Genomic DNA, 144,179 nt, shown 5'->3' with positions numbered 1-144,179 from the left:
CAGGTTGGCTAGTGAATGGGGAAAGTACGGGTGCTGCAGAAGTGGTGGGTTCCCAATTAGGATTGGTGAATGCAGCAGGAAGGGCACTATGGGCACGACGGGCCTTTGTTCATCTTTTTGTTTGCAGCGGAACACTACTTGTGCTTGCCACCTCACCAGCTTGAACTGCACTTATGGGACTCGCCACATCACCACGTGATACTGCAGTGCTGGATTGACTACGACCAGGGTGTACTAGGCCGCTGGTGCTTGCCAGTTCACCAGAAGGAATAGTGCTAGTACTGCTCTGCTCCATACGAGGGACCTGCGGTTCTTGCACATCAACGACAGAAGAAGTTCGGGGTCTGATACGCCTGACCTTGGCAGGGACCACAACTCCGTCATCAGAGCTATCTGTTGTGGAGCCACTGTCCTCTACAGGATCATATTCTGAGCCTGAATCTGACAGATGAGTGACTTACTCTTCACTATCTGTCATGCTCAGAAACGTGTAGGCCTCTTCACTAGTGTACCTTCGATTTGCCATTTTGGGGGTCTAAATTTAGTGGTACACTAGTGAGACTCACAGGTAAAAAAGCTCCCGACTATCAAAACGCTACCAAAAAAACTGTTAGCGATCGCAGGGATCAAGCCTGACTCTGCGAATGCTGCAGTTATGTGTGTTTAGTGTTTGGTAAGTGACAGTGATCGATCGATACTGCACTTGTGTGGGCTGGGCTGGGCGAAGGGGCAAAATGCAGGTGCTCGCAGGTATATGGGCTGATCCCGCTAACACCGTGTTTTTGGGAACCCTAAACTGCTGGGGATGCTAGTATAGATCTGACAGGATCAGATATTGATCCGTTCAGATACTATACCACTAAGGGAGGTGTATGCTGCGTGCGTGGGTGTTAGCAGTACTGGCACTAACCTGACATTGCCTGGGGTGACGCAGCCCCTGTCTGACCCTAAAACTTAACTTATATCACCACCGGGCGATCAGGGGGTTAAACCTTTATTAGGTAATAAACGGCAGGTGCCCTGAAACTATAAAAAACAAACTAACTAACCAGCATCACCCATAACAGTTATACGGTGATCACTGGTGAAAGAGTTAACTAGGGGGCCATCAGGGGGTTAAAACCTTTTATTAGGTAGTATATGGAGGTCCCTGATGCTATAAAACACTGACGGCGAACCTAAATACTTACCTCCCTAACTAGCGTCACGTGTGACACTAATACAGCGATCCGAAAAACGGTTGCTTAGTGACACTGGTGACAGGGGGTGATCAAGGGGTTAAAACTTTGTACCCTAGACCTAAAGGGGCCTACCACTAACTGCCCTACCACTTATAACTGTCACAAATGACACCAATGCAATAATCAGAAAAAAAGAACTGCTATTGGTGTCACTGTGACAAGGGGGTGCAGGGGGGTGATCGGGGGGTGATTGAGGGGTGACTGGGGGGTGAAATGTGTGCCTAGAGTGTTCTACTGTTAGTGTAGTGTTGGTGCACTTACTTGGATGTCTTCTCTCCTCGGCGTGGAACGAAAAGACCGACGCGAGGAGAGATGACATCACTTCCTCTGCCGCTGTTTACATTACAGAGGCAGAGGAAGATTGTCATTCGTTAGGAGCGATCGCGAGGGGATGGCCACGAATGAGTGGCCTCCCCCTCAGCATGGATCACTCCCCTAACGATGCTGACCGCCTTAGTAACAGGTACGTGATTTTGCCTGCCTGTGCCATTCTGCCTCAGTATATCTGTGTTAGGCGGTCAGCAAGTGGTTAAAGCAGAGCTACACCTCTGTCATTTTTTAGGGGGGAAGTGGATACCTAGTCTTGACAGGTACCCATTCCCACTTCTGCTTTGATTGCCTAGACAATCTGAGTGCAAGTTCTCTTCTCCCCCTCCCTCCCTAACCATTTACAAATCTAGTAAGGTTTGCACATGCACAGTGGGCAGCTGGTTGAGAAGCCACAAGAGGCATAGCCAGCTACCCACAGTTAAGATAGTGAAGAACTAGCCCAGGTGAGGATGGCACTGGAACTATGGACAGGTAAATATCCTATTATTAAAAGTCAGAAACTACAGAATTCTTAGCTGCTAACTTTAATTTTTTTGTTACAGAGTGGAGAATCACTTTAACTTGCATCCTTAGAGTGGGACACTTTTTCCCCCCTTTTTGATAATGGAATAGATCCTGGCATTTTGTTCTTGTATTAGGTAGGGTTGAAATGGCCTCTTTTAAGCCTCTTCAACAAGGAGAATGAGAATGGTGCATTTTGCTCTAAAAGAAAATAATGAGCACATACCTTTCTCTGCCAACTTGTCTCCTTGGGATGCTGTTCCCACCTAGTACCAAAAAACAAAAAAACAAACAAACAAGTATGCGGCCACAGAAGGCTGACTAGACTTTATTTTATGGTAATTACAATGACTTTATGAGACAGCACGGTGTATACTTTATGAGACAGCACAGTGTATATTTAACACAAACAGGAGTTATGGATTATTACTAAAATGTAAATTTTATATTTTGGTGCTAGAATAAAGGCGATGCAAACATATTAATAATAATATTTAAAGCTATTTTTTTAAAAAGGTACTATGTTTTTTGATGTGCATAAAATGTATTTATTTTCAAAATTCCATTTTAAATGTGAAGTTCAAATTATGATGATTTATTTTAGGCCCTAACCCACAATAACCTACTTAACCAAGGGTCTTAAAAATAAATAAAACAAATAGATCACATGATATCATGGAACTCCTCAATAACAAATGGTGTTTTTTATTTTCTAAATTATTTATAGTGCAATTATCTGCTTACATTACTGAGTAACGAGGTGGCATTTGGAAAATTAGATTTTCTGTAGTTGTAATGAAAACTGTCCATTGAATGTTAATTTTCCAGTAAAACTCAAATATACGTTAACTACAGTAATCTACAACAAGCAATAGTGATGGAACAAATTGTTATACAGTATTTGATGAGATGTTAAGTGATTTCAATCAGTTACTTGTCACAGATAACATGGCCATCTATTTTTTCCCCTAAATTATTAATAGTGCAATTATCTGCATGCACTAGTATGAAATTGAGAAAGAAATGGTTCCTGTAATTGTACAAAAATGAGCTGATTGAATCGCTAACCAACCAAACCCAAAAAAGTTACCAACATCAGTTACTCAATTTATAACTCAATTGACATGGCTGGCCTTGAGCTGATGAAATACAGTACTCAGACCATTCTGAAGGCATGCCAACATTTATTGCCAAAATGTTATGTGGTCAGTGCAAAAATATATTTATTGCATGTTATTATTACTGCAAATTATATTTTTTAGCTTAAAGGTTTTGTGATTGTGATAGGCAAAATATAACATTTTAACTTGTGATTTTATCTAATAATTAGTGTTAATATATTGCCAATGCTGAATAGGTTCCCCATACCACCAACAACCCTAAGATTACCCGCTGTAATAATAGTATTACTGGACCTGGCACCCTGTGACTAGGGTAGAAGCTCACTAATAAAAGTTCACAGCAGATCTCACAATTTTGCTTTAGGAGGATGGTTATACTGTATGCAGGAAGAAAATTCAAGAGCAATGGTAGAAAATAATATTTTACTGAAAGAGTAGTTAGTGGATGCTTAAAACCGACTTCCTGACTAAGGGATTATGATGAGAGGCTTTTGTTTGTTTCAAACGTTTTTTAAATTTCCATACATAGGATACAAACCAGCTTGAAGTAAGTCATATTCAGGTCAGAAGGAGCTCAAACTCGGGTTGAATATACTTGTCAATGAATTTTGAGTGATTTCTGAACCATCTTAAATTAATGTCAATTGATGTAATTGACACAAGCCCAACGCCTGCCGATACAGGCCCACAGTATGTCAATCAACAAGTGATGTTAAACCTGTTCAGGGTAAACATATGCCTATCCAAAAATGTTAAAAGAAAAAGCAAACTTAAGGTACCATTTGTTTTTTATGCCTCAAATCTTTTATGTTTCTATATAATATAGAGTAAGGGTGATCTATAGCACCTATATTTGCACCTATTTCTGCCACGTGTGCACTTTTTTGTGTGATAATGGCAGCTTTCCCATCACGTCTAACATTCAGCAGCAGCATCAACCATGCAGCAAAGGCTTGACCTTCCTTCCTATAAAACTCTTAGCATTCCAAAGCAGTCTGCCATTTCTTGTGTTGTGAATAAGAGGTGGGGTGGGAGAGGGTGGTGTGTGTTGTTAGGTATTGATTTTGTACAGAAAATTATTGCTGCTTCAATGCTTTAACACCTTGGAGCCGGCGCCTCCCGCCCTTTAAGAGTTTCAGATGCCTGGAGGCTAAGCGGGGTTTATAATCATGTAACCGCTGTGATTGGCTGTCACAGCATTTACATGATCGGGAAGCTCAAGATCCCAATAAGCGATCGGGAACATTCTGCTAGCTGCCAGTAACTGTGCCTGGAGTGCACAGGAATTGTGCTCTTGGCACACCTGTAACTGCAAATTGGTATGCAAATATGCAACCTCTCAGCGTCAAGGCCCACCTGCCGAGAGGCTGCATATTTGCATACTGTCATTGCCTAGGGGTTAAGTGCCCTCAGTGTAAGTTATATCATTCTGTTATCTTGTTTAAATCTTAACGAGACATTTAGTGAGACATCCGCATTTCAGACCCAGACAGAATTCAATATCAACGTTGCTTCAGATGTTTTGGCCAACTGAACTATGCTGTCCCCTCTTATGCCTCTTAATGGGCTAGCCTTAAAGAATATGTTCTAAAAGGAAAACACACCGGTGCACAAAAATGGATTCCTGCACAACAATGATCAGACAGGTAATGTGTGTGTGTATGTGTATGTGTGTGTGTGTGTGTGTGTATATATATATATATATATATATATATATATATATATATATATATATATGTATGTATGTATATATGGAGGAAATTACATCATGGATGGGCGGAACCCAGATCAAGGAGAGGATGAAAGGAAGAACAGGCTACGTGATCGGAGCCAACAGCTAATTCTACAGGCCAGTATAAATAAATACTGAAAGCAGCTTTCACCTTACCCACTCTCTTATATGTGCATCAGTGACCAAATATAATAATCAACACAGTGCCACACTTCCTAAATTTCAACCAATATCACAATTCTATATGCATATTACATATACCACATAAACAAATATTAATGTCCATAATAGTCTCTTAAACATATATCTTGATTATATTTCTCTGTGAAAAGTCACCAGTGTGTGCTCATACTTCATCCAATTTTCTGTGTGACCACCACCAGATTTGCTCTTACCTTCATACCATGCCCTTTACATACTATGCAGGGTCAAAGACAGCTTTTGTCCTTTCAATGAACCAGTTAATATCTTCCAGGTGTTAAGCTGATAAGCCTGGCTCTTACGTGTTTCGTCACAGGGACACGTGACTTCAGGGGGAATCATTCCATTCATTTGATTTTGGTATGAATGGAATTTTGTGAACAAAAACCACATCCACTGTTAGAAATTGACCCCATTAACCATTAGAAAATCAAAAGGACATTATGAAAACAAACAAATTTGGAGGATGGGGAAAATAGCAATTTGTCATCCTACTCTGCTAGCATTTTAGTTTTATGATTGGGTGACAATTTTTAGAACTCAGTACACTAGATTTATACAAATTGGGCATAAACAGGAACAAGAAGGACCCAGATAAATTGCAAGAAGGACCCAGATAAATTGCTGCAATATATATATACAGTGCATCCAGAAAGTATTCACATCGCTTCACTTTTTCTAGATTTTGTTATGTTACAGCCTAATTCCAAAATGGATTAAATTCATTTTTCCTGAAAAATTCTACAAACAATACCCCATAATGACAAAGTGAAAGAAGCAATCCTATTTTTGGGCAGTTTGTTCCATTCTTCTTTGCAGGGCCTCTCAAGCTCCATCAGGTTGGAAAGGGAGCGTTGGTGCACAGCCATTTTCAGATCTCTTCAATTGGTTCAAGTCTGTTCTCTGGCTGCACCACTCAACGACATTCACAGAGTTATCCCGTAGCCTCTCCTTTGTTATCTTGGCTATGTGCTTAGGGTCGTTGTCCTGTTGGAAGAGGAACTTTAGCCCCAGTCTGAGTTCCAGAGCGCTATGGAGCAGGTTTTCATCAAGGATGTCTCTGTACTTTGCTACATTCATTTTACCCTCGATCCTGACTATTCTCCCAGTTCCTGCCGCTGAAAAACATCCCCGCAGTATGATGCTGCCACCACCATGTTTCACTGTAAGGAGGGTATTGGCCAGGTGATGAGCGGTGCCTGGTCCTCCAGACATGATGCATAACATTTAGGCCAAAGAGTTCAGTCTTTGTTTCATCAGACCAGAGAATTTTATTTCTCATGGTCTGAGAGTCCTTCAGGTGCCTTTTGGCAAACTCCAGGAGGGCTATCATGTGCCTTTTACTGAGGAGTGGCTTCCATCTGGCCACTCTACCATACAGGCCTGATTGGTGGAGTGCTGCAGAGATGGTTGTTCTTCTGGAAGGTTCTCCTCTCTCCACAAAGAAATGCTGGGGTTCTGTCAGAGTTACTATTGGGATCTTGGTCACCTCCCTGACTAAGGCCGTGTACACACGGGTGGAGTTTTCGACCGGGTTGGTCCGACGGAATTAATCCGTCGGACAATTCGACCGTGTGTGGGTTCATTGGACCTACAGCGGACTTTTTCTGTCGAAAATCTGACGGACTTTAGATTTGGAACATGCTTCAAATCTTTCCGACGGACTCAAGACTGGTCGAAAAATCCGCTCGTCTGTATGCTAGTCCGACGGACAAAAACCCACACTAGGGCAGCTATTGGCTACTGGCTATCAATTTCCTTATTTTAGTCCGGATGTACGTCATCACGTACGAATCCGTCTGACTTTGATGTGATCGTGTGTAGGCAAGTCCGTTCGTTAGAAAGTCCGTCAAAAGTCCGTCGTAACTTTGTCGAAAGTCTGTCAGAAAGACCGTCGGACCTTTGTTGCCGAAAAGTCTGTCCGTGTGTACACGGCATAAGGCCCTTCTCCCCTGATTGCTCAGTTTGGACAGGTGGCCTGCTCTAGGAAGAGTCCTTGTGGTTCCAAACTTCTTCCATTTCTGGATGATGGAGGTCAATGTTCTCATTGGGACTTTCAATTCTGCAGACATTTTTCTGTACCCTTCCCCAGATCTGTGTCTCGATACAATCTTGTTTCAGAGGTCTACTTACAATTTCTTGGACTTCATAGCTAGGTTTGTGCTCTGACATGCACTGTTAACTGTGGTACCTTATATAGACAGGTGTGTGTCTTTCTAAACCATGTCCAATCAACTGAATTTACCACAGGTGAACTTCAATCAAGTTATAGAAACATTCCAAGGATGATCAGTGGAAACAGGATGCACCTAAGCTCAATTTTGAGTCTCATGGCAAAGGCTGTGAATACTTATGTGTATGTGATTTTTTTTTTTTTGTTCTTTATTTTTAATATATTTGCAAAGATTTCAAACATACTTCTTTCATGTTGTCATTAGGGGGTATTGTTTTTAGAATTTTGAGGAAAATAATGAATTGAATCCATTTTGGAATAAGGCTGTAACATAAAAAAATGTGGAAAAAGTGAAGCACTGTGAATACTTTCCGTATGCACTGTATATATCCGAGACTGGTTTAGAAGTACAAACGGGTCTTCCAGAGGAGGAGGAGGAGGATCAAAAACAGCAGGATTTTTATTGTCAATGCTTCTATGAAGCTCAGACTATCTTTCTCAAGATTAACAATAAAAGGATAAGGCGCAGAACTAGTAGTCTATTTGCAAACACCTAAGTAATCTAAAAAAATATATGTAAAGTTCTAGTGGAAAGCGGATGCTTCCAAATATGTATTGTGAGAGTGAGAGCCCCTGTCTTAGTGAAAATGTGTGTAAAATAGACACAGGACTCTCAAAGAAGCAGTTTGAGAAGTTCCAGCAAAAGATTGGTGAGCAGAAAAAACTATGCTTTAAGTTTTCTCTGGATTTTGTAAGTCTGTATTGGGGCTGGAAACTAGAAGACTTCAAAGAGCATTGGGAGGGATGGAGTCTTCATGTGTACGGGTTTTCCAGAAGCTCTGCAGGTTGTGTGTGTGTCCAGGTGCACACACCCGTTATAAGGCAGAGCTGAGCATAGCTCAGTGTTGGTGTTGGAGCAGTTGCTGCAGACAAAAAGGAGGTGTGCTACCGTTTAAGAACCCAGGCAACATCCTTGAGATGGTACTCCAGGTGGGAGAGGTTCCAGGTCAGTGGACTGAGAGAGTTGGGGTGGCTGAGAGTCGGGGAGACCATAGCTGAGACAACTGGAAGAGAGAGTCTTGGGGACCAGAGGGGACCATGAGTATTGGAGAAGAGTGGAAGCCTGGAGTGTCAGGAGAGCCCCTTCCTAGAGACCAGAAGTGGGCCTGTGCATCAAGGAACTGCGCCCAAGGATGAGCGAGCCTTAAGAGCCAGGTGGATTGGCATTTTTCAGTTGTTGTTTTTGGGAGAAAAACCCCTGTGTGGGAAATCAAACGCATGTGTGAACTTTCATCTTTTTGGTTACTTTTAATAAAAGTGGGCTACCACGCCCTTAAACCTTAGTTCCTGTTGGCTGTGAACTCACTTAAAACGCATCTATCACTGAGCTAGACATCCCCCAATGTCACAGTATGGATAAAGTTCATAAAAGAAATATACAGTTAATGACCCAACATAAGACAATAGACAATGCATAAAGATAGAAATACATACACAGGTACTGTACTTAAAGTGGTTGTAAACCCTTACACACCACTTTTACCTACGGGTTAGCCTATAATAAGTCTTACCTGTATGTACTGGAAATATCTCTTAAACCTGCATGTATTAGGAGATATTTACCATATACGCTTGCGCCGATATTATCAGTGCATGCGCATTGAAGGGAGGGTACAATCGTGCCGTGACTGTCGGCTTCCGAGGCAAGCGACTCCGGCCAGTCACAGAGCTGGAATCCACAGCTCCGGAAGAAAGAAGGGTAAAGATGGATGCGGCCACCAGCGGGGACATTGGGGACATTGTGGGCTTTGTTTGCAGGTAAGTGGCACATAATGAGCTAGTATGCGATGCATACTAGCCCTTTTTGCAGGGAACAAAAGAGGAAGTAAAACCCATCAGAGTCTACTTCCTCTTTAAAATAAATCAATGCTTCACAGCCAGATAGAAGAAACCAGAGGACTCAGATATATGAATAGTTGTAGAGGAGGAATGATGGTGAGAACCCCAGGACTAACATCACTAAGGGAAAAAAAACTGTATTTGATTTCCCAGTGGTAGGTAAGGTTAAGTAAACGTACCTTGTTTTGGTACGAAGACCGTTTGTTGAATGCAATTGGAAATTCCAAATATTGCAAACCTAAATCCAAACCCCATTGAAGTCTGTGGGGGGTTAAATCTTAAAAAAAACAGTTCTGGCCATTTTCAAGTCTAATAGGCAAGAGATTGTCAAACAAAGAGCATAGGAGACTGGGCACTGCCAAGGAGGACAATACCAATGTGAATAAAATAAAATGAAAATAAATGAAAATAGCTTATAGGTGGAAGGGGGTCTTTGAGACTTCAAGGGAGATGTAAGAAAAACATTATTCCTTTCTATGATGTGTTTGGGAGATGCCTTTATTATGTAGAGTTACCACACAGTATGATTCTCATAGACATTGTCATTCTGGCTTCATATATTTTGCATGTCTAATAGATTTTTAAACTTTTACATTTGTACAGAAGCATCAGAGGGCACCAAACTAAGTGCAGTATGTGTATAATTTTTTTTATTATAAAAGACAAATGGCAACTCCCTTCGTAAAGACCAATAAAAGTATATCTCCTTCCACAATGCAATCACAATAGTAGTAAACCTCGTGGTGTGCTGTCAGAGATGTGAATGCTGTTACGGCTACCAGTTGGATGGATAGACACTGGAAGCCAAACCCGGAGGTGCCAGAACCATGGCGGAGCGCATGGAGGATACAGGACCAGCAGTGACATCACACCTGGGAGGATCGCATTGGGGTAACCTAATTTGTAACATCAAACAAGGAAGGTGTTATACGGCAAATCAAGATTCCACTCATTATCAAAATAGCAAATAATCTATATTGCCTGCTGAGAAAATTGGCATTAGAAAAAACTACCAAAAATTGTATTATAAACTAAAAATAAAATGAACAGAAAAATAGGAATATACCTGTTTATCCATTCTATTACCGTCATGCTAAAAAAACCCTCTATATTTGTATTGTATATGTACCCCCTTATTTCTCAATATGAAAAAGGGGGTGAAAACTATCATCTCTAGCTCAGCTTTAGCGCTATGTTAACACCTAGACTTCTCTCACTGGTAAATTTAAAAAAAAACAGTAAATTAGTGCAACATAAATGTATAAATGAAAAAAATATGGAATTGTTTTTAGTAATTGTTAAAAATATTTGCACATATATTTTCATGTGCATGTGTCCTTTATTATACTTTTTACCTATAAGTAATTTGAATATATTTTCTTAATATTCATTTTAAAATGATTACTAAAAACAATTCTGTACTTATTTCAGTTTACTTAATGCTGGTTTTTACATTTCACCATTCCTTATCTTTTAAACTTTCTTGCATATTCACTATAATAAGCAGCTTGTGCTATGATTTATCTTGCACAATTTTTTCATTTATTTGTTTTAATAACTTTTACATTTACCTTATGTTAAATAAAGCAGTAAAAAAAAAAAAAAAAAGGAAAAAACCTTTTTAGGTAGACTTCGTTTATATGCCAGTTTTTTTATGGAGTGGTAATAGGCCTGAATTGGCCTGTGGAAATAGCAGCCACAACACATCTAGAAGCTTTGGGAAACTTTCTCTTTTTTTAGCGCCGTGGAATGCCCCATAATGCACTGCGAGATCGCAGTGCATTGCTCTATGATGATTGGCCAAAGCATGCATCTGACCTGCATGCTTTGGCCAATCACAGCGCGCTCTGCTGAGAGAGCCATAATTGGCCAAAGGCAGGGTTCCTTTGGCCAATCATGCCTGAGGGGGGACGAAATCCACGCCCAACACTATATAAGGCTGCTTACATAGCGGCTGTGTATAGTGTGTGGACAGAGATAGATTGAGCTAGATTAGGCAGGCAGGTTAGTCTGTGGCAGTGTATTTGATATAAGTCTAGTGTGTGTGTGTGTGTGTGTGTGTGTGTGTGTGTGTGTGTATGTATATGTATGTGTGTGTATATATAGATATGTAAACAAACTAAATTGCGCTAGCAAAAAAAACAAACTTTTCCTTAGTAAAAAAATTAATTAGAAGTGCTTAAAGAACACAATATGTGTATAAACAATGAGTGCATAAAATACTTATACAAAAGTGGAGAAAATATGTCAAAGGTCAGTGATCATAGGTAAAAAGCCACTCATAATCCGTCCATAATAATATGAATCGTTTTAACCAGAAAGCAAAAAAGTCCACTTCATGTGTTTCATCACCACACACTAAGGATTGGTACGCCAAGATACTTCTGATCAGATGTGCATTGATAGCGGTGAAGGAAGTAATAGATGTGCGCTTACCCCAAAAGATGGACCTCCCCTGTGGCAAGGTCTTATCAGCTTGCAGATTTCGCCCTCTGCAGGGACCAGCTGTTAATCTCCTGGTCTTGGCAGCGTGTACCGCCGACTTCCGTATGGCTGGGATGGTCCCACTATTCCAATCTCAAAGGGGGGACTCAGAAATGGAAAAGTCCACATACAGGAAAAAACGGCATAAGGAGAAAAAAAACTCCAATAGTGTGATAACGTTTAGGATATTTATTGGTTAAAGCAAACCACAAGTGAACATTAAAAAATCCAGATATAAAATTCAATTAAAAAGCCGGCATAATCAAAGGCAGAATGCCCGTGCAAATGAACTCTTCAGAACACGTGATGGCTAGCACTGCGAGGCCACGCCGTGCTAGCCATCACGTGTTCTGAAGAGTTCATTTGCACGGGCGTTCTGCCTTTGATTATGCCGGCTTTTTTATTGAATTTTATATCTGGATTTTTTAATGTTCACTTGTGGTTTGCTTTAACCAATAAATATCCTAAACGTTATCACACTATTGGAGTTTTTTTTCTCCTTATGCCGTTTTTTCCTGTATGTGGACTTTTCCATTTCTGAGTCCCCCCTTTGAGATTGGAATAGTGGGACCATCCCAGCCATACGGAAGTCGGCGGTACACGCTGCCAAGACCAGGAGATTAACAGCTGGTCCCTGCAGAGGGCGAAATCTGCAAGCTGATAAGACCTTGCCACAGGGGAGGTCCATCTTTTGGGGTAAGCGCACATCTATTACTTCCTTCACCGCTATCAATGCACATCTGATCAGAAGTATCTTGGCGTACCAATCCTTAGTGTGTGGTGATGAAACACATGAAGTGGACTTTTTTGCTTTCTGGTTAAAACGATTCATATTATTATGGACGGATTATGAGTGGCTTTTTACCTATGATCACTGACCTTTGACATATTTTCTCCACTTTTGTATAAGTATTTTATGCACTCATTGTTTATACACATATTGTGTTCTTTAAGCACTTCTAATTAATTTTTTTACTAAGGAAAAGTTTGTTTTTTTTGCTAGCGCAATTTAGTTTGTTTACATGTTTGTCACTTCATAGATATTTGGAGTTTTTTTTTTGCAGCTACACTTTTTTGTATATATACACTTTTCCATCACATATTGCTCATTAGCGCAGGTTGATTTTACCATATTCCTGTGTATATATATATATATATATATATATATATATATATATATATATATATATATATATATATATATTATACTCTGCATTCAGTGTAGCCTATATATTCTGTGTATACTCTATATTCAGTCAATGCAGGCAGTGTACTTTGTATAACACAGTGTATTGAATTGGTAAAGGGGAACCCTGCACCAAACAAAGAAAATTGCGTGGGGGTCCCCCCAAAATTCATGCCAGGCCCTTCAGGTCTGGTATGGATTTTAAGGGGAACCCCATGCCAAAAAAAATGACGTGGGGTCCCCCTCAAAATCCATACCAGACCCTTTATCCAAGCATGCAACCTGGCAGGCCAAAGGAAAAGGGAGGGGATGAGAGAGTGCCCCCCTCTTGAACCATACCAGGCCACATGCCCTCAACAAGGGGAGGATGCTTTGGGGTCCCCCCAAAACACCTTGTCCCCATGTTGATGGGGACAAGGGCCTCATTTCCACAACCCTTGCCCGGTGGTTGTTGGGGTCTGCGGGTGGGGGGCTTATCAGAATCTGCAAGCCCCCTTTAACAAGGTGGCCCCCCAGATCCTAGCCCCTCATGTGAATGGGTAGGGGTACGTTGTACCCCTACCCATTCACCAAAAAAGCGTCAAAGTAAAAGTGACAGCAGACAGTTTTTGACAATTCCTTTAATAAAAAAGTGTCCCGTGATGTCCATCCATCTTCAATCAAGGCGCAGATGGTCCAGAGAAAGAAAAAATCGGAAAAACTCAACCTCCATGGGAGGCGCCCCATGGACTGCAGCCTTTTTGCAGTGACAGCTGTTATATAACCAAGGGTAGGGCCACCCGGTGACGTAACTGGGTGACCCCGCCCCTTCTGATGCCATGTTACTGGGTTTTTTCAGGACCATCGGCGCTGCAGAACAATTTTTTTATTTTTAATAAAGGAATTGTCAAAAATTGTCTGTTGCCGTTTTTTACTTTTTTGACACTTTGGTACAATGTACCCCATACTCATTCACATGGGGGGCCTGGAATTGCGGGCCCTTTGTAAAGGGGGCTTCCAGATTCCAATAAGCCCCCCACCCACAGACCCCCACAACCACTGAGTAAGGGTTGTGGGGATGGCGCCCTTGTCCCCATCAAAATGGGGACAAGGTGCTTTGGGGGGCCCAAAAGCACCTTCCCCATGTTGAGGGCATGTGGCCTAGTACGGTTCAGGAGGGAGGGCGCTCTCTCGTCCTCCCATTTTCTTGCGGCCTGCCAGGTTGCATGCTCAGATAACAGTCTGGAATGGATTTTGGGGAGACACCCATTAATTTTTTTTAAAAGCCATACCAGACCTGAAGGGTCTGGTATTGTTAAGTAGAGCCTTGAAATAAAGGACATCAACGCCAATAGAGCTGCATTCGTCTTATGCATGTTTACTTCAGAATATGCACTGTACAGTTGATCACATTTCTTCAGGACAATGTGATGCAGTTTACAAGGCAGTACAGTTTTTATAGAGAATGGTTATACAGTAATCTTATGGTGGGCACAAGCCCAAAGTTACACGTCACAAGTACGCATTTCACTAAGTATTTCAACACAGGTTCTGGCTAACTTTCTGGGTTACTTTGACCCAAAATATTTTAATGTGACAAGTTGTTTTGACAGAAGGGAAGAATAATTATTTGGGAAAGGTCAATTTGACTTTTAGACAGGGACTTTCTATGTCAACATCCCATATCACATCCTTTCCGAGAATTGTGTCATATCATTGGCAGAACATTTGATGTCAACTGGTCAGCCACATGTGTTGCAATACCAAAAGAATTCAGAAACATTTTACAGAAAAACAAGTATAAGAATTATCAGAAATACAAAAGAAAGTTGAAGAGGAACTCTGGATACATTAAAAGATATGGTTCATATCTTCACAGCCCCTCCTGTGTTTAGAATTCTTTCGGTATCCCTTTTAAGCTTCTTCTGTGTCTTTAGGTTGATCTCCAGATATACGGACCACCATCTCATGAGCAGTTCTGACTTGAGACCTTAAGGGCTCAGAAGAACCAATATTAGTACCAGCACGTGTGATTATCTTCAAACAACATTTGTATAACATAGGTGCGCATTTAACTATCAGGATTATGAGGACTATAATTCCTACAATGTATAAAATACCATGCAAAATTCCAGAAAACCATCCTGCAATACCGGAAAACCAATTGAGAGGATTGAGCCAGGAAAGCCAGCTTTCCCAGCTTCCTTCCACCCAAGCAGTTTCGGTATGTTCTTTGCAAAATTTAACCTTCATTTGTTGTACCTTTTCTACATGTGAAATGATGGCATCTTCAGTCTTAGTATCATTTCCAATGTAGTTACAACAAGTAGTTCCCACTATGGTGCATATTCCTCCTTGACTGGCCGTGAGATAATCCAGCATGAGCCGGTGCTGCAAAACCTCTTTTTTGATCATCTTCAATTCTATAACAAGGGCTATAAAGTTTCTATCATACAAGGCAGTAATGTTATCCATCAGGTCTGCCAAATCAATGATGAAACTGAAAGCCTTTTTAATACAACATCTATTTACCAAGGAATAGAAAACAATGGTTTAATCTCTCTCATGTGATTCAACATCTATGAAGTTATCATCAGACTTAGGATAAAATGTAGGCCTATCAGGATAATCGTCATTTTTCACATTAATTTCAGAGTCTTCTTCTTCTTCTTGTCCTCCTGGGGTTTCATCTTCTCCGGAATCTGACTGATCAGTGAGATCCCTTTTAACAAGGTGCACAGAGTCTTTTTTAAGAAAATGTACAGGTTTTTTGTGGAGCTGTGTTTCTTGAAAGTCATTATCATCCATATACCAAGTAGCAGGTATGACTCTACCAAAGTAACAAACCCCATTAGAATTCAAAGAAACCCAAGAATATGCTTTCTTTCCACATATGAAATAATAACCTGGTGGGGCAGCACAAGCTTTATTGAAATTATATCCTTGTAGGCACATCATTAGCTTCATATTATTCTGCCGGGAATGTTGACGGTGTGTGTAATCATGTAATTCCCGATATCTGTCAGTACTCCACACAACATCCTTACCATCAAACCAGTACTTGATATCGGCATTATCCATGCAGTTGGAGTTCCCAGTCAGTCGGGTAGTACTCTGGTAACCCTGGGAAAGTAACTCAGGTGTATAAGTTCGAGTAAAGTTAATGCAGATGCTGGTTTTCTCAATGGAGCATTTGTGAACAGTAGAAGTGAAAAAACTCTGTCAATCATTGTTCTACTGACATCACCAAAGCGTGCACTGTCTTCTATTTCAGCTAAAGTGCTAGGTATTCCTAACAAGGGTATAGTCTTATGAAAAATAGGTACATGTGTGCATATCCAGCAATTAGTGATATTCAGCTTCTTGGCAGCTTGCAGGTGCATAGCTACAAAAGAGTTATGGAAAGGCTCTGCCAGCTTGGCATGATATTCATGTGCAGCTTCCCTCCGTGCTCTCAGATCAGCATCTGAAACCGGTTCACGTTGTGACATTTCTTCCATTACAGTAGCATTAAAAATAAAAGTGTCTTGTATCTTACCCTTTTCTTTCTTGTATGTCCATTCATATGCCATGACTGTAATCCATAACACCACACCACCGCAGAGGATAACACTCCAGAGCTTCACATTCATCTTAGGCCCTAGGAGATTAATTCTGCAGTTTTCTTGCTCGCGCACGAGTCAGTGGAGGAGACCTGGAGGGTAAAGGTACAGAACAATTCTTGCCAGTAGCAGACCAGCTTATATTCTCCTTTGGAACCACAGACTTCTTACAGTGTGAACCATGCACCCAATACTTATAGTCTTTCAGCTTCACTGCAGTAGGAGACACAAGAATGACCTGAAATGGTCCTTTCCACTTAGGGGACAAAGTAGTCCGGGGTGTGTAATTCTTGATATACACCCAATCTCCTGCCTTTAGTCCATGAGCTCCTTCACTTGTGTCCACAGGTTGTCCTGCTTTGGCTCTGGAAAAAGTATCAGAAAACACATTTGCCAATTTGCAAACATATCCTATCACGGAATCTTGACCATTTATTAAAGTCATTGTCTCTGGCTGCACAAGAGATGAATGTAGTCTTTTAGGCGGTCACCCAAATAATATGTCAAAAGGTGACAGTCCATTTTTCTCTTTAGGGGTAGTCCTAATGTTCGCCAAGGCTATAGGTAACGCTTCTACCCATGTGCTTTGTCCATTAGCAGTTATTTTGGCCAAATATCTCTTCAAGGTTTGATTGCTGTGTTCCACCAGACCACTAGCCTGAGGCCTGTAAGGAGTATGCGGTTGCTGTTTCATACCCAAAATATTCACTACTTCTGCCATGAGTTTATTATCAAAATGTTTACCTCTATCTGAGGAAATTATTGACCCTATACCAAACCTTGGGATCAATTCCCTCATCAGACATTTTACCACAGTTCTGGCATCGTTTTTCGACGTGGGCCACGCCTCTGGCCAGGCCGAAAATTGATCAATGCAAACCAAAAGATACTTAAATCGACCACAAGGAAGCATATCCGAGAAGTCAATTTGCACAATTTGAAATGGCTCCTCAGTATGTGGAATATGCCTCATGGGAGTGGGCACTGACTTTCCAATATTATGCATTTGACATATAAAACATTCAGTAACCTTTTTAGCAGCATATGCAGAAAAACCTGGAGCCCACCAATCTCTGGCTACCACCCTGACACATACACATCCCTCCTGTTGAGACATGGCAAGGCCCATGGCTCAAGACAAACAAAGAAGGAAACAATGTCGGAGGAGCAATCAGTCCGTTTTTTAATCTCCATATACTATCTGCTCCACAAACAGCTCTCTTTGTGGTCCAAGAGGATGTATGAGGTGAGCTTTCCTGCAGGGCTGATAGAATGTCCAGATCCACTTGAAGATCTGTGAGCAGGAATGTTGGAAGCGCTGTAGTTGGCTCATAAGAATATATAGCATCTTTAGCACACCTCTCAGCCAAAGCATTCCTAAGTGATATACTATCATCTGCTCTGGTATGTGCTTTACATTTAATTACTGCAACTTTAAGAGGCAGCTGGATCGCTGCCAATAATCTAACAATTAACTCTTTATGTTGTATAGGAGTTCCTGCTGCTGTCAAATAACCCCTTTCTTGCTAGAGTTGTGCAAAACTATGCACTATGCCTACAGCATAAGCTGAGTCACTATAAATATTTACAATAGTCCCTTCTGTTTGGGGTTAATAAATTGCTGGCATAAGGAGCAAATCTAAAGTCTCCCTTTACTTCAAGTATGTTTTACTCCCATTCCTTCAGTGTTTAAAACTATAGTTACTCCTATATATATTAGTATACCTCTAGTAGACTGTCAGGGGAATATGGCGATAAAATAAAAGAACATTTTGGGCACTGACCTCCAATTCTTACTTATAGACTTTCAGTGACTTTGGCAGTAATTACATCATTACTTACCCCAACCAAAATTACCTGCTGATTCGAAGTGGCAACATTGGCATCACATATATTTAACAAACTCTTTGAATCGCCTTTATCTATTAAACACAGGATAGATAAACCATTAACTGACACATCAGTCATTGGTTCTGTATTTTGTCCCAAATTCAAGACAGCAAGTTCAGGGAAGGAGTGAAATTTTCATTAATCAAATCACCACACTCCACTATCTGCTAAACCTGAGCCCCCACTCTTGGGGCATTTCTAACATACATCTTAGTTCTGCTAGACTTAGCTCATCTTTCCCTTCTAATTTGAACAGCTAAGACCTGCACCGTAATACTTTCTATATGCAGTGTTGCTTTTCCCGGTACAGGAACTTGCTATACATTCATTATTTTTTATTTTTATCTCTATCCTTGTTAATCTATCAGATTTTGTAAAATTCAATATTCATTAGTTTTAGCGATAGCTTCTTTCTCCTGCTTTTATAGGTTTGGGAACTGGATAGATAGGAGTGTTAGCAGAACTCCCACAAGGAGTAAGAACACCCTCCTGTAGTAACTCCTCCTATTACTGGCTCAATACCTTCAACTGATTCAGGGGATAACGGGTATTGAGGTAGTCTAGGTACTGGTAGTGTAGGGTCTCTATTTAACCGCACAGGAGCAACTTTCATAAGGCCAGGAGTGTTTGCTCCTGTTACCCATATGGAAGGGTCAATTTTTTGTTTGGCCTCTTCTGGAATTCCTTCCTCCATATCAGTTACTAATAAAGGCATGAACAACAGATCAGTTGCTTCTTCTTTTAACCTATGCGGTATGTCAATAACAGTTTTATCCGGAGATAAAGCAATGGTTACCCCCATTTTAGAAAGTAAATCTTGTCCTAATAAATTACAGGGGGAATGTGGAGACAATACAAATGAGTGTTCTGTTGAATGCTCTCCCAATGTCACCGGTACAGATTGTGTAACCCTTGCTGAGATTATATTATTACTTACTCCAACCAAAGAAACCCTTTCATTGGAGAATAGTAAGTTGGGGTCAAAGACATTCAAAAGGGACCGTGAAGCCCCTGTGTCTATGAGACCACATAAATCAATACCGTTTACATTTATTTCAACCATTGGCTCATCAACAGAATCAAATTCAATTACAGCTAAAGCTTGATAAAATGGGTCATCTATATTGTCACCACATCCCACCTTATCCTAGCGCCCCCTACAGTCCCTTGCTATATGTCCACTCAATCCACCCTTGAAGCAAGTGGAGAGGGCACGAGGCTGCAGGGTTGGGAGACTTACTCTATTTGAAATGATTTGTTGATATCGGGACTGAATTCTAGGGTTTATGCGTTGTCCCTCATTTTGTCTCCAATTACCACGCTTTGCCGTGGTGCCACATAATTAGAGATATATACCACTCCCGAAGGTGGGTAAGGGAGGGGTGCTACTGGTACACCCTGAGGTGTTACCAGCACTGTAGATACTGTTACCCCCTTGGGCTCTGGGACTTTTTCCTTAACTTCTGGTAGTTGTATATTCATCATTTTTTGTTTTCTCCTTCTTTTCTACCTTGTCTTTTCTTTTTTGTAACACTTCGTAAGCTATTTGAGCAATCTCAACTAACTCAGGGGCAGGTTTCTTTCTCCATCCTACTGTAGGAAGCTCTATTTCTTCCCTAATCTCAGGCAACATTCCACCCACCAATACATTCACATACTTTGGTCGCTTCATATCACTTTCATCATCTGGAATCCAATCAGTATGCTTCTGAATAGCATCTTTGAATCTATTCCAGTAATCTAACACATCCTCATCTTTCTTCTGCACAATATCCATCAATGCTCGCATATCTTGCAAATACATTCTATACATCCACATACTTTTCTGACACTGCACAATCAATCAAGATCCACATATCCATATATGTAGCTTGTTGCGTTTTCTCTATCCACATCACATAACTTTTTATACCATTTCTTTGGATTTTTCTCTAAGTTGGGCAGATCAACAATAATTGCCCTAATTTCATTGGGTTTCCAGGGGACATAAACTTTTCCTATTCTTGCGGTATAATTACCCTGGCCATCTTCTACATGTAGAGCAGCTTTCTCTGAGCACATTTTATAGGGGGGTGGTTTTATATCCCTCCTGGATACTTCTTCTTAGGCTGCTAAACATTCAATCCCCCCACAATCAAACATTTTAAAAAGCAGATTAAACAATGCATCAATTGTAGGTGTATTAAGGGACCCTCTGGCAGCCATCATTTAGATGGGTCCTTCTTATACTCCTTTTTTGTTAGTTTACACCATGTCACATGATGTTTCAGGGCATCTGGGTCTCCACTCACCATCATTCTGATGATAGTAGCACTCGGTTGTAATTTAACAATACTTAGCCCTGTTGCTTTTGCTATTTTCAATAACTTTTTTTTTTTCCCTATCTTTTGTTAACCCAAATGTATTCATGACAAGCAAAACATTTTTTTCAAGCAAATTTCCCATATTTATCACAATTTCTCATTAATCTCTTCAGAAATTACAATAATTTGGAACACCGGGACTGAGAGCTCCACCGTTTAACATTATGGCTGTGTACCAGCAGCCCAGTACATAAGTTGAGATATTTTGCTCGTTCTACTCTCAGAAGGACGTCTCCTTCTGAGTGGCAATAGGCTAGTCCCTATCTAGACTCCCTATTCCAGAGAACATACAGCAGGTCATTCACCCATTTGTGGATATCCGCTGAAGGCAATACCTATCCGCCTTAGGACCACAAACGTTTACACCAAAAAAAATTCAACACCACCACCAACTTCTATTCACTCTTCAGAAATTGTGGTACCTGCACTTATACATCCCTTCACAAAATATATATATATATATATATATATATATATATATATATATATATATATATATATATATATATATATATACATTGTCATTTCTAGAGACAAGGAGAAAAAGCAAGCGCTTAAAATTATCATTTTTGTAGCATGCTTTAAATTGTAATAGGTACCTTTTAACATTCTCAGTAATCATGCAGAGACAAAATGCAGGCAAAATCAAAAAGGAAACGTGTTACCTTCTGTGGCTGCACTCCCCCAACCGGCCCCTCAACGTACAGAAAAGACAGTATTTATCATGAGAAAATAAAAGTTTTCTCACCTGAGGCCTCTTTGCTGCTGTCTGTCCTGGAGAGGGTGGAGAGCCGGTGGTGGAGATGCGGACAAGAAGACACGAATCGGGGGTCACCAAATGTTAAGTAGAGCCTTGAAATAAAGGACATCAATGCCAATAGAGCTGCATTCGTCTTATGCATGTTTACTTCAGAATATGCACTGTACAGTTGATCACTAGGGATAAACCGAACACCCCCCTGTTCGGTTCGCACCAGAACATGCGAACAGGAAAAAAGTTCGCTCGAACACGCGAACACCGTTAAAGTCTATGGGACACGAACATGAATAATCAAAAGTGCTAATTTTAAAGGCTTATATGCAAGTTATTGTCATAAAAAGTGTTTGAGGACCCGGGTCCTGCCCCAGGGGACATGGATCAATGCAAAAAAAAGTTTTAAAAACGTCCGTTTTTTCAGGAGCAGTGATTTTAATAATGCTTAAAGTCAAACAATAAAAGTGTAATATCCCTTTAAATTTCGTACCTGGGGGGTGTCTATAGTATGCCTGTAAAGGGGCGCATGTTTCCCGTGTTTAGAACAGTCTGACAGCAAAATTACATTTGGAAGGAAAAAACACATTTAAAACTACCAGCGGCTATTGCATTGCCGACAATACACATAGAAGTTCGTTGATAAAAACGGCATGGGAATTCCCCACAGGAAAACCCCGAACCAAAATTAAAAAAAAAAAAATGACGTGGGAGTCCCCCTAAATTCCATACCAGGCCCTTCAGGTCTGGTATGGATATTAAGGGGAACCCCGGCCAAAATTTTTTAAAAAACGGCGTGGGGCCCCCCCAAAATCCATACCAGACCCTTATCCGAGCACGCAACCTGGCAGGCCGCAGGAAAAGAGGGGGGGACGAGAGTGCGGCCCCCCCTCCTGAACCATACCAGGCCACATGCCCTCAACATTGGGAGGGTGCTTTGGGGTAGCCCCCCAAAACACCTTGTCCCCATGTTGATGAGGACAAGGGCCTCATCCCCACAACCCTGGCCGGTGGTTGTGGGGGTCTGCGGGCGGGGGGCTTATCGGAATCTGGAAGCCCCCTTTAACAAGGGGACCCCAGATCCCGGGCCCCCCCCCTGTGTGAAATGGTAAGGGGTACTTACCCCTACCATTTCACTAAAAAACTGTCAAAAATGTTAAAAATGACAAGAGACAGTTTTTGACAATTCCTTTATTTAAATGCTTCTTCTTTCTTCTATCTTCCTTCATCTTCTTCTGGTTCTTCTGGCTCTTCTGGTTCTTCCTCCGGCATTCTCGTCCAGCATCTCCTCCGCCACGTCTTCTATCTTCTTCTTCACCTCGGGCCGCTCCGCACCCATGGCATGGGGGGGAGGCTCCCGCTCTTCTCTTCATCTTCTTCTTCATCCTCTTCTCTTCTTCCTTCTTCTCTTCTTCATTTTCTTCTCCGGGCCGCTCCGCATCTATGCTGGCATGGAGGGAGGCTCCCGCTGTGTGATGGAGTCTCCTCGTCTGACGGTTCTTAAATAACGGGGGACGGGGCCACCCGGTGACCCCGCCCCCTCTGACGCACGGTGACTTGACAGGACTTCCCTGTGACGTCACGGGGAATGCCACAGGGAAGTCCCGTCATGTCCGTGCGTCAGAGGGGGGCGGGGTCACCGGGTGGCCCCGCCCCCCGTTATTTAAGAACCGTCAGACGAGGAGACGCCGTCACACAGCGGGAGCCTCCCTCCATGCCAGCATGGATGCGGAGCGGCCCGGAGAAGAAAATGAAGAGAAGAAGAAAGAAGAGAAGAGGACGATAAAGAAGATGAAGAGAAGAGCGGGAGCCTCCCCCCCCATGCCATGGGTGCGGAGCGGCCCGAGGAGAAGAAGATAGAAGACGCCGTGGAGGAGATGCTGGACAAGAACGCCAGAGGAAGAACCAGAAGAGCCAGAAGAACCAGAAGAAGATGAAGGAAGATAGAAGAAAGAAGAAGCATTTAAATAAAGGAATTGTCAAAAACTGTCTCTTGTCATTTTTAACATTTTTGACAGTTTGTTTAGTGAAATGGTAGGGGTAAGTACCCCCTTACCATTTCACACAGGGGGGGCCGGGATCTGGGGTTCCCTTGTTAAAGGGGGCTTCCAGATTCCGATAAGCCCCCCGCCCGCAGACCCCCACAACCACCGGCCAGGGTTGTGGGGATGAGGCCCTTGTCCTCATCAACATGGGGACAAGGTGTTTTGGGGGCTACCCCAAAGCACCCTCCCAATGTTGAGGGCATGTGGCCTGGTATGGTTCAGGAGGGGGGGGCCGCACTCTCGTCCCCCCCTCTTTTCCTGCGGCCTGCCAGGTTGCGTGCTCGGATAAGGGTCTGGTATGGATTTTGGGGGGACCCCACGCCGTTTTTTTTTTTTGGCGCGGGGTTCCCCTTAAAATCCATACCAGACCTGAAGGGTCTGGTATAGAATTTAGGGGGAACCCCACGTCATTTTTTTTTTAAATTTTGGCCGGGGTTTCCCTTAATATCCATACCAGACCTGAAGGGCCTGGTATGGAATTTAGGGGGACTCCCACGTCATTTTTTTTTTAAATTTTGGTTCGGGGTTTCCCTGTGGGGAATTCCCATGCCGTTTTTATCAATGAACTTCTATGTGTATTGTCGGCAATGCAATAGCCGCGGGTAGTTTTAAATGTGTTTTTTCCTTCCAAATGTCATTTTGCTGTCAGACTGTTCTAAACACGGGAAACATGCGCTCCTTTACAGGCATACTATAGACACCCCCCAGGTATGAAATTTAAAGGGATATTACACTTTTATTGTTTGACTTTAAGCATTATTAAAATCACTGCTCCTGAAAAAACGGCCGTTTTTAAAACTTTTTTTTGCATTGATCCATGTCCCCTGGGGCAGGACCCAGGTCCCCAAACACTTTTTATGACAATAACTTGCATATAAGCCTTTAAAATTAACACTTTTGATTTCTCCCATAGACTTTTAAAGGGTGTTCCGCGGCATTCGAATTTGCCGCGAACACCCCAAATTGTTCGCTGTTCGGCGAACTTGCGAACAGCCAATGTTCGAGTCGAACATGAGTTCGACTCGAACTCGAAGCTCATCCCTATTGATCACATTTCTTCAGGACAATGCGATGCAGTTTACAAGGCAGTACAGTTTTTATAGAGAATGGTTATACAGTAATCTTATGGTGGGCACAAGCCCAAAGTTACACGTCACAAGTACGCATTTCACTAAGTATTTCAACACAGGTTCTGGCTAACTTTCTGGGTTACTTTGACCCAAAATATTTTAATGTGACAAGTTGTTTTGACAGAAGGGAAGAATAATTATTTGGGAAAGGTCAATTTGACTTTTAGACAGGGACTTTCTATGTCAACATCCCATATCACATCCTTTCCGAGAGTTGTGTCATATCATTGGCAGAACATTTGATGTCAACTGGTCAGCCACATGTGTTGCAATACCAAAAGAATTCAGAAACATTTTACAGAAAAACAAGTATAAGAATTATCAGAAATACAAAAGAAAGTTGAAGAGGAACTCTGGATACATTAAAAGATATGGTTCATATCTTCACAGTATGGATTTTTGGGGGGGACCTCCACGCCATTTTTAAAAAAAATTTGCTGTGGAGTTCCCCTTAATATCTATACCTGACCCGAAGGGCCTGATAAAGCACTGGGGGGGACCCACTAGGGATGAGCCAAACACCCCCCCCCCGGTTCGATTTGCATCAGAACATTCGAATGGACCGAAAGTTTGCGCGAACTTCCGAACTCCATTAAAATCTATGGGACTCGAACATGAGAAATCAATAGTGCAAATTTTATAGGCTAATATGCAAGTTATTGTCCTTAGTTTGGGGACCCGGGTCCTGCCACAGGGTACATGTAACAATGCAAAAAAAAGTTGTAAAAATGGCCGTTTTTTCGGGAGCAGTGATTTTAATAATGCTTAACGTGAAAAAAATAAAAGTGAAATATTCCTTTAAATATCGTGCCTGGGGGTGTCTATAGTATGCCTGTAAAGTGGCACGTGTTTCCCGTGTTTAGAACAGTCCCTGCACAAAATGATATTTCTAAAGGAAAAAAAAGTCATTTAAAACTGCTTGCGGCTTTCATGTCATGTCTGGTCCCGGCAATATGGATGAAAATCATTGAGAAACCCCCCCAGCCCATTACCAGCCCTTTGGGTCTTGTATGGATATTAAGGGGAATCCCGCACCCAAATAAAAAAAGGAAAGGCGTGGGGTCCCCAGGCCCTATATACTCTGAACAGCAGTATACAGGCGGTGCAAACAAGACGCTAGGAAGCTAAGAAGCTTGGATGGTAGTGAAGGAGAAGGATGAGAAATGTACGCGTTTTTTCTTTAAAAAGGTGTATGGTGGGAAGGTGGATTTGTCAAGTGTGTTGGACGAGAATGGACAGGTGGTGATTGGGAAGGAGAGGTTGGGAGAGGAAATCTGGAAGTTTTATTCCGATTTATATATGGAAAAGAAGAGGGATGAGAGGGTTGAGAAGGAAGTGTTGGAGCAGGTGGAGATGTGTCTGGATATGGAGGATAAGAGTATGTTAGGGGAGAAAGTGAGCAGAGGTGAAGTTGATGAATGTCTTGGGAGTATGAAGAAAGGTAAGACGCCTGGGAGTGATGGTTTGCTAGTTGAGTTTTATTGTATGTTTTGGGAGGTGATTGGTGATTACGTGTATGAGATGGTGATGAAAGTTTTGGAAGAGGGGAGGATGCCTGAATCTATGTTGAAAAGCGTGATTGTTTTATTATATAAAAAAGGTGACAAGCGAGAGTTGAAAAATTGGAGGCCTATATCATTGTTGAATGTAGATTATAAGGTGGTGGCGAAGGTGTTGGCAAATGGGTTACGTGCGGTGGTGGAGAAATTTGTGGGAGAGGAGCAAGCATGTGCGGTGCCTGGGAGGTCTATTGCAGAAAGTTTGGTGAGCTTGAGGGATGTGTTATGGTTTTGTAAGGAGAGGAAGCAGGAAGTGGCAGTGTTGGCTGTGGATTTTGAAAAAGCGTATGACAGAGTGTTGCATGATTTCATGTTTAAAGTATTGAGGAGGATGGGGTTACCTGAGGTTTTGATTGGGTGGATTAAGTGTTTGTATAGAGGTATGGTAAGTAAGGTGTTGGTGTATGGGTGGATGACGAGTGATATAAGCATTAGGTCGAGAGTAGGGATGAGCTTCGTGTTCGAGTCGAACCCATGTTCGACTCGAACGTCGGCTGTTCGATCGTTTTTGCGAATTGCGAACGATATGGGCCGTTCGCGCCAAATTCGTGTGGCGCATCACGGCCCATAATTCACTGCGGAATCACAGTGCATTGCTTGCTGATGATTGGCCAAGCATGCACTATGACCCGCATGCTTGGCCAATCACAGCGCCGCCTTAACAGAGAGCCATAATTGGCCAAAGCCAAGGAGGCTTTGGCCAATTATGGCTCAGGGGATTTAGTACACGCCCCACACTATATAAGGCCGCCTGCACGGCGGCCCTGTGCAGTGTGTTCCGGTGTGCTTAGAGAGAGAGAGACAGTGTCATTTCATTTGAGTTAGCTAGATTAGGCAGGACAGTCAGTCAGTTAGCTGCACTTAAAGTGTATTGTGTATATATATATGCATCCCAGGTGTTGCATATATATATATATATATATATATATATATATATATATATATATATATATATATATATATATATATATATATATATATATATATATATATATATATATATATATACACTGTATTCAGTTTAGCTAGATCCGTTCCTGTTATCTTCTAGACTATTTACATTTAGTGCAGTGCGTCCTGCTCACAGTGTTCAGCTAGATCCGTTCCTGTTATATTCCTACTGACAGGCAGGCTTGTCTTGTTACAGTATTTTGAAGAAAATTACTGGTGTTCTTTTGATCCTATTAGTACCACAGTCAGGCAGCTAGACTATTTACAGTTAGTGCAGTGCGTCCTGCCCACAGTGTTCTGCTAAACCTACAAGTTAGTGGGGTGCGTCCTGCTCACAGTGTTCAGCTAAACCTACAAGTTAGTGGGGTGCGTCCACCTCACAGTGTTCAGCTAAACCTACAAGCTAGTGGGGTGCGTCCTGCTCACAGTGTTCAGCTAGATCCGTTTCTGTTATCTTCTTACTGACAGGCAGGCTTGTCTTGTTACAGTAAATACAGCTACCTGAAGAAAATTGCTGGTGTTCTTTTGATCCTATTAGTACCACAGTCAGGCAGCTAGACTATTTACAGTTAGTGCAGTGCGTCCTGCTCACAGTGTTCTGCTAAACCTACAAATTAGTGGGGTGGGTCCTGCTCACAGTGTTCAGCTAAACCTACAAGTTAGTGGGGTGCGTCCACCTCACAGTGTTCAGCTAAACCTACAAGCTAGTGGGGTGCGTCCTGCTCACAGTGTTCAGCTAGATCCGTTCCTGTTATCTTCTTACTGACAGGCAGGCTTGTCTTGTTACAGTAAATACAGCTACCTGAAGAAAATTGCTGGTGTTCTTTTGATCCTATTAGTACCACAGTCAGGCAGCTAGACTATTTACAGTTAGTGCAGTGCGTCCTGCTCACAGTGTTCTGCTAAACCTACAAGTTAGTGGGGTGCGTCCTGCTCACAGTGTTCAGCAAAACCTACAAGTTAGTGGGGTGCGTCCACCTCACAGTGTTCAGCTAAACCTACAAGCTAGTGGGGTGCGTCCTGCTCACAGTGTTCAGCTAGATCCGTTCCTGTTATCTTCTTACTGACAGGCAGGCTTGTCTTGTTAGAGTATTTTAAAGAAAATTGCTGGTGTTCTTTTGATCCTATTAGTACCACAGTCAGGCAGCTAGACTATTTACAGTTAGTGCAGTGCGTCCTGCTCACAGTGTTCTGCTAAACCTACAAGTTAGTGGGGTGTGTCCTGCTCACAGTGTTCAGCTAAACCTACAAGTTAGTGGGGTGCGTCCACCTCACAGTGTTCAGCTAAACCTACAAGCTAGTGGGGTGCGTCCTGCTCACAGTGTTCAGCTAGATCCGTTCCTGTTATCTTCTTACTGACAGGCAGGCTTGTCTTGTTACCGTATTTTAAAGAAAATTGCTGGTGTTCTTTTGATCCTATTAGTACCACAGTCAGACAGCTAGACTATTTACAGTTAGTGCAGTGCGTCCTGCTCACAGTGTTCTGCTAAACCTACAAGTTAGTGGGGTGCGTCCTGCTCACAGTGTTCAGCTAAACCTACAAGTTAGTAGGGTGCGTCCACCTCACAGTGTTCAGCTAAACCTACAAGCTAGTGGGGTGCGTCCTGCTCACAGTGTTCAGCTAGATCCGTTTCTGTTATCTTCTTACTGACAGGCAGGCTTGTCTTGTTACAGTAAATACAGCTACCTGAAGAAAATTGCTGGTGTTCTTTTGATCCTATTAGTACCACAGTCAGGCAGCTAGACTATTTACAGTTAGTGCTGTGCGTCCTGCTCACAGTGTTCTGCTAAACCTACAAGTTAGTGGGGTGCGTCCACCTCACAGTGTTCAGCTAAAGCTACCTGTAGAAGGTTGGTGGTGTTCTCATACTACAGGCAGGCAGTTGATTTTGCTAGCTGCAGTATCAGTACATATATATATATATATATATATATATATATATATATATATCCCAGCTTAGTGCAGCTACAGGCCATTAGTATGTCTGGAAGGCCAAGAAGGAGAGGCAGACAGTCACAAGCCAATAAGAGAGGGCAAGCAGGCTCTGTGTCTAGTGCTGGTCGTGGAGACGGTGCATCCTCATCAGCACGTGGCCATGGGACACGCTTGGCCTTTTTTTCGGCAGCTGGCCATGTTGAGCCGCAACATGCGGAAGACTTGGTCGAGTGGATGACCAAGCCATCCTCATCCTCCTCATCCTCTCTCACCCATGCCCAGGGTACTTTGTCTGGCAAAGCAGCGGCCTCTTCCCTCGGCTCAATGTCATCAGTGACTCCTTCCCTAGCCCCACCATGTCCTCCTGAGGAGTCCCTCGAACTGTTTGACCACAGTGTTGGGTACGTGCTCCAGGAGGATGCCCAGCGTTTGGAAGGCTCTGATGATGATACTGAGCTCGATGAAGGCAGTAACACGAGCACGGACAGAGGGGGTGCCCAAGAAGGACAGCAATCTGGCAGTCATGCTCCCCCTGCTGCAGCATACTGCCAGGTTTGCTCCAGTGATGAGGAGGGAGGGGATGATGAGGTCACTGACTCAACGTGGGTGCCTGATAGGAGAGAGGAGGAGGAGGAGGAGGAGGAGGCGGCACATCACCAACGAGGCAGGATGCCCTCCAGGGGCCAGCCTAAGGGCAGCACATTGACTGCATCACACCCCAAAGCTCCACATGTGCAGGGCGCTGCAGTCTCTGCGCGTTATTCAAAAAGTTCTTTGGTGTGGGCCTTTTTTGAGACGAGTGCATCAGATCGCACCGCTGCTATTTGCAACATATGTCTCAAGCGTATCTCGCGTGGCCCAAACATCTCCCGCTTGGGTACCACATGCTTGACCAGACATATGTTGACCTGCCATGCAGTTCGTTGGCAAGCGTATCTAAAAGACCCACACCAAAGAACAAAGAGGACCTCTGCTTGCTCCTCATCAGCTGAGATTTCCAACCCCACTAGACCTTCAGTCCTCTCTGAGACCTGCACTGAGAGGAATGAAGGTGTAGAATTAGGTGTGTCACAGCCAAGTACTTGTGGGCAATCTTTGGTACACCGACGTCAGATTGTACCAGGCAAATTTCCCTGCCCCAGCTGCTGCACCGCCGAAAGAAGTTTGCTCCCAGCCATCCACATGCCCAACGGTTGAATGCTAGCTTGGCAAAATTGCTAGCACTTCAACTGCTGCCTTTTCAGTTGGTAGACTCTGCCCCCTTCCGTGAGTTTGTGAAATGTGCGGTTCCTCAGTGGCAGGTACCCAAACGCCACTTTTTCTCACGGAAGGCGATTCCGGCTCTCTACCAGCATGTGGAAGGCAATGTCCATGCCTCGCTGGACAGGGCGGTCAGCGGTAAGGTGCATATTACCGCTGACTCATGGTCCAGCAGGCATGGACAGGGACGTTACCTAAGTTTCACGGCGCATTGGGTGACTCTGCTGGCAGCTGGGAAGGATGCAGGACAAGGTACAGTAGTGTTGGAGGTTGTTCCGCCACCACGCCTCCAAAATGCTAATGATTGTAACACACCTCTCTCCTCCACCCCCTCCTCTTCTTCTTCCTCCATGGCCTCTTCCTCGGAACCAGCGGTGCTCCATAGTCGTTCAAGGGGCTACGCAAGTACGCAGGCCAAAAGATGCCATGCGGTGCTTGAGCTGGTGTGCTTGGGGGACAGGAGCCACACTGGGGCAGAGGTTCTGTCAGCTCTGCAGGGACAGGTTCAGAGGTGGTTGACGCCACGCCAACTTAAGGCAGGAATGGTGGTTTGCGACAATGGCACCAACCTCCTCTCTGCCCTCCGACAGGGACAAATGACCCATGTGCCCTGTTTGGCTCACGTCCTTAACTTGGTGGTGCAGCGGTTCTTGGGCAGGTACCCGGGCTTACAGGATGTCCTGAGGCAGGCCAGGAAAGTCTGTGTGCATTTCCGCCGGTCATATAATGCCAGTGCTCGGCTGACGGACCTCCAAAAGGAGTTTAACCTGCCCAAGAACCGCCTAATCTGTGACATGCCCACCAGGTGGAACTCAACGTTGGCCATGCTGCAGCGGCTGCACACGCAGCAGAGGGCCATCAATGAGTACCTGTGCGACTATGGCACCAGGACAGGGTCAGGGGAGCTTGGTTTTTTTCCCCACGCCAGTGGGCCATGATCAGGGATGCATGCACTGTCCTGTCACCATTTGAGGAGGCCACGAGGATGGTGAGCAGTGACAGTGCATGCATCAGTGACACTGTCCCCCTTGTCCACCTGTTGGAGCACACGCTGCGTGGAATAATGGACAGGGCACTTGAGGCAGAACAGAGGCAGGAAGAGGAGGACTTCCTTAGCTCTCAAGGCCCCCTTTATCCAGACAGTGTTCCTGCGTGCCCGCCGATCACACAGGAAGAGGACGAGGAGGAAGAGGAGGAGGAGGAGGAGGAAGATTGTGTCAGTATGGAGGTGGAGCCTGGCACTCAGCATCAGCAGCAGTCTTTAAGGGATCAGTCCCAAGAAACACATGGACTTGTACGTGGCTGGGAGGAGGTGGCTGCGGACCATGTCGTCCTTAGTGACCCAGAGGACTCCGGACCGAATGCCTCAGCAAACCTACGCTGCATGGCCTCCCTGATCCTGCAAAGCCTGCGTAAGGATCCTCGTATTCGTGGTATCAAGGAGAAGGACCAATATTGGCTGGCAACCCTCCTTGATCCACGTTGCGGACCTTATCTTGCCATCGCAGAGGGAGCAGAGGATGAAACATCTTCGGGAGGCCTTGCAGAAAGGTCTGTGCAACGCGTTCCCAGAGACTGGGAGGTTACAAACTCCTGTTTCTGGACAACGTGTTGCTGAGGCTTCGGTCAGTCAAAGAAGGAGCGGTGGAGAAGGTGGCCGTCTGACCGATGCGTTCAGACAATTTTTTGGTCCGCAGCCCCAAGGTATGATCGGTTCCAGCAACCATCGCCAGCGTCTGTTTTACATGGTGCAGGAATACCTAGGGGCAAGATCAGACTTGGACACCTTTCCCACCGAAAATCCTCTGGGTTACTGGGTCTTGAGGATGGATCACTGGCCAGAGCTTGCACAGTATGCAATTGAGCTACTGGCCTGTCCTGCATCCAGCGTTCTTTTGGAACGCACATTCAGTGCTGCTGGAGGCATGGTAACCGATCACAGGGTGCGTCTGTCCACTGACTCGGTCGATCGACTGACCTTCATAAAAATGAATGAGTCTTGGATCACCACCAGCTACCAAGCACCTGATGCTGATGTAACCGAATAATTTTTTTTGAAATCTCAGATCCCTTCAAAGACTGCCTATGCTGATGCTGAGTGACTATCCCTGAGTAATTATCCTCTTCCTCCTCAATCATCACGCTGATAGCTTGTAAGAACATTTTTGGTTCTGGGTGCCACCACCAGTGCCTAAGGCACAATTTTTCAGCCCCTGTTTAACAGGGGCGTGTAATTACGATTTTTGATGTAATACTTTGCAGCAGGGCTCGTTCCTGCATTCCAACTAGAGTGTCTGTGAGGGGTTGCAGTGTTGTGGCACCAGCACCAGTGCCTAAGGCCTAATTTTTCAGCTCCTGTTCAACAGGGGCATGTAATTACAATTCTTGATCTAATATTTCACAGCAGAGCCCTGTGAGGGCTTACAGTGTTGTGGCCACAGCAACACCTAAGGCCCAAATTTCTGCTGAGTATATAGGGAAGGACCCTACTTTCAAACAACTAACTTACAAACGACTCCTACTTGCAAACGGAAGGAGACAACAGGAAGTGAGAATAAATCTACCCCTAGGAAGGGAAATTCTCTCCTGTAAGAGTTAATATGGGAAAAACATTTCTCCTTTCCACTGATGCTTTCCAATCCATTGGGACAAAAAGTGAGGTGAAATCTTCTGAAGAGGAGGAAAGACAGCAAAACAAATGTCAGAGGGGTGATAACCCTTCCCTATGTTTTCCAAAAAGCTTAAAAAAGATTTTTTGGCTGGAGCTAAACACGTTAAAAATGTACCCGTTCAAAATTACAAAGAGATTCTACTTAACAACAAACCTACAGCCTGTATACTGCTGTTCAGAGTATATAGGGCCTGGTGGCCCCACACCTTTCCTTATTTTAATTTGGGTGCGGGGTTCCCCTTAATATCCATACAAGACCCAAAGGGCCTGGTAATGGACTGGGGGGTACCCATGCCGTTTGTCTCACTGATTTTCATCCATATTGCCAGGACCCGACATTACATTAAACCCGCAAGCAGTTTTAAATGAGATTTTTTCCTTTTAAAAATGACATTTGGTGCAGGGACTGTTCTAAACACGGGAAACACGCGTCACTTTACAGGCATACTATAGACACCCCTCAGGTACGATATTTAAAGGAATATTTCACTTTTTTTTTTTTTACTTTAAGCATCATTAAAATCACTGCTCCCGAAAAAACGGCCGTTTTTAAAAGTTTTTTTTGCATTGATACATGTCCCCTGGGGTAGGACCCGGGTCCCCAAACCCTTTTTAGGACAATACCATGCAAATTAGCCTTTAAAATGAGCACTTTTGATTTCGAACGTTCGAGTCCCATAGACGTCAATGGGGTTCTAACGTTCGTGCGAACTTTCGGTCCGTTCGCAGGTTCTGGTGCGAACCGAACCGGGGGGTGTTCGGCTCATCCCTAGTCGAGAGTGAGACAGGGTTGCCCGTTATCGCCCGTGTTGTTTATTTGTGTGATTGAACCCTTGTTGAGGATGTTGATGAAAGATAAGTGTGTGAGAGGGGTGGAGGTGCCAGGGAGTGGTGGCAGGGTTTTGAAAGTAATAAGATATATGGATGATGTTACAGTGATTTGTAGAGATATGGCAGGGCTAAGAAGGGTGAAGTTGTTGATTGAGATTTTTTGTATGGCGAGTGGTTTTTGTGTGAATATGGGGAAAAGTGAGTGTAAATTGTTTGGTGTATGGAGGGGGGTTGAACAATGTGGTTGGAAGTTTTGTGAAGGAGGAGTGAAAATTTTAGGTGTCAAGTTTGATTCTGATTTGTATGGGAGAGAGAGTTGGCAGGATGCGTTAGTGAAAGTGAAAAAGAAAGTTGATTTTTGGTCTTTAAGGACTTTGTCGTTGGAAGGTGTTGATTGTGAAGGCTGTCGTGATTCCGATTTTGTTATTTTTATATTATGTGTTTCCAGCTCCATATAGAGTGATGAAACAAATTGTGAGAGTGTGTTTTTCCTTTTTTTGGTCATCTAAGATGGAGAAGTTGAAAAGAGAGAAAGTAATGAAAGGAGTAATGAATGGCGGGAAAGATATGGTGAGTATTGAGAAATTTCTGGTGGTGAAGTATGTAAGTATGTGTGTGAGATTAAGTGAGAAAGAGAATGTTGCAGGGTGTGTGGTAAAATATGCTTGTGGGAGTGTGTTACGGAAATATAAGTTGTGTGAAGTCGATTTGAGGAAACCTGTATGTTTTGTTGCGCCTTGGTTTTATGTGAGGTTTGAAAGGTGTATGAGGAGGTATGGGTTGCAATGTGACGCGAGATAAATGGTGTGAGAGTAAGAAGGTTATGCAGATACTGAAAGAAAGGGAGGAGATGGAAGGAATAGGTGGTTTAAGAGTAGCCAAATGTAAGAAAGTCTGGAAGAATGTGTGCTGTAAAGGAGTGGATAATAGACAGAAGGATATTGCATGGATGGGGTGCATGGGTGTTTGCCTACAAGAGAGTTTCAGAGAAGGAGGAGGTTTGTGGACAGTGAGGTGTGTCCAAGACTGGGGTGTGGGGGGATTGAGAGGGCGGTACATGTGTTTTGGGAGTGTCGCTATGCGAAGAAAATATGGAAAAGGATGGAGAAGATGGTTGAGGGATTGACTGGTGTGAATAGTGTAACGTATGAGATGGTGTTATATGGTTTGTGTGATCTGGGGAGGAATGAGGAGAGGTTGTTATGGATTGTTGTGAATTGTATTAAAGAGTGTTTTTGGGATGTTCGGAATATTTTGATTTTTAGGCAGGAAGTGGTTAAAGTGAAAGAATGTGTGGCCATGGTCCGAGGAAAGATTTATAATTATGCATATTACGATTATAAGAAGTTAGGAGAGAAGGATGCAAGGAAGTTATGGAAATTGGAGGAGTGGAAACAATGGTGTATATAATGTAAATATTTGAATTATGTTACTGATTTTTATTTCTGAACGATTAACCTTTTTTATTTTTGTTTTTCGGGGTGAGTACAGATGGTGATAAAGGGACAGTGTGGAGAAAGTGTATAGGAGTGGTTTTTGTTTGTGTAGGGATAGGGTGGAGGGATAGTATATAATAGGGATAGTTTGTCTTTTTTTCGCTAATAAGGGGTGGGAATGGGTTGTTTTGTTAAAGTTCTTGTTATTTTTATTGTTGTTTTGAAATATTCTTGATATACTTATTGTTGTGAAATGTCCTTATTATCTTTATTGTTGTATGTACTTTTGCGGTTTTGTGGGTGGGTTTTTGGGAGGGAGGTGGGAGGGTTATGTAAATATTGTAAATACTTGTTTAAAAATGTACTTCCAAAAAAATATATTTTGTACAATGTTATGTTATTTTATTGTTTAAACATATTCTTTTGGATTTATGTTATCTATGTGTTTTACTTGCGAAATTTTAAATAAAAGAATTAAAAAAAATAACTTTGTTTTAGAGTCCCAATCAGAAACCAGTCATATCAGCTTGGCGAGTAATAACAGGAGTTTGGCAGAGTCTCCAGAAGGAACTGCGCTTCGAACGGGATCATCGGGAAACGCAGACCTCAAATGCCGGCTAGGTAAGCTGCCCTTAAGCTTGCTATATTTCTACCTTTTCCTATGTATCCTATCTGTCGGTTCTCAAGGAAACCAGACCACTCTCAGACCTTTCTGGTTGGGTAACGTGTGTATGTGAATGTGTTTGTGTCCCCCTTCACGGGTTTGACTGTGTGTGGATAGGGAAAATCCTCTGCAGTTCCCTGCCTTGACTCCTTGTGGGCGACCTGGGTCAGAGGCGCATGGTAGGGTCAGATAAAACTCACAGAGAAGAGAAGAGACAAAGAGGGTCTCTTAATGAGTGTTTTGTCTATTGTCATAAACCCCTTCTATCCACGTAGATAAGTGGAGACTATTCTTGTAAATCTGCAGATTTTCTGTACTATTTGTTTTAGAGGCAAGAGGGTATAGGCACAAGTAGAGAAGACCGGCCAGTCATTATGGGCATTAAATTAATTAAGGGAATGAAGGGAGAGAGGCCTTCAGAAAATGCCCAGCGCCAGATGAGCGCTAGAGAATATATGAACCGAAGGTACGGTTCCGCCTATACTGAGCCCCTAGATAAATGGGTAGAATGGACAAAGGGAACAGCTAAACCTTTAAAATCTAAAGGGACTTTTGATTTTAAAAGTATGGCAAACTTTTCTGCACGATTATGGCCCACTACTGTGCAGTGAAGGAACGTGGAGAATAGCTTGCACATGGGAGACAGAAGCTAAAGTAGCAAATCAAACTGGCTTGACGGAGATATTTAATAAAAGTACTGCCCAAATTTGCTACATTTGGCCAGAAGACTCTGTAGAGGAGGACCCCCCACCTTATGTGGCTGCCAGTTTGGCTTTAAGGGGTCCACGCACAAAAGCAAAAGAATTAGATTATATGGAACACACAAAAGATGAGCTATGCAATATAGTAGAGAGCAGAGGTTTAACAGCCCCATATCAACCTACAAAGAGGATTTTGGCTCGTATCCTAGAAACAGATGATTGGCATAAATCAAAAGGCACATATGCAAAACTAGATCTCTCTAAACTTAAGGCTTTGGCCAGAGAAAGAGAGATAGAGTCTGAACTTCCGGAGCAAACCATAATTTCCAAATTGTGGCAGCAAGATGAAGAGAGAAGGAAGGGAGATGCTAGCCCTTCTGCCCCTGGCATAGAGCAATCTGTTGCAGTTTATCCTGTCAGAACCCAATTAGTTTTGAAGGTGATGCTGTTGACAGTAAGTCTCAAATTAAATGGCATGTACCTTTTAGTCCCCAAGATATGAGAGCCATATTAGAGGGATTGGGAGATCCTAGAAAGAATCCAATTGGGTTTGCAAACAAACTTAGCGCTGCACAGGAAGCATACGAGGCTTCTGCTACTGAAATTCATCAGCTTCCTATTAAAGCAGTGGGAAGCAAAATGTCTGGCTATATACTTAAAGAATGTGGTGTAGACGTCAGGTAAGATGGTTAGTGGACGGGAGGTTTGTGAGAAATTGAAGGAAAAATTGCCCCAAATATACGGACAAACCAGACATGCTGAATTTATGAATACTAAGCAAGGGAAAGAGGAAGCAGCAGGGGCTTATTGGAGGCGGTTAAGCGATATGGCTGAGGAAGCAGGCATTAAAATAGAGAAAGAGAAGGCTGGAGAAACTGCAAGTCCATCTACACTACTGGTGAAACAAAGGTTTCTTGATGGTTTAATACACCAGTTGAAAGAAAAGTTGTTCACAGCAAGGCCTGAGGCAGGCAATATGTCTATTCGAGACGTCCTGCCTATCCTGTTATCCATAGAAAACAGGATTAACCAAAAAGACGCAGAGAGGAAGAGGAAGAGGAAGAGGCAAAGGCAATTTCAGAAATCAAGGCAATTGGGGACCAATTATATGCTACAATTGTGATGGGGAAGGACACATAGCCAAATTCTGCCATCTTCCTGACCATAGACTGGAAAAGAGCTTAGAGGCACCTCATGCTGATCCCAGTTCTCTGCCAAAAGCAGTGGATCAGGCATAGGAAAATGGCATGCCAGTATCAATCATGTTAAATAGGGGAGACAATGGTCCCCAGGCCAGAGTAAACGTATTTTTACAAGAACTCCCCTATCCTGGAGGAGAAACAGAATTAACCTGTTTAATTGATACTGGTGCAAGCCGAAGTGTTTTTAATATAGAGGACTTACCTCCAGGATTATTATCTACAAATGTTATCTCTGGAGTTGGCCTAACCGGGACCTCTACTGATTTGGTTGAGTCCAAGCCACTTAAACTCAGGCTAGGACAGCAAACAGAAATTGTCACTAAAGTGTTAGTTTCAGACACAGTTCCTACCAATCTTTTGGGAGCTGACATTTTGAACCAAATTTTAGCAAACATAGACTACACTCCTACAGGAGTCCAAGTGGTCAGTAGTCTTTCAGGAGAAGTTTTAAATTCTGCCTGTGGAGTATTTTTAATCCAGGACTCCACTCCGCCATTTCCACCAGAATTGAAAGTGATTCCTGCTGAATTATGGGCCACCAGCAAATATGATGTAGGTCTGCTGGATTGCACCCCAGTCATGATAAAAATTAAACCAGGATTCCATCTCCCACAGATTAAACAGTACCCACTGAGTATTGCTCAGACTGAGGGGATAAAGGATCAAATCACTCAACTGAAAGCAGCACGGGTTGTTGTACCAATTAAGTCCCAGGTCAATACACCCCTGTTCCCAATTGCAAAGAAGCCAGACAAGAAGGGTGGGCAAGTGACATACCGCATGGTGCATGATTTGAGAGCCATTAACAATATAATAGAGGCAGATACCCCGATCGTGCCCAACCCCCGCACTTTACTAAGTGGAATACCTGCCTCCAGCACCTGCTTTACAGTGATTGATCTTGCAAAAGCTTTCTTTTCGGTGCCCCTGCACCTGGATTGCTGGCACCTTTTTTCATTTACCCATGATGCCCAAAAGTTAGCATGGACAAGATTGCCCCAAGGCTGTGTGAGTAGCCCCTCTGAATATAATACTGCGTTAAAGCAAGTATTGGACCAATGGTCCCCCTCACACCCAAACACAGTTTTGCTTCAGTACATAGACGATTTGCTTATTTGTTCTGATACAAAGGACATTTGTAGCAGAGAAACAGTAAGCCTTCTCATGTTTCTCTATGACAGTAACAACAAAGTTAGCAAAGATAAGCTACAATACTGCCAAGAGAAAGTGATCTTCCTGGGTCACTGCATTTCACATGGAATCCGTCACCTAACCCCAGATAAAGTTAAAACTCTACAAAACTTTGAAAAGTCAAGAAATGTACAGCAACTACGTGCCTTCCTGGGGTTAGTGGAATATTGTAGGGACTGGATTCCAAATGCATCAGAACTTATGGCTCCTCTATATGAGGCTACCACTAGAAACCTTTTCAAACTCACATGGGACAATGAATTGCAGATGAAGTAGCTTATTAAAATTTTGTCTGAAGCTCCCGCCATTGGACTTCCTGACTATACTAAGACTTTCTCGTTGTTCTGTCATGAAGTCAATGGATTTGCTGCAGGTGTACTCACCCAGCTACATGGAGACAAACAGAGGCCTGTGATATATGTATCAGCCTCATTAGACCCTGTCATCAAAGGCTCCCCCAGTTGTATGCGAGCCATAGCAGCCTGCATTTTGTTGCTAGACAAAGTAACTGAGCTTGTACTAGATTCTGCTCTGATCCTGTATGTGCCACATGCAGTACAGGAAATCATGAATCAAGTAAATACTAGACATGTGTCTGCCAGTAGATTTGACAAGTACCAGTCTGCTCTTTTTGCTCCATCAAATTTAACAATCAAACGATGTGTTACTTTAAACCTGGCTACTCTTCTTCCTATAATTGATGAGGAAGATGCAACAAATGGTAATGATGTAGAACCTGAGAGTTTTTCTCATGAATGTATGGCTCTTATGGAGGTAGAAAGGGCCTCTGTCACACCAGCAAAAGATGAGCCCTTATGAGATTGTGACACACACTTATTCGTAGATGGTTCCAGATTTTACACTGATGATGGTCAGCCACACACAGGGTTTGATGTAACCACTACAGACACCATTTTACATCAGGAAGCATTGAAACCCCAGATGTCAGCACAGGAGTCAGAGTTGTGTGCTGTAGTCAAAGCATGTCATCTCCTAGAGAATCAAAGGGGAAACATTTACACTGACAGCAGATATGCATTTGGAATAGCCCACGATTTTGGGCCTATCTGGAAAGCACGGAACTTTCTGACTAGTGCAGGGAAGCCAGTGAGACATGCAAAACTCATAGAGCGGCTATTTGAGGCTTTTCAGAAATCAGCAGAAGTTGCCATCTTGAAGGTTAAAGGGCATGCAAGGGGAAATGACATGACAGCCAGAGGAAGTGCTTTAGCGGACCAAGCGGCAAAGGATGCTGCCCTTATGGCATTTGGAGTCACATCCACTGTAGGGGTCGCCCAGGTAGCGGGGACAGATTCCCCTCATCAAGAGCAGTGGGATGTAGAAACTCTAATTCAGTTGCAGAACCAGGCCCCTGATGAAGAGAAGGATAAGTGGATCAAATGTAATGCTACCCAAAATCAGCAGGGCCTGTGGAGCACTGACAACAGGTGGTGTCTACCCAGGAGTTTGTACCCAGTTTTAGCACAACTGGCACATGGAGTCAGTCATCTTGCTAAGGGTGCGATGGTGGCACTTACTGACTGCTATTGGATAGCACCTGGATTTAGTGCATTTGCAGCCGGGTTTTGTGCTTCATGTCTCACTTGTGCTCTGTACAATGCAGGGAGGCCTATCCATGTTCCCCAAAGGCATTCTCCTAAGCCAGATTTCCCTTTCCAAAGAATTCAAATAGACTACATTCAGATGCCCAGAATAGGCACCTATGAGTTCGCTTTAGTGTGTGTTGACATGTTCTCAGGTTGGCCCGAGAGCTGGCCAGTAGCTAAAGCAAATGCAAAAACAACAGCAAAGAAAATTTTGAATGAAATAGTTTGTAGATATGGAGTTCCTGAAACTATTGAGAGTGACAGAGGAACATATTTTACTGGGGAAGTAATGAAAGAGGTAATGGAAGCCCTTCACATACAGCAAGCTTTCCATACACCTTATCATCCACAAAGTAGTGGTAAAGTTGAGAGACTTAATGGAATTTTGAAAAACAGATGTACAAAAATTAAAGCAGATACAGGAAAAGGATGGGTGGAAGCTTTGCCATTAGCCCTATATTCTGTACGAACTACCCCTAAACAACCACATGGGCTGTCCCCCTATGAGATTTTATTTGGAGGGCCACCCAAAACAGGGCTATATTTTCCCCAACAGTTGCAGGTTTCTCACGCTAATCTGTTAGAATATGTTCAGATTTTGCAAAGAACATTGAATAAAATACATGAAGGTGTTTATAAATCTATCCCCGACCCAGATTCTGTTTCAGTTATTCACAGAATCCAACCAGGTGACTGGGTGGTGGTCGAGCGACACGTCAGAAAGCCACTAGAACCAAAATTTGACAGACCACATTTGGTGCTTTTGACAACCGGTTCTCCTGTCAAGTTGGAAGGAAAGCCCACCTGGATTCACGCCAGTCACTGCAAGAACATCCTGAAGTGATGATATCCTTTGAAAAAATTATGATAATTTTTCTTTTCTTTTTGTTGTTTGTGAGAACTGAGACATGGAAAAAAACCCTTTCATCCAAATGTTAAAATTGTATGCAACCCATAGCAACGCTAGTAACTGCTGGGTGTGTTCTCACTTACATCCCCAAACAGGAACAATACCCATGATAGCAATGCCTCTCAATTTCACTGATCTAAACAGGACCAGAATAAATGGCTCATACATAGTCTCCACAGCTAATGAGCACAGATCAGTAACTTTGATGGTTTCAAAACAGATAAACACGCCACAGATTTGTTTAAACGTTACATGCCCGTTTAACACTAAATGTACATGGTTGGGCAATTCAGATTGCACCGGAGCAAAAATTACAGTTTATGGAGGAAACTATGGTCAATATTTATTATATCCCAGATCCAGAACTAAACAGAACCCTTTATAGTACAAATTGCTCACAGTTCCCAATATGTGAAAATAACGGTTACCTGAAATTCCATGTTGTTGCTTCCAGTTTTTTAGGAGCAGGCATACCGTCCATACATAGAGGGTTATATTATATATGTGGAAATAAAGCTTACGCCTGGCTTCCTACTAATGTTACAGGTACATGTTATATTGGGAAGTTAGTACCTGCTTTGGCTGTTCGCAAAGATACAGTGCGACCAGATCAAAGTCCAGAATACCCTTTAGTGTTCAAAAGAGAGCTGTTCACTGAAGGTGACATGGCATGGTCATGGTTCCCTTCCTGGACAGGGTGGGGAATTGAAGCAATGAAAAGACTAAATAATTACACTAGAATTGTAGATGAGATTATTAACCTTACTACCACTGATATAGGTTTATTAAATGAAGAAATGGCTCAGCTTAAAAAAGTAGTATTAGAGCACAGATTAATGCTAAATTATCTTACTGCAGCTCAAGGTGGGATGTGTAAGGTATTTCGCACTGAATGTTGTATATACATTTCTGATAATGAGGACATTATTAAAGGGCATCTTGCTAAGATAAGAGAACTACAGAATAAGGCCAGAGATATTGCTAAAGATGGATGGAACCCCTTTCAGGGTTTAGGAGGTTTTGGTAATTTTTTATATGGCATAGCAACATGGTTACAGAAACTAGGCGCTTACATTGTGATGTTCCTATTTCTCATATTTTGTTATTTACTTCCTCATCAGGCTATGCCTCTCTGTGACTACCCGCCGTACCAACAAATGTACCACCAGCCCTGATGAACCCATTATTGTGAGAAAGCTAGGAGAGAGCTGAACAGGATGCCGTCTCTCTGCGCCAATGTAACAGGAGTTACCAGCAATCGGCTGAATGTAACACGGAGAAGAATGGAGTCAAATAAACAAAAGGGGGAAATGACATGGACATTCATTGTACTGTTCATTTAAGCATAAGAGAATCAATTTTGTTCTCACTGTTGAAATGTGTTCTGTAACCTTTACCTAACACACAGACACTTCTCCTACTAAACGCTCTCTACTCCCACCTCCCTTCTCAAGGTTTTACTTTTGCAATTGTTCTATTCGCTAGTTTTTAATAATATATTTCTATTTGTTAGCTTTTAATAACATATTTCTATTTGTTAGTTTTTAATAACATCTCACGCCACCCCTTTCTTATCTATGTATAAAATAACATGTAATAATAAATTTTCACTGAACGGACATTTTAAACACAGTGATTGAGTCCTGTGAATCTGTTCCTGCAGCTGCAATATTAACTTTGTTTTAGAGTCCCAATCAGAAATCAGTCATATCACCAGTAACCCAGAGGATTTTTGGTGGGAAAAGTATCCAAGTCTGATCTTGCCACTAGGTATTCCTGCACCATGTGAATCAGACGCTGGCGATGGTTGCTGGAACCGATCATACCTTGGGGCTGCAGACTAAAAAATTGTCTGAACGCATCAGTCAGACGGCCACCTTCTCCACTGCTCCTTCTGTGACTGACCGAAGCCTCACCAACACGTTGGCCAGGAGGACCAGGATATTGCAACCTCCCAGACTCTGGAAACGCGTTGCACAAACCTTTCTGCAAGGCCTCCCGAAGATGTTTCATCCTCTGCTCCCTCTGCAACGGCAAGATAAAGTCTGCAACCTTACCCTTGTAATGTGGCTCAAGGAGGGTTGCCAGCCAGTAATGATCCCTCTCCTTGAAACCATGAATGCAAGGATCCTTACGCAGACTTTGCAGGATCAGGGAGGCCATGCAGCGTAGGTTTGCTGAGGCATTCTGTCTGGAGTCCTCTGGGTCACTAAGGATGACATGATCCGCAGCCACCTCCTCCCAGCCACGTACAAGTCCATGGGTTTCTTCAGACTGTAAATGATCCCTTGAAGACTGCTGCTGATGCTGAGTGCTAGGCTCCAACTCCATGCTGACACAACCCTCCTCCTCATCCTCTTCCTGTGTGATCAGCAGGCATGCAGGAACACTGTCTGGATAAAGGGGGCCTTGAGTGGTAAGGAAGTCCTCCTCTTCCTGCCTCTGTTCTGCTTCAAGTGCCCTGTCCATTATTCCACGCAGCATGTGCTCCAACAGGTGGACAAGAGGGACAGTGTCACTGATGCATGCACTGTCACTGCTCACCATCCTCCTGGCCTCCTCAAATGGTGACAGGACAGTGCATGCATCCCTGATCATTTCCCACTGGCGTGGGGAAAAAAACAAGCTCCCCTGACCCTGTCCTGGTGCCATAGTCACACAGGTACTCATTGATGGCCCTCTGCTGCATGTGCACCTGCTGCAGCATGGCCAATGTTGAGTTCCACCTGGTGGGCATGTCACAGATTAGGCGGTTCTTTGGCAAGTTAAATTCCTTTTGGAGGTCAGCCAGCTGAGCACTGTCATTATATGACCAGCTTTCATGGCCTGCCTCAGGACATCCTGTAAGCCCGTGTACCTGCCCAAGAACCGCTGCACCACCAAGATAAGGACGTGAGTTAAACAGGACACATGGGTCAGTTGTCCCTGTCAGAGGGCGGAGAGGAGGTTGGTGCCATTGTCGCAAACCACCATACCTGCCTTAAGCTGGCATGGCGTCAACCACCTCTGAACCTGCCCCTTCAGAGCTGACAGAATCTCTGCCCCAGTGTGGCTCCTGTCCCCCAAGCACACCAGCTCGAACACCGCATGGCATCTTTTTGCCTGTGTGCTTGCATAGCCCTTTGAACGCCTATGGAGCACCGCTGGTTCTAAGGACAAATCAGCTCAGGAAGAGGCCATGGAGGAAGAAGAAGAGGAGGGGGTGGAGGAGGGAGGTGTGGAAGAATCACCACTAGTAGAATTTTGGAGGCGTGGTGGCGGAACAACCTCCAACACTACTGCACCCTGTCCTGCATCCTTCCCAGCTGCCATAAGAGTCACCCAGTGCACGGTGAAAGATATGCCTTCTGGACCATGAGTTAGCGGTAATATGCACCTTACCACTGACCGCCCTGTCCAGCGAGGCCAAGACATTGCCTTCCACATGCCGGTAGAGAGCCAGAATCGCCTTCCGTGAAAAAAAGTGGCGTTTGGGAACCTGCCACTGAGGTACCGCACATTCCACAAACTCACAGAAGGGGGCAGAGTCTACCAACTGAAAAGGCAGCAGTTGAAGTGCTAGCAATTTAGCCAAGCTAGCATTCAACTGCTGGGCATGTGGATGGCTGGGAGCAAACTTCCTTCGGCAGTGGAGCAAATGGGGTAGGGAAATCTGCCTGCTAGAATCGGACGTTTGTGTACCGATAGCAGATTGCCCACAAGTACTTGGCAGTGGCACGCCTAATTCTACACCTTCATTCCTCTCAGTGCAGGTTTATGAGAGGACTGAAGGTATAGTGGGGTTGGAGATCCCAGCTGATGAGGAGGAGCAAGGAGAGGTCTGTCTTATTCTTTGGTGTGGGTCTTTTAGGTAGTGTTGCCAACGGGCTGCATGGGAGCTCGACGTATGTCTGATTAAGCATGTGGTGCCCAAGCACTTGCTGTCTAGTCCATCTTGATACGCTTCAGACATATGTTGTAAATAGCAATGGTGCGATATGCTGCACACGTCTCAAAAAAGGCCCACACCAAGGAATTTTTGGAATAACGCGCGGAGTCACCAGCGCCCTGCACTTGCGGAGCTCTGCAGTGTGATGCTGTCAGTTGGCTGCCCTTAAACTGTCCCCTAGATGGCATCCTGCCTCGTTGGAGATGTGCCTCCTCCTCCGCCTCCTCCTCCTCCCTCCTATCAGGCACCCACGTAGAGTCAGTGAGCTCATCATCCACTCCCTTCTCGTAACTGGAGCAAACCTGGCAGTATGCTGCAGCTGGGGGAACATGCCTGCCAGTTTGTTGTCCTTCTTGGGCAACCCCTCTCTCTGGGCTCACGTTACTGCCTTCCTCAAGCTGGGTACCATCATCTGAGCCTTCAAAACACTGCGCATCCTCCTGCAGCATGTACCCAACACTGTTGTCGAACAGTTCGGGGAACTCCTCTGGTGGGGCTAGGGAAGGAATAACTGTTGGTGACCTTGAGTCCAAGGAATAGGCCGCTTTAGCACCTGCATTGGCAGCCAAGGTAGCCTGGGTGACAGAGGATGATGAGGATGAGGACAGCTTGGTCATCCACTCTACCAACTCTTTAGCATGTTGTGGCTCAACAAGGCCAGCTGCCAAGAAAAAGGACAAGCGTGCCCCACAGACACGTGCTGATGAGGATGTACCGTGTCCATGACCAGCACTGTTGCCTCTAGACACAGAGCCTGCTTGCCCTCTTTTATTGGCCTGTGACTGTCTGCCTCTCCTTGTTGGCCTTCCAGACATACTGTCTTTGATGAATTGGAATAGGTACACAAGGAATGATGTGCAGTGAGCTGTAGCTGCACAAAGCTGGGATGTATATATATACTGATTATACTGCAGCAAGCTGAATTGCCTGCTCCCTGTAGTATTATTAGGAAGAAAACAACAGGAATTGTCTGCAGTAGGGATGAGTCGAACACCCCCCTGTTCGGTTCGCACCAGAACATGCGAACAGGCAAAAAATTTGTTCTAACATGCGAACACCGTTAGAGTCTATGGGACTTGAACATGAATAATCAAAAGTGCTAATTTTAAAGGCTTATATGCAAGTTATTGTCATAAAAAGTGTTTGGGGATCTGGGTCCTGCCCCAGGGGACATGTATCAATGCAAAAATTAGTTTTAAAGACGGCCATTTTTTCGGGAGCAGTGATTTTAAAAATGCTTAAAGTGAAACAATAAAAGTGTAATATTCCTTTAAATTTCATACCTGGGGGGTGTCTATAGTATGCCTGTAAAGGGGCGCATGGTTCCCATGTTTAGAACAGCAAAATGGCATTTTAAGGGAAAAAAAGTCATTTAAAACTACTGGCGGCTATTACTGAATTGTCGGTCCGGCAATACACATAAAAGTTCATTGATAAAAACGGCATGGGATTTCCCCATAGGGGAAACCCGAGCCAAAATTTTTAAAAAATAAAAAAAAAAATGGCATGGGGTCCCCCTAAATGGCACTCTACAACATGTGATGACTATGTACGGCATGTGATGGCTCTGTATGGCATGTGATGGCACTGTATAGCATGTGATGACACTGTACAACATGTAATGGCACTGTACAGCATGTGATGTGTTGTGGAAAATTTTATTAATGTATATTGTCAGATGCTCCCCAGTGTCAGTTTTGCTGCAATACTCTCATGTGAGGGTATTCGCACATACAGACGCTGGTGGAAGACCATTGGACTCGGAAACCTTCCTGTGGACATGGCAGATCTGTTGCTCTTTTAGGGATGTTAGATTATGCATTCATCAGGAGCTTGGCCATCTCATGGCGACTGCATTAATGACTCCGAGCATACATGTCTGCGTACATGGGAACTATAGCATAACTATATGAAAATTATGGACCACTGAGCCATAATTTTTGTATGGTTTGCATCACTGGTAACAGTGGGAGTGTGCACACGGTTGTGTTCAAAGCCATGTGCTTGCCACATGGTTTTGCACACCACCGTCTGCACAAGTCACTACTGTATTCATATTTTGAATGTATACATGTCTTTGGTTCTGTTTTTTACCCTGTTGGAAGGGTTTCTGTGTTCTCACATCCTGTTACATCCTTATATGGTCATTAATTTCCTGTGATGTCACTTGCAATGTAAGAAGTGATTGGCTGTTGGAACCATCACTTCCTGTTTGTGAAAGCTTTTGAGGTAATAAAAGGGGCATGCGAGCTGGAGAAATTCAGTCATGCTGAGTGGACAATGTAAGTAGGAGCAGATGTCTGTTTACTTGGAATGGGTTTTTAGCTAAGATGCATTTATTTCATTAGACGAAATTGGTATTATATCATAAGATGGAAATGGGTGCTTATTAGCACAGGAGATATGGCTGTGTGCATAGCTTACAGCCAAATTTCCATATCAGATGGCACTCTACAGCATGTGATGGCACTGTACGGTATGTAATGACATTGTACGGCATGTAATGACATTGTACAACATGTGATGACTCTGTATGGCATGTGATGGCACTATACGGCATGTGATGATTCTGTACAATATTAATGACTTTGTACAACATGTAATGTCGCTATACAGCCTGTGATGGCACTGTACAACATGTAATGACTCTGTACGGCATATGATGGCACTGTACGGCATGTGATGGCACTGTACAACATGTGATGACTCTGTATGGCATTTGATGGCACTGTACGGCATGTGATGGCACTGTACAACATGTGAAGGCACTGTACAACATGTGATGACACTATGGCTTGTGATGGCACTGTACGGCATGTGATGACTCTGTACAGCATGTGATGGCACTGTATCGCATGTGATGGCTCCATACGGCATGCGATGACACTGTACGGCATGTGATCCTGTAATACTCTATTTACAATGAAGGAAACATTATTACTATAGGGGTAGTAGGTAATACACCAATTATGGGGGATCAAAACTCTGTCCATGTCTGAGGAGCTCTGGGCTTCAGTATGAAAATGCAAGTAAATGAATGGAAAGGTTCATTGTCTCATATAAAAATCCAGATAGGATTCAATGTGAATGAATCCAATAAAAGGATTCATTAACAATGTTAGCTCTGATTTGATCTCATTTTACTATACCAGTATTGCATGGAATGCCTGTGTGCTGTCACATCCCTATGTGTATTCTGCTTTACAAATATATTGTTTTCACTCTGGTAGATAGTAACATGTAGAGGAGATTTACATGCACAGAACTATCAGTGCCTTCTCCTACCTTAGTCACTGACTGAAGTGCTGATATCTCTCTCTTCTGACCATCGGAACAGACTGCAGAGGAGGAGGGAGAGGGCAGAAGGGAGGAGGGAGGGGGGAAAACAGAGCAGCTACGCTCTGTGAAGTCTCAGGAGTGAGCAGAGAGCTGACATCAATTAAGCAAAATGACAGGAAGGTGGGTGGGTCCAGACTCCAGAGCCAGACCATTGTCGGTATGATGCTGTATGAAAGTCTGTAGACCCTCCCACAGGCATTTAGCTCGATTTTAACAGAATGGGGGCACTTTTGAGAGGGCTGGAAAGATTTTTAGATATCAGCAACTCACATAGAATAGACGTAAGCAAAAAAAAGAAACCCATACTTCTCTTTTAATAACAGTGCATAACAGGTCCCCTGTGGCTGTGCAAGTACTTAAACTCAAGTACTTGAGAAGTACTTAAACTCCTGTATATATCACATATAAACAACTTGCATATTCCTTAAAAATATAGTAAGTAAATGTAGTCCCATTGGAGGAACAGAAATGAGGGCAAATGTAACATAAGTGGGAACAGAAATAAGAGACACTGCCTCAGTTTCTGGTCCCCAGTGGTAAAATGCCAGTAAAACACAATGCAGCACAGCACCTGCAAACCAAGCCCCCCCCCCCCCCCACATTCAGACCCTCATCCAACCCTCCTGTACCCTTTGTCACCTTACAACACCCCTCCAAATCCCTCCAAACATCTAGACAAACCCCACCAGCTCACCTCCCCATATACACATTTCTCACAGTTATGGATACTTTCTGGCACCAATATGACAGCATACAAGGATTGATACCAGAAAAGAAAAGATTTGGTAAGTATTTGATACAATTTTCCATTTTCCTAGCACCTAAAATACTCCTCCTACTTCTGTTGCATGTGTTCCATGGCCACCCAGTTTCTTCAAGGTTGCAATAGTGATGGCTAGCTGTCAGGAATCATGAATCAGACGCAGACAGAAAATGCAGTTAAAATCATACATTTTAACCACTTCAGCCTCAGAAGATTTGGCTTTTCAATGACCAGGCCATTTTTTGAGATACGGCACTGCGTCGCTTTAACTAACACCGACGCACAATCACGGCCTGCCGACAATGGGCGGGACTCCAAAAAGAAACTGATCATGTCAGCGCCGTGTAAATATGGGGCCTCATGCTGACAATGCAGAACACCCCCTTTGTGCACCAGGTGAGATATGTACAAAACAAGGAGAGGGCATGAAAAAAGTAGTCCCATCAGGTGATGGAAAAAGAGGAAAGGAAAAAATAGGGGTTGTAAGGGAGTGTGGAAGACACAATAAAGTAGCATCATTATCTGCATATTATGCTATATTAGAACCTAAATGGGTCAGTCAGAAAAAGATGTAAGAAAGCATTTGGAATAATAGCAAAGCAGAGAAGACATAGATGGTGGAAGAAACTCATAGTAAAATCTATTATAAAAGTGTATTTCTCTGTTCACTATATGTACTGCCATACATTGGAACAGGAGAAGAAATTGAAATAGAAGATTTATATTTTTGTTCAAGGGGTAGACTAGTATGGTTTATCCCGATAACCAATCGGACATATCACCTTCTGAATCTCCTATTCTTCCCATCCCCCAGATGAAAAACCTTAGAGGAAGGGGCGATAGCTAACCATGTCATTAAAGCCAGGGAGTGAGGTGGCATCCAGACTTGTTATCCAGTGTGTCAAGAATGAGAAACTTTACTTGTGGGAACTTACCCCATGTATATCCCTGTTAGAAGTTTTCTTTTATCTAATATCTAATATACATCAATTAACAAATATTAACAAATGAATGAATGGATTAGATCTTTATAGAATAATTGAGTTTTATATATATATCTATAGATATAGATATATATAGATCTATATATATCTATATCTATATATCTATCTATCTATATAGATATATATATATATATATATATATATATATATATATATATATATATATATATATATATATATATATATATATATATATATATATATATATATATATATATATAGATCTATCTATATATCTAGATAGATCTATATAGATAGATAGATAGATAGATAGATAGATAGATAGATAGATAGATAGATAGAGATCTATCTATATAGATCCATATAGATAGATAGATAGATATATATATCTTTTAGTTATGGAAAAAGTGAAATTATATAGACTTTTATACTTGTGAAAGTATACATATTGTTATAAGCTTCATAAACATTTCTATGGAGAGCCAACATGTGTTCGTAATTAAGCTTGAGCTGGGTTCTTATCATCCTCCCATGGCAAATGAGATGAAAGTTTTCACGTTTCTTAAGATGCAAAAGTTTGTGAATATATCAGAATATAAGTTCTTTATATTACAATATCTCTTGAATATGATATTAATAAGACCATTGGGTTTTCAATGAATATAATAGGACAATAATACTCAGAGTAACTTTAAACCAGCCCTTCTAAAGATAAAGTGGGGGGTCAGATTTTAGGAAAAAGCTAGGAACAGAAGCACCATGGGGCAGATTTGCTACAGACACACCACGAGGAAGCTACACACACACACACACAAACACAAAGACACACATCTGATTCAATCTTCATCTTAAGAATATAATACATAATTGATGTTATTTTTATATTCTAAATGTTGATATTGTTCTTGAAATATTTCGCTATTTTATTATTAAATCAATGTTTGAGTCTTTACACAAAAACTGAACGGACTTTCTTGGAACTTTCCTCATCAATATAATTTACAGAATATCGATATTAATACAGAAATAACAGTATTTTAACAATCCCTGCCTACTGGGAGATCTGGGATTGACTTCTGCATACTGAGGATATGCCTATAAGCCCTTTTGTGAAATTCTTGTTTTGTCTTTCATAGTTACATCTGAGAATTAAACACAGGAGCCACTCTAAGTGCAGTATGACAGTAGATTTAATTTCACAAATAGAAATGGGTACTCACAAGGGTAAAGTAACAACAGGCATTTAGGCACAATTTGCCAAACATCCGTGAAGTAGGTGCATCTGTGGAGCTGCTTGCTGGGACTCAAAGCACACATATTTATCCCGGACCCTTAAGGTCTTCTTCTTCAAAAGTAGGTACCCATAGATATAGCAATTATAGATCAAAGTTACAATTTCCCATCAAGAATAACAATACATAATGGTTCTTGGTCTATTATGGTTAATTCTAATAATGCCTTAAAGTGTTTAAAAGTGTATAAACAGAAATAATTTCTCTCCCCTTTTCCTGTTTTTTATCATTCCACTTATTTTCATTTTTATTATTATTATTTTTTTATTTTTTATTTAATTTTTTGTTTTTATTTTTATTTTTTACAAATTACCAGCTATCATGATTTCCCTGATCCTTACAATATATCCAACCACAAAATTCCCTATCCAATCAATTTGTTTTATGGTCAAGGAGTTCTCTCTATGTGGATGTGTGTGTGTGTGTGTGTGTGCGTATATATGTGTGTGTTTCCCTGTTATGTGCTGTATTGTAATGCCTGTCTCATAAGAGTATTTTTAATGTTTTTAATGCTTCTATTGAGTTCTTTATTTGACATTCCCATTTAGTTAGGCAGTCTCACATCTCCTACCTAGCTCTCTTTAAATAAATCCACATTAAGGAAGCATAAATGTGTGTATATATGTTTACAGCTGCAGGACTTTAGCAGCCAGTAGCAATGAATCCTGTGCTTATAAGCCCTTGTCCACCATGGCCCCCATTAGGCCTGAAGAAGGAGCGCATGCTCCGCAAACGCATCGCCTATTGGTTCTCCTCCACCCAAAAGTGACGGCATCCTTAGGCTCCCTCTGTGTGTGTTCCAGACCCAGGAAGTGTCAGTGATCACCGGCGCAACACGCTCTGAGTCCCCAGCAAGCAGCTCCACGAATGCACCTACTTCACGGATGTTTGGCAAATTGTCCCTAAATGCCTATTATTACTTTACTCTTGTAAGTACCCATTTCTATTTGTGAAATTAAATCTACTGTCATACTGCACTTAGAGTGGCACCTGTGTTTTTTTCTCAGCTGTTCCAGAAGACCCTTCTTATCTTCCACTGGGCTGCCTTCAAGTTGCTTTTATATGGACTGTATGGACATTTTAAGAGTCAGCTTTTAAAATTCCCCTTAACTATTCTCTTCCCCTATGAGCTAAATAGTTTGATCAGCTTACATAGAGTCTGGCGCAAGTGCCGACTTATTTCCTATGTGTGTTACATAGTTACATAGTAGGTGAGGTTGAAAAAAGACCCATGTCCATCAAGTCCAACCTATGTGTGTGATTATATGTCAGTATTACATTGTCTATCCCTGTATGTTGTGGTCATTCAGGTGCTTATCTAATAGTTTTTTGAAACTATTGATGCCCCCTCCGCTGAAACCACTGCCTGTGGAAGGGAATTCCACATCCTTGCCGCTCTTACAGTAAAGAACCCTCTACGTAGTTTAAGGTTAAACCTCTTTTCTTCTAATTTTAATGAGTGGCCACGTGTCTTGTTAAACTCCCTTCCGTGAAAAAGTTTTATTCCTATTGTGGGGTCACCAGTATGGTATTTGTAAAATTAAATCATATCCCCTCTCAAGCGTCACTTCTTCAGAGAGAATAAGTTCAGTGCTTGCAACCTTTCCTCATAACTAATATCCTCCAGACCCTTTATTAGCTTTGTTGCCCTTCTTTGTACTCACTCCATTTCCAGTGTATCCTTCCTGAGGACTGGTGCCCAGAACTGGACAGCATACCCTAGGTGCGGCCGGACCAGAGTCTTGTAGAGTGGGAGAATTATTGTTTTATCTCTGGAGTTGATCCCTCTTTTAATGCATGCCAATATTCTGTTTGCTTTGATAGCAGCAGCTTGGCATTGCATGCCATTGCTGAGCCTATCATCTACTAGGACCCCCAGGTCCTTTTCCATCCTAGATTCCCCCAGAGGTTCTCCCCCCAGTATATAGGTTGCATTCATATTTTTGCCACCCAAATGCATTATTTTACATTTTTTTACATTAAACCTCACTTGCCATGTAGTTACCTACAGCATTAATTTGTTTAGATATTTTTGCAAGGTTTCCACATCCTACGGAGAAGTTATTGCCCTGCTTAGCTTAGTATTGTCCGCAAATACAGAGATTTACCCCATCCTCCAGGTAGTTTATGAACAAATTAAATAGGATTGGTCCCAGCACAGAACCATGGGGGACCCCACTACCCACTCCTGACCATTCCGAGTACTCCCTATTTATCACCACCCTCTGAACCTGCCCTTGTAGCCAGTTTTCAATCCATGTACTTACCCTATGGTCCATGTCAATGGACCTTATTTTGTACAGTAAACGTTTATGGGGAATGGTGTCAAATTAATCCATGCTGATTATTGTTAATGATACCGTTCTCATTACTAAAATCTTGTATATAGTCCCTTATCATCTCCTCCAAGAGCTTGCATACTATTGATGTTAGGCTAACTGGTCTGTAATTCCCAGGGATGTATTTTGGGCCCTTTTTAAATATTGGTGCTACATTGGCTTTTTTTCCAATCAGCTGGTACCATTCTAGTCAGTAGACTATCAGTAAAAGTTAGGAACAATGGTCTGGCAATTACTTGACTGAGTTCCCTAAGTACCTTTGGATGCAAGCCATCTGGTCCCCGTGATTTATTAATGTTAAGTTTCCCAAGTCTAATTTTAATTCTTCCCCTTTAACCATGGAGGTGCTTCCTGTGATGTGTCAAGAGCACAAACACTGCAGTTTTGGTTACTGAAGCCCCCTGATTCCCTCGTGAAGACTGATGAGAAGAATAAATTCAATACTTTCGCCATCTCCCCATCCTTTGTAACCAGATATCCCTCCTTATTCTTTACGGGGCCAATATGGTCTGTCCTCCCATTTTTACTCTTTACATACTTAAATAATTTCTTGGGATTTTTTTTTGCTGTCCTCTGCTATGTGTCTTTCATGTATTGTCTTAGCCACCTTAATTGAACCCTTATGCCCCGTACACACGGTCGGATTTTCCGACGGAAAATGTGCAATCGAGGCATGTTGTTGGAAATTCCAACTGTGTGTGGGCTCCATCGGACATTTTCCATCAGATTTTCCGACACACAAAGTTTGAGAGCAGGCTATAAAATTTTCCGACAACAAAATCCGATCGCGTCAATTCTGACCGTGTGTGTACAATTCCGACGCACAAAGTGCCACGCATGCTCAGAAGAAATTCCGAGACGGAACAGCTCGGTCTGGTAAAATTAGCGTTCGCAATGGATACAGCACTTTCGTCACGCTGCAATGTAAAAAATGGTTTATTACAGCACACACTCTTCTTCTTTATATATATTCTTTATGAGCCCTTGCACACTGGGGTGGGGGGCGGCGTCGGTGGTAAAACGCCGCTATTATTAGCGGCGTTTTACCGTCGGTATGCGGCCGCTAGCGGGGCGGTTTTACCCCCCGCTAGCGGCCGAGAAAGGGTTAAATACCACCGCAAAGCGCCTCTGCAGAGGCACATTGCCGGCGGTATAGCCGCGCCATCCCATTGATTTCAATGGGCAGGAGCGGTAAAGGAGCGGTATACACACCGCTCCTTCACCGCTCCGAAGATGCTGCTGGCAGGACTTTTTTTACCGTCCTGCCAGCGCATCGCTCCAGTGTGCAAGCCCTCGGGGCTTTCACACTGGGATGACAGCAGCGGCACTTTCGGGGCGGTTTGCAGGCGCTATTATTAGCGCAATAGCGCCTGCAAACCGCCCCAGTGTGCAAGGGCTCTAAGTGAGAAGAATAAAGTAGTTTTGCTGCTCATATTCACACAGACTTCTCACAAACTTCTTTCTTTATTATTTATCATGATTCCCTCAATATATTTTGATTTGTCACATCTGACCAAATTTCTTTTTTGTTGTTTTTTTTTTTTTTTTTTTTCAAGGCTGTTTTTTTTTTTTTTTTTGGGTTTGTATTTTTTTCAAGGCTGATCTTTGTTTTATTTTATTTTTAGTTTTACTACATAATATTTTTGTGTGTGTTTTGTGTGTCAAGTTACCACAACACCATTATTATCTTGTATTATTTAATCTCAAGGAGATTGCTTGGTGTTGGTGTCCCTTGTTAATTTCACATTGTATTTTTGAAATGTACCTGAATCCTCACAAACAAACTGTCCTTTTTTAAGGAAAACACACATAGGCGAGTATAATTGAAACAAAAAATCCTTTATTAAGGGCTCAGAACCAAACAAAGAGGGAGGCAATGCTGGAGAAACATCATAAATTGGCGAAGCCTTGGACCCCCAGGGCAGACATCAATTCTTTTACTGCAAAATTGGTGGCCTGAGGAGTCCCTATCTAAGGGAGTGCAGTCTGGTCCAGAAGTCTCAGAGATCATGAAAGCATCAGATGACATCTATGTCCCCAGGCTGTGGTACTACAAGAGGCTGTATCTTTTGCCAGACCAGACTGGACCCAGGTTCATCACTCTCTGGTCTTCTTTCCATGCTTCCTTCCCGGCTGTGGCTCTGGTGTCGAAGATGTGGCAGGAGGAGGAGTAGGACCTGGAGGAGGAGGAGGAGGAGGAGTAGGACCTGGAGAAGGAGGAGGAGGAAGAGTAGGAACTGGAGGAGGAGGAGGAGGAGGACTATGTGTGAGGTTACAAATGTGGGTAGCACATGTTATTTGGCCCCTCAACCCCCTATTGAGAGCTTCCAAAATTAATGACTCACACAGGAGTCATTGGCCCTCCTCCATCTGCAGCATTTTGCAGGCAGTTATGCCAGCAAAGTCCTCCTCCACACTGTGGGGGCTTCTCAGGGCCTCTGTAGCCTTCCAAAAGAGGACTATGGCAGAATCCTCCAGGTTACTCCTCTTCCTGCCACTTTGTCTTTGAAGGTATAGGGGAGGGACCTGGCTATCAGGCAGCCTGCTTGGCCCGGCCACCTCCTGGTTGAGACTTCCCTGTGTATGAAAAAGGGACATGGTTGTAGTTTTTGCATCATCAATCACAATTATAAATTAGTACTCCAAACTAACATCTAGTTAACATCATTGATTGGACAACCATGAAGATTTAGAGGAATGCTATACCTGGCTCAAGCTGGGCTCCTCCACTTGTTGCTGCCTGGAAGGCCTTCAGAAGCCTCAGCTGGGGGGGAAGGAAGCCTGGAAGGAAGATTGGAGAGTGCTGGCCTGGGTTCAGTCTGACCTGCCAGAAAATGCAGCCTGTCATAATACCACAGCCTGGGGACATAAATGTCATCTGCAGCTCCTGATCTCTGGGAATCCTGGATCTTCTTGTGCTCTCTTAGATAAGTGCTCCTCAGGCCACCAATTAGGATCTTCAGATAGGTGATGTCTGCCGTGGGGATCACTGTCTTCACAAATTCCAGCAATTGATCCAGCGCTGCCTTCCTCTTTGTTTGGTTCTTATATTCAGGGTGGTTTATCTCCCATAGACAGGGCAGCTCCCTGAACATATCAATGAAGACTGGCATAAAGTCCTTATCTTTCAAGATATCCATTTTCACTGCAAGACACAACACAAGACAAACCCTAATGTCAGCCTAAAGTCTTGTAAACTTGTGCAAATTCAGGCCTCAATCTAGAAGCAGTATAGGCCCAATGATAAATCTTACCTTCGCAATCACGATCGGCGCCTCCGTTACTCCTTCCTCCGCTCACAGATCGTACGTACTATGCATGTGTGTTACGCTTTATAGACACTGCGCATGCGTGAAACTCTGCCCGCCCCTGACGTTCTTTATAGTCTATTCCCCACCCTTTCTCGTTCGTCGCAGTGGGGAAGAGCACGACAGAGTCAGAGCAGGTGTCTGATAATTACACCAACGAAGAGGAGGAGGAGGAAAGCCTGGAGGCAGAAACGTCCCGATCCAGAAGGAGACGATTTAAGGCATCAAATATGTCCTTTGGGGAGATGTTGGAGATGGTCAACATCCTAAAGAGGGCCGACTATGATGGGAAGTATGGACCTTACCCCAACCCCAATGCCAGAAAGGCCAAGATCATGGCAAAAGTGGTCAAAAGTCTGCACTGGAATTTCGGGGTACGTCGATCGAAAGATCAGCTCAGGAAGCGGTGGTCGGACCTAAAATTAGGAGAGCACGAGCAGTACAGAAAGATCCGGAGAGTGCTGCAAAAAAGTAAGTAGTTGTGCTGTGTTCCTAGTCTTTTTGTGTTTATTACGTTCGTGCTGCTCCATGTGCTTTTCTTAACTGTTATCCAGTTTAAAATGTCAACTTTCATGTTCATGGGCACATTTTTCGTTCGTATCAAACATTTTTCTTTCGGCCTATAAAACACCATTGTTTTGGCCATATGCATTTGCCCACATTTCTTAGGGCCTACTTGTGTGAAACTAATTTGGTTTTGTAGATGGGTTTGTTACTAGAATGAACTGCACTGCACTGAACTAGATTCTGTGTAAGGAGAGGACACTCAGCAGCTGTTTATACATTTGGACGCTGGAGCACTAGTGTGGGACAGAAGAACACCCTTTTTATTAGGTGCTCCAGTGTATACTATAGGGGTGTCTCCATCTGCGAAGCTTGTACAAAACAGGTAAGTATTGAAGCTTCACAAAGGACAAGAAAAATGCAACATCTTGGAACTCTGCCAAAACAGACAATTGTACCCCACTTCCAATTCATATTTATAGTTCTGACATCAAATATCTGTGTGCTAAGTAGACCTATTTTTTTTTACATAGGGGAGAAAAGACTCGGAGGACACCCCTCATCCGAGGGGACCAGAGACCCCCCCACCTCTGGAAGAAGGGGAAATCCACCCAGAACAAGCACAGCAGGAGGAGGAAGACGTGGTGGAAATTGGCACCACAACAGGTGAGTGTCTGCGACCACAGGCTCAGGTAAGAGATGGATGCCGGTATATTTATAATACATGGTGTTTTTTGGTTTCTATCTTTTTAGGTGATCGTGATGTTGTGGATCCCGATCCTTTCACCTCAGAAAGCGCACAGATCCTGATCGGGGAGATCATGGGGTGTAATAGGGACTTGGAAAACATCAAGAAAAACATCAATGATGTAATTCAAAAAAATGAAGAACATCATTGATGTTTTAGGGAGAGTTTAAAACCCCTCAAAATCCTTTTGTTTTTTTGTGTGCTAAAAAGTCTTGACATTTTTTGACAAATTTGATAAAAGCCAGATTTTGAAGATGCACACAGTGTGTCAACATGTGCTATCTGCCATCACGGGAGATCAATGGATGCGTTTTGGGGGTGCAACCCCTTCCTCAATAATCAAGTAGCTGTGAGGAAGGGGTTGCACCCCCAAAACACGTCCCTTGATCGCCCGTGATGACAGGTAGCACATGTTGACATTTGTAAATTTATGTGCATCTTCAAAATTTGGCTTTTCCTGGGGTGACTTCACCCCATCTGAACGCAATATCAAACACAGTTTGTAAATACTCATGTCTGATATTGCCTTCAAGTTCTACCAAATGTGAACTTTGTAAGTTCAAGATTTGTGTCTTTCTTGTTGGTTTTAAACATGCCTGTTTTATCTTAAATGGACATTTCTACTTTTTCTAATGTGACCCCAAAAATTGTTATACAACAAACATGTTGGTTTGTTTTAAAAACCTTTTCTAAGTGCACATGTGATTGTGCTGGTATTAAAAAGATTGATAATCAAGAATGTGTGGATTATTGTTTCAACACTCCAACACTTTTGTGGTGCTCTAATTGGTGTTTTCTGTGACAATGGGTGTTATTTCCTAAGCTAAAATCCACTTTGCACTACAAGTGCAGTTTCAACTGCACTTGTAGTGCAAAGTGTCTTTGCCTTTAGTAAATAACACCCACCAGTGCTTTGTAAGGTTACACAATCACGCCATTTTCAGGACTCATCACATTTCTGTCAGGGTCAGCTAAAACAAACACAAGCAGTAAGTGTCACAAAAGATTTGAGTAGTTATTTTTTTTTTTATTTGAAAAAGGTTTCAGACATTGTCTGGCATATTGATAGCCCCCCTACCCGCAAAGAGGGGGGCAAGCCAGGACGGCCAATTTCAAGCGCCGTCAGGGTTGTTTCATTTTGAAGTCCAGCCTCAGGCCCAACTTAGCCATAATAGTTGGCAGAATGTTGCCATAAAAAGTTGTGTAGAACACAGCACGCCAGGATAATATGATTCAGTTTGTACTCCGCCATGTGTATGGGTGTAAGAAATAGGCGGAACCGGCTGGCCATGATTCCAAACGTGTTCTCCACCACTCTTCTGGCTCTGGCCAGCCGGTAATTAAAAACCCTCTGGTCCAGGGTGAGGGTCCTCATCGGGAATGGCCGCATAAGATGGTCCCCCAGCGCAAATGCTTCATCAGCAACGAAGACGAATAGGAGTCCTTCCACATTGTCTTCTGGAGGTGGCAAGTCCAAGCTGCCATTCTGGAGACACCTGTAGAACTTCGTCTGGGCGATGACTCCACCATTGGACATCCAGCCATTCTTCCCCACGTCCACATACAGGAACTCATAAGTAGCCGACACCACCACCAAAATCACAATACTATTGAACCCCTTATAATTATAATAGTATGACCCCGAGTTGGGTGGTGGGATGATGTGGACGTGTTTCCCATCAATTGCCCCTCCTCAGTTAGGAAAGTCCCACCGCTGGGCAAAGTGGGAGGCCACAGTCTGCCATTCCTGTGGCGTGGACGGAAACTGTGGAGTCAAACAAAAAAAAAATTTAGTCATTTTGCACATAAACAAGGAAAGCAGATTAGACACAAACATTCTTGGCCAACATCAAAATAACATTTATTTGAGGGTGTTTATAAAAACCAAAGTATAAGGTACACCTATCAGATTCCCCCCCCCCCCATAGGCCATTTCTAACATTATGGGGGGGGGTGCTCTTGGACAGGTAACCCTCTCCACTTCATTGAGAGATGAATGCCTAAATAATGGGTATTACTTTGAACAGCCCCTCCTTAGTTACACTATTGGCAGCCCACTGGACAGGTAAGAAGTGTCATAATACAAAGATATAAATACACACTGTACACATTTGAGCACATTTGGACATTCTGCTATTACCTATCAAGATAATAATAGGATATAAAAACTTTAAACAATACCATTTGAAAGTATACAGGCAGGCCCTTGCACTACATGCTTTGGGGAATTCATCCATACACCTGACCACAAAAGAGATGGGTATAGTGTGTATGGGTTTGGCAAAGTCAGCAGATAGATGATTGAGGATAGATAGAGAATTGGTATCAGCTGACTTAGCAGTTGGGGGGAGGGAGGGTTAAAAATGATTTGGGGACACCTAAAAAAAAGCCTCTGGCACTCTGCCTGAATTTAAAGCACAAATCACATTTATAAACATGTTAGGGGGTATTTAGGGTAAAGCACTACTATGGAGCTGACAAAATACATTGTTAAGTGACTACATGAGGTGAATATAGGGGCAGGAGACCATGCTGGGGAGGTAAGTGAAGGCAAATATATATGAAGGAGAAAAAAAATAATTGCATAAAAATCCAGCATGCATGAGGACAAAGGGGACATTCACAGCATATTCCAATCATGGTAATTAGGGAATGAGGAAAGAAATACAATACATTATCAAACATTATATACAATAAAATGTGATGTTAAAGGATAAAAATCTTACCCTAATATGCTCCTTCTGCAGGACCTGGATGATGGCAGAACAGGTCTCTGAGATAATGATTCCCAGAGCCTGGGGGGAGATGCCTGTTGAGAACTTCAAGTCCTGCAGGCTTCTCCCCGTCGCCAAGTACCGCAGGGTGGCGACGAGCCTCTGCTCCGGAGTGATGGCTTGCCTCATGCAGGTATCCTGCCTACTAATATAAGGGGTCAGCAAAGCCAACAAACGGTGAAATACGGGGTCCGTCATCCTGAGAAAGTTCCTGAAATCATCAGGATTATTCTCACGGATCTCACGGAGCAAAGGCATATGACAGAACTGGTCATGCTGGAGCAACCAATTCTTGGTCCATGAACTCCTCCCCACCCTGTTCATGGACTGGACTTGTGTCAAGGTCAGGACCACAACACCAAGCCCCTGCACAGCACGAACTCTACGAGGAGTACGTATACGCAACATGGCTAGAAAACGGTTGGCTGCTCAGAACGAAGTAACAGAACACACTGAAGAACAGAAGAGCAACCTGAAAACAGTAACGAACGAACAAGAACACAATGACAGAGTCAAGGGTAACTCGCTGCACGCACTGAAGACCAGATACAAACCCACAAGCACAAACTGAACAGCAGAAAACGATCTGAAAACCACAAGTCTGAAAAAGCACAAATCGTCTCTCACCAAACCGTGTGTATGCAAAACAAGTTTGAGCCAACATCCGTCAGAAAAAGTCCATGGATTATGTTGTCGGAATATCCGATCAATGTCCGATCGTGTGTACGGGGCATTACAGTTCTTGTTGCATTCTTGTTGCAAGTCTGAATGCTGATGATGATCCCTCAACCCTGTATTTTTGGAAGGCCTTCTCCTTTTTCTTTTATATGCATTTTTACATTGGAGTTAAGCCATCCAGAACTTTTGTTCACTCTTTTAAATGTATTACCCAGTGGGATGCATTGGCTAATGCCCTTATTTAATATGCTCTTAAAGCAAAGCCATCTCTCCTCTGTGTTCTTTGTTCCTATGATTTTATCCCAATTCATGTCTCATAGCAAGGTTCGTAGTTTTGGAAAGTTGTCTCTTTTGAAATTCAGTGTCTTTGTATTCCCCTTATGTTTCCTATTTGTGTGATTTATATTGAAGCCAATTGACCTGTGATCGCTGTTTCCTAAATTGCCCTGTATTTCCACATCCATGATCAGGTCTGTATTGTTGATAATCAGTAGATCCAGTAACGCTTTTTTTGGGCTTCCTGGGAAACAATGTGCTTACATTTTGCACAGCAGTATTTACCCTCGATTGGATGATCAAGGAACACATACATACCGCAAGATGTACACCGAGTCACATCTCCACAACCGCCAGGCATCTTACCTACTAATTTATTGAGAATTTGGGATTATATCCTGTCCAAATTACCTAGCAACTAACTTCCTGACTTTAATACTCAACAAGACAATACGCGGTACTCAACAAGACAATACACAGGTACTCAACAAGACAATACACATGTAGACCACCCCCACTGTCTTACAGTTGGCATAATGTGTAGGTTTAAAAATCCTACTGTCAGAATGTTTATACTGAGATATTCATCTCAGATAAAATCTGTGGTTTTAGGAAGATTTTCACATTTTTCCACAAATACAACCAAGTAATTCAAGTTCAGTTATCCGTGATATTTTGAAGACAAGTGAGTTCAACAAGGTGCTAAAAATGTATATTTATTAACTAAAAATTCAGAGTAAAATAATATCAGATATATTTGGTGATAATACTAAAACTGATATACTTTCAAATATCAAATATATATGGGGATACACATGATAATCACATTCCACAAGCTTGTATTACAAAATAACATATTTCATTACTTGAATGATAACTTGGTAAATTTAGACTTGGTAACTCTTAGTGAATAATCTTTCCGTGGCTCCACGGACTTATGTAAACAGACTAGGTGTTGACGTTAACGCTTGTGATTCCTTCTCAAAACAAACAGACCTTCTAGCTTAAACTTTAAAAATGCACAGAAAAAATGTTATACTGTGCACAGGGCTTGATAATTTAATCAAGACTTATTTAGGGTAAAATTAATTCTCTAATGAATTTTATGTTTAAATATATAAGATGACTAAACCATTGATAAAACTATTAAAGCCATTTTTTGTTGAGCTATACAACCGTGTGTATTTCTCTATATTTGTAAAAAGAATTACTTCGTACTGCAGTTAGAAACAAAACAATTCCAAATATGTTACAAAGTTTAAATGGTTTTAGTAATGTACCGTATATACTCGAGTATACGCCGACCCGAATATAAGCCGAGGCACCTAATTTTACCACAGAAAACTGGGAAAACTTATTGACTCAAGTATAAGCCTAGGGTGAGAAATGTGCAGCTACTGTAAGTGGAAAAGAGGGTCAACAATGCCCATTTGCAGCCTCACTGTGCCCATTTGCATGCCTCACTGTGCCCAATTGCAGCCATAGGTCCCCTGAACTTCAAACTTGGTAGTTAAGGGTTCCTAGATGCCCCCTAGCTGCAGCCAAAATTTGGGGTCTCTGGACCCAAGGGGGCCCGAAATGACATTGCTGCAGATGGACACAGTTGACCAACTTTGGGGCCCCATATCTCGGGGCCACTTGGTGTGCAAACCCAGTGGAACTAGCACTAGAATATATCCAAGGCTGGGGTTCCTAACACCAAGTGGCCCTGAGATACGGGGCCCCAAAATTGGTTTGGAAAATGTCAAGCACTTTTCTGCAGCAGAGAATGACATTTTCTGAACTGCCTTTGGGGCCCCGTATCTCTGGGCCACTTGGGATATGTTGTAGTGCTAGTTCCACTGGGTTTGCACACTGAATTTTGGGTTCCTAGCACCAAGTGGCCCCAAGATACAGAGCCCCAAAGTCAGTTTGGAAAATGGCCATTCTTTGCTGCAGAAAAGTGCTTGACTCGAGTATAAGCCTAGCGGGGCACTTTCAGCACAAAAATTGTGCTGAAAAACTCGGCTTATACTCGAGTATATATGGTATATGCTAAATAATTCAAATATCAAAAGATAACATAGAAAATTAATACTTTACCGGTGGTCTAAGAAACGTTTGTTTTGAGAAGTTAGATGTCCCGCAGGACTTCTCCAACATCCCTACATCTCTGTGCTCTCTCCTTCTCCTCTCGTATTCCAAGATTCTTTCCGTCCCAAAAATTCTTTCAGACTCCCCTTCTAGCTATGTGTAACCAGTCTATATTGCCCTTAGAATGTGGGTGTGGAAATGCCTTTCACGTCATGAGAGATGTAAAACACACATCATGTCCTGGATCACCCTTTAGGGAAATTGTAGTTTCCTTACACATAGCTTCCAGTAGGGGCTATATAGGATTAGAATTTGATTTTCATTTGTCAGAAATCAATCTTCATGTAACCTTTAACTTTAGACTTAGCAGAAAACCATAAACATTTAAAGCTGACACTTGGTTGGCTCATTCTGAGGCCCTATTGGACTGTGGGTGACATGCAGAGGAGAAGGAAAGCTGAATTCCCAAATGTGCACAAAAGGCTCACCAGAACCTAGAGACAAATTGACTACCCCTGTCCGAGATGATAACCTTGGGTAGCCCATTTAACCAGAAGTTCTCTATATGTATATTTTCTACCCAGGTATGTATGTCTTGTGTACATATAATCATGTGTAATTTTATTTGGTGCTGGACTTTAAAGTACATTAGACACTACTATACTTCATTTTATATTTCAGATCAGTTCGGATCTGACTTTTTCTTTGTGACCTTTCTCCCCTCTTTGGACCTTTGCTGAGATAGCCATACTTTCTGTGTGGTTATATGAGATTGAGTCTCATCCCTCCAGCCTCTTCGCTACATGGGGCCTAAGGGCTCTTATACCTATGTACAATTTATTGATACTATTGGTAAGTGATTTGCATTGCCATTTATTTGCTTTTCATGCCTTACATGGATGTTCGTCTATTGTCTTTATAATGATATATATGTTTTCTTGATGGACATTTTGCTCTGCTTGTAAAAAAACCCCGAAGAAGGGCATCAAGCCAGAAACATCGGGTTTATCAAAGATGTCATAAATGTCTGTATATGTATAAAAATTATTTCATGCTTTTGTGCAATCCTGTCTGTCATGAAGCTTGGAAAACTAAAGTATTTTTCCTTTGATTCTATTACACAGTGGGGGGATCTGCTGCCCTGTTTTAAGGCTAACCCCCTCCAGACGGCTCCATGGTCTGGAAGGAAGGTATTGTTCTGTGATTAACTGTTTGTTTATGTACTTTAATTACCCCCTGGGGCTTCTCTGTGTCATTACACATTTCAGTCCTCCTATTCAAGCTATCGGACCAGTGCATGCTGACCCTGTTTCAACTCCTCATTTGCATGGACAAGAGGACCTGAGTGAAGACTCGAGTTTACTTTAGAATTGACCAATAGGAAAGTGGTTGTTGGGGGGGTGTTCAAACTGCTGTGTATAAAAGTGTGTTGTGTGCATCAATAAAAAAGGAGATTCCTGTTTGAACTTACATACAGCCTGCCTGGTGTTTGTTCTAAGCTATCACAACTGGATTCGAACGGCACATAGCTGTAGTTCAATTCCCGGAGCATCGGATGACCGAACCATCAGACGTTGCGATCTGCAATCTGATTCAATAGCCACAAAGGAGTGTCAGGAGAGTGAAACTGAGCGAGCAGGGGCTCGTTACATTGGTTGGCAGCCAATTTGTCTCCAGTTACTGGGACACTCCAAACCAGCCTGCAGGAGAGCCACACTGAAAGACTTACTTGAGAGCCAGGAGGGACCAGTGGGATCGTGCTTCCTTGCCCTGAACACATCCAAACCATCACCTGGATCCAAGGTTCAGATAGCAGGAGAGGAGAGGTACAGATACCAGCCACCATGGAAGAGGAATTCAGAAGGAGATTGCGAGAGATGCAGATCCAGCATAGAGCACCAGTATCAAAGCAGGTCCTGCTGGGATGGTTTGATTCTATTCGCTGTGAACTCTGGAAGGAAGCGCTAGCCCGTGAGCAGCGAAACCAGGGAAAAGTTCTCCCGTCCATCCATGTAAGGTACTGGTCACAGTATGAAGTGTGAATGCTGTTATTGGGGGAACAGCCGAACCAGGAGTGGACAGCTGAGTTAAGCAGGCTAATCCGGGCAGAAATGCGGTTGGACGAGAGCTACAGAGCCTTCCAATGGTATGTAGCCGAAGTGTGCCCATGGGCCGCGGATGACAGCCCCATGGAAGGCTTTGACTATGATGGCCTGGGATTGTTGTACTGGAGGCTGTCCAGGGACCCTGACTTTGGGAGTGATCGGGAGTGGCGTTTGGAGGAAATAATGGAGCACAGAGAGCGAAGACTGAATGTCTCGGAAGTGCACTGGGCACAGGAAGATTTGGAGTTTCTGGCCGTTCAGGAATGGGAGCTGGAGATCGCCTACAGACAGCTGCTAGACTCTGCTCAGCAGCAGGGTGGGGCTCCCTTTGCCTGGGACTTTTAGGAAATACCAGTTGATAACTCTGAAATCCTGGCTGAAGAGTTGACAATGTGGCAGAGTAACAGTGTGCTTTGCCAACCTGCCCCCGCAGCTATGGACGCGGAGGTCTTATGGCGGATGGAGCAAGTGCTGACTGACCTTGATGAACCTGTTTCTGCATTGGATGATCTTGGATGGAGGAATGTGCCTGTCCAGCAGAATGCCAGAGAACCGGCAGTGGAAAATCTGGAGATCGCTATCCCCAAAGCTGAAGTGCTGACAACAGGGCAGAGCTCTGCTAACCTCTGCCCAGCACTGATAGCATCTTCTAGGTTCCACGGACAGGAGATGGTGAACCTTTATTCCCAGACACTAGTTGCAGAGACTGGGGATTTGATAGACTTTTCTGCTGAGGAAGAACAACCTGGTGAGCCTCCAGCAGAAGAAGAGCTGTTATTAGGGCCAAATTTCACTGTGCTCTGCCCAGCACCACCAGCAGTATCTGTGGAGTCACAAGGAACTTCCCCAGCTGAAGTGCTGGTCACTGGACAGAGGTTCCAAGACCTCTGCCCCACATCCGTGGCAGTTCTGGAGGCTCAGGGTGAGAAGGAGGTGGTTACTTCCCAGCAGCAGATCAGGATACAGGGGGAGAAGGGAGAGGAGGTATTTGTCGTCCCTCCCCAACAGTTGGCCAGGGTGGAGGAAGCAGTCTTTCCTCCCGAGCAAAGATCCGTGCACCTGGGAGACAGTACCACAGATATATCGTCCCAACATCCAGATGAGGGAATGGAAAAGGAAGCAGCCGGATCACCTCCCCAATGGCAGTTACATAGTTTGGGAGTGGAGGAAGCCAGCCTCCTGCCCCAATGGTTAGCCAGAGCGGAGGATGTGGAGTCTCCAGCAGAAGTGCTGGCAAGAGGGCAGAGTGCTGCTGGCCTCTGCCCTCAACTAACAGAACTAACAGTCACCCTGTCTTCTCTCCAGTGGCTGAAAGGACTCCAGGGAGAAGAGCCAGTCCAGGCCTGTCCCCAGTGGCGGGCATGTCCTCTGAGAGAGGCAGAAGTTGGCTGGGTAAGTAATGCTCTGTTTGGATCAATTTGTTTGGGGTACTGTGCGGGTACAGGCATTAGGGGACTGGAACTATGGACTAACTTCGGAGTAAATCCGTCTGGGGACTCCTGTTTTATTCATCTGCCGACAAGGGAGAAATGTGACAGACCTAGCCGGGACAGAGGCTTTTGGAGGGGACTTAATGCTAGCCTCTTGCCGACCGATCGTGGGCCCTGGCATTTGGGGAAACGGTGCTCTTTGTGAGCTATATGCCTGAGGACCCTTGAGGTGGTGTCACTTTGGATTCAGGTCCATATCCCCCCAAGAGACACAGACTCTGGGAAATTGTATTTGCCATATTACAGTGTGACCGATTCATATTGTTGGAACCTTAAGACTACTTTTCCAACATCCTCGAGTTGACCCGTTCGGGGTCCCACTGTGGCTGTTGGACTGTTTTCCAGGGAGGAGTATTGTCATGAAGCTTGGAATACTGAAGTATTTTTCTTTTGATTCTATTACACAGTGGGGGGATCTGCTGCCCTGTTTTAAGGCTAACCCCCTCCAGACGGCTCCATGGTCTGGAAGGAAGGCATTGTTCTGTGTTTGACCGTTTGTTTATGTACTTTAATTACCCCCTGGGGCTTCTCTGTGTCATTACACATATCAGTCCTCCTATTCAAGCTATCGGACCAATCCATGCTGACCCTGTTTCAAGTCCTCATTTGCATGGACAAGAGGACCTGAGTGAAGACTCGAGTGTACTTTACAATTGACCAATAGGAAAGTGGTTGTTGCGGGTGGGTTGTTCAAACTTCTGTGTATAAAAGTGTGTTGTGTGCATCAATAAAAAAGGAGATTCCTGTTTGAATTTACATACAGCCTGCCTGGTGTTTGTTCTGAGCTATCACAACTGGATTCGAATGGCACATAGCTGTAGTTCGATTCCCGGAGCATCGGATGACCGAACCATCAGACGTTGCGATCTGCAATCTGATTCAATAGTCACAGAGGAGTGTCGGGAGAGTGGAAATGAGTGAGCAGGGGCTCATTACACTGTCTATATGACAAGGTTTTTTTTTTTATTATATTATATTTTTTGTAATAAAATACTTTTTATATTAATACTTGGTGTTTTGGGTCACTTTTAAAATCCCATTTCCCAAGGGGGTCTGTTTTTTCTAATTAACCAAAAGATCTCTCGAGCAAAAATGGTTGTCGGTTCTTTGGATGTGGGTAACTTCTTTAGTGGAATACAATGTGACATTTTCGAGTGTTGCCTGGGAGTTGGTTAACTCCACAATAAAATCCATGGACAGGTGGGTCCAAGGCCTCTCTCCATTGAGTATGGACTGTAGGAGGCCCACTGGAAGGTGTCGTGGTATCTTACTCTGAGCACACACTGAACAAGCTACAAATGTGGTCACATTAGCAAGGAGACTAGGCCACCAGAATTGTTGAGAAATAGCCCAAATTAGTTGATCCTTCCCTGGGTGGCCAGCTGCCTTAGGAGAATGGTAAGTCTGGAGCAAAGCAGTGCAGAGATTCTTAGGGACAAAGCAGAGGTCACCAGGTTTCTTGGGAGGAGAATGCATCTGAGCGGCAAGAATTCTGTCACCCAACGGTGAAGTGAGACTAGTACGAACAATGGCCAGAATACGGTTGGGAGGTATCACAAGAGCAGGAACCGACTCCATCTTGGGAAAGGAGGAAAACTTTTGCAAAATTTGCATCAGCCCTTACATTCTTAGTACCGGGTAAGAATGAGACTATGTAATTGAAGTTTGACAGAAAAAGAGCTCATTGCGCCCTTCTGGGAGATGAGCATTTAGCCTCAGACAAGAATGTGAGATTCTTATGGTCAGTCAAAATGAGGACTGGCACAGTGGTACCTTCGAGGAAATGCCTCCATTCTTTAAGAGCTAAGATGATAGCTAACAATTCTCTGTCCCCAAACTCATAAATTGCACTCTGCAGGAGACAATTTCTTAGAAAAGTAGCCACAAGGATGCATAGCACTCTCAGAGGTAGGACATTGAGACAGAAGGGCTCCTACTCCAGTCTCAGATGCATCAACCTCAAAAATGAAGGGGAGCTGAAACAAAGGCAGCCTTGAGAGACTCAAAGGCTTTGATGGAATCCAGAAACAAATTCTGTGGGTTACCATCCTTTCTGGTCATATCAGTCAGGGGTTTGACCAGAGAAGAGAAGTTATGGATACATTTCCGATAATAATTGGCAAATCCAAGAAAACGTTGTAGTGGACGTAGACCTACGGGTCTAGACCACTGCAGAACTGCAGATAGTTTCTCTGGGTCCATCAAAAAAACGGCAGTAGAAACGACATAACCCAGAAATTTATCCTGTTCACGATGGAACTCACACCTCTCCAATTTACAGTACAGGTTATTGTCTCCCAGCCTCTATAGCACACGGGAGACATCTGTGTGGTGGCTCTCTAAGGATTTGTAAAATATGAGAATATCGTTGAGATTAACCACCACACATTGCTGCAATATATCTTGGAGGTATTCATAATGTACTGTCCTGGTATTAAATGCAGTTTTCCATTCATTGCCCTCCTTGATCCTCACAAGATTGTATGCTCCTCTCAGATCAAGCTTAGTGAAAACCGTTGCTCCCTTGAGGCGGTCAAATAATTCCATAATCAAAGGAATCAGATAGGCGTTCTTAATCGTGATGCGATTGAGACCCCTATAAATCGATACTAGGTCTCAGTTCACCACTCTTATTTTTCACAAAGAAGAAGCCAGCACCAGCAGTAGATGCATTGGCAACATATCCTCTGAGACAGATAGAGGGTAAACCCAGCCACGAGGGGGCATGGCACCAGGTTGAAGGTCAATTGAGCAATCATATGTCCGGTGTGGAGGTAAACTACCAGCTTGACCATTGTCAAAGACATCGCAAAATTTGTGGTACTCCTCTGGCAAGGAGGAGTGAAGAGGTGCACAAGACCTTTTCCACTTTCCGAAAACATGTTTTATTGCAATGTGGCGACCAGGAAAAAACCTCAGCACGAAGCCAATCAAAAGAGGGGTTGTGTCTCTGTAACCAAGGATAACCAATAACTACCAGGTAATGAGGTGAGGAAATAACTTGAAATTTGATTATCTCATGGTGAAGAGCCCCTACGGCCATGGTCTATGGAGCAGTCTCATTAGTCCCCTGGGCAGGCTGTAGAGGTCTCCCATCAATAGCCTCAATGGCAAGTGGAGTGGCATGAAGCTGCAGCAGAATTGAGTGCTTAGACACAAAGGCACTGTCTATGAACAGGCCTGCAGCCCCAGAGTCGATTAGAGCCTGTGTCTTGATGGACGAATCAGACCAAGAAAGGATAACAGGAACTAAGGGCTTATATTTCAGGATAACTGGGGACGTAACACGCCACCTAAGATCTGTCCCCTACAGGACCCCAAGGTGCGGGCGTTTCCTGGACGGGCAGGACAAGACTTCAAAAAGTGACCTGCCTGGCCACAATAAAGGCACAATCTCTCCCTCCTCTTAAAGACCCTCTCATCTGCCAAGAGATGTGTGAAGCCCAACTGCATGTGTTCTACTTCACTGGCTGACTCGGTACCAAGAGGCATGGGAGGTGAGGGAGGCAAGGGTGGGACTGCAAAGCTCAGAGCTAAATGTACAGTAGGATTCCGCAAGCTTACAGGAAGGTCTCTCTCGGAGTCTGGAGTCAATGGGAATAGCAAACGTGATTAACTTCTCCAGATCCATAGGTATGCCTTGGGCTGCTATCTCATCTTTGATGTTATCCGAGAGATCATGAGAAAAAGCAGCCACAAGGACCTCATTGTTCCAAGTGACCTCTGCTGCCAGAGTACGGAATTCAATGGCGTAATCGGCAACCGTTCTCGTACTCTGTTCAATGCACATGAGGCTCTTGGCAGCTGAAGTGGAGCGTGCAGGAACATCTCATGGTGAGGAAGGAAGCCACAAAGGAAGCCACAAAGGAAGCGTAACTCAGGACAATGGGTTTTTGCATCTCCCATAGAGGGTTTGCCCAGGCCAAGGCTCTATTAGAAATCAAAGAAATAACAAAGTTTACTTTGCTTCTGTCCGTGGGGAACGCCTGGGGCAGCATCTCAAAGTATATCCCAACCTGGTTGAGAAACCCTCTGCATTGACCTGGGTTGCCCTCAAATTACTGGGGAAGCAGAGCGGAACCAAACATACATCTTATAGAGGTAATATTTGAGGCGGGTGCCTGCACAGAGACTGGAGCAGCAGCAGGGATGGCCTGCAACACAGGTTGTACCGGAACAGCCAAAGTTTGTTTACCAAGGCGAAGGCACAGGAGAAATGAACCAGGCAGTTTAAATAGCCAGAAAGGGCTGGCTGTAGGCTGTAGTGACGAGCAGGAAATGATCACCAGGTGAGCCACAGTGGAACGATGAGTGCTGGCAATTAACCGACAGCTGAGCAACCTGAGTGCTGAGAAGGGAGGCCTGAGAGCCCAGCCCTGACACTAGCAGAGTTACTGGATAATATTCTACAGGGCATACAGTGACAGAGAGCCGTTCATTCACCTGTGGAACCATAACTAGCACTTGAGAGAGATTATGTGCAGAGTATGTGCAGAGTAATGGGAGAGAAATAGGAGAAAGTGTACTTAGTGCAGGAGGGGTGGTGGCATTTCATTGCATCTCAGAAGTATTGTAAGAAGGAGATTTTTATCCATAGGCGTGCGCAGCCTATTGCATTAGGGTGTGCACCTCAAACCAAAGCTCAAACACACGCGCGTATGTGTGTATGTATATATATATATATATATATATATATATATATATATATATATATATGCTGCACCAATGGGCTGCACTGATAGGTGGCACTGGTGGGCACTGAGAAGTGGCACTAATAGGTGGCACTGATAGCTGGCAGTGATGGGCACTGATAGGTGGCACTGATGGGTGGCAGTGATGGGCACTGATGGGTGGCAATAATGGGCAATGATCTGCACTAGTAGGTTACACTGGTAGGCAGCACTGCTAGGTGGCACTGATTGGCACCACTGGTGGGCATTGATATGTGGCACTTGTGGACATTGATAGGTGGCACTCATGGGCATCGATAGGTGGCACTAGTGGGCACTGTGGGCACTGGCAGGGGGTACTGATTGGCACAGATGAGGCAGATGTGCCTCCTTCCTCTTTGGGACCAATGTCCCTTGCACATAAGCCGGTGATCGGCTTTTTTTTCTCCTCACGCTGTCAGAAAAAAAAAAAGATTACCGAGCTTTTGTTTACACACGTGATCAGCTGTCATTGGCTGATGATATATACATTACATATACAATTCAAATCAATATTAACCCTGCCTGGCTTGTCAGCAAAATGTAAGTGTGTGTGTATGTATGTATGTATGTGTATATATATAGATAGATAGATATAGATATATTTATATCTATATCTATATCTATCTATCTATATCTATATCTATATAGATCTATATCTATATAGATATATATAGATATATATATATATATATATATATATATATCTATATATATAATGCACACTTACTTTTTTGCTGACAAGTTAGGCAGGGAGGGTTTTGGTCCATCGTGATTCGTGTATCTGGCTACCAGTGCCTGTGTCCTGCCGGATAATGCCCCCCTGTACTGCGCAGGCACATCGCTTGCGCAGTACGAACCACAACGGAGCCGCTGAAAATAGCTGAAGCTGTGAGTCAGCTGTACACGGCGCTCACTGCTCACGTGACCCACCTACCGCTATCCAGGCTGAGGCTCCGCTCTTCTTCCAAGGGAGAGAGGAGGCCGGAGGGGGGGCAGAGTGCATATGTATATCACTCCGTCGCCGCCCGCGGCCAAGACTATAGAAGTTGCAGCGGCAGCAAACAGATGTTTTTGCTTGCCCGGCCGGACCAATGAGAACTCAGCACAGGCCAGGGATTAGGGTGTGCCTGTGCACACCCGGCACACCCTGTGGGCACGCCTATGTTTTTATCCCTAAGAATCCCAGAGGAGAGATGTTTGCCCATTAGGAAGATGAAATAATGTCTGCACTCAGGCTGCATACAACTGGCAGAGACATCCTGTCCTGCATGGGAGAACAGACTCCTGCAACTATCTTGTCCTTTTAATATACCGTGCAACCTAATAGCCAACATGTTTAGTGGCTACACTTTATCAGGTCTTAAAAGAATGGTTGGTTTCGATATTCAATTGCATCTATAGTCTTATGCCGCGTACACACGGTCGGACTTTTCGACCGGACTGGTCCGACCGACGCCGACGGACCAAATCCGACGGACAATCCGATCGTGTGTGGGCTCCACTGGACCTTTAGCGGACTTTTCCAGTCGCAAATCTGACGGACTTTAGATTTGGAACTTGCTTCAAATCTTTACGTCGTAACTCCGCCGGACCCAGAAATCCGCTTGTCTGTATGCTAGTCCGACGGACAAAAACCGACGCTAGGGCAGCTATTGGCTACTGGCTATCACTTTCCTTATTTTAGTCTGGTGTACGTCATCACGTACGAATCCATCGGACTTTTGTGTGATCATATGTAGTTAGGTCCGTTCGTTAGAAAGTCCGCCGCAAGTCTGGCAAAAGTCAGTCGAAAGTCTGTCGAAAGTCTGTCGGACAGGCTGTCAGACTTTTGTAGCCGAAAAGTCCGACCGTGTGTACGCGGCATTAGTCTTTAACAGCCATTCCCTTATGCCCCCCTGATGAAGGGGGCAAAGTATAGCCCCATGAAACACATTGACTATTGTGTTCACTGTATGTTTGGAATAAAGGCTCTGTTTTGGATTTCAACATTTCAGTGTGAATCTCCAGTCTTCTGATTTAACTATTGCACTCACATTCCAAGGTTCTGTGCTTGTTCCTCGGTGTACAGAAGCAGCCTACATATCATCCAGATGTGCCATTGAGACATTATCAGTATAGTTTTGATTAAACCAATTGCATGTACCAGATAACATATCTAAGGTTCAGCGCCATCAATTTACTGTCTCAAGTATACTATGCAACCTGCCAGGACTCAGAAAGCAGTATGACTAGGAGATGGCTGCAGCTGCAGAGACGCTCTCAGAGAGTTTTTTATCCCTCCAGTAGCAGCAGTTTGAGGAAGGGATGGTTCTACACTACAGGAGGCAGTGGGGAACTGGGAACAGGCAGAGACATGGCTAGGGTAAGGATTGTCCTGTCTGATCCCCAGGCTGAATGTTGGGGAGGCTGCTTTGCTGGGCAGTGCTGGGTGACCCAAGCTGGGAAGGGCTGGTCAGTGGATTGGATTGTTCAGGGCAGGTGTTTGTGCTGGCAGGCACCCTATTGCATTCTCCCAAACACTATCACCCAACTGCCGCATGCAATCTTAGCTATCGCTCCCACCCACTATTAGACAACCTCCTTCCTGCAATCTCAGCTAGCTACTCCACTAGGCACCAAACTGGTACTCCCCTTGCTCTTACCCCCCCCCACATGCCTGTATTCTCTTTCTTTTAAAATCACTATTTCTACGCTTTCATTCTCTTACCACTCCCCCACCACACTGCATCCCCATCTGTTAGCACACACTGAGTAAACCACCTACATCACCCTTCTCTCATCTCCCAGTGAACCTACACCCACCTTCTCTCAACACCAACCACCCATGAAGCCTCATTCTCTCACCACCTACTGTGCCTGCACCCTCTTCTTTGTCAACCACTACACCTGCATCCTCTCTTCCCTCAGCACTCAGCACATCTGAAGCCCCCCCTTTTCCCTACCACCTCTGTGCCAGCAATCCTTTATCCACCTCTGTATCTGTAACCTTCCTCTCAGCACTTCAACTGTGCACATTTCTCCCCAATCTTGCCTTAATGCTTGCACCACACCCAGGGGTGTTTTCTGAAAGCAGTATGCCTGTGTACATGAACTCAAGTTAGGCTCACCTGATGGTGAACAAAAAAATGGCACGCATGAGACAATGTTAAGTAAGAACCATACAGCAATACAGCACAGTATCTATGGAGGTACATTGGAGGGTCAGACCCAACATTAGACATTGGGGTACCTGTTTATAGGTCAGTAGTAAGTGACTTACTTAATTCTGACCCTTGACTTCTTTGTCACTTACTAATGACCTCTGCATCACTACTGACCACTGTGTCACTTGCTACTGGCTTAGGCAACACTTACTACTGACCTCTGAACATTGTGTTACTTACTACAGACTTCTGCATCATTTATTATTGATCTCTGAACACTGTGTCACTTACTACTGAGCTCTGAGTGCTGTGTCACTTAGTACTGATCACTGTGTCACTGTGTTACTACTGACCTCAGCATCACTTACTTTTGAACTCTGAACTCTGTGCCACTTACTACTGACTTCCATGTCACTTGCTACTTACCTGTGAATGCTGTGTCACTTACTACTGACCTATGTGTTACTTACTACTGACTTATGAACTCAGCTTAACTTACTATTGACCTCTAAACTCTGCATGACCTAATACCGACCTTTGAACTTTGCATTCTTTACTTCTCTGACCTCTGAGCACTGCACGACTTACTATTGATCTCTGAACATTGTGTCACTTAATACAGAGTTCAGGGATCATCGTTCAGGGATCATCAGTAAGTGAGACAGAGTTTAGGGATCAGGAATAAATTATGTAGATTTCAGAGCTCAGTATAATGCAGAGTGCAATAGTTAAGTGACCCTCTGTCTCAAAGTCAAATGCCCTGCCTTGCACAGTTTAGCTTAGTTCTCTCTCTCTTCCTGAACTCATCACAGTAATCTCTCCAGCTTTCCTCCTTGCCCCTAGTCCAGTAGGTGGGGATAAAGTCCAACAGCCAATCAGAGTCCTGCTATAGAGATCTGCTCCCCTAAATACTCCCCAGACATATCAATACCATTAATTGTAGCCCTTTACAAAACACTGGTTTGCCCGCATTCTGAAAATGCAGTTGCTGCAAAGATGTTGTTGAATTAGAAAGAGTTCAGCGAAGGGCAAGGAAAATGATTATGGTAATCAGCTATGAGGGTCAATAACATAAGTAGCCCAAAACAATGAAAATAATACAGATCAAATGCCTCCAAACCATGTATCAGTCAGATCAGTACATGGACAGACAGGATCGGACTATCAGGCTCCAGTAGACTTTAACAAAATGGTGGCCATCTGCACTCAGACACCAACTCCCTGTTGCATAAGTAGGAATGAAATAGATAAAAGATGGTTTTAGCTTTCCAGATGCGTTTCACCCTTTTTGGGCTTACTCAAGGATTAAGCCCCAAAAAGGGTGAAATGCATCTGAAAAGTTCTCTACAGATGGACTTTAACAAAATTTGCATCCGTCTGCACTCAGACACCAACTCCCTGGTATGAATAGAATGGGTAAAAGATGGCTTTAGCTCCCCAGGTGCATTTTGGCTTTTTTGGGGCTTAATCGTAGAACTGCAAAAAGGGTGAAATGCATCTGAAAAATACTCTCTGGATGGAGAACAGGAGCTGAAGCCATTTCTTATCCATTTTATTCATACTCATGCAACTCTGGAGAAGAGTTGCTTAAGAGGGGATATGATTACAGTATGCAAATATATCAAAGGTGATACCATTAACTGTAATAAACTGTTTACTCTAAGGTCCCTGAAAAGAACACACAGCCATGATTTGAGGTTAGAAAAAGAGGTAGATAGCACAAATTGTAACCGGTGTGATTGTAGCTGTCAGAGAGGTTACCTGGTTGGGTGCCGGTGCGCGCCGGGTCGCGTTGGTGCACGCGTTCCTGTGTGTGCTGGGGCGCTTGCTTCTGGGGGCACTGGTGTGTCTGATAAAGCTGGCCATGGTGTGCGTGGTGGTGCCCGGCGCCTGCGCGTGCACATTAGCGCGCATCCGCCTATGGGCATTGGGATGCGTGTGCCTGGTGGTGCTGATGTGCGCACCGGTGTCTGGGGGTGCGCTCGGGCGCGTGCAGGTGCGCGGGCGCCTGTGCATGTCGGCGTTTGGCGCCAATCAGCCTATTTAGGCTTGCTGCAATCTCTGCTCAGTGCTGCCTGACCAACAGCTCCTGTGCCAAGTTCCGTTACTCTCTCTGTGTTCCCGTGTTCCTGAGTTCTGATCTGTTATGACCCGGCTTGCCTATTGGACCTTCCTGACTGCTGCCTGAAGCTGACCCCGGCTTGTTTGACCCCGCTTCTGCCTGCTCCTCTTGTACCTCTGCTGCCTGCCCGTTGCCAACCTCTGCCTGTGTGTGACCAGTCTAAACAGCTCCTGCTCAGCATCTGTTTCCGGTGTTCCTGATTACTACCTACTGTTTGAAGGACCACTTCTCTTCCGGCATCCGGATCCCTGCACCAGGCTCGCATACCATTCCGCACTCGTGGGCTCCCTGTCTACTCTATCAGGGGTCCCGAGTTGGATACGTATGGGAGCCTACCCTCTGCCGAAGCGGACTCACCGGTCTGGTAAGTGAGAGACCTGACAGTTGCGGTGCCAAAAAAAAAAACAGAAACAAGCTAAAACTTAACAAAGTATATTAAATACATGATAAAAGATTTTGAAAATATGATATATATGGTTTACACATATCCAACATGTTTTGCTGAAATAGGCTTCTTCAGGGGATTTATAGAAGATCACTAACAGTCAACCATCTATAACAGAAATTCATACACAAAAGGATATCAGTAAACAACAAATTAACAAAATAACATAATTAATATATATCAAATCATTTATATACATAGTTACAAAGTTACATAGTAGGTGAGGTTGAAAAAAGACAAGTCCATCAAGTCCAACCTATGTGTGTGATTGATTATATGTCAGTATTACATTGTATATCCCTGTATTTTGTGGTCATTCAGGTGATTATCTAATAGTTTTTTGACACTATCGATGCTCCCCGCTGAAGCCACCACCTGTGAAGGGAATTCCACATCCTTGCCATTCTTACAGTAAAGAACTCTTTACACAGTTTAAGGGTAAACCTCTTTTCTTCTAATTTTAATGAGTGGCCACATGAGAGAACAGAGAGAATACGTTCAGTGCTCCTAATCTTTCTTCATAATTAATGTCCTCCAGTCCCTTTATTCATTTTGTTGCCCTTCTCTGTACTCGCTCAATTTCCAGCACATCCTGCATGAGAACTGGTGCCCAGAACTGGACAGCATACTCCAGGTGAGGCTGGACCAGAGTCTTGTAGAGTGGGAGAATTATCGCTTTATATGCTAATATTCTGATTGCATGCCATTGCTGAGCCTATCATCTACTAGGACCCCCAGGTCCTCTGCCATCCTTGATTCCCCTAGAGGTTCTCCCCCCTAGTGAGTAGATTGCATTCATATTTTTTGCCACCGAAATGCAATATTTTACAGTATTGACTTTTGTAATTAATTCCCTCACACTTGGAATCTTATTGGTTTTTCATTTGCTCATCATCAAATATCTGGCAGCAAATATAATGTGCATTGCTACTGATCTAACTGAAATTGGATATTCTGACATATTTACGCTTAAGATTGCTTTCTCTATAGAAGGCAGGGTAAAAACCTCAGTAACCTTAGCAATCAATTTAAATACCTCAAGCCAGAAGCCACGTAGGCGAGGGCACTCCCAAACCATATGGACCAGCGTCCCCACCTGCCCGCAGCCTCTCCAGCAGACATTTGTTTTGTCCTCTGAAAATTTGACTACTATGTATGGAGTAAAGTGCCATCTTGCTAGAAATTTTACTGCCAGTTCCTCGTAGTTCGAGCGCCTTGAGAACCTATGATTACATTTAATCGCTGAGAGCCATTGTTTGTCTGTAAAACTTTTACCCAAATCTTTTTCCCATTTAATTAGTGGGTTGAGTTTAAGAAAGACTGACTTGGAGTTTAGTAGTTCATATATCATGGATATTCCTTTCACTTTGGAATTAGAGGAGTTTAGGTGTTTCCATAGTTGAGTGGGGATTGGAGTATAAACTGTATTCAGTTGATGAAGCAAGGAGGATATCTGTAGATGTGTCAGGAACTCCAAGGGAGGTAATTTAAATTTATTTTGGACATTTTGAAATGACATTATTTTATTGTTCACCATAAGGTCTTTTAGGAGGTGTATATCTTTTTTCAGCCAGTGGGTCAGAGATATGTTCAACCAGATTAAAGCTTCCATTGGGAAGGGAACATTTGTGGCATGAGCAGTTGGGTGGGATGTTTCTTTTAAGCATGTCTAAGCATTTACCGCGGCTTGTATGGTGGGGTGATCTATTGAAATATTTGTATGTTGTAGATTGTGTGCTAGCAAGAGGGATAGTGGTGAATTAGGATATAGCCACGCCTGTTCAAGTTGGCATCATGGTTTGATTACATTTTTATCAAGCCAGGCTCTGAGCTGATCTAATATTGCTGCTATGTAGTAATCTTTCAAGATTGGGATACCCAAACCGCCCGCCGACTTGTGTTTCCCTTGTATTTGAGAAGAGAATCTAGCCCTTTTGCCTGCCCACACAAAGTTGGTTAATTGCTTCTGCATAGAAGTAAAGAAGAATGATGGGAGGGGAATCGGGAGAGTCCTAAAGTAGTATGTTAGTTTTGGTAGTAATAACATTTTGTACGCTGCTAAGCGTCCGTTCCATAAAATATAATATTTCTGTATTCTGGAAATTTCCTGCTTAAATTCATTTATTAGAGGGTAGTAGTTGGCCCTGAACAGATTAGAGATAGGGGATTTTAACTGAATACCCAAGTAAGATATAGAATTTGGAGCCCATGGGTGAGGAAGGTCTTTTTGGAGGGTGGATTTAGTGGTTTTATTGATCGCTACTCCTAGTATGCTAGACTTAGATGCATTGACCTTATAGTAAGCTACCTTGCTAAACAATAAGAGGGTCTAATGAGCTGCGGTGAGTGACTCATAAGGATTAGACAAGGTCAGTATTACATCGTCTGCAAAAAGTGAAATTTTGTGTTTCTTTGTCCTGGGAGGGAATGCTTTGAATTAGGTGGTGTGCTCTGATCTTTTCCGCGAGGGGCTCCATAATCACGGCAAAAATTAGTGGAGATTAGGGATGAGCCGAACACCCCCCTGTTCGGTTCGCACCAGAACATGCGAACAGGAAAAAAGTTCGTTCGAACATGCGAACACCGTTAAAGTCTATGGGACACGAACATGAATAATCAAAAGTGCTAATTTTCAAGGCTTATATGCAAGTTATTGTCATAAAAAGTGTTTGGGGACCTGGGTCCTGCCCCAGGGGACATGGATCAATGCAAAAAAAAGTTTTAAAAACGGCCGTTTTTTCAGGAGCAGTGATTTTAATAATGCTTAAAGTCAAACAATAAAAGTGTAATATCCCTTTAAATTTCGTACCTGGGGGGTGTCTATAGTATGCCTGTAAAGGGGCGCATGTTTCCTGTGTTTAGAACAGTCTGACAGCAAAATGACATTTTGAAGGAAAAAACTCATTTAAAACTACCCGCGGCTATTGCATTGCCGACAATACACATAGAAGTTCATTGATAAAAACGGCATGGGAATTCCCCAAAGGGGAACCCCGAACCAAAATTTAAAAAAAAAATGACGTGGGAGTCCTCCTAAATTCCATACCAGGCCCTTCAGGTCTGGTATGGATATTAAGGGGAACCCCGGCCAAAATTTTTAAAAAAAAATGACGTGGGGTTCCCCCTAAATTCCATACCAGACCCTTCAGGTCTGGTATGGATTTTAAGGGGAACCCCGCGCCAAAAAAAAAAAAAAAAACGGCGTGGGGTCCCCCCAAAAATCCATACCAGACCCTTATCCGAGCACGCAACCTGGCAGGCCGCAGGAAAAGAGGGGGGGACGAGAGTGCGGCCCCCCCTCCCTCCTGAACCGTACCAGGCCACATGCCCTCAACATTGGGAGGGTGCTTTGGGGTAGCCCCCCAAAACACCTTGTCCCCATGTTGATGAGGACAAGGGCCTGATCCCCACAACCCTGGCCGGTGGTTGTGGGGGTCTGCGGGCGGGGGGCTTATCGGAATCTGGAAGCCCCCTTTAACAAGGTGACCCCCAGATCCCGGCCCCCCCCCTGTGTGAAATGGTAAGGGGGTACATAAGTACCCCTACCATTTCACGAAAAAAGTGTCAAAAATGTTAAAAATGACAAGAGACAGTTTTTGACAATTCCTTTATTTAAATGCTTCTTCTTTCTTCTATCTTCCTTCATCTTCTGGTTCTTCTGGCTCTTCTGGTTCTTCTGGTTCTTCCTCCGGCGTTCTCGTCCAGCATCTCCTCCGCGGCGTCTTCTGTCTTCTTCTCCTCGGGCCGCTCCGCACCCATGGCATGGGGGGAGGCTCCCGCTCTTCTCTTCTTCTCTTCTTCTTTTCTTCTTTTCTTCTTTTCTTCTCTTCTTCTCTTCTTCTTCATTTTCTTCTCCGGGCCGCTCCGCAATCCATGCTGGCATGGAGGGAGGCTCCCGCTGTGTGACGGCGCTCCTCGTCTGACAGTTCTTAAATAACGGGGGGCGGGGCCACCCGGTGACCCCGCCCCCTCTGACGCACGGTGACTTGACGGGACTTCCCTGTGACGTCACGGGGAATGCCACAGGGAAGTCCCGTCAAGTCACCGTGCGTCAGAGGGGGGCGGGGTCACCGGGTGGCCCCGCCCCCCGTTATTTAAGAACTGTCAGACGAGGAGCGCCGTCACACAGCGGGAGCCTCCCTCCATGCCAGCATGGATTGCGGAGCGGCCCGGAGAAGAAAATGAAGAAGAAGAGAAGAAAAGAAGAAAAGAAGAAAAGAAGAAAAGAAGAAAAGAAGAAAAGAAGAAGAGAAGAGCGGGAGCCTCCCCCCCATGCCATGGGTGCGGAGCGGCCCGAGGAGAAGAAGACAGAAGACGCCGCGGAGGAGATGCTGGACGAGAACGCCGGAGGAAGAACCAGAAGAACCAGAAGAGCCAGAAGAACCAGAAGATGAAGGAAGATAGAAGAAAGAAGAAGCATTTAAATAAAGGAATTGTCAAAAACTGTCTCTTGTCATTTTTAACATTTTTGACACTTTTTTCGTGAAATGGTAGGGGTAAGTACCCCCTTACCATTTCACACAGGGGGGGGGCCGGGATCTGGGGGTCACCTTGTTAAAGGGGGCTTCCAGATTCCGATAAGCCCCCCGCCCGCAGACCCCCACAACCACCGGCCAGGGTTGTGGGGATGAGGCCCTTGTCCTCATCAACATGGGGACAAGGTGTTTTGGGGGGCTACCCCAAAGCACCCTCCCAATGTTGAGGGCATGTGGCCTGGTACGGTTCAGGAGGGAGGGGGGGCCGCACTCTCGTCCCCCCCTCTTTTCCTGCGGCCTGCCAGGTTGCGTGCTCGGATAAGGGTCTGGTATGGATTTTTGGGGGGACCCCACGCCGTTTTTTTTTTTTTTTTTTTTGGCGCGGGGTTCCCCTTAAAATCCATACCAGACCTGAAGGGTCTGGTATGGAATTTAGGGGGAACCCCACGTCATTTTTTTTTTTAAATTTTGGCCGGGGTTCCCCTTAATATCCATACCAGACCTGAAGGGCCTGGTATGGAATTTAGGGGGACCCCCACGTCATTTTTTTTTTTTAATTTTGGTTCGGGGTTCCCCTTTGGGGAATTCCCATGCCGTTTTTATCAATGAACTTCTATGTGTATTGTCGGCAATGCAATAGCCGCGGGTAGTTTTAAATGAGTTTTTTCCTTCAAAATGTCATTTTGCTGTCAGACTGTTCTAAACACAGGAAACATGCGCCCCTTTACAGGCACACTATAGACACCCCCCAGGTACGAAATTTAAAGGGATATTACACTTTTATTGATTGACTTTAAGTATTATTAAAATCACTGCTCCTGAAAAAACGGCCGTTTTTAAAACTTTTTTTTGCATTGATCCATGTCCCCTGGGGCAGGACCCAGGTCCCCAAACACTTTTTATGACAATAACTTGCATATTAGCCTTTAAAATTAGCACTTTTGATTTCTCCCATAGACTTTTAAAGGGTGTTCCGCGGCATTCGAATTTGCCGCGAACACCCCAAATTGTTCGCTGTTCGGTGAACTTGCGAACAGCCAATGTTCGAGTCGAACATGAGTTCGACTCGAACTCGAAGCTCATCCCTAGTGGAGATAATGGGCTCACCTGTCTCGTCCCATTAGTTATTTTAAAATTTCTGGAAACCATGACCTCTGTGAACGCGTAGGCAGACAGAGATGAGTACAGTGCTAAGATTGTTGAATCCGGCCCATCAGGACAAACTTTTCCAGAAATTTAGAGAGATATCTCCAATGCACACTGTCAAAGGCCTTCTCTGCGTCCAAAGTGAGAAGCAGAGAAGGCATTTTAGATTTTTTTTAGCTAGGTGGAGAATGTTTATCATTCTTCTAGTTGCGTCATTTGTTTGGCGCCCAGACACAAAACCCACCTGATCTTGGTTGATAAGTTTCGGTAACGGGGAGGAAGTCTATTAGGAATTAGTTTGGTGTATAATTTAACGTCAACATTCAGTAAAGAAATGGGTCTGAAATTTTGTGGAGCTGAGGGTTCTTTGCTTGGTTTTGGCAGGGTGATAATCGTTGCTGTCAGCATTTCTTGTGGGAAAGAGGCGATAGACATTGCGACATCAAAGACCTGTTTTAACTGCAGAGATAGTTCATTTTGGAACAGCTGATATTACTCGGATGAATAACCATCAGGTCCAGGTGATTTGTTGTGAGGCATGCTTATGATTATTTTTCCTATTTCAGGGATTGTGAACAGTGTGTTAAGTGTAGATAATTCTTTATGGGATAATTTAGGTAGGTGTAATGGTTTTAGAAATTCGGTTATCATATTATCAGATGGTTGAAATGTGTCTGGGTCGTCCTTGAGATTGTATAAAGCTTCATAGTAGTCACAGAAAGCGTCTGCTATTTCTTTAGGGTTAGACACTACTTTTCCTGATTTGGGATTTGTCATGTGTTGGAACTTTTGTTTTATTGATGTACGTTGGAAAAAAGAGTAAAATCTTTTTCTGTGAAGTGTTGACACTTCCACACATCATAAAGACCAGAAGAAGCAATAAATTGGGCTAAAGTTGACCTTCTCAGTTGGTGACGCATGGGGTTGGAGAGATCCAAATCTTTGCTTGGAATTGCGTTGAAGTCTCCACACAGGATGACATGTCCTTGTTTCATAGACCCTACTTTTTTCAAATTTTCTTTAAGAAGCAGATTTGGTTTGTGTTAGGTAGGTATAAGTTCCCCAAAGTATATTTGATTTTGGAAATTTCACATATCAAAATAATATATCTACCTGATGCATCTAGGTGAGTCCCAATATGTGAGAAAGGAATAGTGTCCCTGATTGCAATAGCGACTCCACCTTTCTTTTTAGGGCCATTTGCCATAAACACACGAGGGAAGTTACTGTGGTTAAAAGTTGGAGGTTTAAGTGAAGTAAAATGAGTCTTTTGGAAACAATGTCACTTTTGAGCCTGGCTGCTTCTTTCCATGTCATTTGTCTTTTGTGAGGGCTGTTCAGGCCTTTCACATTGAAGGAAGTGATGTTTAATGCCATGTTGGGAGTGTATATAGTACATACCTTGGGTGTTGCCTTAGGTGTTAGGGTTGGTGTGAACTGGTGAAACCTAGTGTTGGTTTTGATGCTCTTATTTCGACGGTTGGATGAGACGAAGAGCTGGAGAGAGAGTTCACATGTGGTAGTTCAGTTCAATATGGAAGTCCTGTTGAGCTGGTCCTGAAAAGGTAAAGGAGGAGGGGAACAAGAGGAAAAACTGTGCAAAGTTATATACAATATATATAAAAAAAGGTGCCATTCCGTGGAGAATCTGTGCGGGAAATCAACCGCTTTATCTTGGGGGGAAAACAAGAAGAAGAACTTTTTGGCACACTCCTGGGCCATCCGGGGGTTTAAAAATGGAGTGAATAGTTAGTAAGCTTTCAGCCTGTTTCAGCATCAGAACTAGCCCGAGTAGAGGGTGGAGATTGTGGCGCGTCCTCCTCATTGTTGTGTGGGTCCAGTATTTGCCAGTCTCTCAGGAGTCGGAGGCCTTCCTTAATATTGGCTATCACATGTGAATTTCCATCCTTGGTGATCAGCAGTTTGGCTGGGTATAGCCATCTGTATGGGATGTGATGGTTATTCAGTGGTTTGGTTATGGTGGCCAGTTGCCTGTGCTGCTGCATGGTGAAAGCAGAGAGATCCGCATAGAAGGATAGTTCCTGCATTTCTGAGGGCAGGTCTTCATGTCGTCTTGAGGCCATCATGAATTGGTCTTTAATGTGATAGAAATGCACTCCAACTATAGTATCCCTGGGGAGATGAGAAGGGCGGTTTTTGGGCGGTGGCAAGAGGTGAATGCAGTCGATGACAAGGTCCTTTATTGGCACTTCTGGGAGTGCTGCCGTTGTGAGGTTAATGAAGTATTCTTTCAAGTCTGGGGGTTTGTATTTTGAAATTGTTACTTCTCGATCTGTCTTCCAAATCCTCCAATTTTGTTTTAATACTCATAATCTTGTAGTCTCTATCATTATGGGCACCAACCATGTCGTTAAATGTCGTTAAATGTGGATGTAAATTCCCTCTCAATGTGGGAGACTCTGTTAGAGACTGCTGCAACCTCAGATTTAACCTCAGATTTAACTTGCTGGGTGATTGCCAGTATGTCAGCATGCAGAGTGGAGCGAAGTGAAACCAGCATATCTTTAAGGGTTGTGTTCATGACTGGCTGGTTTAGTGTGGGGAAGTCAGTAATGGAGTCTTGTAACTCCCTTGTGTCATCTAAGATTAATTAAATCCACTTACCTCTTCATTTTCTGCTGGTGTTGTGGGCATCTTTTGTTTGCTTTTTGCTGGGCTGGAGGAGGCTGATGGAGGTGGTAGGTAGTAATCAAGCCCCTGCTTTTTATTGTGGTTGTTGCTGTGGCTTCTATTTGGCTTCAGAGCCGTTCCTTGCTGTTTATATGAGCCACGTGAGTCTTCTTTATGGTCGCCGGCTCCATTTTGGGTATGGAGACGGTGCGGCAGTGTAAAGAAGTCCGTCATCTTCCCCGGCTTAGAAAGTTCTTTTCTTTTGCGGGATGGCATCAGATAGTGAGCCCGCTCCAGGCAGGTGCAGTAGTTGTTAGCTAAAAACGAGGCTTTTAGTCGCTGTGAAACCCCTTCGTTGCCTGGGATGAGTCAGAGCTGTTTAAGAGTGCGTCCATCTGCTCTGCTGGCTAGCCACGCCCCCCCAGCCTGGTATTTTTTGAAAGCCTTCTCCTTTGCTTTTATATGCATTTTTACATTGGAGTTAAGCCACCCAGGACTTTTGTTAGCTCTTTTAAATATATTTCCCAATGGGATGCACTGGCTAATGCCCCTATTTAATATACTCTTAAAGCAAACCCATCTCTCCTCCATGTTCTTTGTTCCTAAGATTTTATCTCAATTTATATCTTCTAGCAAGGTTCCTAGTTTAGGGAAGTTGGCCCTTTTGAAATCCGGTGTCTTTGTATTGTCCTTATGTTTCCTATTTGTGTGATTTATACTGAAGCTAATTGACCTGTGACCGCTGTTTCCTAAATTGCCCCGTATTTCCACATCCGTGATCAGGTCTGTATTTTTGGTAATCAGTAGGTCTAGTAATCCTTTGTATCTAGTTGGTGCGTCTACCATCTGACCCATGAAATTGTCCTGTAAGACATTTAGAAACTGGCGCGCTTAGACAAATGCGCGGTTCTTTCCACCCAGTCTATGTCTGGATAATTAAAATCCCCTATTGCCGCTAATCTAAATTGTGATAGGAGGTTCATCTCTCCCTCCTCCCTCAGGTTAGGGGGCCTATAGCATACTCCCAGTATTACTTTCCCTTTAGTTTCATCCCTTTGGAGCTCAAATTCAGACCAAAAGGATATTTATTACAAAATATGCTCTGTTTAACACATCCAAACGCACTCACAAAAAGATTGGACTAGAAAAGGGTAATATAGAAAAACAAGACTAAATATCTGATGGACATATTTTTGTGTCCAAACTGTTGGCTAAAAAAAGCTTGGTCTTATTTAACTTACACATCATGTAGTTTGAAAAATAAAGATGGGGGCTTCTATACATATAGAGAGCACAAACTGGAAAAGGACAAAAATACAGAAGATGACTTTTTTTTTTATTTTTTAAATAGAATACATCAATGTTGATATATTTAAAAATAGTCTGGATCATAAAACATATGTGTATAAAAAGGAGTGTCCACACAGTCATCAGAACCACACCATACATGTAGAAAGTCATATCCAAAATAGATCTCAATGCCATAATTGAAAGCACAATGTTATCCAAAAGTCATGTAATTTGGACACAGCTAGGACATACAGCTCAATTTGCTTGTAAAGAGTCATGGTAGTGGGTAAACAAACAGATAGTATTGAAATTTCTTTGCATGTTTAAATGTAAAGTATATAGAATAGAGCACTGTGCTTCAACCATTGCTTAAGAACAAAAAAAGGACCTTACAGCAATATGATAGAGATCTTAGTGAATGTAAATAACTGCACATCTTGCCTAGAATAATGTAACAGCAAAGCTTACCCCCACCATCCCAGCAAAGAAGATGCTGGAAAGGCCGGCTTTATGTGCCACCCATTTGGCTGGCGTCTGACGTCACCGGCCGAATGCGGACGTGACAAGGCAACCGTGCATGCGCCAAGGTCTGGATCCCCTGACCATCTACAATACCCAAAATCCCACAGGGCAAAGGAGTGGTTTGCACCGCCAATGGAAGGGGATGCCTAGTATATGCACAGATGTACTAACCAATGGTAGTACACCATCACACCCGTCTCACACAGGGGCCAATGGTGAGTGGTTGGAACTGATTGGTGTCTGGGAGGACCCCAATCGACAATCTGTAAGTATGTCAAATCGCATGTTGAAAATGCAGTTGAACATCTGATTTGATGACCTAGCAGGTAGATGCAGGGCTGCCCAAGTGGCTACGCTAGGAAAAGTTCCCGCAGACACCCTGGGCATCCATACGATCACTATTGGCAAGTCCAAAACCAAGCCAGAGGGCGGATAGCAGCCACCCATCCAGGTGAAGGAGCGATGTATGGTGGGCTGCATATGCATCAAGCACAGTAGTGATTGATACAATGCAAAACTGAGCAATCAAATATCTAAAATAAAAGTCCAGCAGACATGCATAGATAACAAATTCAATAATTTTTTTTTTTTAAATCAAAAACAACGTTTATTGAGCATAAAACAAAAAAATATACAGACATACGGGTAATTGGTGCAACTGGCACCACAGTTTTGAATCAATCCAATAGACAGATTAATATAAGCATGTCATAAGCATTTGGGTACTCTACAAAACAGGAAAAGCATAGGGGATCAAGGGGCTTTTACATGGAGAGGGAGAGAGTTACAGATAAAACACATGTAGTTAACCCTTGAGTGTATACTTAGGTCTCTGCATCGCAAGTGGAGTCATCCGCCAGCCATCTGTCCCAGATTTTGTGATATTTATCAGGGCATCCCCTGTGAGTATAAAGTAGTTTTTTGTAAGGGAGGGTAACGTTGACGGCCCTAATCCACTGTTGTATCGTGGGTGGAGGTCCCCTCATCCATGTTCTGGAAATCTGTAGTCTAGCAAGGAATAATGTTTCCTGCAAGAGGATAATCAAATATTTCTCACTTTCAGGGAGTGAGAGGAGTCCCAGCAGGCACTGTCGGGGGCAGAGGGATAGAGGAGAGCCCATTCGGTCATGAAGAAATTGGACCACCTGGGTCCAAAGCCCCTGCACGAATGGACAGGCCCAAATTAGATGGAAGAAGGATGCATTTGGATGATTACAGCTGGGACAATTAGGATTGTGGCCAGGTCTGTACTTGGAGATGCGGTGAGGTGTCAAGTAGGATCTATGAAGGATATAGTGGTTAGTAAGGCGATCAGACAATTTGGGAGACACGGTTTTACAGTTGGCAAGAGCCTCCTCCCAGTCTTCATCTGACAGTGCGCCCAAGTCGGGCTCCCAACGGGATCTCAACCGCTGAGCGGTGGAGGTCGCTGCGGGCGTCATGAGGTATGTGTATAAGAGAGATATTAGTTTTTGAGGATCTTCACCCAGAGCAAGGTCCACCAACAGTGGGACTTCGAGACTTGGGAAAGAGCCCCCAAACTGTGTGCAAAGTACGTGTCTGAGTTGAAGAAAGAGGAATAGCATGTGATTAGGTAAGGCAAAATTATCTTTGAGGGCCTGGAAGGATTTTACCGACCCACCCGGCACCACCTGTGACAAGTATATAATTCCCTTATCAACCCATAGTCCAGGATCAGGAACAGATTGTAGTTCGGGCATGTGTGGGTTGAACCATAGGGGCGTGTGAGAATGAGGGGAGGGTGCCTCTCCAATACGCAGTGCAAGCTGCCAAATCTTGCAGTGGTGATATAGCATTTGTGTCTTATCATTATTTCGAATTGAGTTGCGGGGGCCGCAAAATAGAATCTGGAAGGGGTGAAACAAAGGGCCTGGGGCTTGGGAGCAAACTAATATGGAGTATCTTTCTCTGTCAGATGAAGTTGAAGTGAAAAAATGGGAGATTTGAGATGCTACATAATAGAGGAAGAGAGCAGGTCGGTCGGGCATTTCAGAACCTGCCAGGACAGTTTATGGTGGGAGGATCCCCAGACAAACGTATTGATAATGGATTCCATGGATTTGAATATGCGTGGGGGGAGGTATAACGGGGCCTGCCAGAAAATGTATAGGAGTTTGGGGAGGAGGATCATTTTAACTAAGTTTATGCGACCCATTACACCTAGGGGTAGACAGGACCATATTTGTGTTTTAGACTTCAGGAGAAGGAATAAGGGTTCAACATTAAGGGTGATGTAGTCCCGGAGGGATCTGGAAACAATCACCCCCAAATATTTAATGTTGTTGGTCCTAACAAGTGGGAGTGCGTCTTGAGCAACTGTAGGGGCGCCCAGATCTAATGGGAGGATATGGGACTTGGTCCAATTGATTTGGAGCCTGGAGAATGCTCCAAAGGCTGTAATAGTTTGCAGGGCTGTTTGGAGTGAAGGGCCGGCGTCTGCAAGGTAGAGGAGCATGTCATCTGCGTAGAGGCTGATAACCTCTGTCAGTTGGCCGCGTCTAAGGCCCCTAACACCGGAGTGGTTTCTAAGGGCTATAGCCAAAGGCTCAACTGCCAGGGCGTACAGTAGGGGCGATATGGGGCATCTCTGGCGTGTACCACGAGAAAGTTGAAATGGGCGGGAAATTCTACCATTGACCTGTATGCAGGCTGTGGGGGCTTGATATAGAAGTTGAAGCCATTTTATAAATTTCGGGCCGAAGCCGAATCTATGTAGGCATTCCCAGAGATAACTCCATTTCACGGAGTCGAACGCCTTAGCGGCGTCTAGGCTGACTACTACTCTGGAGCCAATTTCTGTGTGTTGGGATTGAAGGTTCATATGGAGCCGCCTAAGGTTAAAGGCCGTATTTTTATTAGGCATAAATCCTGTCTGGTCGGGATGTATTAGACTAAGGATAACTTTGTTCAGGCGGAGAGCAAGAATTTTGGCCAGTATTTTAACGTCTAATTGGAGTAGGGATATGGGTCTATATGATTCAGGGAGCAATGGGTCTTTACCTGGCTTAGGTATGAGGACAATGAGGGCTTCACCCATGGATGTCGGGAGTGTGTTGGAGTCAAAAATGTGCGTATACAGTTTACTTAGTCTTGGAAGTAGAATTTCACTGAATTGACTATAGAATTCGAGGGGGAGGCCGTCTGAGCCGGGCGTTTTGGAAGCAGGGAGGTGTGTCAAGGCTTCTGCTATACAGTCGATGGTGATAGGTGCTTCAAGCTGGGCGACCTGGGGAGAGGTGAGTGCTGGGAAGTAGATGTCTCGTAGAAAAGCTGAAAGCTCTTAGTGAGTATGGTGTGTGGTAGAGGAGTACAGATCCGAATAAAAAGCCCTAAACTCCTCAGCCACCTGGTCAGGATCTGTCACTATGTCCCCCGTCTTCGATTGGAGAGAAACCACAACTGGGGGTTTGTGGTCCAGGTGTGCCATAAAGGCTAGGAGCTTGCCAGCTCATTCTCCAAATTCATAAATATGTTGTTTACTGAAGAAGATACCATGTTTGGCTTTTTGGAGGTGTAGTTGATCTGTGAGGCTCACCTGTAAACGCAGGAGGGAGGCGTTAGTTGGTGTTGGGTCATTTTGGAAGGCCTGTTCTAAGGTGTCTAGATGTTCCTCCGCTTGGTCCAACAAGTGTCTAGAGGTTGCTTTGTGTCTATTTATGCGAGTGGACAATATCATATGGGCGTGCATTTTTTATTTCAATAGTTTTTTATTGATTTTAATCATAAAACAGAAAAGAAAAAGGGAAAGTACAAACAATAGTGCTTACAATAGAAGACAATGTTCTACACTTTTGACATTTCCAAAGTATTCACTAGATAGTTATGTTGCTAGGCATTACAAGTTTTCATGTGTCATTGTACTCTAAAATGAACTGTGAATAAATAGAAGTAAATAAAGAACTCCTGGTTTTTCCAGATCTTTAAATTATTATTGGTATAAAGAAGCACAAATATTTTAGGGAATACCCCTCCTCCCGACACCCCTATTGGGTACCTGCTGTGCCCTGGGAGGAGAAGTCCCCACCATTTTAAATCAACCAAATAAAAAGATCTATAATCCGTACAGATTTCACATGATCTGTAATAATTTGGAACCCGTTGTAATGGTTGTTAAGTGGATCTGAACAGAAACAGCAGATTAAGGATAAAATAAATTAAATAAATAAGAACAAAAACAAATTGTACCAAATAAAAAAAGGAGTGGAGCATTCTAATTTGTGAGGTTTGTACTTAAGCTCATCCAGTGAGTGTATATATATCAGTTTCATTTGTAGCTTCTATACCAGTTTAGGTTTGTACCACACGGTCCACGGTTTCCATTGTTTGTCTGATACCGGGAATTTACCTTGGGATGATGCGTACATTTTTTCATATGTGATGTGCGTGTTAGTGGTTAGAATTATTTCTGTTAGTTTGGGGGTTTCTTGTGACTTCCAATGTCTAATTATCGTTAATCTAGTGCTTAGTAAGACATGAGAGATTATTTTCCTATATGTTTTAGGGAATAGGTCAATATCTATAGATAGAATAGCAAGTTCTGGTGTAGCATGAATTTTCTGATTCGTTATTTTTGTGAGCATGTCAAATACCTTTCCCCATAATGGATGAATTTTTGGACATTCCCAAAGTATATGGTATAGAGTACCTATACGATTGCAGTTTCTCCAACATAATGGGGAAGTATTGTGGTCAAACTTGGAGATCCTGTACGGTGTTAAATACCAACGCATAGTTATCTTTTGTGTTAATTCCCATAAGTTGACGCATCTAGAAGTGTTATATGTAGCCTGGAGTGCTTTTTGCCATTGTTCTGGTGTGAAACATTGTGTTAATTCTCGCTCCCAATCATCAATATAGGAGTGTTTGATGAATGTTAGCTTGTTGTTTAAAGTATTGTAAAATAGTGATATTCCTTTGATATTGGTGTTTTGTTTTGTAAGGTATAACACTATTCTCCAGGGGAGTTGCACTGAGAGAGGGGGGTTGGTTCTCATAAAATGGTAAATCTGTATATATCTGTAATATTCAGAATTCTCTAATTTATATTCTATTTGTAAAGCTCTAAAAGTTTTCATCCTGGGCCCTATTCTAAGATCTTCTAGGTTTACAATACCTAGTTTTGCCCAATGTTTTATGCTAAGGTCTGGGATGAGCTCTGATAAGCTGGTGATAGGTATCTTTATTAAGGATACAGGAGGGATATATGATTGATTTTTTACCAGTATGTTCCATGCTCTGAGTGATGCTATCATTGATGGGGCTAAAGTTTGAGCTTGAGATGAATTAAATGGGTGGATCATTAGGAAATTGTATAGATTTTTGTTGGGAATTTGATCCTCTTCCAACTCCTGCCATCTAGTGTTGGGTGATTCTGGGAACCATGTTCTTAATTGGGCTAGTATGGACGCGAGGTAATAGTCCTTGATTACTATGTTTCCCACACCCCCAACTTTCCTGGACGTTACTGAATTTTTAAATGCCCATCTTGCTTTTTTCCCTTTCCATAGAAACCTATTAAGCATAGATTGGAGTTTGTAAAAGTAGGAGTTAGGGACAGGGATAGGAAGTGATCTAAATAGATATATTATTTGGGGTAGAATTACCATTGTAAAAGCGGCCAAGCGTCCTGACCATAGGAGTTCTGTTTTGGCTAATTTTTGCAGTTTTGCCGGTAAGGATTCAAGAAAGGGGATATAGTTAGCTCTAAAGAGATGGTCCGGTGATGCTGTTAGGGTGATTCCTAAATATTTCACCCCTTCTTTACACCATGAGTATGGAAACCGTGAACCGAGAACCTTTTCCACTTGTGGTTCTATACCAATACCTAGTATATAAGATTTATTCTCATTAACCTTATAGTATGAAATCCTAGAAAACACTTGTAGCGTCTCATATACCGAAGCCAGGGAGATTGTTGGGTTTGTGAGCATTAAAATAATGTCATCAGCAAATAAGCTAATGACATGTTCCGATTTATGGGTCAGGAAGCCTGTAATGGACTGGTGTTGCCTGATGTACGTTGCTAAGGGTTCTAAAATTAAATTAAAAATTAGTGGAGAGAGGGGACATCCCTGGCGGGTACCGTTAGTTATGTTGAACGGTTTGGAGAGTACTCCCGATGTATACACGCGGGCTGAGGGTTTTGAGTACAATGCCATGATTGCCTTTAAGATAGGCCCAGAGAACCCAAATCTCCCCAGAACCAACTCCAAGTAGCCCCAATGTACTCTGTCAAAGGCCTTCTCTGCGTCCAATGCTAGGAGCAGAGAAGGCCTTTGCTGGGACGCAGCAATATGGATAATATTTGTTAGTCTCCTGGTAGCGTCAGAAGTCTGACGTCCCTTAGTGAACCCGGTCTGATCCGAGTGTATTAAGTGAGGTAGGATGTCTATGAGTCGGTTAGCTATAATTTTAGCGTAAATTTTTAAATCAGTATTTAATAGTGATATAGGCCGGAAGTTTGCTGGAGCGTCCGGGTTTTTCCCTGGCTTGGGCAATGTCACTATTAGTGCGGTTAGCATTTCAGATGGGAAGGAGGAGGAGGCAGCCGCTGCATTGAAAACTTTGTTCAAATGTGGGGAGAGTAAATTTTTAAATGTTTGATAATATTCCCCTATAAAGCCGTCTGGACCCGGGGATTTATTAGTTGGGAGTGATTCTATAATTTTGTGAATTTCGTCAGTAGTGAATGGTGTGCTTAAATACTCAGTTTCTTGTGGAGAAAGTGTTGGTAATTTGATGTGTTCTAAGAAGTCAGTGATCATTGCTGTTGTTGGTTGAGGTGTAGCTGTATCGTCTTTCAGGTTATACAATGCGCCATAGTAAGTACTAAAGGCGTCCGCTATATCTTGTGGATGTTGTAGTTTAGTTTTATTCGTGTGGTGTAATATATATGGAATTTTAGTTTTACTTCTATGGCCTTTAATTTGTTGTGCTAAGAGTTTTCCTGCCCTGTTGCCGTGTGCATAATAGTTCATTTTAAGTCGTTTCGTGTTTTTTTCAAATTCCTCTAGTAAAAGGAGTCTGAGGTCATATCTGAGCTGGTTTAATCTTTTAGATAGTGTAGGGGAGAATTGTTGTTTATTTTTAGATTCTATACTGAATATTTCATCTGTGATATCCTGTAGTTTCTTTTGCCGCTGCCTCCTCGCCCTGGCCCCCAATTTAATAAATATTCCTCTGATGAACGCCTTATGGGCATTCCAAAGAGTAAAGGGACTCTGTACAGAAGACTCATTAATATGAAAAAATTCTAACAAGTGTTCTTCAATGATTTTTTTTGATTCTGGTTGTTGCATAAGGAAAGAGTTGGCTCTCCATACTGGAGTGGTATTGACCAAGGAAGCATCTTTGATGGATAGGGTGATTGAGGCGTGATCTGACCACGTGATGTTGTTGATGGTTGAAGAAGCTGCCTTGATCAGGGTATGCTGGTCTACCAAAAAGAGATCGATCCTGGTGTATGTGTGGTGTGGGGCGGAGAAAAAAGTGAAGTCCCTTTCTCCCGCATGGAGACACCGCCATACATCATATAAGTTCTCCTTGTGTATAAATTCTTGCAGAGATGCCATTGCTCGCTTCGCTGTTCTTGTTGTATCTATAGATGGGTCAGGTATTATGTTGAAGTCCCCACACAATATTAAAGAACCTTTTCTCAGGGAATCAATCTTGTGGATAAGCTTGTGAAAAAAGCGAACCTGATGTTTGTTTGGGGCGTAAACGTTTACAATGGTGTAGGTTACTTGATTGATATCGCACACTAACGCCAAGTAGCGCCCTTGTGGATCTATATATTTCGTATGAAGAGTAAATGCGACGGTGTCTCTTATAGCAGTCATTACACCTTTGGATTTCGAGTCCGCATTTGCAAAAAAAATGTGTGGAAAGTTCTTATGTTGACATAGTGGGGCAGCTGTACTACTAAAATGTGTTTCTTGTGCACATAATATATCGGATTTATTTAGTAATGCTTCTTTCCATAGGGAATTTCTCTTTGCTGGGTGGTTAAGCCCTTTGGTATTAATAGATAAAAATTGGATGGCCATTAGGTTGGTTTGTTATGTATGATGGTTGTGGTTTGCGTTACGATTCGAGGTATCTGAACGACTCCTCTGGTGAAGGGTGCAGTACATGCGTATACTTTCTTATGTTGTAAGTACTCACTGCGATCCTGGTAAGGCCTGTATCCTGGTAACTTTGTGCTAGGTATTTTCAGATGGATGATGATAATGTGTTGCGAAGAGCTGGATGCTGGGTAGGTTGTTGTAGTGCTCCATTTGCGGGAAAAGAAAAGAAAAAAAAGAAAAGAATATAACAAATCAAAGGTAACATAGTAGGTAAAGCAACAGTGCAACTTTCCAGAAACTTCTGGGTGACCCATAAGGGAAACTTCCTTCTCATGGGGTTTAGTGGGAATCACCCGTGTGCAGCAAATTGCTGCTCAAGAAACTTGAGGGGTTAAGTTCTAGCCTATCGGCTACTCCGGCGTTGTACGTGGACATGAGTTTTTTCCGGATTTCCAAAGAGTGTTACTTATGCGACTTGGCATTCTTTGTTGTTACTTTCTTCCAGTCAGGTATAGCTGACTGTCGGTTGTTTTTGGGGCCTCCCTCGCTCTCGGAATCAGGAAGGATGTTCCATGATTTCAGTAATGCGATGCCTTTATCCATTGAGTCTACAATGAACGTTTTATCTTGATAGGTAACTGTTATTTTAGTGGGGTACCCCCATTTGTAGGGTATGTTGTGGTTCCTGAGCACTTTTGTGATAGTGTTCAAGTTCCTCCTCTTTTGCAGTGTGTGCTGAGAGAGGTCAGCGTAGAACTGTAGTTGCTGAAAGCGGGGTGGGATATTCTCCTGTCTCCGCATTGCTTGCATTAATTGCTCTTTGACATGGAAAAAATGTAGGCGTAAAATCACATCCCTGGGGACAGTATCCGGGAGATAGGATGGCTTTGGTAGGCGATGTATTCTATCAATGGTAATGTCTATTTCAGAGAGGTCTGGTAAGAGGGCAGTGAAAAGATCTATAACATATGGTCTCAGTTCAGAGGATTGTACTGTTTCAGGGATCCCCCTGATCTTGAGGTTGTTCCGTCTGGATCTATCCTCAATATCTGCGATTTTATTTTTAATCCATACAGATTCTTCTTCTCTTTCCTCATTTGCGTCCACCAAGTCATTAATGGTGGAGGCATAATCCCCCATCTTGTTTTCAACATGCTCCACCTGGGCCGCTACTGCGTTCAATTCCCCACTGAATCTGTGCACACACTGCATCATATCAGCCTGCAAAGTGCTCCTCAGAGACACTAGCATATCTTTAAGGACAGTGTCCAGTACCGGTTGATTCATGGTGGGGAAGGTAGTGATGGAATCAGGGAGCTCCCTGGTGTCATCTCCTGAGTCCGTTCCCGGGCTCATTGCAGGACTGCATCCAGCTCCATCCATCTTTTGCTTGGCTTTAGCTGGGCTCCCTGATGGAGAGAACGAAGGGAGGGACCTTTGGCTGCCATAGGTATCATTTTGGTTAGGGGATGATGTGGCCGTGAGCGGTGCTGGCTTATTTTTGTGTGATAATGCATGTAGATGGACAGCGCCATCCTGCCTACCTCCATGCGGCTCCTGTGAAAAGTAGTCCGTCAGCCGTTGGGGTTTGGATGTGCCTTTTCTTTTGCCCATCATAGCCTCTGGGTGTGCCCGGATTGTTTCGCCAGCCGATGGGGAAGAAATCCGGTTGAGTTTAGCCGTTTTCAGCCGCTATTGTCCGCCGGAGTGCCGGAGCTCTGGGATCAGACGTCCATTCAGCTCCGTTGCAGGCCACGCCCCCCATGGGCGTGCATTTTAAATGCCTCCCATACGGACCTGAATGAGGCGGAATCGTCATTTGTGCGGAAGAAGTGGGCCAGCTCTAGTTGGACTGAGTCCAAATCTGTTAGGACATTGAGCCAAAATGGGTTTAGTCTCCAGACACGAGCCGCAGGTGGGTCTGGCAAACGTAGCCTGATCCAATATGAGGAATGATCCGATAGTACTCTAGTGTCAAATCCTACGTCTACAAGATGGGGAAGAAGGGAGGGAGTGAGGAAAATATAGTCTAACCGGGACATGGCTGAGCGTGAGGAGGTGTAGCAAGAGAAGTGTATTTGTTGTGGGTGTTTGTGCCTCCATGTGTCCGTAAGAGCGAACTCCGTTAGAAATCTCCCAAATCTAGTAATGCTGGGTGTAGGGGCTGATGGGGCGGCCGTGCTCATTCGGTCTAGGTTAGGGGCGATAACCGTATTAAAGTCCCCAGCCCAGATGGCTGGTACTGATGGATGTTGTGCCATGAATGTAACCCCATTCTGCAACATGTCAAAGGTGAATGGCGGGGGAACATAAAATGCAAGGAAGAGCATCTCTAGGCCCCCGATGGAAGCATGCAAAAACAGTGAGCGTCCCTGAGGATCCGACCTTAATGTATGAAGTTGGAAGCGTACAGTTTTAGCTATGAGGATTGCGACCCCACGAGAATTAGTGGTATAGGGGGCCTGGTACAGCCACCCCACCCAGGGCTTCTTGAGGCTCATCTGCTTCTGTCCTGCCAGATGGGTCTCAACAAGGATGGAGATGTCTGCCCGCTAAGATTTGAGATGGGAAAGGACCGCCAAACGCTTGGCCCTGTCACCTAGGCCTCGGACATTCCATGTAGTTATTTTTAGTGAGGCCATGGTGCATAGTGCATATTCAATATGTGTAATCGGATACCCAGGGAGCGGTAAGCAGCATTAGACAGTACAATCAACCCTTGATGTATACTATTGAAATAATCCTGTCTGCTGGGCTTCCGAGGGGCAAAGTGACCTCTTGGAAGATGCTGAACCAGCAATTGCATTGTCTGGTATATGCGGGAGCAGCATGCATTGGGGGATAACCCAGCAGACTCAGATGGACATACTGTCATGCACAGACATATCGTTAGCAATACAAATGCAGCAGAGTACATATGGTGTGTCATCTTGGATTCAGGAGCAACAGAAAAAAAATGAGAATGAAAAAATGCGTGAAAAATAAAATAAAACAAACATACTGCAACAGCACTGGTCCGGCTTGGCAGATTCAACACTCCGCCATACACTAACAATGAGGGGGCAGAGGCCGGCCAGGGAAACAATACCGTGTGATTGCGAGTCATGGGTGACTTGAATGGCACCACTTTAATGCGACCAACAGGGTCCGGGGGGCGAACAAACTGGACAGTGCACGGCAGTGCAGAAAAAGTGTCCAGTATCAGGGGATATGGTTGCAGGTGAGCCGTCCGAGGCATCTGGGTTAGGCCTGGTAGTGAGGGGGGAGAAAAAAGCAAGGGACTTGCAACTTGGGTAAAGTTAAAGCAGTGTCAAAGTGGAGCCTCAGCAAAGGGAGCCAGAGTTTACAGGGGAGGCAAAGAAAGAGATAGGCACGGTATAAAACTAACTCACTTTACCTCGGGTATACAGGGCCATCAGGACAATACATGGAGCGTGCAGGCTAGAGGCGGGCCGGGCCAGGCACATCAAGTTGTTCCAGCCATGAGAGAACAGCCTGGGGATCTTCGTAGAAGTGCGCCTTTCCTTCGTGCACCACGCGGAGACGGGCTGGGAAGAGCATAGCATACGGTAGATGGCGCACCCGGAGCAGCCGCTTCGCTTCAGTGAACCTCGCCCTCTTCTTCTGTACCTCGGCTGAAAAGTCCGGGATGACCGCCACCATCACATTTCTGACCGGGATGTTTCCTCTCTCGTGGGTGAGACGAAGGATGGTATCCCGATCGCGGTAATTCAGGAGCTTGGAGATGAATGTCCGTGGGGGGGCTCCGGCGGGTGGGGGCTTTGCTGCCAGGCGATGCGCCCGCTCCACCACAAATGTGGAAGAGAAGGCCTCTCTTCCAAAGGTCTTGATGAGCAGATTCTCCAGGTATGAAGGGGGGTCAGCACCCTCAGATCTCTCGGGGAGCCCTACGAAGCGGAGATTACACCTGCGAAGGCGGTTCTCCATATCGTCCTGCTTAGAGAGGACGACGTTAAGTTGGTGCTGTAATTGCTCGGCGGTAATCTGGAGTGGATGCACGTCGTCTTCCACCTGGCTGATGCGTCGTTCCGTCTCTGACACCCGATCCCGCAATTTGTGGATGTCTTGTCGGATTAAGGAAATGTCTACCTTTACCTCCTCAATCTTGGAGGTGAGGGTGGATTGGCACAGAGCGATGGCCTCGAGGACTTTGGTGGTGTCCCTGGATGCTTGCTCTTCCTCTTCAGGGGGGGCATCAGCGCCATCTTCCTCTCCCGGGTCCCACTCCTCGTGGCGGTACTTGTCCAGTTTGGCTATAGCACCGGATCTTTTAGGAGGCGACATGGTTGCTCAGGGTCAGGACGGTAGTCTGATGCTTTAGAGCGATGATTTACGGTGGATTTAGCCCTCAGGATTAGGTAACAGGATAGGCCTCGAGCGGAGCTCTCACACTGCACGTCCTATTCCATGCAGCTCCAGACCACGCCCTCCAAATTCAATTATTTTAGATGCTTAGATGCACTCCTTTTCATACACACATGTTTTATGATCCAGACTATTTTTAAATATATCAACACTGATGTATTACATTTAAACAAAAATGAATCTTCTCTTTTTTTGTCTTTTTCCAGTTTGTGCTCTCTTGTCAATTGCCATATATGTATAGACACCCATCTTTATTTTTCAAACTACACATTGTATAAGTTAAATGAGACCAGACTTATTTTAACCAATATTTTGGACATAATAATATGTCCATTAGATATTTAGTCTTGTTTTTCTATATTACCCTTTTCTAGCCGGATCTTTTTTGTGCCTCCTGCTGTCACTGGGTTTCCTTTCCCCGCAGCGGTGCGGTTGGTCATGCCGTTCATCTTTGGTGAATAAGTGAGTAAGTTTGGATGGGTTAAACAGAGCATATATTTTGTAAGAAATATCCTTTTGGTCTGAATTAAACAGGTATTAATTCAGCGATTTTAGCGAAACATGTTGGGTTTAGACACTACACTTGTACCAAATGCTGAACATCTACTGTGCCCCTCTTTTGGATATGTGTAAAACACATATATGATATTTTTATATCTTTTAATCATGTATTTAATAAACTTTATGTTTTAGATTGTTTCTGAGGTTTTTTTGGGCACCGCTACATTCCCACTGGTTACTCTCTGTGCTATCTACATATTGAAAAGGGATGAGGTGCATGATGTAACATTGTCACCCAGCTACAACATTATCCAAGTTAGAAAAAAAGGGTTGTGGAATGGATCCTTTCCTGTTAGAGCAGTAAAAATGTGGAACTCCTTCTGCCACAAAGAGATTGTTGACTGCTAAAAAAAAAAAAAAAAAAACATTTATAATATGTGTTTCTTAGGTTGCAGATTATATAGGGCTATGGGAATTGTTAGAGAATAAAAAATCACACACATACACATACACATGTAGATTGAACTGGATGAACCTGTGTCATTATTCAACCTTAAAGACTATGTTCCTGATCCTGAATTTCAATCAAGTTTATAACTTCTGTTTTAACTTCTGTTCCCCATGGATGATATTGTTGTCCTCCTGCCCCTCCCCTTGCAGGACAATGTTGGATCGGTGGAGTCACTTACAAGCTCCCAGTTCTCTTCCAATTTCCTCCTTGAAACAATTATTCACAAAGCACAATTCACACTTTCACAAAGCAGCTATGTTCTGTGAAGTCTTATTCAGCATTTCAAATCCAAAAAGGAGCATAATAATAGATCCATCCATAAAACAAACTGAAATAATTTGTTGATACAGTGGAGTTATTATGTAGCTAGGTCTGCACTTGCAGTAGGAATTACAGGATTTGGTTTTCTATGAGGCAAAGATGGCACAGTAGTTATATGTATTGTGATGACATACAGTATCTGAAGATTTCTGTGCAAATACAAGGCATTCCAAGAGGAAAGGAAAGTAAAAATGTCCACTCTACCACCCAAAAAAATAAAAACAGCAAAAGCGTCATGCCATAGCAATACAATAGGGAATAAAGCAGAAAAAGCAGTTGCAGCCTTGTATGTTACAGAAGCAAAAAACAGGGGCAGAATATTTTCACACAGAACAAGTAAGCCTTGTATTTCAGAGCAAGATACTGAAATTATTGATTGGTTTGTTCATTCATCTTCCCAGTCACAAAAGGGTAATAAAAACAGGATGACAGCAAGATTTGGGGCCAAGAAACCACTCAGTCTTTCTCTTCAACCTGTATAGATATTACTGTATCCCTTATAGGCTAGATAATGACTCTCCGTCACTGCTTAGTCACACATAAACCAAAACTTCACACAGACATAGAGGAGACAGGGTATGTATGTGAAGATAAAGGGGGTCATTTACTATAGCGCCAGGAAGTACTGGGCACTATTGCAAATAATAGCGCCCATTTTAGCCAATTAAAATTTAAATATAGCACTGCACTCTAACCATAATCCATGTATGTGAAAGAAACATTTTTATGTGAGATGTGCTCTACCTCGTGTACATCTATTGATGTATATTCTGTAAAGTTATATGTATTAAACATTTAGTTTACCTATTTGTTGTATGTTGTTTTTTTCGTGTTTTTTATTTTCTATTTTTTAATTTAGGTGACTATAAAGCAGTAGTTATTAATGTTCATAATACTACACTATTATGCAGGTCTCGTACTTAGAACAATGGCTTAGTGGTCTGCTCAGATGTCTCCACAGCACTCATGGTATGATTTCAAATACCATCCACCAGCTGTGTTTATTTTTTCAGTGCACAAGCGAATTAAAATAAACAAACAACGAAATGTAAACTGCCCGTTAGCTAGTGTGTGGTGTTTGGAACTTCACACCATAATATTATTGAATACTTACATACCATTGCATGCATTTGAAGAGTAAATATATTAAAATCAGCCAAATTATGGTGCATTGGCATTCACCTATTTTCAGCATACGCTGCTTTGGCTAATTGTCATTTGCCCATTTTTCACCAAGTCAATCTTTTAGTATCTCTCTGTGGGATTTGAACCCATGAGTCCTTCAAAGCCTGAGTTTTAGCAAGGTAGAAGTGCTGACCACTAGCCTATTGGGTATAGCACACTCATACCTAGAAAATACATTTATTAGTGTTTGATGTTTCTTCTCCCCTTTCTTCTGTCTCTCCTGCCGCTGCCATCTTCTCCCGCTGCTGTGTTCTTCCTCGCAGTCGGTTACCCGCTATTTAAAAAAAGCCTCTCTTCTTCTGTGGCGGTCTCCTGTGGCCATCTGATAACATCACCCGGAGAGCTTGCTCCATGGCTACGTAAGCGACGCCACACAGTGGGTGACAGCACAGCGGAGGAAGACCGCCACAGAAGAAGAGCGGCTCTTTTTTTATTATCGGGTAACCAGCGGTGCGGAAGAACACAGCAGATGGAGAAGACAGCAGCAGCAGGAGAGACGGCTCTGGGAGAATACAGCTTGGGGAGAAGATTGAGGAGGGAGAGACTGCATCTGGAGAAGACGGCTCAGGGAAGAAGATAGCTTGGAGCTATTTTATAATAAAGGACTTGTCAAAAACCGGCTATTGATTTTTTTACAATTTACTGCTTTTTTTGGTGAACTGGTAGGAGTACGTTGTATCCCATACCTATTCACATAGGGTGGCAGGATCTGGGAGCCCCCTTGTTAAAGGGGGCTTCCAGATTCTGATAAACCCCCTGCCCGCAGACTGACAACCTTTGACCAGGGTTGTCGGGAAGAGGCCCTTGTCCCCATCAACATGGGGACAAGGTGCTTAGGGGCATGTGACCTGGTACGGTTTAGAAGGGGAGGGTGCTCGCTCGTCCCCCCATCCATACCTCCAGGCTGCGTGCTCAAAAAGGGTCTGGCAGATCAGGCCTGGTATGTAGCGGGGGGGGCCCTACAATGTTTTATTCCTTGATTTTTGGAACTCCACACCATAATATAATTGAGTAAGTACATACCATTGCATGCATTTGAAGAGTTAAAATATGGAATAAACCAAACTGACGTGCAATGGTTAATTATGCTGCTGAGTACAATGCACTCTTTCAGGAGGTGATGCTGTAACTCATGGCTTGAACCTTTGAGGGCAGCAGGGCATACCACTATGCTACAGAGCTGAGCACTTTACTACAGAGAAAATACATTTACTAATGTTTGATTCTATACAATAATGTTTTGCATTTTAGGCATTAATATTATAGTAAAAACCATGCTCATGATGATGTGGCATTGGCTAATAGGCATTCACCTCTTTTCAGCATATGCTGCTGAGTCTAATGCAATCTTTCAGTAGGTGATACCATCTGTATGATTTTCAGCCATTTCAGCATAATTATATTGAGAACATACCTTTACTAGTGTTTGATGGTGGGACTACTTTATATTCTAGGTATAATAGTACTCAGCACAGTGACTTAGGCCCCTTTCACACTTGTGCAACCTGAAAGTTGCACAATTTTGATGCGACTTTAAGCAACGCCTGTGTACTCTTGAGGTCTATGGATGCAGGAGTCTCAGGGAAAGGCGCGCAATTTTCCCGCGATTATGCGTCTGCAATTTTGCTGCAATTCCCAGGGAATGCCTGTGTAAACTTGAGGTCTATGGACCTCAACTCGCATCAAAGTCGGACCCAAAGTAGTACAGGGACTACTTTGAAGTCGGTGTGACTTGAAGTCACACACATATGAATGGTACACATTGAAAATCATGGCGTATGACTTGTTATGCGACTCTGATGTCCAAAGTCGCACAAGTGTGAAAGGGACCTCAGCTCGACTTTGTGAGTGATTTCAGAGACATCAGTGTACTTTCCTGCACAGATATCTAGTGAAATCACATAGGTCCCAACTGTCCCTGATTCGGAACAAAGTCCCTCTGTCCCTCTTTCCTCCTCATTTGTCCTTCATTTTGTTCTGATCTGTATAGTTGTATATAAAATGCACTTTTTATCTTTCAAAAAGGGTTTCCCAGCTCTAAACCTTTCATCTTCTTTCTAAATTGCTTTGTTTGTAAATTTCCAAAGCCAATCTAAAGGAATATTATTGGTAAAAAAAAAGCACTTGGAGGTTTAAGTAATTTTTTTTTTTTAATAATTCTCCTTTAACCGCTTGCCGACTGCCTCACGCAGATATACTGTGGCAGAAGGGCTCGTACAGGCAAAATTACGTACCTGTACGTTGCCCTTTAAGAGGCTGCCAGCGGGCGCGGCAAGCTCCGTGAGTCGGGTCACGGGTCACGCGGACTCGATTGCCGTGGGGATACCCGCGATCGCCTCACGGGGAGGAAGAACAGGGAGATGCTGATGTAAACAGCATCTCCCCATTCTGCCTAGTGACAGTGTCACTCGATCTCTGCTGCCTGTCATCGGAGCAGAGATCAGTGACGTCAGACACACAGCCCATCCCCCTCACAGTTAGATATCACTCCCTAGTACTGATTTAACCCCTCCCCGCCCCCTATTGGTTAACCCCTTCACTGCCAGTGTCATTTACACAGGAAGCAGTGCATTTTTATAGCACTGATTGCTGTATAAATGACAATGGTCCCAAAAATGTGTCAAAAATGTCTGATGTGTTTCCGCCATAATGTCGCAGTCACAATAAAAATCGCTGATCGCCGCTATTTAAAAAAAAAAAATTATTAATAAAAATGCCATAAAACTATCCCCTATTTTGTAAACACTATAACTTTTGCGCAAACCGATCAATAATCGCTTATTGCGATTTTTTTTACCAAAAATATGTAGAAGAATACGTATCAGCCTAAACTGAGGAAAAAATTGTTTTTTTTATTATTTTGGGGGATATTTATTATAGCAAAAAGTAAAAAATAATGCGTTTTTTTCAAAATTGACGCTCTATTTTTGTTTATAGCGCAAAAAATAAAAAGTGCAGAGGCGATCAAATACCACCAAAAGAAAGCTCTCTTTGTGGGAAAAAAAGGATGTCAATTTTGTTTGGGAGCCACGTCGCACGACCGCGCAATTGTCAGTTAAAGCAACGCAGTGCCGAATCGCAAAAAGTGCTCTGGTCAGGAAGGGGGTAAATTCTTCCGGGGCTGAAGTGGTTAAAAAGGTGTTTTAGGAGGCGTGTCCTATGCCTACATACTTTTGCTAATAGGTGTCCCTTATACCCATCTCAAAAAGTTGGGAGGTAAGAAATCGCGCAGGGATGAATTTGCCCCACTTTCAGGATGCACAAGTGACAATAGGGCCAAATTCAAAGGTGCTATGCTTGAATCTCATTTACACTGCTGCAACCTGACAGTCACACTATTTTGCTGCCACTTTGCCGCTGCAACTTGGCCCCAACTTCTGGGAATACCTGTGTAATATTGCGCCCTATGTACCTCAAGTCACATGAAAGTCGCACCCAGGGGCGGACTGACCATTCGGGCACTCGGGCACTGCCCAAGGCCCTTATGCTACTAAGGGGCCCCATCAGGGTTGCCAGCCTCAATAAAAACAGGGACAGTATGTAAAAATCTGTGTTTTTTTAAAAAAATCCCAAGATTATAGCTGCCCCACCTCTCCAGTACCTTTTCCGTGTGTGTGTATGTGTATTCTGTGTGTATACTGTGTGTGTATATTGTGTGTCTCTGTGTGTATACTGTATGTGTGTGTGCATACTGTGTGGCCCCATCATCTCCTATTGCCTGGGGGCCCCATAATCTCCTATTGCCTGGGGGCCCCATAATCTCCTATTGCCCGGGGGTCCCATAATCTTCTCCTATTGCCCGGGGGCCCCATAATCTTCACCTATTTCCCGGGGGCCCCATAATCTCCTATTGCCCAGAGGCCCCATGAGTAGGGATGAGCTTCGAGTTCGAGTCGAACTCATGTTCGACTCGAACATTGGCTGTTCGCAAGTTCACCGAACAGCGAACAATTTGGGGTGTTCCCGGCAAATTCGAATGCCGCGGAACACCCTTTAAAAGTCTATGGGAGAAATCAAAAGTGCTAATTTTAAAGGCTAATATGCAAGTTATTGTCATAAAAAGTGTTTGGGGACCTGGGTCCTGCCCCAGGGGACATGGATCAATGCAAAAAAAAGTTTTAAAAACGGCCGTTTTTTCAGGAGCAGTGATTTTAATAATACTTAAAGTCAATCAATAAAAGTGTAATATCCCTTTAAATTTCGTACCTGGGGGGTGTCTATAGTGTGCCTGTAAAGGGGCGCATGTTTCCTGTGTTTAGAACAGTCTGACAGCAAAATGACATTTTGAAGGAAAAAACTCATTTTCAATACACATAGAAGTTCATTGATAAAAACGGCATGGGAATTCCCCAAAGGGGAACCCCGAACCAAAATTAAAAAAAAAAAATGACGTGGGGGTCCCCCTAAATTCCATACCAGGCCCTTCAGGTCTGGTATGGATATTAAGGGGAACCCCGGCCAAAATTTAAAAAAAAAAATGACGTGGGGTTCCCCCTAAATTCCATACCAGACCCTTCAGGTCTGGTATGGATTTTAAGGGGAACCCCGCGCCAAAAAAAAAAAAAAAAACGGCGTGGGTCCCCCCAAAAATCCATACCAGACCCTTATCCGAGCACGCAACCTGGCAGGCCGCAGGAAGAGAGGGGGGGACAAGAGTGCGGCCCCCCCTCCCTCCTGAACCGTACCAGGCCACATGCCCTCAACATTGGGAGGGTGCTTTGGGGTAGCCCCCCAAAACACCTTGTCCCCATGTTGATGAGGACAAGGGCCTCATCCCCACAACCCTGGCCGGTGGTTGTGGGGGTCTGCGGGCGGGGGGCTTATCGGAATCTGGAAGCCCCCTTTAACAAGGTGACCCCCAGATCCCGGCCCCCCCCCTGTGTGAAATGGTAAGGGGGTACATAAGTACCCCTACCATTTCACGAAAAAAGTGTCAAAAATGTTAAAAATGACAAGAGACAGTTTTTGACAATTCCTTTATTTAAATGCTTCTTCTTTCTTCTATCTTCCTTCATCTTCTGGTTCTTCTGGTTCTTCTGGTTCTTCCTCCGGCGTTCTCGTCCAGCATCTCCTCCGCGGCGTCTTCTGTCTTCTTCTCCTCGGGCCGCTCCGCACCCATGGCATGGGGGGGGAGGCTCCCGCTCTTCTCTTCTTCTCTTCTTCTTTTCTTCTTTTCTTCTTTTCTTCTCTTCTTCTCTTCTTCTTCATTTTCTTCTCCGGGCCGCTCCGCAGTCCATGCTGGCATGGAGGGAGGCTCCCGCTGTGTGACGGCGCTCCTCGTCTGACAGTTCTTAAATAACGGGGGGGCGGGGCCACCCGGTGACCCCGCCCCCCTCTGACGCACGGTGACTTGACGGGACTTCCCTGTGGCATTCCCCGTGACGTCACAGGGAAGTCCCGTCAAGTCACCGTGCGTCAGAGGGGGGCGGGGTCACCGGGTGGCCCCGCCCCCCCCCGTTATTTAAGAACTGTCAGACGAGGAGCGCCGTCACACAGCGGGAGCCTCCCTCCATGCCAGCATGGATTGCGGAGCGGCCCGGAGAAGAAAATAAAGAAGAAGAGAAGAAAAGAAGAAAAGAAGAAAAGAAGAAGAGAAGAAGAGAAGAGCGGGAGCCTCCCCCCCATGCCATAGGTGCGGATCGGCCCGAGGAGAAGAAGACAGAAGACGCCGCGGAGGAGATGCTGGATGAGAACGCCGGAGGAAGAACCAGAAGAACCAGAAGAGCCAGAAGAACCAGAAGATGAAGGAAGATAGAAGAAAGAAGAAGCATTTAAATAAAGGAATTGTCAAAAACTGTCTCTTGTCATTTTTAACATTTTTGACACTTTTTTCGTGAAATGGTAGGGGTACTTATGTACCCCCTTACCATTTCACACAGGGGGGGGGCCGGGATCTGGGGGTCACCTTGTTAAAGGGGGCTTCCAGATTCCGATAAGCCCCCCGCCCGCAGACCCCCACAACCACCGGCCAGGGTTGTGGGGATGAGGCCCTTGTCCTCATCAACATGGGGACAAGGTGTTTTGGGGGGCTACCCCAAAGCACCCTCCCAATGTTGAGGGCATGTGGCCTGGTACGGTTCAGGAGGGAGGGGGGGCCGCACTCTCGTCCCCCCCTCTTTTCCTGCGGCCTGCCAGGTTGCGTGCTCGGATAAGGGTCTGGTATGGATTTTTGGGGGGACCCCACGCCGTTTTTTTTTTTTTTTTTTGGCGCGGGGTTCCCCTTAATATCCATACCAGACCTGAAGGGCCTGGTATGGAATTTAGGGGGACCCCCACGTCATTTTTTTTTTTTAATTTTGGTTCGGGGTTCCCCTTTGGGGAATTCCCATGCCGTTTTTATCAATGAACTTCTATGTGTATTGTCGGCAATGCAATAGCCGCGGGTAGTTTTAAATGAGTTTTTTCCTTCAAAATGTCATTTTGCTGTCAGACTGTTCTAAACACAGGAAACATGCGCCCCTTTACAGGCACACTATAGACACCCCCCAGGTACGAAATTTAAAGGGATATTACACTTTTATTGTTTGACTTTAAGCATTATTAAAATCACTGCTCCTGAAAAAACGGCCGTTTTTAAAACTTTTTTTTGCATTGATCCATGTCCCCTGGGGCAGGAACCAGGTCCCCAAACACTTTTTATGACAATAACTTGCATATAAGCCTTGAAAATTAGCACTTTTGATTATTCATGTTCGTGTCCCATAGACTTTAACGGTGTTCGCATGTTCGAACGAACTTTTTTCCTGTTCGCATGTTCTGGTGCGAACCGAACAGGGGGGTGTTCGGCTCATCCCTACCCATGAGTTGTCAGTCCGCTCCTGGTCACACCAATGTAGTACAGATACTAATTTGAAGTTGGTGCGACTTAAAGTAGCACACATATGAATGGTTATCTTTGAGAATCATGGAGTACAACTTGACATGCAACTCAGAGGTCCAAATTTGCTGGAAAAGTCACCCAACTGTGAAACAAGTCATATATATTTTAATAGAAAAGAGCTCTCATTTATATTTGCATAGTCCTTACTGATTTACATCAGCAGAACGAATGCAGGAAGTGATGTGTGCACATGGGATGGAAGCAAATGTGTGGTAATGTCAAACAAATCAATGAACCCCACCCACACCAAAACTACCACATCCACCCCCACATCGAGTAAGCACAAGTAGATATTCTACACTTACCCGGCAAATCAGCAACACCTCCTCTTTGCTAAAGAGGGACATCACCATGTCCACCTAGATGGAGATCCTGACCAGCACAAGAACTTCCGGGTGATTACAATAACTAATTTCCAGCTCAGAAGGTGAAACCATGCTCTTTTGATCGCAACCACGATTAGTATTTTTTATTTTCGTTGCAAATCTGTATTTCCATATATGAAATTTGAAGGTAAACTTAAGGGAGTTCGATAAGAAATGGTGTTCCTGAGATAACAGCAGGTGAATTACAAAGACAAAAGGCCCAGTCTGAGCCCTGGTTCACACTGACAGCGGGAGGAAATCTTTCAGCTGAACTCACACAATTTCATTCCCCCTTGTCAGTCCTGACTGCGGGGGGCAATATCAGAGACATCTGTACAGGTTTCTGCACTGATATCAATACAAATCGCACCCCAAAGTCTCACCAATTAGAACAGTGCAATTGCCATCGATTTGACATGCCAAATCGCACCAATGTGAACCAGAGCTGACACATAAAACACTGCCTATCCACCAGCTGAATTCACCACCTGCAATTCTCCAGAGCTGTTATATATAAAGATTCCACCTTTATCACTTACTTGCAGGTGTTCTGAAGCCTAGGTTTACATTGGAGCTATTTGTCATGCAATTTGAGAGATTAAATCGCATGACAAGTCACAGCCTATTGGCAGCAGTGGCACTGATTCAATCGATGCAACACCGTTTTTGCGGCGCCACACCAAATTTGCAAATGTAGTTCCTGCACTACTTTTGCCAATTTCAGGTGTGACTTCAATAGACATCTGTGTATGAAGCCACACAGATGTCTCTCAAGTAGCACCTGAAATCACGCTGACCTTGCTACTTTGAAATTGTGCTACATCAAGTGAAGTAGCATGATTTCAAAGTAGCATCAATGTGAACCAGGGCGAAGAGACTCGTTTTTTTGGTGCACAAATACATATAAAAATAAGATCTAAAAAGATATCGCACTTCCCCAAAATCACCACCCTCAAAACTAATTAAAGAAAGAAAAGAGAAAAAAAAATAAAAACACCACAAACCAGCTCAATAAATGTACTTTTATTTTGCCAGCAGAAACAAAATTATGTACATTCATTTACTAGCTTCAAAAAAAAAAAATTCAACAGGATATACGGTGCTACATTTATCAAAACAGTTAGCAATTGGATTTTAAGAGCCCTGCTCTTACGAGCTTACAATCTAAAATGTACTGTATCTAAACCTTGGACACAGCTTTACTTTCAGTGTATAACATCATCACATTTTTATTTGTAAGATACAGCAACACATCACATTTTTATCTGTAAGATTATAGAAACATACTTAATAGTCATTCTCACAAAGCATTCCAACATAATATTAAAAAAGGCACATGTTCAAAACATAACACCCGCCACCACCCCACAAATCCACACATACATACATTGGTGAGTGTTCTGCTGAATGAGCTATATTTCTGTGTACATTATTAAGCAATGAGATCAAAGAGTAGAAGGTCAGCACTCAGGGCCGGATTGGCCTACCGGGATACCGGGAAATTTCCCAGTAGACCACCTGCCCTGGGGCTGCATTGAGTGGTGACTGCAGCGCTCTCCTCCCTCTGTCCTCCGGCACTCATATGTCATGGAGCTGGGTCTGTGTGCAAGGTCCCGCCCCCCTAGACCGGCTCGTGTGATCGATTGAATCAGTGTTCTGCCTATCACACAAGCCAGTCTAGGGGGGCGGGACCTTGTACGCAAACCCAGCTCCGTGACATGCGAGCGCCAGAGGACAGCGCTGTGTTATCCAGAAAAAGGTGAGGCTGACATTAGTGGGCAAAGAAGCTGCAATTGGTGGACACAGAGGCTGCAATTGGTGGACACAGAGGCTGCAAATGGTGGACACAGAGGCTCTGCAATTAGTGGGCAGAGAGGCTGCAATTGGTGGGCAGAGGTGCTGCAATTGGTGGACACAGAGGCACTGCAATTGGTGGGCACAGGGAGGCTGCATTGGTGGGCACAGGGAGGCTGCATTGGTGGGCACAGGGAGGCTGCATTGGTGGGCACAGGGAGGCTGCATTCATGGGCATGGTAAAGCTGCATTTGATGGGCACAGTGAGGCTGCATTGGTGGGCATGGCAAGGCTGAATTGGTGGGCATGGCGAGGCTGCCCCTATTGATGACTGTGTAGTTGAAATGCATAGGGCCTGCCCTCAGCTTCCCACATTGCCATTTTTTATACTTTTTATCTGTTTTGTGATCACCTGTATTTTGTATGGTTTTTTTGGACATTAAAAACCCCATTTGATTTACACTATGTGGAGTTCCCCTTTTTCTTCCTCCATGGACCCATTGAGAATCATTTTTTCCTGATTTACCTGTTCTGGAACCAGAGATCGTGTGCACTGGAGGTCTAACGCCTGCCTGAGACAATAACCCCTCATTGGTGATTGAGACAGAGGACGCCACCTGGTTGGATTTCCTGGACACAACACCCCTTTTATGCCTGATAAGACGCACTGCCATACGGTAGATGCGTCCTACTGATCCAGTAAGGGGACCCATCTTTTCTTCTTAAAGTTTTATGTCATTCGTGGCCGCTTTTACATCTGAGTGCCCATAGTTCCATCAGGATACATGGTACCCTCATCCTTTCTGGAGAAGACGGTCACTCACCCCACGATGGATGGACTTTTGTGTTTATCATATTTGGCATAGACATTACTTCGTCCATTCATAGCAGCTCACTGCTTACACATATTTTGGATGCTTATCACTATATGTTACTTTGTTTCACATGAGCACACCACATCATATTTATGTATGTAGGTTTAGCGCTGCACTGTATTATTATTCTACATTTTGAAAACTTGGTTTGTTGGGTGCTAGCAGCTAGTGTTTTTTAGTTTTTGGGTTTGTCTCATTGGATAGCGCAGCATTTTCCTTATTGTTTGTTCCTAGGTTGTATTGTTAGCATACTGACACACGCCCAATAGAAGTACACGCCCACCAGTATCTTTCAATCTGTCTCTTCATGTATGTCTAAAGTGATTGCACCTGATGGGCAGGAAAACACAATACTATTTGCAACTGTGTTAGCCCTTGGCTAATGTGCATCATCAACTACAGGCCAAAGATCGAAGTCCATTTGCATGCACATAAACAAAGCAACAGTTTTCTAAGCATATGTACCTGTGCAGTGTAAACCCTACAATTTTGAAAGTGCACTTGGAAGTGCAGTCACTGTAGATCCGAGTGGAACATGCAAGGAAAATAAAAAAACAGCATTTTAGTTTGCACATGATTGGATGATACAATCAGCAGAGCTTCCCTTCATTTTAGATCTTCCCCTCAGATCTACAGTGACTGCACTTCCAAGTGCACTTTCAGTGCAATTTCAAGTGCACTTTGCACTTGTAGTTTTCACTTATAGTGCAAAGTGGATTTGTCTTTCGTAAATAACCCCCATTAACACCAGTCCCTGGCTGCAATGAGGTTCCAATCTAAAGTCCAAAATTTACTTTCTTACATTAGAGACTATTTCGACAGGAGACAAATAAAATGCCAGCATGTCTTTGGATTGTGGTGAGAAACCCACACAGGGAGAACATATAAACTTTGACACAAGCATTAGGATGTTGAGGAATTGAACCAGCAACCCCAGTGCTGCTAGACAGAAATGCTACCCACTTGCAGCCTCACACATGTTGTGTGTATCTCTGGTGTGAACCAGCCCTAAGTCCATAGCCATGCTCAGTGTCACAAGCAATATATAATATATTGGCCTAAGTATTGGGACACCTGCCTTTACACGCACATGAACTGTAATGACATCCCCTTCTTAGTCCTTAGGGTTCAATATTGAGTTGCCCCACCCTTTACAGCTATAACAGCTTCAACTCTTCTGGGAAGGCTGTCCACAAGGTTTAGGAGTGTGTCTATGGGAATGTTTGCCCATTCTTCCAAGTGCATTTGTGAGGTCAGGCTCTGATGTTGGAGGAGAAGACTTGGCTTACAGTATTCACTCTAATTCATCCCCAAGGTGTTCTGTTGTGTTTAGGTCAGGACTCTGTCCAGGCCAGTCAAGTTCCTCTACCCCAAACTCACTCATTCATGTCTTTATGCACTGGTCCAAATGATTTGGTGGAGTGGGATTATGGTCTGGGGTTGTTTTTCAAGGGTTGGGCTTGGCCCCTTGGTTCCAGTGAAGGAAGCTCTTAAGACATCATCATACCAAGACATTTTGGGCAAATGCATGCTCTAAATTTTGTGGGAAGAATTTGGGGATGGCCCCTTCCTGTTCCAACATGACTGCACACCAGTGCACAAAGCAAGGTCCATAAAGACATGGGTGAGAGAGTTTGGGGTGGAGGAACTTGACTGACCTGCACAGAATCCTGACCTCAACCCAATAGAACACCCTTTGGCTGAATTAGAGTAGAGACTTCAAGCCAGGCTTCTCATCCAACATAGTGCCTGGCCTCACAAATGCACTTCTGGAGAAATGGTCAGATATTGTCATAGACACACTAAACCTTGTGGACAGGCTTCCCAGAAGCTGTTCTAGCTGCAAAGGGTGGGCCAAATCAAATTTTAACCCTACGGCCTAAGACTGGGCTGCCATTAAAGGTCATGTGTGTGTAAAGGCAGGTGTCACAATACTTTTGGCTAGATAGTTTATCCGGCAAGATTTACAATGGTGGTGGAACCCTACTACACATAAATACTACATTTAAACATAGTTCTAGGACAGTGATGGCGAACCTTGGCACCCCAGATGTTTTGGAACTACATTTCCCATGATGCTCCACTACAATGCAAAGTGCAGGAGCATCATGGGAAATGTAGTTCCCAAACATCTGGGGTGCCAAGGTTCGCCATCACTGTTCTAGGACCAGGGAGATGAGTCAACATCTCTACATGAAGCAGCATGTTTGGGATTTGAACCCAGACACTCAGGGACACTAAGCAGAATTTCTAACCTCTAAGCCACAGAGCTGCCACATGAGAAAAACTCCTACACATAAATGCTGCATTTCTTTGGACATACAGGTGATGGAATTACATTACTCAAGAGTTATTCTTCTTGATTTATTCTGTGATATTTGGTGGTTCTTTGTGGATGAGTGTAGAATAGTGATATTAGTAGTGAACAGTGATATTATCCTCACATTTTTGGGAATTACATTTTGATTTCTGATGTTGGTACACATATCACATTTTTTGGGCTCAAATTATGATTATTTGGAAATAATAAAAAGCACAAAAAAATTGTGACTCATTTTAAATTTGCATCAGCAATGGTATTGTTTTGTGCTTTGTAAAGACACCTGTATGAGTTTGGGTAAAGATTGTTGTGAGATGGAGAGTAACAAGTGAAAGTGACAGAGAAAAATATATTTTATCAAAACATTCTACATTCTAGCATTCTTAAAAACAAAATAGATGAGAAAAAACCAAAATAGAAGCAGCAATATTGTTGCAAGGAACATTTATTTCAGAGAAAGATACATTTCATTTCAACATTAAAAGTATTTATTTATTGTACCATTAGAAGCAGTGGCTGAAACTTGCGCAGATTTTCATTCTCAAAAACGCATTTTAGCCAAGTGCTAATTTTGGTATTTACTATAGCGCCTGGTAAAAAAGACACTTGAGCTAAAATGAGAGCTATTTGCAGGTCTGAGCATGCTCAGTGGTGTTGGCACTAGGACTGGGCGATTTTCTAAAAAAAAGAAAAAATCTACGATTTTTATAAAAAAAACTTGATTCACGATTCGAATCGAGTTTTTTTTTTTATTGTACACCGCGCTGGTCCTGAGGAGCTGCGGGCAGGAGTTTTTAGGCGAGGCCGCGGCTTCGGCCTAGTCCGCTGCATCTGGCCTCGTGGACTAAGCCGAAGCCGCGGCCTCGCCTAAAAACTCCTGCCCGCAGCTCCTCTGGACCGGCGCGGTGAAAAAAAATCTAAAAAAATCGATTTGCTTAAATTTTGAATCGATTTGACCTCTCATATCGATTCAAGAATTAAATTGATTTTTTCCCCAGCCCTAGTTGGCACCTAGTTGTATGAAAACGGGGAATTTATCTATTCTCAGACTTTTAAAGATACTTCAGTGTAGAAATCACTTTTTCACACAGTTTAAAAGCAGATTATCTTTAAATAATATACCGCATATTTCAGTACCATTTAGGCAATTATATCATGCTCTAAACATTATTTCCATGTGCAATTCTCCAACTTTTAGCAGAGTAAGGATTTGGGCGCTATTTAGTTTCAGGGAACTATAGTAAATTCGATTTTGGCAGTATTTTCTCACCAGCGCTATAGTGAATACTGTTTTAGCTCTAACTTACACTAATTGCTGTGAATTAGCGCTAATTCACAGCAATTAGCGCAAGATAGCACCGCGGCGCTATAGTAAAAAATGTTTATAATATGATGAAAACTTAGAAAAGACTAGAGATCAAAGTGAAACGGTTAATTTGGTGTTTTAGTGCAGCTAATGATGTTGCTGGCACCCATGGAAAATGTAAAGGTAAGAGATTGACATGCTTGACTTGTGGTAGTATAAGGTAAAAAGTTGTCTTCCCCCCCCCTCCTCCCAGAGATATCCCTACTTTGAGATAGTAATGTGGCTTGTGCAGTCAAAAGAACTATACTGGTGTCATAGCTATCAATAGCACCTTAAATGCTCACTATAGGTCTTGATGAAAACCCAGACAGATTGTGTACTGTGGTTCTTTGGGTTGTGTGTTGGACACATGACTTTACCCTGTGAAAAGATAATATTTGCTAAGCCTAAAGGAAGAATTCAGTTAAATGACATATATCAACCAAGAAACAAAACAAAGGTTTAAGGTAAATACAGCAAACCAGAATGTTGCTGGCATTCATGTCAAATTAAAATAAAGAATAGAAGTGAGGATACCAGTCAAAGCAGTATGATGGAAATGCAGAGAAAATGTAGCTATACACATCTTTGTGGTTGATGGTAGACAATACATTTTGAACATTTGTTTCAGAGAAAATAATTATACGTGATGTAACTGTATTTAAACCTGTAAGTTAAAAAATATATTTTTTTTAATACTCAATGGTCAATAGTTCTAATCTCACATATAGATGTTCATGTCCCTAACGATGAAGCATCATTTTATGAACAGCTGTAAAGAGTGTATAACCCCAATTTGTGTACCTAATCCCTAGGTGAAGTCACTGTGTGGGGTACCCCTACAATGGAATGTGAGCATGGGAGAAAGCAGTATTAAACCCAACAGCAAACGTTTATTATTTTGCAGCTTACCAATTCTTAGATGTGATGGCTGCATTAGTTGTCTTTTTTTTAGGCCTTTTTTCTTCTATTTCCATCTGGTGATCCAGCCAATAATTCTAAAAGAAGTACACGGCTGTCTACCAAGGGTTTGTATTGTTGTGGTCAGAACTTGCAGATATGGCAGGAAATATAGAAAATGAAATTAAATTGTATCACTTACCACTGGAAAAGTTTACCTGATAAAACAATATATGAATTGTGCTATGTGCCTAACCCAGCGCTGTCTTAACAATGTGATTCCCTATGCAGGTGTAGTGTGTTACTTCAATTAAACACTCATATCCTATTACTTATAATTTAATATACAAATTGTGATTCAAAATCCATGGTATATGTGGTGGAATGTAGTGTTTCTTAGATCCAATATGTGGGATGCACTCAGGGTTAGGATTTCAGAACATTACAGTGATACTAACAATATGAATAAAAAGAATATATCAGATGTTTCCAAAAATTTGAGAGAAATCCATTATGGTAACGTTGATACATTTTCATTTGAATGGAATTAGTTAACAAACCACTCAGAGGGGGTGGCACATATTGCATCCTATTACAGCAGAAAGTGTACACTTTTACACCTATACTCAACATACAAGAGCACCCTTTGGTCTGAATAATAGGTTGAATATTGATGTATTTTTAAAGTGAGTTATATTAATATATTGTTAAATAGTCAAATGATTCATATTATTATCCATGTGCTTGCTATTTTTTTTTTTTTTTGGAGGGAGCGATGACATGAGATTCATTACACAATTTGCAATTTGTTCTTAATTAACTCAGTCCCACCTCTGTAATTAATTACAAGGAGGCTTTGCGAAGATATATAAATTGTGATTTTTCTTATGTTATTCATTTGCTAAGCTATGAGGAAGGCCAGTGTGGCTGAAACGCATTAGCATTTTACTGTTGATATGTAGCTAATAAAGATTCTGCATCAGAGTTTACCAAGCTGCCGGCTTCCTGATTGTGATCCAGCCAGTAAGTCTGTTATTTTTTCAAAATAACAAGCTCTCTTCCAGATGTATCAATTTACAAGGTTGAGAGAAGCTAACTCTGGCAGGGGTGCTTACAATTATGAGCTTTTATTTATTCATGTAAAACCTTTATCCTAAAAGTAGAAAAAAAAAACTGTTTGCTGTAACTGATTATACAGTGTGATATGGAGTTTGGCTGCAATATGTTAGTGTGTCTAAATCTGCCATTCCATTTAACACTCCCCCTCCCACTGACAATGCTGCTGTCTGCTGTGCACCCTGTGCTCGTTCATCCACAGTAGGGGCACTCAAATATAGGAGGTGTGTTACTGGCCAGATCACCAGGTGAAAATAGAGGGAAAAAGCTTAAAAACAGAAAACAAATACAGCCAAAACATCTAATGATTAGTAAGCTGCCATATACTACATTTTTGGTTTTCGGTTTAATATTGCTTTAAGTCTAATATACCGGTGGTGTGCTGTAATGCTTATGTAATGTATAGAGGTGTAGAGGTGGCATAGATGTTTATAAGAATAATAGTATACCACAAATAAGTGTACATAAGATGGAATATAATGAATGTATAGGTAATAGTGAATTAGTAGTTAATAAACCTATTTAATTTATTTATGTTTATTTTACACACTGCAGTCTTTGCGGAGGTAAAGGAATTACATAGAATTGCCAATCAAAAGGAGAACATGCTGGATCCTTAGTGAATTCCTGTCCTCAGTCAATCCTTCAAGGGTTGGTTCTTTGCCCCTGCACTTACCCCAGGTGGGCTATTATAGGGACCATACTCTGGTACAGGTTACAAAAGTGACAGTATGTAAAAACATTTTGTCAAGACAGAAGCAATAGTAAGTTAAATATGTACATAATTTCATGGGAATTATAGAATTTGCTGTATGTTTTTTTTTGTGTTTATTATATAATTAGCCCGTTCTGCACTCCTGGAGAAGTGGAATAATTTCCCAAGAAACACGAAGAGAGAAATCTCCACTCCTCCACCACCATATTAGCATATCTAATAATACCATAGTGATGGATAAAGTTATATGACTATTAGAATCAATTGATTAACTTTAAGATAGCTAATGGGTGCTGGAGGAGGATATATAGAAGCGCAGGGGCGTATTAGTATAAAAAATGTTATTGTGAGTTTAGGAAACTTTTAGGTATATTGTTTTATGTGCTATTAATAAAGGGTAATTTTATCTTATATGTGATGTGTGGGTACTTTAAAAGTCCAATATGAATTTTTCATATTAGTGATCTGATTACATTGGATGCGTAATCCTTTTAAAAATAGCCCACTTCCATAAATTCCACCATCAAAACACATCCTTTCCTAGGGTGACAATGTTCACTCCCTCTACTGTATCTATGGAAGAGCTTAGTTGTCAACCTAGGACAGAAATTGTGTTAGGATTACAGAATATCTACCCCTCTTCAGATCTGAATAAAATAGGGGAAGAGGTTCTGAAATGCAAAACGATGAACTGGGCAGGATTGATAACTGGTTTAGATTTGAACAGGAAATTGCAAGCTCACTGGATTTCTGGCAGGATAAACAAGCAATGTTTTGCACTGAACAGATGTAACCAAACTTTTTAAAAAATATATATTTAACAGACCAAAGGGGGGCAAATAACAGACCTTTATTGTTACAGTTTATGTGACGGGAATGCTAAAATTGTACACAAAACTGTAGACCAACAATAGGACCCTATTGTTAACAAAAACAACAGCCTATCACCAATAAAGGTACAAGGCAGTAGAAGAAAGGAATAAGAAACATGTTATGCAAAACAAACATATCAAAGTGTTCAATACAGAACCGCTCTTAAGCCCAACATTGTCTGAAAATGGAATAGATGGAACTTTGCAGTTATATAAAGTAGAAATGTAAAGAAGCAGCAATAAAGGAAGTTAAGGCACGTATTTCTGCATTTTTTACTATATGAGTGTGCATCCAACAGCAATAAATAAATACATAAATTAGCAATTATTTGACGACAGAGCAGGGTGGGCATTCATTTTACATGATGTTATCTTGCATTTTTACTTTCTACATTGGCATAGGGTCAATTTTCTCTCATCCTAGTCTCATCCTAGTCATTATTGCCAGTTTTATTATTTTAACTATATTATTGATGCCATGGTTATGATAAATTTATATAATTGCATCTAATCTGTTGTCCATATAGGCAAACTATATGTGTAAACAAGCCATCATTTAAAATATTCATTTCTGGAAACATCAATAGCTATTTGCCAGCTTTGTTCTTGATTTATATTAGACCCTGTGGGTTTTAGTTGCTGCAAGCATTGTGTTTTAAATTACACACTATTAAAACATTCTTTTTACACGATTCTTTCTGCGCTTTTGCCATGGTTACTTTAACATGTTGGAAGATGTTTTATGACATTTTGCTGTGATCACACACTCCCCATTGTTTAAAGAAATCTTTTGCATGTTCATTTGTTTTCTTCTAAGCTTTTGAAGGAAGCAACAATCATTTATATCAGCCAGATATTTCTCATAAAGAAGAATGTTCAAAAAGAGATGACACAAGTGACCAGTCAGGCTGATCAAACCTATTTTTCAGTAGTGAGACAGAGGCAAGGTGAAACAGGCTCCATTTAATTTTATAGCTACCCAGGAGATTTTTATTGTTCTAACATATTGACAGTATTTTTCTCACATTTCTACCAGAAAATCTCCTGGCAATTTCCTTTCTTAGGCAGATAAGATGTTATGATGTGTCTAACTCTTTCTCCTTGGATATTTGACAAATAATTTCAAGTTGCTCAGTATCACAGGCTTGTCAAGTGAAAGGGTTTCCTTCAAATCTCTCACTGAATTTGCATTTCCATGTATGTGTTTGTTTTAAAAGTTTACAAAACTATTAAGTTTACAATGTAAGGGGTAAAAGTCTTGATTCATTAAAGGTCAGCAAAATGAAAGGTTCAATGTGAAACATTAATTATACATGATCGCTTCTGAAAGTACATTTAATCCCTAATCGGATGACATTAGTTTGCTAAATCACTGTGTGTTTTGTTATTTTTATGTATTTAGTGTTTTTGTAATTTGTTATGCTGTTTTTTATAAAGTACTGTTTTTACAATGTTTTCATCCTGGTGCTGCCATCCCCTGCAGCTCTTTTGTCACTTCCTGTCTTCATGCTTGTAATCCAGCATTTTCCAGTTTGCTTACATTTTGTAGGAATTAAGTGATTTGAAGCCACTATTGACAAGTAGGTATCATTTAACCACTTTGGCTCTCACACCTGTTCACCCCTTATGGACCAGAGCAATTTTCACATTTCTGCTACGAGCCTGTTTATTTTGTCATTACTTAAGATAACAACATAATGCATATATTGTTTTTTAAGGACAAACAAGGCTTTCTTTTCGTGAATATTGTCCTGCAACAATGATTTTTTTTTTCACAATGGTTAGACAATTAATTGTAATAAAACTAAAGAAAAGGCACCTTTTTTTATTTTTATTTTTTTGAGCAGTGTTAGTTTAAAAATAAATAGCGTTACTGCAAATGAAAAGTGTGCATTATTATTATTCTGTAATTTATCCTGTAACACTAAAAATATAATTTTGGTACAAAGCATTACAAAGTTATTTACAAATGAAGTAAAGTAGTTTTTTTTTCCAATTTTGTGCTTTTTACCTTGCTTTGTGCACTGGTCCAAATTATTTGGTGGAGGGGGGATTATGATGTGGGGTTGTTTTTCAGGTGTTGGGCTTGGCCTCTTAGTTCCAGCCAAGGGAACTCTGAAGGTGTCAGCATACCAAGACATTTTGGACAACTTCATGCTCCCAACTTTGTGGGAACAGTTTGGGGATGGCCCCTTCCTGTTCCAACATGACTGCACACCAGTGTACAAAGCAAAATCTATAAAGACATGGATGAGCAATTTTGGGCTGGAGGAACTTGACTGGCCTGCACAGAGTCCTGACCTCAACCCGGTAGAACACCTTTGGGATGAATTAGAGCGGAGACTGTGAGCCAGGCCTTCTCATCCAACATCAGTCCTAACCTCACAAATGCGCTTCTGTAAGAATGATAAAACATTCCCATAGACACACTCCTAAGAGTTGAAACTGTTCAATAGCTGCTAAGGGTGAGCCAACTCAATATTGAACCCTATGGGCTGGGATGCCATTAAAGTTCATGTGTGTGTAAAGGCAGCTGTCCCAATACTTTTGGCAGTATAGTGTATATGTATCTATGTATGTGTGTATGCATTGGATATGAGTGTGAGTATGAATATATGTGAGTGCATGTATATCTGTTTGTATGTATGTATATATGTATGTGTGTGTTCATGTATGTGTGTATGTATGTGAGTATGCATGTGACTGCATGTCTGACAAAAATTGAGAAATAATCAAACTATAGATATCTCTCCCTCAGCGCTCACGGTGAAGATACAATATCAACCAAGCTGCTACTATAATAAAAATAAATGTATCAAAATTGTGTCCAAAATAAATATTTAAACACCAATAGCACTTATATAGTCTGAAAGTCTTTCAAACTTGATACACAGTCCACTTTTGACAAAATAGGCAGCCAAAATGTGAGAAAGATGAAGGAAAATCCACTCCAAAAGAGAAATGTCCAGGGTAAATTATAATTTACTCCAGACGATTAACCATCACCGCGATGATGGTTAATGACAATCCCCCAAAATAAATTTGCTTACCAGATATTACTGGATTTATTGCATATATCTGGGTATGTTGTTATCAGCAAGCCTCTGTGAATCTTCATCCAATATTAGTGGCAAGGTGTGTGGATGTCAGATGGCTAAAATCAGCAATCACTGCATCTTTCCATCTGTATGTTGCTTGTGACAAGCAAGAAAATAAGGGTGCACATAACGTAATCCAATTTTCCAAAAGGTATGTTCAAAAGCAAGTAAGTTAAAATCATAAGTAAAAGTATACTTGTGAAGTCGTTCCCTCCTGATGTACCTCTTCACCGCTACAGCAGTGATCTCAGGTAAGGTAAACTGGAGAGCCGGCAGCTTGATTCAATGGCATGGGTTGCTGCATGATCACCCACGATCGCTGGGGGCACACAGAGAACCCGGAACTCTGTGTGTAAACATATAGTTTCCGGTACTCTGAGGGGAGAACTGACAGATCGTCTGTTCATACAGGAGTATGAACAGCGATCTGTTAGCTTCCCTGCACAGTCCACATCCCCCTTCAGTTAGAACACAAACTAGGACACACATTAACACCTTCACTGCCCCCTAGTGTTAACCCCATCACTGCCAGTGAATTTTTACAGTAATCAATGCATTTTTAATCGCACTGATCGCTGTATTAATGCCAATGGTCCCAAAAATGTGTCAAAATTGTCCGACGTTTCCTCCATAATATCGCAGTCATGATAAAAATCGCTGATTGTCGCCATTACTTGTAAAAATTAAAATTAAATTAATAAATAAAAATGCCATAAAACTATCCCCTATTTTGTAGACGCTATAACTTTTGCGTGAACCAATCAATATACGCTTATTGCAATTTTTTTTTTTACCTAAAATATGTAGAGGAATACGTATCGGCCTAAAATGTTTTTTTAGATATCTTTTGGGGATATTTATTATAGCAAAAAGTAAAAAATCCTTTTTTTCAAAATTGCCGCTCTTTTTTTGCTTATAGCGCAAAAAATAAAAACCACAGAGGTGATCAAATACCACCAAAAGAAAGCTCTATTTGTGGGAAAAAAAAAGACGTCAATTTTGTTTGGAAGCCACGTCACATGACCGCGCAATTGTCAGTTAAAGCGACGCAGTGCCGAATTCTAAAAAGTGCTCTGGTCTTTGGCCAGCCAAATGGTCCGGGGCTGAAGTGGTTAAAACAGTGACACGTTTATCATTCCAGATTAGATCATTACATTACAAACAGACAGGATAGGTTTAGGCGCACGCTCCCCCTCTGGCCAATCAGCGGGTCTGGCGGAAGCGATGTCGGAAAAGTGTCGGAAGCGATGTCGGAAAAGCGGAAAATTGTCAAAAGTGTCAGTTAGATGTCCAATCTGTCCGCAGTGTTGCAGTCCCACTAAAAATCACTGATCACCACCATTACTAGTAAAAAATAAATAAAAATGTAAATCTATCTCCTATTTTGTAGACACTATAAAACTTTTGTGCAAACCAATCAATATACGCTTATTGGGGGGGTTACCATAAATATGTAGCAGAATACATATTGGCCTAAACTGATGAAGACTTTTTTTAATGAAAAAAGTAAAAAAAATTGCTTTTTTTTTTCAAAATTGTCGCTCTTTTTTGTTTATATTGCAAATAAAAATGGCAGAGGTGATCAAATACCACCAAAAGAAAGTTCTATTTGTGGTAAAAAAAGGACATCAATTTTATGCGGGTACAGTGTTGCACAACCGCACAATTGTCAGTCAGTTAAAGTAATGCAGCGCAGTATCGCAAAAAATGGCCTGTTAACAATGTGGGGGGGGGGGGGGGTAACATTGAAGGGGTTAGCATTGAACAAGTTTTAAGGGCTTTTTTTTTTTCATACACAATGACAGTTATGGCACACATCTATTTTGCCATTTGACACATTCATTTATTCTTTTACTCACTTTTAGTACAATATTTTGGTGCTCTGGACCTCTGGTGGGGGGAGGAGCTCCCATGCCGGTCGCAGATGAGCAGGAACCAGTAATTGCACTAGTCTGTCCACACTCCGCAGGCAGCATTAGATGCTGCTTCTTCCTGGGTTCACGCCGCTCTGCACTGTAGTGTAGAGAAGATGTAGGGAGGAGGTGGGTGGAGCCAACACTCACTCAGGGGCGGAGGCCTGCAGTGTGGACTGTGGAGAGGATTGAGGGAGGAGAAGCTGAGGGGTGGAGCCAACACTCTCACTCAGGGGTGGAGTCGGAAGAAGACTCCACTCTGAATGCTGAGACTAGCCTCTCTCTCACTCTCCTCACCAGCAGCGGCAACTCTGACCTGACTCCCTGACGTCACTGGTTGCGACCCAGTTGTGGCCCAGGCCCTAGCAACCAGTGCAGGGAACACAGACAGAGGCCCAGCCAAAAGCGTGGCTCCACCCTCCTCCTCCTGGTACAGCGTGTCGGCTCCCATCTCGATGCAGCTAATTTGCTGGTGATGATACTGAGAGAGTTGGGACTGCACTGCTGGATCCGCCCCTGCTGAGAGGATGTTCCACCCCTTCTCCTTCCCCCTGCAGCCTTCTGGGACACACACAAGTCCCAGAAGACTGTAGAACCATTCACAAAGTGCATGTGCAGCAGGAAACTAGCTGTGAAGTCGCAAGGCTTCGCAGCTTGTTTCACTTACCGAAGGTGGGAAATCGGCTTGGGTGCGGACATCCCTGGATGCCTGGACAGGTAAGTGTCCTTATAATCAAAGTCAGCAGCCACAGTATTTGTAGCTGCTGACTTTTCATTTTTGGGGGGGAGCCTGGAGCTCCTGTTTAAGTGCACGTATGTACGTGAGTGTGCGGGTGTGTGTATCTATGTAAGTGTATTTATGTGTGTGTGTGTGTCTATGTAGGTATGTGTATGTGTTGTTGAAATGCCTCATATGTGGTACTGCTTTGCTGTAATAAATGTAATGTACTGAATGAAACTAATCAAGGGAGTGCTATGCACTAAGGTGTAAATGCTCCTGACCACTACACCATGTACATTACTTTTACTAGTGACTTTTGCACTCTGTACATTACCTTCAACCTGGGCCCTGCACAATATACTGTATATTACCTTTACTCCTGACCCCTGCGCTCTGCACGTTACATACTACTGACCCCTGTGATTTTTATGTTACTTAATCCAGACCGCTGCTCTCTGTATGTTATTTACTCTGGGCCTCTGCACTTTCCTTACCTGACCCTTGCACTGTGCATTACACATTTCTGACCCCAGTACACAAGTACGATGTGTAGACATGCATAATGGCAATCGTAATATGATTGGGCATGCACAATAAAGAGAAGGGGCCACAGCTTGGCCTTTTGCTCGGGACACTGCATGATCTGGTCCCATTACTGTCCTTCACACTCATTTTTTGCACATTCAACTGGCAAATATAATCATATGTACACACACACTCCTTTCCTGCACCCAATACCCATTGTCATACCATCCACAATTCCCTTCTGATTATATGGCCCACTGACATACCCTTCACACTCCATTCCTGCATACCCATCACTGTCATATCCTTTGCAATTCCCCCCTGTACTTGCTGGTTCCCCTCTATCATGTCCTTTACTTTCTCCTGTGGTACCCCCCACACCCCTCTGCTGAACATATTGCCTTTCATCTTACCCTTTGCACTCCTCTTCTGCATATACTGCTCATTCTCATACCCTCTGCACTACTCTTCTGCATATATTGCCTGATGTCATAATTTGCACACTCTTCCCCCGCACCTAACCCCCCTCCATCAATAAGTAGATCTTATTTGATAAATTTGTTTATTTATTTAAATTTCAGTTTTACATATATTTATCGAGCTTTTTCACGTTTTACAGGGCTTTTCTTCTCCCTTGCCCCAGTGGGTCTTCAGGCTCTTCTTGGCCCTCTGTCGCTTTGTTCTGTGGGGGTTTGACATGAGCACATGTTCACAAATACACCACTAAGGATTTCTTGGTTGAGAATCTGAAAGTATACTGTGCTCTCGCATGTTTTTAAAAAAACAATATATTGGAATGTTAACTATACCGTCATATTGTATGTAAGTAAATTTTGACAATTTATTCAAATTATGTAAGCATCTATAGACATTAATGTAAATGCTATGTACTCATTTATTTATTACTCTATTCAAGAACACAAACTCTTCTTGCTAACATATACCCATGAAGGAGGAGACAATTTGTACTCTGAGACACGTCAAGAATTGATTTCGGGTTGTTCTATGGTGGTAGGTTATGGTAATAGCAAGAAAAAAGGAAGTTAAATTAAAAACCTTTTTTTTTTTTTTTTTTTTTTAACAATTTTAAAACAGTTTTCTTTGATAATAAAAAAAAAAAAATCAGGAGATATCCATTACCACTATTTACCACCAAATGATAGCCTAATTTGTCCTAAAAAGAACAAGGTATAATCCTCCTGGATGTACAAAGTAGTTGTTATGATATATATGGTTTTACTAACACGTGTCAAAATTGCAAAGAGGTTAAAGAAATAAAAATAAAACACCCCAAAGTCATTAAAGTTTCCCTATAAACCGAAGCCTGTGATATCAGATACATTTTAGAATAAACATTCCTTCAGCTAGGTAAGAGGGTATGGATAGCCGCCAAACATCTTGTCAGATTGTCTTTAGCAACTGAAACACATTCAACTTAGTGTGGGCTTTAACCCATCTAACAATTACTATCCAACCACAGAATTGCAATTAGTAACAGTAATAGGAGACATTGCTTAGTTTTTACACCAAGGAGGCCTTCTAGACAGGTCAGATAATAGTAGATGGTTACAAGTTACAAAATAGTTTAACACTTACCCAGAATAAACCCTTGAGCTTTTGCAGCTAAAACTGATATGACAATATTGATTATATGATCTTACTCCACAGAGCCAGTTATTAGAAGAGCTTGTTACTGTGCAGAAGTTAGGAGACTGTCTCACTGAACTTGTACAAAGTCATTTTATTCTTTGGAGCCAATTTACCAAGCCTTTAAATCTATTGTTCAAGCTCTGCTCAAACACCAAACGTTTAAAGAAGTTTTAGAATTTATTTTAGAATCACAATATCTGGACACAAAAAAGCGATATTTGTACAATGACTGTATTTGATTATTGCCCACAGAAACTTGCTCAAAACTGCTGCAGTCCATTCTGCCACTGACCTATAAACCAGTCCAATCTACCTTCAGATATGTTGGCTTCCAGAATAATCTAACAAAAAAAGCGTTGCGCTAAACAGTCATAAATAGCGTGCAAATTACTGCATAAATAAAGTGCTTTTGCAAATACATAAATGCATATATAAAGAACTCATACCATAGCAATGCAAAAAGTGCTTATGTGCTCAAGCTTTACATAACATACAGTGTGCAAAACATGCTTATCAGTGAAAGTCCATAATAAACACAATATTGAAGATTTCCAAATTGGATAATTAGAGAGCAAATCCTTGTGAAAAGTGCTCCAGACTTTAAGGTAAGTGCCGACACTCCAGTGCTCCCCCCTTTGTGGTTACCCTCACCTTAAAGCGTGTGACCGCACAGTTAAGTTTGGTCAATACATGCTGACGAATTACCCCTGGTTTCTATGGGAAAAGCTGCTCAGATGTCCTGGATACTCCTAAAGTGGTATCCTCATGATAATGGAGAAAAAAACAAGCTTGATAGTGTGATTTCGTTTAAAAAAATCCTTTATTTATAAAAAAAAAAACCAAGATGGGTAACCACATGTACAAGGTGCTTACAGCGCACCAAACTGCAACAGGTAAATCTGTGTGTGCCCGTGCGGTTATCGATCTGTGTAGCGGTTTCCACAGCTAGCTCCAGAGCTACAGCTGCTGCCAAACACCATCCTGTCCCCTCCACAATGCATGTTGACACATTGGGGAGGGGACAGGTTTGTTTCTTTCTCATTATCCAGGACACCTGAGTAGCTTTTCCCATAGAACCCAGGGGTGGTTCGTCAGCATGTATTGACCAAACTTACCTGTGCGGGTAACCACAAAGGGGGAGCACTGGTGTGTCTCTCTATTTATCCAATTTGGAAATCTTCAATATTGTGTTTATTATGGACTCTCACTATTAAGCATGTTTTGTCCACTGTATGCTATGTAACATTTGAGCACATGAGTTCTTTATATATGCATTTATGAATTTACAAAAGCACTTTATTTATGCAGTAATTTGCATGCTATTTATGACAGATTGCTTAGCGCAACACTTTTTTTGTTAGTATATTTTTGCACAATATGGGACTGTGAAGAGTGCCAATGGCTGAATCTTTATATGCATGTGTGGATACACATGTATATATACATCTCTTACTGATACACTGGTGCAATCTAAGTGATAGATCACAAGACCCTCATTTTATAATTTTCCCAATAGAATAATACCAGCTCAAATGTCTTTAGTGCTTCATGAAGGGGGCCCCTTAGAAAAAAAGAGGCATTTAGCTCTTCCTATTGTTTCTAGAAGAAGGTGCAGGCAGTAGGGCATTATGTGCCATTCACATGAACCAGTTTATTAGGGGCCAAACCCCAAAGACAGGTAACAAGAAAAACACAAACATATATTTAAAAATAAAAGATTTATTCTATAAAAATGCATTCCTCTCCCTATGTTTACCATCACTTTATTATCATGTTCTGTAGATAACATTTTCAAGGTTGGTTACCCATGCTGAGGAAATGTTAATTTATGATCCATTAAAAAAATAATCTATATGTGCCCCTAGTTCAGAAGCCATGCTGGTCTGACAGCTGCTGGTCTTAACAACCAATGTTGTCGATCATATGAGGTTTGTTTATGAACAAACCTACCAAACTGTAGCTGCCTGTAAGCTTTGCATAGAGAGGAACAGTAACAGGTTTTGGTGAAATATCAGGGGTTTAAACAAGCTCCTTGATGTCTCATGTTTGAGACAGAGAAAGGGACTGATGACATACATTTCCCATGCCCTTTCTCAGCAGCCTCAACGGCACTCAGTGAATGAACAGGAGGGACTCTATACAGAGGCTCCTGGTTCATTCACCAACTAAAGCATAGTAATCACAATTTACTCTGCTTTAGATATGAACGAACACAGTGAATGATCACTTACTGTGTTTATTCAAAAAAAGAAGAGGCGGGTATTTTTACCACCCCAACCCCTCCACCCCAGCTCTCCATCCTAATGTGATCCCCCTGTGCCCCACAACAGCTGGTGGGAGGAAGAGGTGGGAAACAGGTTAGGCACACAGGATGCCTTGGCAGCTGGGAGAATTAGAACCTGTACAAGTGGGGGTAGTTGGGTGTCTGGGGAGTTTTTACTGCTAAAAGCCAGCTAGAGAGGATGGAAGATGGGAGCTCTGCAGGGGGAGGCACATAGGGAGTCCTGGGCAGCTGGGGTAATCACATTCTGTACAGGAAATGGTGATTAGTGCAGCAGGGGATATTTACAAGAACTGATCCCTTTTTGGCTATCTCTGCAGTAGCTGAAAGCTTGTTGGAAGGAGAGGAAGAGAAGCCAGCATTCAGCTGCTGCAAGGACAGCCATACAGGGAATCAGTTCTTGTAATTACCCCCTGAAGCACTGATCACCAACTTCTGTACTGCTCAGGCACCCCTGCTGAACTGATGGGGCTCGGGTCCTGTACAGGATGTCTAGTTGTACCTCCTTATTAGCAGCTCTGTTTATGCCATAGCTTTACCATTTTGAAAAAAGGCACTGGTCCATCCAGTTAAACCAGAGTTTGTGTGTGTGTTTATCATTTATTACTCAAACCCTTGCACAATAAAAACAATAACTCCCCGCCAGATGTACATTCACATTCTTTTGTGTCTTCTTGGCATTTACAGCAGTTCAAAGATTACAATGGAGCCGCCGCTGTTCCGGAAGCAGCTGCTGTTCTGTTTCCAGAACCAGCGTGCATTCCAATGCCTGGAAGTTACATCACCAGACGTGACTTCAACATCTAAGACATGCCACAAAATGTTTCACCCAATTGGGCATCTGGCCTGATGATTTCGGGGATCTGCAGGCTGAGGGCTTATTGGAATCTGGAGGATACAGGACGCCCTTACATAAATGAGTAAGAGGTATATAATACCTCTACGCATTCACTAAAAAAAATATTGTTAGCAGTAACAACTCCTTTATTAAACAATAAAAAAAAATACCCACAATATAAATCTATCATCAGTCATGTCATCCGGCGATTCTGATCCTTGTCAATCAATATAAACACTACCCACCAATCTGTGAAAAGAATAAAACAGCTGACATATCTGATCCTATTGCTCTCTCACTGCTAATAACAGCTTCTGGACTGGACCGTCAGCTAAATACGAGCAAAGGAGCATGGTCTTGATACTGATGTCATTAACAAAATATGGATATGACCCATTTGCACTCATTTGTCATTCAATGAACCTCTGAACAAGCAAAATTCAATCTGAACATGGCTTTGAACTGGCAGCTTATCCTCATTTACTATCTGAAATGAGTTACTCCCACAACACAAAAAATGTCTTACTCTATAATGGATGTTCCAAAGATGAAACACAGCACAGTCTGTTTCCTTTGAGATACCCTGTCCCAGATTGGAACCTTGTACATAGGGAGTTGGAGAGAAATAGTCCTCTTCAATTAGCTTTTTTAAACAGAGGAGGCAGGAAGAGCCTAGGGAGTGTGAAAAGGAGCCAACAGCCCCAGATGCTGGCTGTATATAAAAGTACATTGCACTCGAGGGTACTTAGGGAATAGCGTCAAACTTTTACCCTCAAAAATCTCCATAGGCGACGTTTAAAAAATTCTACAGGTTGCATATTTTGCTGTACAGAGGAGGTCTATGGCTAGAATTATTGCTCTTGCTCTACCGGTCGCTGTGATACCTCACATGTGTGGTTTGACCACTGTTTTCATATGCGGGCGCTACTCGCCTATGCGTTCGCTACTGCGCGAGAGCTCGTCGGGACAGGGGGGGTTTTAAAAAAATTTTTTTTTTTTTTTTATTATTCATTTTACAATATTTTATTCATTTTTACACTGTTTAAAAAAAATGGTGTCACTTTTATTTTCTATTACAAGGAATGTAAACATCCAAACAAAAACAAAAAAGGAACCAATGTGAACTCTGCGTTCAAATATTGATGAAACAGACTGGGAATGATATCAATCAGGTCTGTGTAGATTAAAGGCTACTGCTATCACCTACAGAGTATGGGCGTGTTCCTCTGAATTCAAGTCACATATATCAAAAAAACAAGAAAAAGAAGAATTCTTAAGTGAGGAACATTCAGTAGACAGTTTAATAACTGTAAATTTTAATAAAATAATCACAATAATCACCAGTCCAAAAAATGTACTGTGAAGACAGGTACCATCACCAATTAAAAAGACAATAATGTCAAAGACATGCGCAGATGGCCACCTCACTCAGCCACAGATTCAACCCAAGCATATGAACTTCATTCATAAATGATGCATAGTAAGTAACAGCAAGATATTTAAATGCACCAGTATGCACAAAAGTCCTTTATAATCAAAAGAAGGCAGCTGGTTGGGGCATGTAGGCTGAGCTTGGGCAATGTGAGAGTAAAGGAACCGGCCTGGTTGTCAAAGTAGACGCCTGCTGAAAAAGGGAGAACTGGAGTATGGAAGAGGAGGAAATGCAGGGAATGTAGGGGGTCTGTGGTGGTGGACCACCGAATCGTGGGACCCCAGGCTGTAAACCAGCATTGATGGTAAATAAACACGCCTGTATGATGAATATCTCTCTAGATAGCTTATCGCTAGAGATGTGAGAGGCAACTTGCACCTACCCCAAAGATACACAGAGTGACTGATTCTGTAGAATGGATGCAGTAGGCAGACTCAGGATGTATTAATATAATGGCAGTCCCATGGCTGGGATGTGTAAAGGTTAAATCTCACCCGGTGTCAGCTGCGATCCTCTTCAGGAATGGGGGGTGATGATAGCTTTCACCATCTCACACGTGTAGATTGCGGGTTACTGGCTCTTCCGCAGGGTCAGTTGAGGTGCAAGGCCGTTGACGATCCCGTTGAAATCAGGATAGTGATTCTCCTGGTGGGGTGTCGTACCGGAGTCGGGTGTACAGGCAATGGTGTGCTTCCTCTATTCCATTACCCAGGGGATGTGCAGGTAAGCGTTGTGATGCAGGCCGGAGGTTTGGAAAGGCTGGTGGGTGGATCTACGCCACTGCCAGAACGCTATAGGCAGCGTGATGGCGTCATGCTGACGCGTTTCATCCGGGTCTCGGATTTCCTCAGAGCATGCGCAGTAGGGAATAATGTCGTCTTAAATAGCGTCAGAGCGGAATCACGTGGAAGCTTCGGCATCTGGTTGTTATAGCTACGGCGCAGTTTCACTGACAGCCACACACACATATAAACAGAGCTTAGAAAAAAAAAAAAAAAAAAAAAAAAAGGGGGAAAAGAAGGGGAATATGGGGAGAAATGTGATGAAGTGAGCAAGGACATGGAGAGTGTACCGTCAAGGTGGGGACTCAGGAAGAAATTAGGGAATTAACCTATTATTTAGAATTGGAATTATGAATTCAAAGGGGTAACACGTAGATTAATACTGATGTGGCACAGGAGTTTACGGTGTAAGAAAAACAGCGAGGTTGCATTCATTATTTAACCCCTGTGGCTGCATACTGTTGGTATTGTATATCCACATCTTTTCCTTTTGGTATAGTATCCTGTCAAAGTCCCCTCTTCTTTGTGGGAGGTTAAGCCTGTATATACCTTTAAAGGTGAGCCCAGCAGGACTTCCGCCATGGAATTGGAGGAAGTGTAGTGGGATAGGTTGCTCGTCATCCTTGCTAAGGATACTCTGGACATGTTCACCGATTCTTACTTTCAGTTGTCTCTTTGTCTTTTTTTTTTTTTTTTTCCCTCCCTTCCCCCCCCCCCCCCCCTGGGAGCTTCGGTACTTATGGTCTCCCTCTGCCCCTATGTTGCTTTCTAAGCTCTGTTTATATGTGTGTGTGGCTGTCAGTGAAACTGCGCCGTAGCTATAACAACCAGATGCCGAAGCTTCCACGTGATTCCGCTCTGACGCTATTTAAGACGACATTATTCCCTACTGCGCATGCTCTGAGGAAATCCGAGACCCGGATGAAACGCGTCAGCATGACGCCATCACGCTGCCTATAGCGTTCTGGCAGTGGCGTAGATCCACCCACCAGCCTTTCCAAACCTCCGGCCTGCATCACAACGCTTACCTGCACATCCCCTGGGTAATGGAATAGAGGAAGCACACCATTGCCTGTACACCCGACTCCGGTACGACACCCCACCAGGAGAATCACTATCCTGATTTCAACGGGATCGTCAACGGCCTTGCACCTCAACTGACCCTGCGGAAGAGCCAGTAACCCGCAATCTACACGTGTGAGATGGTGAAAGCTATCATCACCCCCCATTCCTGAAGAGGATCGCAGCTGACACCGGGTGAGATTTAACCTTTACACATCCCAGCCATGGGACTGCCATTATATTAATACATCCTGAGTCTGCCTACTGCATCCATTCTACAGAATCAGTCACTCTGTGTATCTTTGGGGTAGGTGCAAGTTGCCTCTCACATCTCTAGCGATAAGCTATCTAGAGAGATATTCATCATACAGGCGTGTTTATTTACCATCAATGCTGGTTTACAGCCTGGGGTCCCACGATTCGGTGGTCCACCACCACAGACCCCCCACATTCCCTGCATTTCCTCCTCTTCCATACTCCAGTTCTCCCTATTTCAGCAGGCGTCTACTTTGACAACCAGGCCGGTTCCTTTACTCTCACATTGCCCAAGCTCAGCCTACATGCCCCAACCAGCTGCCTTCTTTTGATTATAAAGGACTTTTGTGCATACTGGTGCATTTAAATATCTTGCTGTTACTTACTATGCATCATTTATGAATGAAGTTCATATGCTTGGGTTGAATCTGTGGCTGAGTGAGGTGGCCATCTGCGCATGTCTTTGACATTATTGTCTTTTTAATTGGTGATGGTACCTGTCTTCACAGTACATTTTTTGGACTGGTGATTATTGTGATTATTTTATTAAAATTTACAGTTATTAAACTGTCTACTGAATGTTCCTCACTTAAGAATTCTTCTTTTTCTTGTTTTTTTGAAGGAATGTAAACATCCCTTGTAATAGAAAAAAGCATGGCAGGACCTCTTAAATATGAGATCTGGGGTCAAAAAGACCTCAGATCTCATATTTACACTAAAATGCAATAAAAAAAAAAAAAAAAAGTCATTTAGAAAAATGACATTTGAAAAAATGTGCCTTTAAGAGGCGTGGACAGAAGTGACGTTTTGACGTCGCTTCCGCCCAGCAGTGTCATGGAGACGAGTGAGCGACATCTTGGCCTCACTCGTCTCCAGACAAACCACGGAGGAGGACGCGATCGCCTCCGCCGCTACCGACGGCTCCGGTAAGCGGCGGAGGGCACCGGATCGCAGCGGGAGGGGGGGCCCTCTCCCTCCACCGATAAAAGTGATCTCGCGGCGAATCCACCGCAGGGACCACTTTTATCTGAAAGCCGGCCGCCACACGAAAACGGGGATACCGGGGTTATGGCAGCTTACTGCTGCCATAACCCCGGTATCCCCGTTCAAAGTTTGGACGCACATCGTCGTGCGGCGGTCTTGAAGTGGTTAAAAAAGGGATTAACTCCAGGACTAAAGCGGTAATTATCCCACTCTACAAGACTCTGGTCCGGCCTCACCTGGAGTATGCTGTCCAGTTCTGGGCACCAGTCCTCAGGAAGGATGTACTGGAAATGAAGCGAGTACAGAGAAGGGCAACAAAGCTAATAAAGGGTCTGAAGGACATTAGTGTAATGAATAAAGGTTCCAAGCATTGGACTTATTCTCTCTGGAGAAGAGACGCTTGAGAGAGGATCTGATTTCAATGTACAAATACCATAATGGTGACTCCACATAGGGATAAAACCTTTTTGCGGAAGGGAGTTTAACAAGACACGTGGCCACTCATTAAAATTAGAAAAGAGGTTTAACCTTAAACTACGTAGAGGGTTCTTTACTGTAAGAGCAGCAAGGATGTGGAATTCCCTTCCACAGGCGGTGGTCTCAGCAGGGGGCATCGATAGTTTCAAAGTCTTAGTCCGTAGGGTTTAATATAGAGTTGGCCCACCCTTTGCAGCTATAACAGCTTCAACTCTTCTGGGAAGGCTGTCCACAAGGTTTAGGAGTGTGTCTATAGGAATGTTTGACCATTCTTCCAGAACTGCATTTGTGAGGTCAGACACTGATGTGGATGAGAAGGCCTGGCTCGCAGTCTTCACTCTAATTCACCCCAAAGGTGTTCTATCGGGTGGAGGTCAGGACTCAAGGCCATTCAAGTTCCTCCACTCCAAACTCGCTCATCCATGTCTTTATGGACCTTTCTTTGTGCACAGGGGCCATTCCCAAACTGTTCCAACAAAGTTGGGAGCAAGAAGTTGTCCAAAATGTCTTGGTATGCTGACACCTGAAGGAGTTCCCTTCACTGGAACTAAGAGGCTAAGCCCAACCTCTGAAAAACAACTCCACACCATAATCCCCCTCCACCAAATGATTTGGACCAGTACATAAAGCAAGGTCCATAAAGACAAAGATGAACGAGTTTGGGGAGGAGGAACTTGACTTGCCTGAACAGAGTCCTGACCTCAACCTGATATATCACCTTTGGGAGGAATTAAATCGGAGACTGCGAGCCAGGCCTTCTCTTGTCCACATCAGTGCCTGACCTCACAAATGCACTTCTGGAAGAATGGTCAAACATACCATAGACACACTCCTAAACCTTGTGGACAGCATTTCCAAAAGAGTTGAAGCTGTTATAGCTGCAAAGGGTGGACCAACTCTATATTAAACCCTACGGACTAAGACTGGGATGCCATTAAAGTTCATTTGCGTTTAAAGGCAGGTGTCCCAATACTTTTGGTAATATAGTGTATGTACAGTTCTTCTATTTTTTTTAAAGGCTTGTTGAAGATAGTGGTGGTCAGTGTCCTCCACTGCAGAAGAGATTCTTTTGGAAACATGCTGCACTCTAACCCTCACACAATCGGAAATTCCGCCAGCAAAACTCAGATGAGAGCTTTTTGTCGTAAAATGCAACCGTGTGTATGCTCCATCGGTCTTTTGCTGGCGGAATTCCAGCCAGCAAAATATTGGGAGCATGCTCTCTATTTTTTGGTAGGGAAAAGTTCCTATGCGAAAATGCAATCGTGTGTACAAATTCCAACGCGCAAAATTCCTACGCATGCTCAGAAACAATTCAACGCATGCTCGGAAGCATTGAACTTCATTTTCTCGGCTCATCGTAGTGTTGTACCTCACCGCGTTCTTGACGGTCAAAAGTTCAGGGAACTTTTGTGTGACAGTGTGTATGCAAGCAAGCTTGAGCGGAATTCCATTGGAAAAACCATCCAAGTTTTTTCCGACAGAAAATCCGCTTGTGTATAAGGGGCATTAGAGTAACTTCTACTGTTCTATACAGATTCCAGAGTACTGTTATGCTTATGTAGCGAGGTCCCAGGCCTCCTTCAGTCTAATGAGAACCTCCAGAACCAAGAGCTGCTGACATCCTTTCATATAGAGTGGGTTGTGAGGCATAGTGGGTGTAGTGTAAAGTAGATTAATGGGTGCCAGACACTGCTTGAATGCAAAAAGATTTTATTTCTCTCAAACAGAACTTTGGGAGTAAGATTTTAGGGCCAGGCCACTCTTAGGCAGTTGCAATGTTAATTTGGCAGACTCCGAGACTTCTACAGGTAGACAGCCATACAGGGAAAGGCATCCAGCAAGACACCACATCTGCATGTGTAGAAATGCTGTCTTCTATGACAACAATCTTTATCAGTTTCTAACACAAGATGTAACAGTTCCTTCACTTCTACTACAATCACCTCTTGTAGTTCTTCAATCTACTCAGCTCCTAGTCTCTCTCACTAGACTAGATTATTCACTACCACTGAATCCCTTCAGCTCCTCCAATCTTCACTGTAGTATCTTCCTCAAGCATCATACCCGCTTCTCTGCTGGGTCCCTAACTTGGCACTCTAGATACTTCTTAAACTTCACCCCATTGGCCTGCTCGGTCCCTGGCTTGACACACAAGGCTGCTCAGCAAGCATTACCTCTGCTGCTGGATCCCTGGCTTGACACCCGCTGAAGTTTTCAGATTCTTCACCATCCCCGGTTGGAGAGAATTCTGCTCCGGTACTTTCTTCAGCTACTCACTGTGGCCCCTGGTAATAAGATGAATGGCCCCTTAGTGGCGACAGCCTCCCCTCTACATCCGACCACGACAAGTTCTCCGGCCAGCAGAACCGTCACTTCTGGTTGGACTGCAAGCCGCAATTAGAACCCTGCGCTGCTCTCTTGCTTCTGGATAGGCCCTCAGACAGCCTAGCAGCCAGATGTGCCCAGAATAGGCCCAAACTCCAGCCTAGCAGTCCGGGAAGTACAACACACGTCCACTCAGACAGCTGTCCAGGTGGCACTGAACAGCGATCACCTGACTCCACCCAAATATATAAGTTCTCCCAGCAGGCCAAGGGATTCAAGAAAACCCCTGCCCATTGGCTCAGATACCCCATATACTACTAATCTATCATTGCTTTACCCTTGTCTTATCTAATGCCACCAGTAGGGATGAGCTCGATGTTCGGGTTGAACATAAGTTTGACTAGAACATCGGGTGTTCGCCCGTTCGCCAAACATTATGGGCTATTTGTGGAAAATTAGAGCACCATGGAATGCCCCACAATGCACTGTGAGATCACAGTGCATTGCTGTATGACGATTGGCCAAAGCATGCACCCTTAAATGCAATCAAAGCGTGTGCTGCTAAGATAGCCATAATTGGCCAAAGGCAGGGTGCCTTTGGCCAATCATGGCTCAGGGGGACTAAATCCACACCCCACACTATATAAGGCTGCTTACACAGCGGTCGTGTGTAGTGTTGTTGGCGTGGACAGAGAGATAGCTTGATTTAGATTAAGCAGGCAGGTTATTCAGTTAGTGGCAGTATATATATATATATATATATATATATATATATATATATATATATATATATATATATATATCTATATATCTAATACAGTATGTACAGTTTCTACTACTTTTCTGGTGGTGTACACAGTATCTAATACAGTGTGTACAGTTTCTACCACATTTCTGGTGGTGTACACAGTACACAATAAAATGCAGCCGTTGTACATTTGCTAATACAGTGCAGGAGGTGTACACAGTATCTAATACAGTGTGTAAAGTATCTACTACACTTCTGGTGGTGTACACAGTACACAATACAGTGCAGCCATTGTACAGTTGCTAATACAGTGCAGGAGGTGTACACAGTATCTAATACAGTTTGTGCAGTTTCTACTACACTTCTGGTGGTGTACACAGTACACAATACAATGCAGCCGTAGTACAGTTTCTGCTACTTTTCTGGTGGTGTACACAGTATCTAATACAGTGTGTACAGTTTCTACTACACTTCTGGTGTTGTACACAATACACAATACATTGCAGCCATAGTACAGTTTCTACTACTTTTCTGGTGGTGTACACAGTATCTAATACAGTGTGTACAGTTTCTACTACACTTCTGGTGGTGTACACAGTACACAATACAATGCAGCTGTAGTATAGTTTCTAATAAAGTGCAGGCGGTGTACACAGTATCTAATATAGTGTGTACAGTTTCTACTACACTTCTGCTGGTGTACACAGTACACAATACAGTGCAGCCGTAGCAAAGTTTCTAATACAGTGCAGGCGGTGCACACAGTATCTAATACAGTGTGTACAGTTCCTACTACACTTCTGGTGGTGTACGCAGTACACAATACAGTGCAGCCGTAGTACAGTTTCTACTACTTTTCTGGTGGTGTACACAGTATCTAATACAGTGTGTACAGTTTCTAATACACTTCAGGCTCTGTATACAGTAATACAGTATAGTGTGGTGTTACAAAACAAAAAATACATCATGTCCGGAAGGCCACCAAGGAGAGGCAGACGCTTACAGGCCACTAAAAGAGGGCAAGCAGCCTTTGTGTCTACAGTGAACAGTGGTGGTCATGGACATGGTGCATCTTCTGCAGGTGGCCGCGGGGCATGCTTGTCCTTTTTTTCTGCTGCTGGCTGTGTTATTGAGCCTAAAGATGCAGAAGAGTTGATGGAGTGGATAACAAAGCTGTCCTCATCCTCCTCATCCTTTGTCACCAAGGCTCAGAGTAGTTTGCTTTCCAACGCAGCTGCCAAAGCGGCCTATTCCAATGGTTTCTTGTCCACAGTCACTCCTTCCATAGCCCCACCAGCATGCAGGAGTCCCCAGAATTATTCGACCACAGTGTCGGGTACATGCTGCTGGAAGCACAGCAATCTGAAGGCTGCAATGTTGGTTCCCAGGTTGAAGAAGGGAGTAACGTGAGCTTAGAAAAAAGGGGGTGCCCAAGAAGGACAAGAAACTGGCAGTCATGTTCCCCAGCTGCAGCAGAACTCATCCTGTCTTTGCAGAGGGAGCAGAGGGTGAAACATCTTCAGGAGGCCTTGAAGAAAGTTTTGTGCAATGCATTTCCAGACCCTGGAAGGTTACAATTTCCTGGTGCTGGACAATGTGTTGCTGAGGCGTTGTTCAGTCAGAGGAAGAGCGGTGGAGAAGGTGGCCAGTTGACCGATGCCTTTAAACCATTTTTCAGTCTTCAGCACCAAGGTCTCATCGGTTCAAGCAATCATCGCCAGTGTCTGCATTACTTGGTGCAGGAAAATCTAGGGTCAAGAGCAGACTTGGAGACCTTTCCAACAGAGCATCCACTGGGTTCCTGGGTCTTGAGAATGGACCACTGGCCAGAACTTGCTCAATATGCAATTGAGCTACTGGCCTGTCCTGCATCCAGCATGCTTTCTGAATGCACATTCAGTGCTGCTGAAGGGTTTGTAACGGATCAAAGAGTGTGCCTGTCCACAGATTCAGTTGAAAGGCTCACATTCATAAAAATGAATCAGCCATCTTGGATCAGCAGCTATCAAGAACCTGATGATGATGTAACTGATTGTGATTGAATTTGCTATGAATGTGGGATCCCTTGAAGACTGCCTATGCTGACTAACCTATTCCTCCTCAATCTTGATGATGCTAGCTTCCAACAATATTTTTGTTTTAGGGCACCACCACCCAAGGCCCAATTTTTCTGCCCCTGTTTAACAGGGACATGTATTTACAATTTTTGATATAATATTTCACAGCAAGGCCCATTCCTGTGCCCAACAAAAGTATCTGTGATGGCTTACAGTGTTGTGGCACCAACACCACCGCCCAAGGCCTAATTGTTCTGCCCCTGTTTAACAGGGGCATGTAATTACAATTCTTTATATAATATTTCACAGCAGGGCCCGTTCTTGTGCCCAACAAGAGTAACTGTGAGGGATTACAGTGTTCTGATACCAACAACACCTAAGGCCCAATTTTCTGCAGAGTATATAGGGCAGACCGTATAGTATATATACTGCTGTTCAGAGTATATAGTGCCTGGGGGACCCCCATGCCATTTTTTTAAAAATGTGGGTGCGTGGTTCCCCCTAATATCCATACCAGACCTGAAGGGCCTGGTATGGATTTTGGGGGTGACATCAAAGCCATTTTTTTTTTGGTATTTTTACCTACATTGCTGGGATCTGACAATACATTATAGCTGCGAGCAGTTTTAAATTACATTTTTTCCTTTAGAAATGTAATTTTGCTGTGGCACTGTTAAAAACATGGGAAAGATGTGCTACTTTACAGGCATACTAAGGACACCCCCATGCACAATATTTAAAGGAATATTTCATTTTTATTGTTTCACTTTAAGCATTATTAAAATCACTGCTCCCAAAAAAATGGCTGTTTTAAAAACTTTTTTGCATTGATATACGTCCCCTGGGGCAGGATCCGGGTCCCCAAACACTTTTTATGGCAATAACTTGCATATAAGCCTTTTAAAATGAGCACTTTTGATTTTTCACATTCGTGTCCCATAGATTTTAACAGTGTTTGCATGTTTGAACAAATTTTTTGCCTGTTCACATGTTCTGCTGCGAACCGAACCGGGGGGGTGTTCGGCTCATCCCTAGCCACCAGGTACCCGGCCACCTAGCGGAAGAAGAGAGAAGTGCAACAATTCTAGACTTAGGGTGAAGTCAATTGATCCCTAAAAATGAGCCAAGGTAACTACAACTGGCAGGCAAATTTAGGAGCAAGCCTGCCTAAACATCAGGGTGCTATACTTACATGCCCAGATGTTTTTTTTCTGAGATTTTCTAAGCTACATTTTGGATTGCTGTGCTTGAAGCATGATGCCAATGCTGAGGACTGGCATTTCTTTGATTTAATAAAATTAAATTCTTTTTACTGTTTTCCACATAAAAGTACACTTAAAACGTTAAAGGGCATTTTGAAAAAGGTTGTAAAAAAGATGGATGGGTGTGGGATTGTCTGTTAGCCTGTTTTCAATTAAGGAAGAATCTCACTTCTCAAAAGGTGTTTTTGCCATTTGAGTTTACCCTAGAGGATAGCTTTATATAACTAAGAAAACAAGGGAAAATGACATTACACTGTACAAACAGGTAATAAAACTCACTGTATATCTTAAACTTAAGACATAATGGCTAGAATAATGCCAAAAAACACCTACAAAAAAGGCTTAAAGAAGGATATATATATACACACACACACACACACACACACACACACACACAATCAACAAAAATAAGACTTTCAAGCCCACTTATCAACTATTGGTACTGGCAATGCCCATGGCTTCAAGTAAATGAAGATTTAAAAATTTGTGAAGAGTTGGACGATTATCAAGTATTTCATCTAAATGAAAGAAGACTTTACAAAAAAATTGTAAGGAATGATTAAAAGAGGCATATATAGTCATCTACTTCAAGTTAATAAAACTTTAAGTGATTCATACTTTTGGTGATGATTCAAATGACATTTGATGCAGCACCAAATATATGAATCAGCAGATGTCTTACAAGGTACAGCAAGTCCATATACTAAGTCTAAGCAGCTTGATTTCAGGCAAAGTTATTGACAAACAGGTGTATCATGCATTCAAACCAGCTATTTGAACAAAAGGCAATGCAGGTAGTCAAATGTACCATAAGTCCTAGTAATGATTGTAAATCTATTTTTTTTTTCAAAATAAGGCAATTTTCTATATAGCAGCCCTTTGCGTGCTAATATGTTATACTTCTAAAATATCTAAGGATTGAATGAGTCAGCAGATGTATTACACAACCTTTATCATTATTTTTTTTTGATTTAACAA

The sequence above is a fragment of the Aquarana catesbeiana genome, linkage group LG01 (genome assembly GCF_042186555.1).
Source record: "Aquarana catesbeiana isolate 2022-GZ linkage group LG01, ASM4218655v1, whole genome shotgun sequence".
Taxonomy (NCBI): domain Eukaryota; kingdom Metazoa; phylum Chordata; class Amphibia; order Anura; family Ranidae; genus Aquarana; species Aquarana catesbeiana.
This window is presented reverse-complemented; position numbering follows the sequence as displayed.